This window comes from Vicia villosa, unplaced genomic scaffold, assembly GCF_029867415.1.
Source record: "Vicia villosa cultivar HV-30 ecotype Madison, WI unplaced genomic scaffold, Vvil1.0 ctg.000422F_1_1, whole genome shotgun sequence".
Lineage (NCBI taxonomy): Eukaryota > Viridiplantae > Streptophyta > Magnoliopsida > Fabales > Fabaceae > Vicia > Vicia villosa.
The window spans coordinates 737975-874693 of record NW_026705199.1 but is presented as its reverse complement, the minus strand read 5'-3'; the positions used below and the strand labels follow the sequence as shown (position 1 = coordinate 874693).

At 35.3% G+C, this 136719-nt stretch overlaps 16 protein-coding genes, 1 non-coding gene and 1 pseudogene across 17 annotated transcripts; 11 read left to right on the top strand and 7 right to left on the bottom strand.

Annotated features, from left to right (window-relative positions):
- The first annotated feature begins 14767 nt into the window (after positions 1-14767).
- Positions 14768-14839, top strand: TRNAP-CGG (transfer RNA proline (anticodon CGG)). Its single transcript has one exon. It is a non-coding gene; the product is annotated as a tRNA-Pro (tRNA).
- A 4254-nt stretch (positions 14840-19093) lies between these two features.
- Positions 19094-21966, top strand: LOC131628057 (F-box/LRR-repeat protein 4-like). The gene is made up of 2 exons (XM_058898918.1): positions 19094-19661; positions 20783-21966. The coding sequence occupies exons 1-2, from the start codon at positions 19304-19306 to the stop codon at positions 21673-21675; spliced, it is 1251 nt and encodes a 416-aa protein (XP_058754901.1). The 5' UTR covers positions 19094-19303; the 3' UTR covers positions 21676-21966.
- A 1769-nt stretch (positions 21967-23735) lies between these two features.
- Positions 23736-25065, top strand: LOC131628099 (E3 ubiquitin-protein ligase CIP8-like). Its single transcript, XM_058898964.1, has one exon. It carries the CDS (start codon positions 23834-23836, stop codon positions 24821-24823), a length of 990 nt encoding a protein of 329 aa, XP_058754947.1. The 5' UTR covers positions 23736-23833; the 3' UTR covers positions 24824-25065.
- A 10899-nt stretch (positions 25066-35964) lies between these two features.
- On the bottom strand, positions 35965-37328 carry LOC131628098 (GEM-like protein 4). The gene is made up of 3 exons (XM_058898963.1): positions 36850-37328; positions 36470-36753; positions 35965-36372 (listed from the first exon to the last, which is right to left on the bottom strand). The coding sequence occupies exons 1-3, from the start codon at positions 36983-36985 to the stop codon at positions 36187-36189; spliced, it is 606 nt and encodes a 201-aa protein (XP_058754946.1). The 5' UTR covers positions 36986-37328; the 3' UTR covers positions 35965-36186.
- A 2485-nt stretch (positions 37329-39813) lies between these two features.
- Positions 39814-41680, top strand: LOC131628056 (GEM-like protein 4; annotated as a pseudogene).
- Positions 41681-42528: 848 nt separating this feature from the next.
- On the top strand, positions 42529-43203 carry LOC131628086 (uncharacterized). Its single transcript, XM_058898944.1, has one exon. It carries the CDS (start codon positions 42529-42531, stop codon positions 43201-43203), a length of 675 nt encoding a protein of 224 aa, XP_058754927.1.
- A 7475-nt stretch (positions 43204-50678) lies between these two features.
- LOC131628055 (GEM-like protein 4) lies at positions 50679-51677 on the bottom strand. The gene is made up of 3 exons (XM_058898917.1): positions 51458-51677; positions 51081-51364; positions 50679-50969 (listed from the first exon to the last, which is right to left on the bottom strand). The coding sequence occupies exons 1-3, from the start codon at positions 51591-51593 to the stop codon at positions 50781-50783; spliced, it is 609 nt and encodes a 202-aa protein (XP_058754900.1). The 5' UTR covers positions 51594-51677; the 3' UTR covers positions 50679-50780.
- A 540-nt stretch (positions 51678-52217) lies between these two features.
- On the top strand, positions 52218-53768 carry LOC131628054 (putative GEM-like protein 8). Its single transcript, XM_058898916.1, has 3 exons — positions 52218-52649; positions 52734-53071; positions 53155-53768. Exons 1-3 carry the CDS (start codon positions 52514-52516, stop codon positions 53374-53376), a joined length of 696 nt encoding a protein of 231 aa, XP_058754899.1. The 5' UTR covers positions 52218-52513; the 3' UTR covers positions 53377-53768.
- Positions 53769-55105: 1337 nt separating this feature from the next.
- On the top strand, positions 55106-56543 carry LOC131628053 (F-box/kelch-repeat protein At3g23880-like). Its single transcript, XM_058898914.1, has one exon. The coding sequence runs from the start codon at positions 55143-55145 to the stop codon at positions 56322-56324; it is 1182 nt and encodes a 393-aa protein (XP_058754897.1). The 5' UTR covers positions 55106-55142; the 3' UTR covers positions 56325-56543.
- Positions 56544-58061: 1518 nt separating this feature from the next.
- On the bottom strand, positions 58062-59076 carry LOC131628052 (GEM-like protein 4). Its single transcript, XM_058898913.1, has 3 exons — positions 58797-59076; positions 58417-58700; positions 58062-58318 (listed from the first exon to the last, which is right to left on the bottom strand). Exons 1-3 carry the CDS (start codon positions 58930-58932, stop codon positions 58133-58135), a joined length of 606 nt encoding a protein of 201 aa, XP_058754896.1. The 5' UTR covers positions 58933-59076; the 3' UTR covers positions 58062-58132.
- Positions 59077-61663: 2587 nt separating this feature from the next.
- On the top strand, positions 61664-63103 carry LOC131628051 (GEM-like protein 4). The gene is made up of 3 exons (XM_058898912.1): positions 61664-61927; positions 62033-62298; positions 62413-63103. The coding sequence occupies exons 1-3, from the start codon at positions 61798-61800 to the stop codon at positions 62584-62586; spliced, it is 570 nt and encodes a 189-aa protein (XP_058754895.1). The 5' UTR covers positions 61664-61797; the 3' UTR covers positions 62587-63103.
- A 4225-nt stretch (positions 63104-67328) lies between these two features.
- LOC131628085 (F-box/kelch-repeat protein At3g23880-like) lies at positions 67329-68512 on the top strand. The gene has a single exon (XM_058898943.1). The coding sequence runs from the start codon at positions 67331-67333 to the stop codon at positions 68510-68512; it is 1182 nt and encodes a 393-aa protein (XP_058754926.1). The 5' UTR covers positions 67329-67330.
- A 1543-nt stretch (positions 68513-70055) lies between these two features.
- On the bottom strand, positions 70056-71073 carry LOC131628084 (putative GEM-like protein 8). The gene is made up of 4 exons (XM_058898942.1): positions 71038-71073; positions 70704-70824; positions 70324-70607; positions 70056-70223 (listed from the first exon to the last, which is right to left on the bottom strand). The coding sequence occupies exons 1-4, from the start codon at positions 71071-71073 to the stop codon at positions 70056-70058; spliced, it is 609 nt and encodes a 202-aa protein (XP_058754925.1).
- Positions 71074-78938: 7865 nt separating this feature from the next.
- LOC131628083 (GEM-like protein 4) lies at positions 78939-79507 on the bottom strand (the record flags this gene model as incomplete). Its single annotated transcript, XM_058898940.1, has 2 exons — positions 78939-79163; positions 79250-79507. Coding segments are annotated over 2 exons (450 nt in total), but the record flags the coding sequence as incomplete, so codon positions are not given.
- Positions 79508-79854: 347 nt separating this feature from the next.
- On the top strand, positions 79855-81358 carry LOC131628050 (uncharacterized). Its single transcript, XM_058898911.1, has 2 exons — positions 79855-80781; positions 81096-81358. Exons 1-2 carry the CDS (start codon positions 79938-79940, stop codon positions 81131-81133), a joined length of 882 nt encoding a protein of 293 aa, XP_058754894.1. The 5' UTR covers positions 79855-79937; the 3' UTR covers positions 81134-81358.
- A 3716-nt stretch (positions 81359-85074) lies between these two features.
- On the top strand, positions 85075-86387 carry LOC131628049 (F-box/kelch-repeat protein At3g23880-like). The gene has a single exon (XM_058898910.1). The coding sequence runs from the start codon at positions 85092-85094 to the stop codon at positions 86244-86246; it is 1155 nt and encodes a 384-aa protein (XP_058754893.1). The 5' UTR covers positions 85075-85091; the 3' UTR covers positions 86247-86387.
- Positions 86388-87663: 1276 nt separating this feature from the next.
- On the bottom strand, positions 87664-88642 carry LOC131628048 (GEM-like protein 4). The gene is made up of 3 exons (XM_058898909.1): positions 88446-88642; positions 88070-88353; positions 87664-87971 (listed from the first exon to the last, which is right to left on the bottom strand). The coding sequence occupies exons 1-3, from the start codon at positions 88579-88581 to the stop codon at positions 87786-87788; spliced, it is 606 nt and encodes a 201-aa protein (XP_058754892.1). The 5' UTR covers positions 88582-88642; the 3' UTR covers positions 87664-87785.
- A 12486-nt stretch (positions 88643-101128) lies between these two features.
- Positions 101129-102147, bottom strand: LOC131628047 (GEM-like protein 7). The gene is made up of 3 exons (XM_058898907.1): positions 101951-102147; positions 101510-101847; positions 101129-101416 (listed from the first exon to the last, which is right to left on the bottom strand). Exons 1-3 carry the CDS (start codon positions 102084-102086, stop codon positions 101243-101245), a joined length of 648 nt encoding a protein of 215 aa, XP_058754890.1. The 5' UTR covers positions 102087-102147; the 3' UTR covers positions 101129-101242.
- Between the last annotated feature and the right edge of the window lie 34572 nt (positions 102148-136719).

Below are 136719 nucleotides of genomic sequence, written 5' to 3'. Positions count from 1 at the left end.
TTGTAATAGACAAAAAATTTGATTGATGCTATCTTGGCTATAGGGAATAAAATGTCACTATAACCAACCCAAAATTCTAAGTATATTCCTTTGCTACCAACGAACCTTAAATTGATCAATGTTATCATCTTAATCAAGCTTCACTGTATAAAGCCAACCAAAATCTACCAAAGACTTCCTAGGGGTAGAATATTGCTTCCCTCGAAGATTTAGGAATAGAAATAGATTACATAGCAGACAAGCAAGTATAATGCAATGGAATATATGTTAATGACATGAATCAATATAATGTGGAGATGAATTACATTTTGGGTGGATAATATTATGAAGAGCAATAAGGATATTAGACTTATGTTAGATGATATAGTCTGATGATAGAGATGAACTTAGAGTATAAACTCTATTGACCTTAGGACAAGTGTAAGAACAAACTCAACAAAAGGTTGGTGACAATGACGGTATTGTCTGAAGTTGTCATGAAGTTTTGAGGAATTAACTGCAGGGGTATCTAGTGGAACAAACTCATAAGGCTCAAAAGGAACAAAAGCATGTGGAACAATAACAACTTTTGGAAGAGGTTTTGCGTTAATTTCTTGAAGGGGTTCCAAAGGTATTTGGTTCGAACCAAAATGTGTGACATACTAAAAATGATTATGTCACGCGATATGATGTATCATTATAGTGTATGAGAATATTATCAACAACCCTTTTAACCCTTTTGAGATTGATGTTAACCAAGAAAGACACACTTAAAATGAATAGAGTTATTATAAGAAACCCACATCAGTGGGATACATAAAAGGTTTACTCGTGAATACACAGGGTATTTTCCACAAACCCCCATTAAAATAAGGATGATACAACTAACATGAGAAATCACACATACCTATTGATGCTTAAAAATGTAGCGCAGATAGGACTAACAGGAAAAGATGAGACGTTTGGAAGTATTGTAAGGGAAATACACCCCCACATCTTTGAAAGGTGGTAGGAAATCCCTTCATGACAATGAAAACTTTAAAAGTTGAAGAGAAAACTCACAAAATAAGACGTAAAACTTTTATAACTTCTCCTAGTAACAAATCAACTAAGGATCACCTCTTTTGGTTGGTCGTGTTGTTCTCAACAACTAAGGCACGTTTATTTCTAGTTGATTAACAAATTTCTTTCAAGTTTGCCACAAATTAAATATAAGATGAATACAAATCAAACATGTAACATAATTTCATCAAACACATATGATGAAAAAAAGTATTTATGAGCAAAAGAAAAGAAAGATTTAAAATGAGAAAAAAATAACACATATTATAGGGAAAAAACAACAAAGAAAATAAAAAACATGCTTAAAAATAGATGAAGTGACAATCACATAGTACATGGCATTGGTCAGATGCACTTACTAAGTTATTCAATTATCAAAATTATTTAAATAACAAAAAAAGAGTGATCATTAACCACCTACCTCAGTGTCCAGATGAAAACTTCCAGATCTCCAACTTCGACGGTGGTCTTCTTCAAAGAATCTTCGGCAGACTTCTAGACTTAATATGCCACAAGCTGTTAGATGATGCCTCCAATGTTCTCAAACATAAAGTTTAGAGTTGGTTGATAATTTTAATAACCCATAATCTTATCGGAAATAGATCATCTCATGCCTTTCTCTTTTGCCATCCCTCTCATGCTTCATCTAGTAGTAGAGAATTGATACAATTTATTTATATAAAAAAACATGTTGCTTTTAAAAGTGAGATAAATTTAGATGAATGACTAAGATGATGGCTGAATGAGAGCACCGGTTAAAACAATATAGATGATCCAAATCTAATCTTATCCCATTCTTTAGGCATCGATTAATCATTATTTCCACAAAGACACGAGCTTTTCTCTACAATGATGATCTTATCTTAATCATTTACTTTGTACTAATCAACTACTTTAACCATCAAGTTATTCTAATTTCTTTGGTGAAAATCATTTGAGACACATTAGCATCGAGAGCAACAATTACACTTGAGAAAATCACCTAGGAAAACACAACAACAAATTGCATATAAGAGTTTGTGGACCTTAACTCTTCCTTTTCTTGTTGCAGATTCCTAACCCCGACTTCGAGATCTTCAAATTTTATTTAGAGATTCCCGATCTCAACACCAAAATTCTCAATAGCCTCATCATCATTTTTCTTCACTATCTAAGAATCAATTCTCAATTTATTCTTTTTCTTTAACACATTCTCTACACCCTTATTTTTGGAATCAATGTTGGACTTCTCTAGTTTCAACGTCTCAATCTCAATGGTCAAATTTATCATCTTATGTTAAACAAAACTCATTTACTTAGCCGACCTTAGAGGTATTCCTTGCCCTTCCTCAACATTAACAAATCATAATCACCTGATGCATGATGCATGCACCACAAAAGAGTATAACCCAAGATCCTCAACAATTTGCATCCTCTACTCATTATCCCTTTGCAAAAGGCTTATTACCACCTCAGAATACCATTTCAAAACATTTGAGACAAACTTAGTGTAGTGTTATATTTGTAAAAGGACTCGCCTAGGGCAATGATAATAGGTTGCCCCAGGATCGGCGACGTTACCATGTCGCCCCCATGGAAGGTAACACCTCTCCCCAAGGCTTTACTATCGCTCAGTCGTGAGAAACGTGGGATAAGACGTTTCTTGGGCAAATAGAAGTCAGGGTCATTAACTGACCCACACCGCCTTGGAAATAAGGAATCAATAGGCCACCATTGTCTGGGTAGGTGCTGACTCTTTCCAAGAGAACCATAGGCCCAAAAGACCTCAATAAATACCTCTCTCCAAGGGGAGAAGGGACAGATCTTAATCCATACATATCACACCTCACATACACTTATGACTAAGCGCACCACTCAATAACTAGGCATATCACCTCACGTGAACATGACCTTTAAACCACCATCAAATACCACCATACAACGTAATATAACTACTAAGGCTTCTGAATGTCCATGCTCTTTGTAGGGTCAACATGCACACCTATTTTTTTACCAGCATATTGGCACCCATCGCAAGGCTCTGATAACACTAGACCCGCCCACACCTTTACTCTAACTTCTTCTATCTTCCCTCTAAAGGTAGTCGACAAGAATCTACATTCAACACAAACACTATTGTCAGAGGTTTCGCTGACTGGGGTATCTCTAGGTCCTCCGGAAAGAAATACGCAAGATAGTTGCTTGCAGCAAATGTAATATCTCTTGGTTTCTCTCAGCACATTAATCATAGTCATATCCAATCAGACGATTGTGCACATAATACGCCGCATCATATGTGAATGATTTCAGCAGCTCTTGATATATAAGGGTGAAGCGAGCCATTTTAGGTATTCAAATTTATTCACTTATACATTATGTTTGATATCTTTTACTAAATTAAACATTTGAGTGCTAACGTTGCAAGTCAATTTTCTCTCCATTGCATTAAAAATATAAATCCATTGTAAAAAGAGACAACTTCGCTCCCTCACGTTTCACTTCTAGTTCATAACCGAATGATATCAAATTCTATCTTCTTTCTTTTTCTTCCTTGATGTCAATATCAAATTCTATCTAAGAACTATCAAGCCACATGCTATCAAGCCATTCGTGTCACACGTAAAATGACTGATTCTTGAATGAAGAAGGTTACTAAGTGTTCCACATCGAATAAGATTATATATAATTATATATTTACAAATAAAAGCAATTATTATCTTATAATGTCAATTTTATAGTATTAAATTAATCTGATTCAAATTATAATAGTAAGTAGTAATATTTTATACTAATATATAAAAAAAAACTCTCTTTTAGTGTAATATATTTATTTTCTATTTTAATCTTTATTTATTATAAATATTTTTAAAAAAAAGTAATTAAATATAATTGAATTTCTATTATCTTATTTCTCAAGTCTAAACCCATTTTCTTTTCTATTTTAATCTTCATTTATTATCTATCTATATATAAAGGTAAAACATAAATTTGGTGTAACATATTTTTATTTCAATTATATTCTTTTTAGTTTTTGTTTTTAAGGCAGTTTGCATATCTCTTTCTTTCTATTTTTTATTAGTTTATAAATAATTAAAATTAAATAAAAGAAACATATAAATAATATTGTTTATATATTTATCTAGTTCCACACTAACGAAAGCGGACCGACGGGCACGTGAACCCGTCTAAACACTAATAAATATTTAAAGAAAAAATTAATGAAATATAATTAGATATCGATTATCTTATTTCTTAATAAAAAACTAAATCTACTTTCACACAAATAATGAAAATTAAATATAAACCTAAGATTATTCCATTGTTGACCCGCAAGTGAAATTCCATCTTGTATCATTTTGTTCATAAGATGTGTATCACTCGTGACTCAACCAGTTCATAGGTTGGTCCCATTGGTTGGTTTATAGACTAAATTACGGATATGAAAGATTCAAAATTGACGTGTGAGTATCTTAATTGTCAATACTCAATACCAATCATCATAGGAGGTTTTTTATCAAATACTATGCATGAACAACTCCTCAATGGTGCACAAATTAATTAGGAGTTAGTTATATTTCAGTTACACCATATTTCATTCACACTCTCGTGTGCACCTCATCGATCCAACCATGCCTCCGCGTACCGTACCTAACTCCCAGTTTGACCTTGATTCTATCTTCTACATTCATCCAAGTGAAGGCCCTAATACTGTTATCGTTACACCGAAGCTTGATGGCTCAAACTACCTCACATGGAGTCATTCCATGCAACGTGCTCTTGGCGCCAAGACAAGCTTAAGTTTCTTGATGGTTCGATGGATCTTCTTGATGAAGATCATCTCAATTTCACACAGTGGCAACGATGCAATCATCTTATTCTTTCTTGGAACATCAATTCGGTGAGTGATCAAATTGCTTCTACCATTTTATTTCATGAAAATGCTATTGATGCTTGGCACGATCTTCATGAACGATTCTCTAAAGCCGATCGCATTCGCATCTTAACTTTGCGTTCCAAGATCAATAATCTACGTCAGAATTCTAGGTCTGTTATGGAGTACTTTCTTGAGATTAAGGGCTTATGGGAAGAGCTTAATTCCCATAGACCTCTACCTATTTGTGTTTATGCTCATAGATGCAGATGCCATACAGTGCAAAAAGCTCAGGATCATCGCCTTGAGGAACAAGCTATACAGTTTCTCACAGGGCTTGATGATAGATTTTTTGCTGTAAGAACTCAAGTATTGATCATGGATCCACTACCATCCATCAGTCGAATCTATTCTCTTGTTGTGCAAGAAGAGAGTCACCATCATACGACTACTCCCACTGATGATTCTTCTATCCTTGTGAATGCTGCTCAGAAATCTGATTTCAAACATAAAGGTTTTCAAAAATCTTCTCCTCGTGTTTGCACCTTTTGCAATAGAACTGGTCGCACTGTTGATTTCTGCTACCAAAAGCATGGTCATCCCAATTTCAACAAGAACAAATCCTCTGTTAATACTAGTCAAGTGGATACATCAGCCACTAAATCTCATGTTGCAAATCCCGAGCCTCAGAATAATACACCAATCACACAGGCTCAGTTTGATCAGTTGATTACTCTATTGCAACAAGCCAATTCCCCTGCACCTGTTGCTAGTGTTACGACTAATCAAGTGTCCACTAGAATGATACCTTGTGATCATTCCTCAGCATATGCTTAAAGCTCATCAATCCTGGATTTTGGATTCAGGGACAAATGACCATGTTTGTTCCTCTTTGCAATTTTTTCATTCTTATTATAAAATTGCACCTGTTAAGATTACATTGCCTAATGGTAATAGTACCATTGTCCAATATGCTGGTAATGTCAGGTTTACCTCCATCCTTTATCTTAATCATGTCCTTTTTGCACCTGAATTCAATCTCAACCTCATCTCTATTTCTAAGCTTTGCCATTCATTGACATGTTCAGTTGTTTTCTCTGTTGATCAATGTCTCTTGTAGGAGCTGAATACCTCGAGGATGATTGGTTTGGGTAAAAAGGAGAATGGCTTGTATATCTTGCAGTTAGAGGATGCTCATTCTAAATATTTCCCTGGATCTCTCCAAGCTCATATACCATCTTAAGCCAACTCTTGTCATTCATATAATCCTAATCAAAATGTTGTACTACCTAAAAATGCCCTTTGGCATTTCAGACTTGGTCATGTGTCCCCTAAGAGATTAACTCAAATGTCAAAATTGTATTCGTTTTCTGATTTTGATATTCATGCTACTTGTGATATTTGCCACTTAGTTAGACAAAGAAAATTGCCATATTACCCTAGTCATTCTTTAGCTTCTCACAAGTTTGAACTTATACACTTTGATATTTGGGGCCCTTTGTCTATCCCTTCAATTCATAATCACAAATATTTCTTAACCATATTAGATGATCATTCCCGGTTTGTATGGATAGTTTTACTTAAGTCTAAATCTAAAGTTTCTCAACATGTACAGAATTTTATCAATATGATCATTACTCAATTCCATGTGACTCCTAAAACTATCAGGTCCGATAATGGTCCTGAGTTTCTCCTAAACCAATTCTATGCCTCTAAAGGTATCATTCACCATAGGTCTTGTGTTGAGAACCCACAACAAAATGGTCGTGTCGAGAGGAAACATCAGCACCTTTTAAATGTAGGAAGGGCACTTCTATTTCAATCCAAACTCCCCAAACCCTACTGGTCCTATGCCATTCAATATGCTACATTCATCATCAATCGTGTTCCTACACCTATTCTTCAAAACCAGTCTCCTTACCAAGTTTTACACGATACTATTCCTGCCCTAGATACCTTTAAGGTATTTGGCTCACTTTGTTATGCTTCAACTCTCCAATCCCAGAGAACCAAACTTGATCCTCGTGCCCGCAAATCCATATTCTTAGGTTATAAAACTGGCATGAAGGGTTATGTCCTCCTTGATTTTCACACATCTGAGATTTTTGTGTCACGAAATGTCACCTTTCATGAGCACATATTACCCTACCTTAGTTCTACTACTGATCCTCAAGATTCCACCCCTTGGTCTTACTTCACATCCAAGTCTCCCATTATCCCTTCTTCTTCATCACCTGATACTCAGATTACCATACCTCCACCTTCAGCTTCAAACTCATCCAATCCACCCCAGCCTCCCCCTTATGACACTCCATTAGCTAACCCTACATCTCTCACTCGATCATCTTCTAGAATGAGACAACATCCTCCTTATCTACAAGATTATATCTGCAATTCTCTCTATACTTCAAAGCAATCATCCCTAGGTATTTCGTATCCCTTGTCCCATTATATTTCTCATGAACATCTCTCTTCTGCTCACTCTAAATATGCTTTATCTTTGGTCTCTAACTCTGAACCTAAGACTTATAGTGAAACTTCTAAATATGATTGCTGGAAACAAGCCATGCAAGTTGAACTTTCAGCTCTTGAGAAGAATGGGACATGGAAGATTGTTGATATTCCACCTGGTATAAAGCCCATTGGCTGTCGTTGGGTGTATAAAATAAAGTATCTTGCAGATGGTTCTATCGAGAGATACAAGCGCGTTTAGTTACGAAGGGCTACAATCAAATTGAGGGCCTTGATTACTTTGATACGTACTCACCCGTTGCCAAGATCACCATTGTTCATACTGTTATTGCTCTTGCATCTTGCAAAAACTGGTACATCCATCAGCTCGATGTCAACAACGCGTTTTTGCATGGAGATATTGCAGAAGATGTCTACATGGTTATTCCTCCTGGAGTTCACACTGCAATACCTAATCAAGTTTGTAAGCTAGTGAAGTCTCTATATGGCCTCAAGAAAGCTAGCCATAGGTGGTATGAGCGACTCACAACATTTCTACTTGCACAACATTACACTCAGGCTACCTCTGATCACTCTCTTTTCATTAAATCCATTGATACCCGTATCACCATTTTGTTAGTGTATGTAGATGATGTCATTGTCACTGGCAATGATCATGCAAAATTACACTCCATCAAAATGGCTTTACACTAAACTTTCCAGATCAAAGATCTTGGCAAACTGAAATACTTTTTAGGTATCGAAGTTGCTCATTCTCAAGCTGGTATTCTTCTTTACCAACATAAGTATTGCTTGGATTTAATAGAGGACTCTGGCTTCCTTGATTCAAAACCTGTATCCACTCCTGCTGATCCTACTATCAAATTGCACCATGAGTGAAGCCTACCACGACATTCCTTCCTATAGAAGACTCATAGGGAGACTCTTATACTTTAATGCTACCAGGCCTAACATCACCTTTTGCACACAACAGCTGGGTCAATACTTATCCAATCCTACGGTAACACACTTTAAAGCTGCTTGTCGTGTCTTACGATATCTCAAATCTTGCCCTGCCCATGGTATACTGCTTCCTCGTGACTCCATATTACAATTGCATGGCTACTCTGATGCTGATTGGGCAGGTTGCTTAGATACTCGTAGATCCATTTCTGGGCAGTGTTTCTTTCTTGGTCGTTCATTGATTTCATGGCGTTCTAAAAAGCAGCTAACAGTGTCCAGATCTTCATCTGAAGCTGAGTATCGTGCCCTAGCCGCAGCCACATGTGAACTTCAATGGCTATTGTTTCTCCTGTGGGATCTCCATGTTCAATGTCTCAAGACACCGGTTATCTATTGTGATAACCAAAGTGCAATTCATATTGCTTCTAATCCCGTTTTCCACGAACGTACGAAACACTTGGAGATTGACTGCCATATTGTCAGAGAAAAGCAGAGCCAAGGTGTCCTCAAGCTTCTCCCTGTCAAGTCACATGATCAGCTTGCTGATTTGTTCACTAAACCACTTCTCCCTCAACCTTTCAACACTCTTATATCCAAGTTGAAGATGATAAACATTTATCAACCTTCATCTTGTGGGGGGATATCAAATACTATGCATGAACAGCTCCTCAATGGTGCACAAGTTAGTTAGGAGTTAGTTATATTTCAGTTACACACATGAGTGTTCTATACTATACAAGCTAACATAGATAGCTTATGGTGTAGCTCAACTTTACTTGTATATATACTTACATTGTAACATTTACAATTCAATGAGAATCTTCTTCTTTCACTATGTTCATTGAGTTTCATAATATCTTTTGCGCCAAACACATACTATGAGATAACTTTATGATAGATTAGGTAAAGTATACACCTGTCATTGTAATTTTTAAACTCCCTAAATTGCGTTACATAATATTTAATATTTTATTAAGTGGAAGAAACCTAAAGAAAAGAAATACATGGCCTTAACAAAATTATAATAGAATTTTATTTTATCTAATTTTAGCCCTCATTTAAAAAAAATTATAATAGAAACTAGTCATCAAAATTTATGTGTGCATCCCAATCTTTGAAATTTTAAAAATGTCTTTAATTCATTCTGAAATGAATCTTTCGACGCACTCAAAATCATACGAGAATGCGCTATTATAAAATCCACCCGTTTTAAACAAAATATGGTTCGAAAAGCCATCTCTATATGTTATTTGGGTGTCTCCGTAAATACATATAAAAAATGTTCCATAAAATTTCAAAGCAGCACCATTCTTTCAACATTGTAAATTTTGGAGGCCAAATTATATTAGAGTAAACTCAAATAACATTAAAGCGAAATAAAATTAAAAAGTCATATATTAATTAAAGTAAATAAAAAAAAAGTCAAGACTGTGCATAACATTTGTCCGAAAATATAAAAAAAATACATCCAAATATAAACTATTGAGTACGTCTAACCCCCTGTCTTCTCCTCTGCCTGTACTGCACGACATTTTGTAACTTGGCAATCATGTCCTCAAAGAGTCCTACCTATATGCATCCTCTTTATCAATTCCACAACACGCTGACAGATTGTTGGCACGTCCTCGGTCATCCATAGTCTCAAGTACCTCCTGATTAGGTGGTCTTCTAGAAGCGTCTACTGTAATGATAGAGTGTGACAACCTATAGAACCATGTCATGTAGCCGTCAACATAAGCCACCTGAAAAGGAGTTAGCATCCTGCAATACTCCTGACTCCTCTAGCACCAAATGACTCTCAAAATCAATCAGTATCACATCAAGATCTCTTCGGCAGAGGTGGGAGGAATAGACTCATATGGGGGGTCTCAGAATAATCTACAAATAGTCAAATTGCCACATCACTCGCTCGGGTAGATAAGGATACATAAGAGATGATCTACATGACAGTTGTAATGCCCCAGACTTCTTCTAGGATTACTGAGTGACCCCATAAATCAACACAGGTCTTTTCAGTATCTTTAGTCCTCACTCGCACGCTTTATAGAAAACTTCCCAGAAGTGGGCAAAATCAAACATCATTTGGTACATGACAACCAAGATACACTTTGAATGGCTCGACCGTATTATTTCCTCTGTACGGGGTAAATGCAACAACACGTGGTCAATCCTCATTGTAGGAAAACACAACTTTCCACATGGTGATGCGAGGGTGGTGGGAGATGATTTATCCCTGAAAATGATTCATATACAATATTAATAACATGTGTAACAAATGAATTATGAAAATATTAGTAATAGTAAATTATCGTAAGCACCGTGCACCTTCCTGTCATATGCTTTATCTTCCACAGATAACCATCGCCTAGTTTCGAGTATAGGTAGATCAAACAGACGACCCCAATTATACTCATGAATCGTTATTAAGTCGATAAAGTATTTAAGGTAGACCACATCGATATAGGTTGCACTATTATCCATAAACATGAACATGCCAACCATGAACAAGAGGTAATACCTCAATGTACACTATTGGTAGTACTCAACTTGCATATCACCTTCGGCATCCACGACCCATTACAAATATTCTTTATAAATCTTTTCTGAAAAACTAAATCTTGCATGAGTATATCGTGTGTCAGTTGCCTCCTTTAAGGCCTTAGCTGGGTTAACCCCTAAATGGGTGACCATCATCTCAATGACCTCCTCTCGACCAATCTTTCTGTGGCCTTGTAAACGTCTCTTTGTGGGAAGATGTAGGAGGCATGAGAAGTCATCCAAGGTGATGGTCATCCCGTCTATAGGCAGGTGGAAAAATTGCGTCTCTGAATGCCACCTCTCTGGAAAATTCGTCTATATGACGTGGTTTATGGTCATGTATGCAGCAGAACGTAAATCAGAAAGACCAGAATAACGAATAACATCAACGAACCAATCACCAATGTGTTGTTCCAACTCTAGTATCTCCATGTCGTGGTTTATCGATTTCAAAATCGTATGCTCCTGTAAAAAGAAAATATCACCATTAGTAATGATTTAATTAGTTGAAAACATATGTATTGAAAGAAACAAAAATATACCTCTAATTCCCAGACATGCCTAGAAGCATGGTCTGCATAGAGACGAAGTAAAGAAGTTTCAAATGGGCCTCCTGGATGACTCAATAAAAGGGCATTGACAACGGTTTCCTCCCAGGCTTCAGGGGTTTTAGGGACTTTGTGTTGTGCTGCATCATCTGAGAACTCGTGGCCCTGTGAAGTAGATGCTTGAGAGAGACGGCTACGAGAAGTATAATCAAATGGTTTAGAACCTCGGCATTGCAAACCATCAAACTAAGTTATCATCAACTTGTGACCTCGTGGTCTTGGCTGCAACCCTCTCACATTGTACCGACATGATTTGGGACACATGACCGAGCCTAATTCTACTATTGTTATTTTCAACCGTTCCACATGTGTTACTAACACACACGGAGAAAAATAACATATCAAGAAAAAAATCCACAAAATCCAAAAAATTAACCAAATTTCAGTCTAAGTCAAATTCCAAGATGCATCTTCGAAAATAATTCAAAGAAAATACAAAGATGCATCTCCGGACAAAGTTGTGATTCTCAACCATGGAAAAAACGCCATTGCTGCCCTAATTCTCCAAAAATATGTCAATGCATCTAATGTACCTAAAAACAACTAATGTAGTTTAAACAAATATATACAAATCAAAATATATAAAGAGATAGAATTTTGAAAAACTTACTAAATTAAATTGATAATAAATAAAAGGTTGAATGTACGAGATGCTAGAAAGGAGGAGAAAAAGCTCAAATGGTAGAAGCTTGAATATATGGATGAGAAGCTTGAATGTGTGAGGGCTCAAATGTTTTGTTTTGTGAAGCATTTAGAAAATGAAGAAGGGGGAAGGATCGGTATGCGAGGGTATGAAACAAAAGCGTCCGAAGATGCATCTCCAGACCAGCCACTAGTTTTTGATTGAATGGTATTTACGGAGATGCATCTTTGGACATACCTTTTACGCATACGAAGATGCATATACGGATTAAATTTTATCATAATTAAGTGTATCATCATTTTGATCTGAGAAATGACTTAAAAAGGTGCATCCGAAGATGCATCTCTGAGTACTGAGGCAGTTGTGACATTCACGATGGCGGGGGAACACACATAAGGATGAAAAGAGCAATCCCCTCAAAATTAAAAGAAAAATTAATTCAAATAGTTATGCTAAAATTAAATTACAATCCATCATATCTTGATATATACCCTATTTTGTATTCATCTTTTAAAAAATAATCACCAAGTTGTTGTTATTATTATTATTATTATTATTATTATTATTATTATTATTATTATTATTATTATTATTATTATTATTATTATTATTATTATTATTATTATTATTATTATTATTATTATTATTATTATTATTATTATTATTATTATTATTATTATTATTATTATTATTATTATTATTATTATTATTATTATTATTATTATTATTATTATTATTATTATTATTATTATTATTATTATTATTATTATTATTATTATTATTATTATTATTATTATTATTATTATTATTATTATTATTATTATTATTATTATTATTATTATTATTATTATTATTATTATTATTATTATTATTATTATTATTATTATTATTATTATTATTATTATTATTATTATTATTATTATTATTATTATTATTATTATTATTATTATTATTATTATTATTATTATTATTATTATTATTATTATTATTATTATTATTATTATTATTATTATTATTATTATTATTATTATTATTATTATTATTATTATTATTATTATTATTATTATTATTATTATTATTATTATTATTATTATTATTATTATTATTATTATTATTATTATTATTATTATTATTATTATTATTATTATTATTATTATTATTATTATTATTATTATTATTATTATTATTATTATTATTATTATTATTATTATTATTATTATTATTATTATTATTATTATTATTATTATTATTATTATTATTATTATTATTATTATTATTATTATTATTATTATTATTATTATTATTATTATTATTATTATTATTATTATTATTATTATTATTATTATTATTATTATTATTATTATTATTATTATTATTATTATTATTATTATTATTATTATTATTATTATTATTATTATTATTATTATTATTATTATTATTATTATTATTATTATTATTATTATTATTATTATTATTATTATTATTATTATTATTATTATTATTATTATTATTATTATTATTATTATTATTATTATTATTATTATTATTATTATTATTATTATTATTATTATTATTATTATTATTATTATTATTATTATTATTATTATTATTATTATTATTATTATTATTATTATTATTATTATTATTATTATTATTATTATTATTATTATTATTATTATTATTATTATTATTATTATTATTATTATTATTATTATTATTATTATTATTATTATTATTATTATTATTATTATTATTATTATTATTATTATTATTATTATTATTATTATTATTATTATTATTATTATTATTATTATTATTATTATTATTATTATTATTATTATTATTATTATTATTATTATTATTATTATTATTATTATTATTATTATTATTATTATTATTATTATTATTATTATTATTATTATTATTATTATTATTATTATTATTATTATTATTATTATTATTATTATTATTATTATTATTATTATTATTATTATTATTATTATTATTATTATTATTATTATTATTATTATTATTATTATTATTATTATTATTATTATTATTATTATTATTATTATTATTATTATTATTATTATTATTATTATTATTATTATTATTATTATTATTATTATTATTATTATTATTATTATTATTATTATTATTATTATTATTATTATTATTATTATTATGTATCAAAATATTAATAATGTTATTATAATGAAATCTATCACATTACATATTAATTAAAGTTTTGTTTTGTTTGAGTTTAGAGTTCATGCATTTGGTAATTTGGGAAAATTCAAATCAAACTATAGTATTTGAGTTGGGAATTTTTTTAGTTCGGACAAAGACTGAACCAAACATCCAAACTAACGAAATTCGACGATAATTAATTCAGACATCAGATTTCTAATATTATACCCATAAATCTGTTTACCCTAACCAATCATATTTAATTATCAAAACTCATATCATCATTATCATATAAATTAGTATAAGCATTCAACTCCAAGAAGATAAAAATAATGGACATGTTATGCTAACCGAGTATAGAGTTGAGAGCCACCTTCATTAACAATTTACCATACTAATTAAAATGACTATTTGCATATTAAAAATATTTTGTGTTAAATATTTTTAGGGTAGATATTTTTAAATTTACTATGGAAAGAGTATGGGTGTTTGGTCTAGTGGTATGATTCTCGCTTCGGGTGCGAGAGGTCGTGAGTTCGATTCTCGCAACACCCCATTTATTTTGATGATTGTTATTTCTACTCTAGTGTTTATAATTGAACACTATTAATAATACTATAGATTTTTATAGTATTATAAAAAAGTAATTGTCATAAATTATTTTATTCAAATATTTTATATTTTTTTTAATGTATCCGATTAATGTAAACCAAATTAATCCGTTATTTTTCCGTTCGGCTATTTCTACTCTAGTGTTTATAATTGACTACTATTTGTAATACTATAATTTTTTTATAGTATTATAAAAAAGTAAATGTCATAAATTATTTTATTCAAATATTTATAAATTTTTAATGTACCCGATTAATTTAAACCAAATTAATCCGTTATTTTTTGGTTAAGTTTGATTTAGGTTTTATGAAAAAATTGTAAATCCAATCCAAACTAATCAATATATTTTTAATTGGTTTGAACATTAAGTACTTTTGAAATTGAACCAAACCGATTTGCGAACATCTTTAGTTTAGAGGGGGAATAAAGGAAAGTTTTGAAAAAAAGTAAAGGATTAAGTGAAAAAATGAAAGAATTTAAGTGAAAAGCATTTTGAGAATTAATTTTATTCATAGTACAAATTTTTTCTGATTTGAATTACTAAATAATTGTATTGAAGAACTTATATAAATCACTAAAATATAATTTATATTATTATAATTTAAAAAAAATTACAAAAATATGTCAATGATAAACATTCACTTATTATTTTATACTAAAATATTCTTTTATAATATATTACTTTTTTTTATATTTTCTTCAAATTTTCTTTTCCAAAGCTCACATTCTCCTTCTCCTCTTAGCTCATAAATAAAGCTTACCGTCGTTCCTAGAAAGATGCCTACTGTTACTTGCCATAAGTGTGGAATAATGAGTCACAATAAGAGAAGTTATAAGGGAAAGAGGGCTGCTGACAGGGTCATCCCAAAAAGTGGAAATAACAAGAAGAAAAACAATGGAAAGAAGAAAAACAAGGGTACAAAGACAAATGCAATAGAAATTGGAAGTTTATCACAAGCACCTCAGCCTACCCAACTATCTCAACAATAGTTTAACTTATAATAATAGTATGGCAGCTGTAATGTCTGAGGTAGTTTGATGTTATTTTGATGATATGTCAATTGTATGACAACTGTAATGCCCTAGGTAATTTGATGTTATTTTGAAGATATGACAATAGTATGGCAACTATAATGTCCTAGGTAGTTTGATGTTATTTTGATGATATGACAATGATACTTTGATGTAATGGCATATGCCAAAATGCCGTGTAATGGCAACTGTTATTGCAATGTGTTATTTTGAAAATAGTCTACAATGCTCATTTTTTACTCTAATGATTGGTTTATATTTTACTGTCATTAATGGCTTATATTTTACTGTCATAAATGGTTTATATTTACTGTCATGGCCTAGGAATTTGACATGGCTTATATTTTGGCATGGCCTGTAATGGCCAAGAAATTTAACATGGCTAGTATTTTAGCATGGCCTGTAATGGCCTAGAAATTTGACATGGCTTGTATTTTGGCATGGCCTGTAATGACCTAGAAATTGAACCAGGCTTAAATCTTACCATGGAGCGTACTGCTAGTGGAATTTAACATGGCTTGTCAAAAAAATAATGGCTTGACAATGTAACAGTACCATAGAAATTTAACAATATAACAATGTAACAATGGTTTAGAATTTGACAGTGCCATACAAATTTATTAATGTAAACCAATATCACATTACATATCTTGTAATGGCTTGACATGTCATGTACTGTCATGAAACATTTATATGTCCTGCTTATATTTACTGTTATGAAACAACATTAAACCAGTTTGGAACGAATATTTGGAACAATTACCAACATTGGACTAGTTCTAACATGTCATGTAATAGTTGACACAAATTTGAAACAATATATTTTCATTCATAATTTATGGTTACATTGTTTATAGTAGGGTTGTTTCAAAAACCTAAGCAACTAAACAACAATACCACAACATGGTTGTTTCAATAAGACAACAAATATGTGTTTTCTCAATAATAAAATTTGAATATGCAATTAATAACATAAAATAAATAGTAAGAAAATTTAATAAAATAAATAGAAAAATATAAATGATCAAACTGCAAAAAAAATTAAATGCGAAATATATGAAGGCATCAAAAGAAATCCTGAGTTACATCACAAGAGGAACACAATTTTTAAATTTAAAAGAAACAAACACATTTTACCTGTAAATTACATCAAAAATATTAAGAACTATAAACATCACAACACAACCCTAAAAAATAACACTTTTTCTATCAAAGAAGAGAACTTTAATAAAGAGTTGACATATTGAACAACTTCAATGATTATTCATCCAACTTATAAAATAGAAAAGTATAAACTGAACCCTAATAATAAAAAAGAAATATTCAAAATGCAAGATTCTAAAATTGATAGAAACAAAATACCTTCTATATGTCTGGGGCTTTGACAACAACCTCATCAGAGTAAGGAACCAGCATCTCAGAGTCCTTTCTAGTTTATGCTGCTGCACAAAATAATAAAAAAAAATCATCTGATGTCGTTGAACAGAACCCTACAAAATTAACACTGACAAACTTAATAAAGAGTTCACATCTTGAACAATTTCAATGATTATTCATCCAACCCATAAACTAAATAAAATAAAAACTGAACTCTAAACATAAAAAATAAATATTCAAAAGGAAAGAGTCTAAAACTGAAAGAAACAAAATACTTTTCATAGGTTGGGGGCTTTCAACAACAACCTCTTTGGTGTGAGGAACCAACATCTTAAAGTCCTTTTCAGATTTTGTTGCTGCACAAAAGAATACAAAAAATTTCAGATCTGATGTCGCAGATTATTGCTTGTTTCTCTTTGATTTCAAAAAGAAAAAAAAAGGAAGAAGAAGAAAAAAGGGAAAGAAGGAAGAAGAAGAAATGGAAGAAGAAAGCAGTGAGTGAGAGAGAAAAAGAGAAGAAAAAGTAGAAGTTTAAAAAACGTACAAGCAATGAATATAGATTACAGAGCATTAAATAATCATTATGCTATAGCTATGTCACATGAAAAGGAAAAAAATTATAAATTGATTGAATAATAGTTAGAATTTTCAAATTGTTACATTGAGTGTCAAAAAGTAAATGAAGGAAGTGTTGAAAAAGCATGCCACATGGAAGCTTAAGAAAGCAGAAGGGTATTGAGGTATTTTCTAGAATATATAATTTTCTTATATGATAGATAACTCATTTGGAAGGCAAGGAACGAAAAGATTTTTCAAAATGAGGAAATTAACGTTGAAAGAATGGTTGAAGAAGCAAAAGTCCTATCCTTGAAGTGGCTCTGATTTAAATCAACGACGTTTTCTGATAGCATTTCGCAATGGTTCACCCATCCTAGGGAGTATCTTGGGATGTTGAATGCCGACAAATAAAGTTTGTGAAATTGCATCGTAGACTCTGTGTACAGTTATGTCTAGGGAGGAACTGCTGACTTGGGCTAGCTGGTAGAAATTTTTGCTTCCTTAGCTGTATGTGGATCGGTTCTGATGGTTTTTGGATTCATCTACAGCGTGTCATCATCAACTTCGAATCAAAAAATCCTATTCAGCATTTTCCTCCTTTATTGGTCTGAGGGGGGCTGGTAGGGGTGTTCAATATCCAACTGTTTTGGCGTGGACAGGGAGGCGGGTGGCGATTTCAGCATTTGGTGTGAAGTCCGTGGCGCTGTCAAATTTTTCGTTTCAAAGCGGTCTGTTTTTGTGTCACAGTTTTGCGGTTTTTGAGTCTGAAAGTTTATATGTTGTATAAGTCTGAAAAGGATTTCTATCAGTGGTGTGTTACTGGTCTTGGTGATATAGTTTCTTATTTAATAAGGTAGCAGTTGGTAGCAGTGGAGTATTTTGGGTCTTGGTGGTCTCGTTTACGGTTTACATGTTAGCAGATGGTTTTGGTGGTCTTGAGATGAATACAGTCTTCTTGTATCATATGTATCCGGATCTCAAACTATGTACTCATGCTTGACATTCCTGATGCCTTATTTTGAATATAGTTTCTTTTTGCATTTCAAAAAAAAAAAATATAGATAACTCTTTTCAAATTTACATTTGTATATGAATATATTTGATATTTTATTAAATAAACTTTTTATTTTGCATCACTATCAATAAAATACATATTATTTTAACAATAATTATTTTAATCATTTAATACAATTAAATTTATATAACTCTTTAATCAAATGCACATGTGTGAAGAAGAAAGAGCAATATTAACTTCAACTCTAAATAAATTTCCAACTCGCGTACTTTACACTTCACCGTAGACAATCATTCACTTTCTCCAACACTGAATCATTCATTCAGTGCTTATTACATCTCTGAACTAAAACTGCGTCGTTTTGCCAGTAGTCCCCATCGCCAAAATCACCCTCAAATCGCAGGGCTAGGGTTTACTCTGCATCAATGTCCTCCAAATCAACAACGGAAGATCGCGTATCAGCGTTATGTATAAACGAAGCGTTGACGGACGACGAGCTCCGTTCGATTCTGGCGAGATTTGACAACGACAAAGACAAGGAAACGTTCGGTTTGGTATGTAAGCGATGGCTTCGGTTGCAGAGCACCGAGAGGAAGAAACTCTCCGCACGCGCTGGTCCGCATTTGTTACGAAAAATGGCGGATAGGTTCACGCGCTTGGTTGAATTGGACCTTGCTCAGTCTGCTTCTCGTTCGTTTTATCCCGGGGTTACTGATTCGGATCTTGCTGTTATTGCCAATGGTTTTAGATGCTTGAGGATCCTCAATTTGCATAACTGTAAAGGTATATCAACTGTTTTCATTTTTCTGAACTCTGATTGTGAGTAATTGTGCATTTTAGGGGTTTAGGTGTTCTCTATTATTGTTCTTGCTTGTTTGTTGATTCGATAACTGTGTTGGATTGGGATTCTAATTTCACTAGCTTCTTCAGGTAATTGCTTCATTGGGTCTATTTGTTAAGAGTCCACATTGGGGAGTCTCACCTAAAAAGTTAACTTAGGGTGTGTTTACTTCTGCGGTGAAAATAATTGATTTTGAATGAATTGATTATTTAAAATTGATTCTAGCTATAAGTGAGTGGAAAGTAAATTGATTTATGTTTGGATAAATTTATCTAAAAGTGAGTCGAATTGTAAGTTTCATTGTAAAAGTCACATTTAGACTCAAAAGTTACAAATTCTAGCTTCAAGTAGAATAAATTTTGGAGGCAGAATCAATTCTATTTTAGAAGAACCAAACACTTCAAAATCATTCTAAAATCAACTTTAAACCTCTAGAATTGCTTTTGGCTCTTCCAAAAGCTAAACCAAACATACACTTATTGCCAAGGTATTTCCCCACTAATGGGCTAGTATTTTTGGGATGAGTTCTCCCTTTAGGTTTATGCTCATCATCTTGATATTGATAGTCTGACTTTCCGGAAGGGGCTATTCGAGGGGGGTTATGAACAGGGGATGATTCTTAATATCAATGAGAAAATTGAGTGAAATGTCTTCTAGTGAAGTGTTGTGGAGTGAAAGCTGCATGACATCGATTCTCAAGTTGTGGTGTATTATTATAAGTCCACATTTGAGAGTTTCACCTAAGAAATGAAGCTTATCAGCCAGGGGATTCTCCTACTTAATGGACTAGTATTTTGGGATAGACTCCCTTAAGAGTTACGCAAGTGCAACCCATTACTCTTTGTTTGCATTTGTAAATATGGAGAGAGGACTAAATTAAGAATGTTGTCAAATTTATATGGGTAGCATGTTGTATGATTGTCATGTTATCTAATATGAGTGACAGGTGATGATTGAGGACTGCATACTGCCATTTATATTTAACTCTTATTATTGCTTTAATTATTGAAATTCAAATTGGGATTAACGGGGCATTTTGATGTGTGTTAATATTGATATGCAGGAATTACGGATGTTGGGATGAAAGCTATTGGTGACGGTCTTTCCTTATTACAATCATTGGATGTATCCTACTGCAGAAAGCTGACTGATAAAGGATTGTCCGCCATTGCCAAAGGCTGTTGTGACTTGCGAATATTGCATCTTACTGGGTGCCGATTTGTTACGGATACTATACTAGAAGCACTGTCCGAAAACTGTCATAATTTAGAAGAGTTGGGATTGCAAGGATGCACAAGTATCACTGACAATGGACTGATAAACCTTGCAAGTGGTTGCCGGAAGATCAAATTTTTAGACATTAATAGATGCAGTAATGCCAGTGATGTTGGGGTTACTAGTATTTGTAGGGCTAGTTCTTTTTCTCTTAAGACTTTGAAATTGTTAGATTGCTACAAAATCGGGGATGAAACTATATTATCATTGGCCAAATTCTGTGAGAATCTGGAGACGTTGATCATTGGTGGTTGCCGGGATGTCTCCAACGACGCAATAAAGTTTCTGGCTACTGCTTGTAGAAACAACCTTAGAAACTTGAGGATGGATTGGTGTCTCAACATTTCTGACTCTTCATTGAGCTGTATTCTAAGTCAATGCAGAAACCTTGAGGCACTGGACATTGGTTGCTGTGAAGAGGTGACAGATACTGCTTTTCATCATATAAGCAGCGAGGAGCCTGGTTTGAGTTTGAAGATTTTGAAAGCTAGTAATTGTCCGAAGATCACAGTGGTTGGTATAGGCATTCTTGCGAGTAAGTGCAGTTACCTGGAATACTTGGATGTGAGATCATGCCCACATATTACAAAGGCTGGCCTTGATGAGGCTGGTTTCCGTTTTCCTGATAACTGTAAGATTAATTTTAATGGTAGCATCAGTGAGCCTGCTGTTCTTCTTTGATACTTAATTATTTTTGGAGATTGATTCGATGAAAAGATCCTCCTTTGTAAACTATCTTGTTAAGGCGTGCCTTTAGAAATTTGAGGATAATTTGGTAATGTTAGTTGTCATATGCAGCATAGCGTGTATATCACTGCACTGATTGACTGGTATTGGAAGTATTGTAACATAGTTTGTTAATCTCATCCGTTGTAAATTTTGTAAGAACAATATTGTGATCTTCTTTTGTACAACTGTCGCCACAAATTGTATTTGCTACTTGATTAATAATAATATCATTCCTTTGTGTGACTATTAGTAATAACATGCATTTTTTTTGGGGTATTAGTGATGGAGATATATCAATTTGTTTAATTAAATTCACGAGAGACCTCCTGTACTTTTTTGGGGAATATGTTCGAGTTGGCCTCTTATTTATTTGTACGTGACTTGTAGTTTGGTTTTTAGTGTTTGATATGGGATATTTAGGTGGTTAGGGGTGCAATCGGTTCTTCCAAAGAATTTTAGATTTGTTTTAAGTTTTTCCTCTCTCTAAGTCCTAAGGCTAAAATTAAGGGTAAATACTATAATTTGATACGGTGTTGTGTGTGAAAGAATTTTAGATTTGTTTTTAAGTTTTTCCTCTCTCTAAGTCCTAAGGCTAAAATTAAGGGTAAATAATATAATTTGATACGTTGTTGTGTGTGAAAGAATTTTAGATTTGTTTTTAAGTTTTTCCTCTATAAGTCTTAAGGCTAAAATTAAGGGTAAATATATTATAATTTGATACGCTGTGGTGTGTGAAAGAATTTTAGATTTGTTTTTAAGTTTTTCCTCTCTCTAAATCCTAAGGCTAAAATTAAGGGTAAATATATTATAATTTGATACGCTGTGGTGTGTGAAAGAGTCTGTTTGTTTGTAAAGATAAGTTTAAAGATAAGTTTTCTAGTGGTTCGTTATCAAATGTGAAAGAGATGGAGGATAGAAGTTTCTTTTTCCTTGCGTGAAGTTGGTTTCATCACAAAGCCCAATTGAACTCTCTATCCTTCATCAATTGACTTTAGAACTTTATATTGTGGCTGATTCAATAAGGAATCATTGTTATTTTCTTGAGATTTTGGTATGCTTTTGATGGTTTTGTAGTTAAACTCTCTATCCTTCTACGATTTCGCTTTAAAACTTTATCTTGTGGCTGATTCTGTAGCATATTTGTTTTCTTGAGATTTTGGTATGCTTTTGGTGGTTTTGTTGTGTGAACTTTAACTTGGTTCTGGTTGGGTGTTGTCTTGCTGTTTGAGTAGTCGGGGAGCATTTTTTTCTTTGTTTTTGTATGTTGTGTTAGTTGTTGTGGCCGCATGTAGTTGTTTTTTTTCAGTTTTATTGTGCTTTTTTGTCATTTGTTGTTTTGCTGGCTTGACACTCGTTTTTCCGATTGATTTTCTTGTGTGTATTTTGTTATCAACTTTCACCATGCTTTAATAATATATTATTTGACTATTAGAAAAATTGTTTAATCAAATATTTTAAGTTCTATTTAAGAGAAAAAAGGGATATGCCCTGACAGTGTAAAAATATTTTACACCGTCAACCAATTACAACCATGTATCTAATTAAAGCACAATTTTAATTTAAAAAAATTAATATGACATGGCAAATGTAAGTCTTTTGATTGGATGTATGTGTAAAGTTTGTTTACACTGTCAGTGCACTACCTTTAAACTCTCTATTTAATCATGCTAATACAATAACATTAAAGTTATTGTTAATATGTGACAGTTATTTAAGATGTAGCTTGCAAGAAAGCAAAAGCACACAATATGACAGGAAAAATCAATCAAAGATAAGAGAGGATTAGAAAAAAAAATGATTTTCCAAACTAGTAAACAGTAATTGTCACAAATCTCTCACACAGAGACATTAGTTTCTAATTACTTATCGATTGATTTATCTTTGAAAATGAACCGTTAAATAAGACCCACTAAAATAATTATCAAATAAAAGAAATGAGAAAGATACTTATCAATTCCTAATTCAATAATAATATTATTTAATTCACAAAAAAAAAAAAATCGATAATATTATTTCAATAACCACTACCATTGCTAGTATCATTGTTCTATCTTACGATAAAAAAAACCGATCGAAGCGACGAATCAACCACCACTCTCTCCGCCGCACCATGTCGGAAGCACCGTCTCAGCCACCACTCCCCTCCTCCGAGACACCTCCTCCTTACTGGTGCTACCACTGCGACAAACACGTCTCCGTTGAAACGGTCGCTAATGTCCCCGACGTCATCTGCGGCGATTGCAAAAACGGTTTCGTCGAATCCATCCCCACACCTTCTCGAACTCGCTCACCGTCCTCTTCCTCCGATGATCCTTACTTTGGTTCCCAATTTCTTCAGGTTCTTCGCCTAATCGCTGAATCGTCGCGTGAAGACGACGTGTCTCCTCCCCCTCCTCCGAGTCGTTCTCCGGAAGAGGATTTTCTTAGGATCGAACTCAGTGGTTGGAACCACAACGAGGAAGATGACGATGATGCGTTTCACACCGACGGTGAAGATGATGAAGGTAGCGTCGAGGAGGTGGAAGATCGACCTGGCAACGAGGATCCGAATATGGACGATGAAGATATGAGACGAAGGAGACGCGATCTGTTACGGCATCGGATTAGGGATTTGGCGACGCGGACTCGAAGTATGCAGAATCGGATCTTGGATTGGGCCGAGATTTTGATGGGATTGGAAGATAATTCGATTGAATTTCGTCTTCAGGGACCGGAATCGGAGCGGTATGTTGGAAATCCAGAGGATTACGTTGACGCGGCGGATTATGAAGCGTTGCTGCAGACGCTGGCGGAGAGTGATGGAAGTGGGAGGAGAGGAGCTCCGCCGGCGTCAAAGTCTGCTGTGGAAGGTTTACCGACGGTTAAGATTGCGTCGGAGAGTGAAGTGGTTGCTTGTGCTGTGTGTAAGGATATGCTTGGTGTTGGAGACATGGCGAAGAGATTGCCGTGTGGGCATGAGTATCATGGAGATTGCATTGTTCCGTGGTTGAGTAGTAGAAATTCTTGTCCTGTTTGCAGGTTTGAGCTTCCAACAGATGATAAAGAGTATGAAGAAGAGAGAGCTTCGGGTTCGGGGCGCGGTGGAGCTTCCGCCGTGTGAGTGAGTATGCTCTGTTGAATCATTGTAATATATTCCATGCTTTCTATCTATCTTTTATGGACTTCCTTTTTTTAATTTTTGTTGTTAGTGTAATTTCATCCAAGCTTGCTCTATCACTGTTTTAATTATTCCAAGCTTTTGACACTAGTTGGTTTCTTAGCTCTGAGATGCTGTGATACTTGTAAATAGCTTTTGGATCAATGTGATCACATTATTTATATGGAATGTGCTGTTTATCACCACTTGGTTGTGTTCATTTTCATGTTGTCAATTGCAGATAGCATATATTGTTTAAACTCTGCTATGCAATAGTGTGCTATAGCGGCTATTTGACAATATTTTCTGCTAAATAGCTATACAGTAGCATATTGCAGAGCAATTGCGGTTTGTTTAAATTCTGCAATGCTATAGTGAATGTTTAACAACATTGGCTCGTTTTATCTTTTGATTACTGGACTTGCTTTCACCGTGTGTTTAGTTTGTGGAATAACCCTACAGGTTTAGTGTGTTGTTTGATCTTTGAGGTCCATATTTTTCCTTGAGAAGATTGATCTTGTTATTTCATAGATGAAATGTTGTTTAGCAATTAGGAAGGGAGACAGGGCTAGGCATAGCATCTTCTAGTCTCATGATTTTTTTTAATTGAATTACAACTGGTCATTTCAGTAGGAGTGCGCCAATTCGATAGCAATTTTTTTGTAATCATTATGTGAGTGGGCATTAAGAGCCAAATATCAATCTATCCCTGAAGAGAGGTATATGCAAATAACTGAGGTCCAAGATTTACAATCAACCGAGTCTCAAGCTTACATTCAATTGGAACCGTTGAGGTCCAAAGGTTTACACTGGACCAGTCTCGAGCAGACATTCAATTGGCACTGTTGGATAAAGTTTGAGTCATTAGATCTGCTTGGATTGTGCTTTTCCTATTAAGCATCTTATTTCATAATGGTCATGGCTCTATGAAGCTAGAGTAAGAATCTTGTACATGTATGAACCTTCAGTTCAGTGATCTCTTAAAGGAGAGGCGCCAGTATTACTTTAGAGGAAGATAGTGATGGTTAATTATCATACACACGGCAGCAGTGTTGGCTAGTAACGGTGGTGTATTGCAGGCACTCAAAGTTCAAGTTCGGGTGTGCATGAAAGAGGTGAGTGAGAGGTTTTGAGTGAATACATACGGTTAGAAGAGGTGTAGCATTCTTTATATAGGATCTTGAGTCAGTATTAGCGGAGTACCATTTCTGGTAGGATTTTAAGTCCATTTCTGGTAGGATTTTAAGTGACAGCTAACGACTTCTATCTCCATAACTGTTCTTGAGTTGGCTGTTACTACCAATGTTTAGCGGGAACTTCATTTTGGCTTCAAAATAGCTTGAGGCTGACCGGTGCAGAAATTTATGGTATGACAACACTTTGATGATTCTTTTTTCCTACTAGAGACCCTACTAAAAGAATCGCAGAGGAGTTTGGAATTGGTTCTACTATCCATTTTGTTAGATATTAATGTTACTAATAACTTCGGAGTCCTCTCGTCTCAGGCTTTTGTTATATTTTGTAACCAATGTCTCGGAAAGTACAGTTTATCTCTTATTTTGTTAATCTGTTTGCCAAACTAGTTCCACTGATGTAGGTCAACAATCAGACTCCGTTTGAAATCATTTACGTAAGTGAATGACTTGTAAATATCAATAATGAAAAGAAAGAAAAAAATCCATATCCTCAGTATATTAAAGAAGGAACACTTACATATTCTGATCTATTTGATGTGTTTAATATAAATATTTGAAAAGGCGATGTCTTCATGTTTTTCACAATTTTGTCCTACCTAAAAGCAGCAAACCCAATTTTGTTAGTTTAACCAAACTTTGGTTTTGTGGAAGACACGTTGATCAACCGATCAATGGTGGCATGTTTGGTTGTCTCTCTACCTTTCGTTTCGTAAAAGGTGCACTTGTCATCTTCAAAAACTTAAAAAAAATGCATTATACTTAGAGGTGTACATGGGCCTGTTTAGGGTGGGTTTGGACAAACTCAATCCTCAGTTCATATATGACACTCCGGTTTAGATAAAGTGAAATAACCACCCACTACATCAATGAGTCATCTTTTTTCATATCATAAATTAATAAATGATAACATGAACTAATAAAAGTTATCATAAATACTAGTAACAAACATAAAATCGTATTAACATTATAATAATCAAAGACTAAAATATTCAAAATTAGTTAAAATCATGGTTTATTAAAATAGTAAATGTTCAAGAGAATAAAATTTCAACAACTAAGTTATTATTCATCAAAACTATTAAAATTGTAAAACTAAGTGTTTTATTAGTGGGTCTATGGGTTATTCGGGTTTGGGTCTGGCTTTGCCCGAAACTCGGATTTTTTAGTGAATTTTTTAATTTTTAAACCCATACCCACCCAATTATCCGACCCAACCCAGTTTTATGGATTTTTTTGGGTGGGTTTGACTGGGTTTTGTGGGTTGACCCAACCCATGTACACCTCTACTTATACTAATAATATAGAAAGAAAACTAGAAGGGAATAACATTTAGGCATGACAACAAAACCCGTATTCATGGATATTCACCCGAACTTCTCTGAAGTTGACGGAAAAAAATCTGCTTTGATTGAGTTTGAATTTGGATTTTAGGTTTTTTTCGATTATAAAATATGGAGGCGGATCGAGTAATGAGAACACTAGTTTTTACCCCGAATCCGTCTCGTTTATTTCATTATGCATATTATTATTTATATTTAATAATTTATATTATTAAATACTCCCTCCGTCCCAAATTATAAGAGAAATTTACTTTTTAGATTCATTGAATAATTACTGTATCTGGTCTGCATATAGACCAGATACATTAATTATTCAATGAATCAAAAAAGAGAATTTCTCTTATAATTTGGGACAGAGGGAGTATGTGGTTAATATTTTGATAATTTAATTTGTATTTATTATTTAAAATATTTGAAATGTATGTATCAAACTTTTTGAGTTTGTTTTGTTTTATTAGTTATAATGTAATTTGACTTTGAAAAAAATAAATAAATATTTTCATTAGAAGAATTAATTTTATTAAATGGATACTGGCGGGACGGGGATATTCGAATCTAACTCGAATCTGTTTGAGATGGGTTTGAGTTTTAATTCTTCATTTTCGGTTGGATTTGAGGGCGGAGAACGAGAATTGTTTGGGGATTCAAATTTAAGTTTTGGAGGAGTAAAAACCATCAGATCACTTTACACCTTCATCAATACATTTGAGTAAGTTTCTCATTTAGCTTATTTTATTTTTTGAGTAATGTATTAGCTCAAATATATTAGTTTTAATGCATTAGATATCATTAGCATTTGAAATAGATTATGCGTAGACTTTGTTTATATGATTTGAATGAGTTTGGATGATACTTAGATATAAAGTGAAGGTAAAACTTCAAATTAAAAGGGTTAGCCAATGAAGAATGACATAAAATTTGTGTATATAACAAAATTAATGACAAACGTGTCTTGGTGATAGTTTGTCAAACTATAAGGATATAAAATATATTGTGTATGATAATTATACTAATATGACAAAAGTGTCTTGGTTTGATGATAATTAATAAATGCTATCAAGAGTACATAAAGTTTATTCAAATATTCAAATTTTATTAAAGTTGTAAAATTGTAAATATTCAAAGTTAATTAAAGTTGGAAAATCATGCAATTTTTTGAAGAAATGATTGACAAGGATATGATGTCTTTGGATATAATTGAAGATAATGAAGACCTCATTAGAGATGTGGAACAAGTCCAAATCTAAGTAATCATTGATAGTGAAAACTCAACTCATAGTTGATTAACATTAAGTCTTGAGTTCAATGATGAAAGTACACTATTAGAGTGATCCAAGTACTTGATGATAAATACATCCTAATGGTAAAAGTACTTGGACCATAAGAATAAATGTGACAAGATGAAGTTTTCCTTTTAAGATGCATATAGTATATGTTTGCTGGAATGCATAATTAGAGGTGCATTTATGATATAGTCTACCTATATGAGAATAAGGTGGTGCCGCTTCATAGAGTTCAAGGGCTTGACTTTTAAATTCTCATGAAAGAGAAATGAGACACAAGACTTTATTAAATGTGTCATATTAATAATTCGATTAATGGTACTGAGACTTCATGTGTGAGTTATGCACACTTGTTCTAATGAATAATTGGTTCAAAGTTTGTCTACCAATCTATTTAGGAATGAGTGACAATTTAACTTACTAAGTAATGGTTCAAATTGTAAGATACCTTTATCTAAAATCATGCAATTTCTTGAACAATAGATTTAAATATATTTTGAAAATGGTGGGAGATTGTCAGTGAGATTTCCAAAATATTTAATTGATAAATAATATTGATTAAATTAATTTCATGAATCTTTCATATAATGAATGGAAATGTGGTGCACTGGTTGAGGCGTTTGATGTTGATCCAAAGGTAATATGTCTGAATCTTGATTTGAACAATTTTTTAGATTTATTTGGACAAAAGAAGCTTACCACCAGACCAACACAACTTATCTTGAGAATTTTGAATGTTATTAGTATATAACTGTTCACAAGAATAAATATCTGTGATTGACATGCTTAATGTGAATATGCGATTCTGTCAATAATTCTTGGCTTGATGCCTTTCTCATTATTATTTCTGGTATATATAGAGGTTACAGGGTTATACAAGTAATTACACAATTAATTACATTTAATGAGAACAAATCAATATTTGTTTCCCTTATTCTAGGAACAAACAATTAATCTATAAGTAAACTAATTCCTATTGACATCCCCCCTCAAATTGATGCTGCTGGTCAATGAGCATCAATTTGCTAACAAGAAACTGATGACGTGGACGCGGAACAGCCTTGGTAAGAATATCTGCAACTTGCAACTGAGTACTGACATGAGGAAGTGATATTATTCTATCATCATACGCGTCACGGATTGAGTGACAATCAACTTCGATATGTTTGGTGCGTTCATGAAAAACAGGATTTGCAACGATTTGGATGGCACTTGTATTGTCAGCAGAAAGTGAAGTTGGCTCTGTTTGAGGAAATCCAAGTTCAGCCAAAAGTCCACGAAGCCAAATGATTTCGGAACAAGCAGCAGACATGGCACGATACTCAGATTCAGTAGAAGATTTAGAGACTCTCGCTTGTTTCTTACTTTTCCATGAAATCAATGAAGAACCAAGAAACATGCACCAACCAGTGACAGATCGCCGAGTATCTGGACACCTTGCCCAATCGGCATCACTATAAGCACTCAATGTAGGAGTAGTTCCAGCAGGAAAGAATAAACCACGATGAGAGCTTCCCTTCAAGTAGCGAATTATACGACGAACCGCAGCTAAGTTAAGATGGCGAGGAGAATGCATAAATTGACTTACTTGTTGAACAGCAAAAGATATGTCAGGGCGAGTAATAGTCAAGTAGTTGAGGCTACCCACAAGTTGTCGATACAATAAGGGATCAGGCAAAAGATCACCATCATCACGATGATATTTAACATTAACCTCAAGAGGAGTATCTACCGGAATAGCCGATTCAAGACCAGCCATAGAAATCAAATCTGTAGCATATTTGTGTTGATGGAGAAAAATGCCCTTTGATGTAGAATGAACCTCAAGACCAAGAAAATAATGAAGATTACCCAGATCTTTCATGTGAAATGCGGCCTGTAACTGTTGCTTAAGTCGCTGAATGGAAGCATGATCAGAACCAGTAATAACCATATCATCAACATATAAAAGAAGCAGAACAATACCCGCAGACGTGCTATGAATAAATAATGAGGAATCATACTGACTCTGAGTAAAGGAGAATCCAAGTAGAGTGGAGCGGAATTTCTCGTACCATGCTCTAGGTGCCTGTTTCAAACCATATAAGGAGCGTTTGAGCTTGCACACGCCTTTAGATGAAGAGAATAAGCCTTGAGGTGGAGTCATATATATATATCTTCTGTCAGGTCACCATGAAGAAAAGCATTCTTCACATCCATTTGATGAAGAGACCACCCACTAGAAGCAGCTATAGATATGATCGTGCGAACAGTTGTCATTTTGGCAACCGGTGCAAATGTCTCATCATAATCAATTCCATATTCCTGCTTGTTTCCTAAAGCAACCAAACGAGCCTTGTAACGGTTGAGGGACCCATCAGAATTCAATTTCACAGAATACACCCATTTGCAACCTATAGGTTTGACATCAGGAGGACTAGAGACAAGATCCCACGTGAAATTCTCTTGAAGAGCTTGAAGCTCTTCATTCATTGCTTTTATCCATCGCACATCTTTAATAGCCTGTGAGTAACAAGTAGGAATAGATATGCTAGAGAGTGTGGCAGTCAAGGAAGTATGTGAGGAATCATACCTGTCTGGTGAATATCTATCTGGTGTGCGTGATATTCGACCAGAACGTCGTGGTTCAACCGGTACAGGATCAGGTGACGGTTCAGCGTCGGGAAGGGGTGTGGGAACCCGTTGCCTGTGTTTTCTGACATATACATGACCTGGTTTATAACGTTCAATAGATTGAGGCATTTTAATAGAAAACTTAGGAAGAGTAACAATATCATGAATGGCAGGAGAAACACATGGAAACATAAACTGATTATCAAAAAATCTCACATTTCTAGAAATGCGAAAACGATGGTTAGTGACATCATAACACACAAATCCCTTATGAGAATGACTATACCCCATAAATGCACATTGAACAGACTGCGCTCCAAGCTTATGCCTTTCAAATGGAGGTAAGTGGACAAAACAAACACACCCAAAAGTATGCAAATCACTATAATTAGGCTGAATTTTAAAAAGGCGAAAGAATGGAGAATCAAAATCAATAACCGTAGAAGGAAGACGATTGATCAAGAATACGGCTGTGGAAAGAGCCTCTACCCAAAATCGGGATGGCACAGAAGCTTGAAGAAGTAAGGTGCGCGTTACATCAAGTAAATGGCGATTCTTTCGCTCTGCCATCCCGTTTTGTTGAGGGGTATTGGGACAAGACCGTTGAGACAATATCCCTTTTTGTTGAAGGTATTCCTGAAATTCATGAGACATATACTCACCTCCTGAGTCAGAGCGGAAAATTTTAACACTTGCTTGAAATTGATTTTCAACATATGTCAAAAACTTCTGAAACATAGAAAACACTTCAGACTTATATCTAAGAAAGTATATCCAAGTAAAACGGCTGTAATCATCAATAAATGTGACAAAATATTTATAGTGAGCATGAGATGCTGCAGGAGACATTCCCCACACATCACTGTGAATCATCTCAAAACAAGTAGAAGCACGATGAGCACCTGACGGAAAAGGAAGTGTTTTACTTTTAGCCAATTTGCAAACAGAACAAGAAATAGAAGCAGTACAAGCATGTTTATTTCCCAACAAACCAGTTTTAAATAAATGAGACAAAACAACAGAATTAGGATGGCCCAATTTTCTATGCCAATCCTCATAAGAGTTCAAAACAACATTACACGCAAAAGATAAATGACTCGAACTAAACTGGAGCGGAAACAGTCTTCCCACTTTAGGCCCCTTCGCGATCACCTTCCCCGACACCTGCTCCTGCACAAGACAACCATCATGAGAAAAATTAACATTACAATTGTTATCCACCAATTGACCAACCGACAATAAGTTGGAAGCAAGTCCGGGTGATACGAGCACGTCACGAAAGTTAGAGTTTATGTCACCAACATCACTGATAGAAAGTTTACTACCATCAGCAATTTGAATTTGTCGATGACCATTATAGGAATGTAAATTTTGCAAGTATTCAGAGGAACCCGTCATGTGATTGGATGCACCCGAATCAAGAAACCATGGTTGAGATGCATTAGAAGACTTACCCTGAATTCCCAAGGCTGAAAGAGCAGAAAGTACCATTTGTTGAATCACTTCGGGTTGTAGAACACCACCAGTAGATGTATCAGTATGGAGAGGACCAACTGTAGAGTTGGTAGTGGCATGGAATGCTTGAGCTGAACGTTGTGTTGGTCGGGGAGGACGTGTGGGACAATCAGAGATGATATGACCCTGTTGTTTGCAATAGTTGCAAAACTTCTTACTGCAACTGCGAGCCAAATGTCCAAATTGTTTGCAAGAAAAACATTTGACTTGTTGCATATCACGACTCTTTCCTCTACTTTGAGCAGCATATGCAATTGCTATAGGTTCGGAATTGACAGCATCATGAGACATGGTTCCTTGAGTAAGTAGACGTTGTTCCTCCCTAAGAAGTTCACCGACACAAGTATCCAAAGAAGGAACATGATTCCTATTGAGCAAAGCACCTCTGACAACTTCAAATTCTGGACGAAGTTTCATAAGAAATTGATCTCGGCTACTAGTGTTGTAGACCTCCTGGACATCCGCAAGGGAACTCTTGGGAACATTAACATGTATAATCGCAGAGTGTTCGGTCCACAAATTCAAAAAACCAGAATAATATTCTTGAACTGACAGATTACCTTGTTGGTAATTGGCTATCTCTAGCTCCAACTGAAAACGTTTGGCTGCATTGTCCTGATTGTAAATACGCTTTAAATAGTTCCACATCTCTTGAGCAGTGGAAAAAGATCGCAAATTATTAATCATCTGAGGATCAATAGTACCAAGAATCCAAGTGATAATTTGAGCATCTTTGGTTTCCCATGCATCTAAATCGGTTGTCTCTAACGGTGCCATAGAGATATCATCCAAGTGACTCCATAATCCCTTCCCTTTAACATACATTCTGAATTGAAATTCTCAAGCTGAATAATTTTTGCCGGTAAAACGAACACAAAAATTATCTCTTTCCTTTTCCGAAGCCATGGTAGCAATTGTCAAATAACAAAGATGCTGGAAAAAGATACTACACGTTGCAAGTATAAGCAAATATATATATATATATATATATATATATATATATATATATATATATATATATATATATATATATATATATATATGTTTCACTTGAAACCAATTAATAAAGCCTAACAAATATGTGTCGTTGGAACTTGTTTACAAGAGAAAGAAAAGATGCCCTAGATGAATACAGTACTGCTGCCTTTCTTGATTGTCAATTTTTTTTTTTCTTTCTTATCAACGTGAAAAGAAAAAAAAGAAAAACTGGAATAAAATACTTGCCGACACCTACGAGAGCACGGCCAAATCAAACACAATTTGCGAATAAGGAGCAACACCGAAATTGCAACTTGTGAGCACGACCATGAACTGATTCGAAGAACGATTGTAAGTACCAAAGATCACAATCGCAAGCTTGGAAGAAATTATCGAGAACCGAGATCTGCCGAGATGATTTCAAGAACGACCCAGTGGAGTGTCGCTGAATAAAGCCAAGATTAACCTAAAATTCACAGGTTTGATCGAAAACCTTCTGATACCATGTCAATAATTCTTGGCTTGATGCCTTTCTCATTATTATTTCTGGTATATATAGAGGTTACAGGGTTATACAAGTAATTACACAATTAATTACATTTAATGAGAACAAATCAATATTTGTTTCCCTTATTCTAGGAACAAACAATTAATCTATAAGTAAACTAATTCCTATTGGCAGATTCATGTTAAGGTTTTAAAAGTATTCTGAAGGGTATTCGCCGGATAACCTTTTTGCTTCTACTTTGTTTAAATTGGTAGGGTGAATCGAACTTAAAACTTAATGTAAACACACGCTTTAAAATTTATTTTGTGCAGCTTTCATCATATCATTTTCATCTTTTTCTTGTTCATGTTTTGCATTAGGCACTCAACACAAGATCTAACAGATCTCTAAGGGTGGAGATCTTTGGGAGGCGTGTGATTGTCGTCTCCGCCTCTAGAACCAAGAGGGGGAGATTGGTGAGACTTGGAGGGGTGATGTTCTAGCTATTCGAGAGCCACGCGGTGTTGCAAGATGGCGTCATTGAGGATTTTTTAAGGTGTGGCTATCATGTTGTACTACTTCTCGCTGTTTGTGACCTCTATAGGAGTATGAGTCTATTTGTCTATTTTTTTCTCCTCATAGGAACCTTTCAGCTTGGAGATATGCATTTTTTTGTCGTTGCACCAAATTGTAGATGTTAGTGATCGATTCTTCGCTCCTTGCATTTTAAGGTTAGTCTGATGCAACTGCTAAGAAGGCTAAAAGGGCGGAAAAATCAGGAAAGCGCTTTGATTGATAGGTGGAGAAGTTGGAGGACATAAGATAGTCGGAGAGGTTACTAGGACTGTACAGGCTCCACCCACAAGATAAGATGAAACTTCTAGCGTGGGAGCGAGGACTGGTGCGGTGACTTCCTCTGCAAAGACATTGCAATGAAAGGATATTCGAGCTGATTTATAAGCTACCATTGTCGGTGAAAAGAGTTGGAAGACGGTCCCCACATATCACCTCAATATTGTGGTGCAAAACAGAAGATTGATGACATCTGAGTATGAGCTCTTCTGATGCGGTGGTGTTGATCTTCGGTATGATAGAGCAGGGGTGTGTTTGCAAGGTTCACACTCTAACATCCAAGTCAATAAAGTCAGAGAAGTGTAACTTGCAAGAATGAATGGAAAACTACCTGTTATGGCGCGTGAACGAGCTTATATAGGATGAACTGTTAAAACCACTCTCAATTATACAGACGCAGAATATGAGAGACTGTCTAATTGAATCTGATAGCTGAAGATGGATAACTGATTTGAATTATGTATGAGGTCCTCTAGCGAAGGTCTACCACGTGTTCACCGCCCTTCATGCAAGTGTATTCTAGATGGGGTTTTTGGTGTTGGACCTTGTGTGCCATTTGGCCAACCCATAACTCTTTTCAATAAAGAAACAATTTAAGTTTTTTTCCTTTTAAATATTGTTTAGTGTGTCATTCAGCATTATAGTTGGAAAGTTACCTTTCTGACCCGGACAAACTTTTTCTTAAACATTATTTAGTCTGTCATTCATCTTTATAAGTTGGCACGTTAGCTTTTTCATGCCAAACCAACCTCAGTTCTGTTATAAAAATAATAAATCAAATAAAAATAAAGGGACCACTTGCAATTAAATAAAAGCATATACTTAATTTGTCAAATCCTTAAGATAAGATTTGCAGTTTTTATAATTAGTGAAATTCAGTATGAAAAGTGAAGATCACATGCTGTTTTCTTGAAAGAAAGACAGATGTTGATGATCTATGTAAAAGAACAACAACTAGCTTTTTATATTAACAATATAATGGAACATATTTGTACACATTTAGAACCTCTGCAACTTCAAAAAATAATTGATGAAGCAGTAGGGATAAACAATTTGACTATTTCTACTTTTCTCTCTGAGATCGATAGATAGCCTGTTGGAGATATCTTAAAGCTTTTCGGTAATTAAAAAAACCCATAAACCAGAAGTCAAAACCATCCACGGTAACTATTTCTATGTACTTTTCCGAAGGTTTCTTCACATTTTGACTTTGGTTGACATGTTCTATCTTTTCATGTGGAATAGAGACCTGAAATAGTATATACACATTAAGGTTAAGGCCGAAGACAGATAAAAAAAATTGCGAGCATTGACATAGAAATTACAAAAAAAGTAAGAAAATTCACCTTATAAGGAACTCTAATAAATTCTCCTTTTGGAGAAGTGATCTTGATGGATTTCTCACTGCAAAAAGCAACTTTGTGAGTGGATATGAAGAGTAGGCCAGCTATAGGACCTGAGGTGGTTGATAAGTAGCACTGTGAGGCTTTCAACAACTTCTCTCCATCTTTAACACTAAAAAGTTGCATAAACACTTTCTCTACTCCTCCAACTTGAAGAATTCTCGCTCCCAACCTCAATTTCCCTTTTATAGTATCTGTCATCTTAGTTAGAACTGAATTTAATTTACCTGAAAAATATAAAAATGACCATGATCAATAAAATTAAATATGATGTAAGTATTTGATTGATGAAATACATACTTGGTAATGTAGATGTGTCTTACCCTTCTTTGACTTTGTGATAGACTTGCAGTATTTGCCAGAAGAATCAGGCAAGTATCTCTTTGAGGACTTCCCAACCGGATAAGTTGAGCTCATAGAGATTCCATTAAGTAGGTCATGAAGAAATGAAGTATTCATTTTAGTGTTTATCTTTTTCTTGGCTTTGAGGATTTTGTTTCTAGCTTGTAAAAAAAATTGAAGAGGTCTAGGAATCTGGTTGATGAATGATTGTATTGTAAATGAGTATATATATGATTAAAAGGAAACAAGGTGAGGGTTGAGCTTTTTTGGAGGATGAGTCAGCTAGGGATCATCATGAAGACTAAAAGAAAAAAAGCAATTCAAAAGTTGAAGATTGCATGTCTAGTTGTCTACAGGAAACAAATAATAATAGTTTTGTTTGATTGGTCAATACCACGTGGCTATGATAAAACATATGCTAATAAAAGGGAGTGATTAAAGCTTTCTGAGCTGGAATGAAGCCTTTCTGATGCAATACATTCATGTACTAGGGATAGAGAAATTGGATATTTAGGTGAAAAGAAAATAGTCAAATCACTCCCACAGAAAAATAAACATTTGCATAATAAGTAATTGAGCCTAATAACTTTTCAGTAATTGGGTAGCAATGCTTATAAAAAGAATGCCAGTTGCCAGTCTTAACTTTGTGATGACACCCTTCTTTAACTTCTCTTTTGATAAGGCCACATGTATAATTATACTATATTCTTCAACCATAAGATGGTCATAGAGCACTATGCATATCCATCTGGCTGTCATTGTTTGCAAACAGCATACTGCTCAACTTAGTTTTCACTGCTACAAAAATTTCACATGAGATTTCAAGATTTTATTCACTATATAATCAGTTGAAGTACAAAATTGACTTATAACTAAACACAAGTAAAGGCTGAATAGAGTAGACAGCACACATGAGACTGATATGTTTAGATTTGTTTAGACATCATAACCACTTTAATGTTACTTATTTTGGGATGACCTTAATTTGAAGAAATTGGGAGGACCACAAACATTGTATTTTAAGATAATTGACTATTGTATTTTAGAGCCTTGCATTTCTAGTTCTACCAGATAAAGTGAGCTTACTGGATAAGGTTATGGAACATAACATTGTGTTGGTAGAAACTAGAAATGGATTGGTAACTGAAATCTGGCCTCCGGTCGGCTACTGACATATTATGCTGACAGCTGACCTATGTAGCATTGACATTTCGTATCGAAGGCATATTATACATTTCAATTACTTTTATTTGCTTAAAGTATTGTATCGGTATTTGTGTAAGTGCTTAGTTGCACCTGCCTTTCAAGTTTAAGGGAAAAAGGAGATTGGCAAATCATTACCACATCATCCTAAGTGATGGTGGTGCATGATGCCAACAATTTGTTTACTCATACAAGATATTTCTTAACTTTTTTTGCTACCTTCAAGAAAAATTAGAAAAGTTACCATATCAGAAAGTTAGAATGCCACAAAGTTAGAATGCCACAAAAGTTAGAATGCCACTACTCGGATATTTTTGTACCATCTTTTTAAGAAAGAAGCTAAACACACCATGATGTCAAAATATTATCTTGAATAAAAAGCACTTCAAGTTGGCATGCCAGGAGTGTCTTTATTACATCAACAAAGATCATGGTTGAGTCATCCCACAAGATTCACTTCCAAATCTCAATGCCTTTAAGTCATACATTCCTTAGAATACAAGGGATAGATCAAACGAAGTTAACATAGCTTCGTTAGCAATCTAGTAGACAATTCCTCTTTCGACAAAACACATACCTTATTCATGAGATAGATGTAGGAACTCCAACTCAATAAGTTTTTCCTATAAAATAACAAGTCAAAACACCGCATCTAAAAGCCTAAAAAGACTCATGAGTGGTTGAGAAAACTACGCAAACGAAGGTTCCAATAGGATTAGATAGCTGGCAAATAGTTAAACAAAATCAAAAGTATAACATAGTATGACACAAGTGGTGGATACTTAATCTTTTAACTATTAGTCCAGTATCAATCCCTGACATGCATATGTAAAAGCAGTAGCACATTTGCTTAACCAAAAAAGGAAGAATAAAAAGCGTAGGCCAAACCTGGGTGACTGGCATGGCCACTTTCTGTTGCTGTTCCTGCAAGTAAGGGAACGCGCTTTGTGTTGTTTATTTATTTTTGAATAATAACAGACTTAGCTTAATATGAAGAAATTGAGAGGACATTAAGAGATGGCACACATGTTTCTGAAAAGGGAATTACCACAACATTTCCATGTGCATCCATGTCATTCCAAATGGACCTGCATGAACATGATTCTTGCATTTCTTGTTTCTACATTAATAAAAAACTACAGCAATTGTATATTATCATTCAGATTTTGCCGAGTTTGACTGTATTTGGAAAAAGGACAAGTGAAAAAAGAACATCAGCAACCCAATTTAGTAGCTCCTTTCCAACATATGCTGTGATCTGATATCATCCATTACAAGATGAAATCCCTCATTTGAGTAAATAACTAAAAAATAAGAAAAATAATTTTATTAATAATTTAAATAGGTAATGAAATCAGTAGCATTGCAGTTATATTATATATAAGTTATATAGAATGAAAATGAAATTAGATATAAGTCAGTTACATATCGTAGTTAAAACAGTGCAGTTCTCCAAAGAGTTGGCCGACAACATGTCATATGCATACCATGGAATCTTTCTCCTCAAGATATATAACCCTTTCTCTAAGCCTCTAAAAATAAACTCTTTTAAGTTTTTTTTTACAAAAAAACTAACTTATATCTTTCTTCTTTACCATCTCTTTCTTAAAGCAAACAAACAATCTATGTCCTATGATGTCAAAATATTATCTTGAATAAAGTCCTTCAATTGTCATGTCAGCAGTGTCTTTATTACATCACCAACATCATGGTTGAGTCATCCCACTAAAGGCTCAAGATTCACTTCCTACTTTTCATCCCTTTAAATACCACCACCTTACAATACTAAGGGACTGATCTAACCAAGTGGCCATAGCTTCCTTAACATTCTACCAACAAAACACAAACCTTATTCATCATTCAACATGCAGACATCACTTCTTCACGAGCTAGTTGTTCCAATCATACATGACCAATTTCAAAAGTCGGATAACAGATACTTACTTGATTCTGCCTCTCATCCATGTCAATATCCATCTAAACATCAAAGCAAATGTAAGACTTTCTTTCCCTTTACAGAGTACAGATAGATGAATCACGATTATCTATCCTAATTTCATTAAGTATTAACGATTTTACTAATATACAGTGCTTCAATGTTTCAGGTTGAGCAAGTTCTAACCAAAAAAAGCGCAACAGGAAGGCAAATAGTAATTCTGAAACTTCAGCGAGACTTGGGACAAACATATCTGAAACTATTAAAAGGAAGTTGAGCTTAGGAGCAAGAATTCTTCAAGTGGGTGGAGTGGAGAAAATGTTCATGAAATATTTTAGTGTGATCAAGGGGGAGAGGCTGTTGAAAGTTTGCCATTGTTATCTGTCTACCACATCTGGCCCTCTAGCTGGTCTCCTCTTCAGCTCCACTGAAAAGGTTGCCTTTTGCAGTGACAGATCAATAAAAGTCTTTAATCAGAAAGGTCAAATGTGTAGGATTCACTATAAGGTCAAATGTGTGTGCAAGCTCAAACGCTCATTATACGGCTTGAAACAAGCGCCTCAAGCATGGTATGAAAAATTTCGCTCCACTCTACTTGGGTTCTCCTTTACTCAGAGTCAGTATGATTCCTCTCTATTTATTCCTAGAACATCTACTGGAATTGTCTTACTTCTTCTGTATGTTGATGATATGGTTATTACTGGTTCTGATCATGCTTCCATTCAAAGCCTTAAACAACAGTTACAAGCATCATTTCATATGAAAGATCTTGATAATTTGCATTATTTTCTTGGTCTGGAGGTTCATTCTACATCCAAGGGCATCTTCCTCCATCAACACAAATATGCCACAAATTTAATTTCTATGGCTGGTCTCCAATAGGCTAATCCAGTGGATACTCCTCTTGAGGTTAATGTTAAATATCATCATGATGATGGTGATCTCTTGCTTGATCCTTTATTGTATCGTCAACTTGTGGGTAGCCTGGATTACTTGACTATTACTCGCCCTGGCATATCTTTTGCTGTTCAACAAGTAAGTCAATTCATGCACTCTCCTCGCCATCTTCACTTGGCAGCAGTTCGTCGCATAATTCGCTACTTGAAGGGAAGCTCTCACCGTGGTTTATTCTTTCCCACTGGAATTGCTCGAAAATTGAGTGCTTATATTGATGCTGATTGGGCAGTGTGTCCTGATACTCGGCGATCCATCACAGGCTGGTGCATGTTTCTTGGCTCTTCGTTGATCTCATGGAATAGTAAGAAACAAGCGAGAGTCTCTAAATCTTCTACTGAATCTGAGTATCGTGCCATGTCTGCTGCTTGTTCTAAAATAATTTGGCTACATGGTCTTCTGACTGAACTTGTATTTCCTCAAATAGAGCCAACCTCACTTTATGCTGACAATACAAGTGCCATCCAGATTGTTGCGAGTCCTGTTTTTCACGAACGCACCAAACATATCGAAGTTGATTGTCATTCAATCCGTGACGCGTATGATGACCGACTAATATCACTTCCTCATGTCAGTACTCAGCTGCAAGTTGCAGATATTCTTACCAAGGCTGTTCCGCGTCCACGTCATCAGTTTCTTGTTAGCAAATTGATGCTCATTGAACGGCCGCATCAATTTGAGGGGGGATGTGAATAAGGATTTGTTATTAAAATAAGGGTTGGTTCCTAGAATAAGGAAAACAAATCATAAATTGATTTGTTTTGATTAAATGTAATTATTTAGTTTAATTACCTGTATAGCTCTGTAATCTCTATATATAAGAAATAACAATGAGAAAGGCATGAAGCCAAAAATTCTTGACATTCACTATAGGCATGAAGTACAAAATTGAATTATAACTAAACATATAAACACAAGTAAAGGCTGAATAGAGTAGACAGCACACATGAGACTGATATATGTTAAAGCAGTAGCACATTTGGTTAACCAAAAAAGGGAAATAAAAGCGTAGGCTGAAACCGTGTGACTGACATGGCCTCTTTCTGTTTCCCTTCCCACAAGTAGGGAACATACTTTTAGTTGTTTAATTTATTTTGGAATAATAACAGACTCAGCTTAATATGAAGAAGTTGAGAGGACATTAATGTCAATGAGGATATTTGTCATTTATGGTTGTTTCCTATTTTATGTTTCCTATTTGAATGTATAGCATTAGACTTCCTAATTTAGGTTGTATAACTTAGGAAATAGAGTTAATTAGTCATTATTACTTGTAAATGTAATTGTATTATATATAGAAGAGAATAGAAACAGAGAAGGCATCAAGCCAATTACATTTGACATGGTATCACGAGTCTAATTCTGGTTTTGTAGATTGGTAATCTTGGTTTTCTAGTTCGTGTTGTGCTGTTGTAGCGCATTGAGGGTCTGTTTCTTGCTGTAGCTCATTTTTTTCTTGCTGTTCAGTGTCTGCAACGTTGCTGTTTTATAATTGTTCTACTTCTGCGACGTTGCTGTTTTTTTTCTCTGTGCTATCTTGTTTTTTGGTCCGATTGTTTTGCTCATCATGGCTTCAGAAAAGACTTTCGACAACTTCTGTGTCCGCTTTACGGGCAAAAATTATGGAGCTTGGGAGTTTCAGTTTCAAATGTTTGTGAAAGGGAAAGGCCTTTGGGACAACCATGTGCATACGTCTACTGCTCCGACAGACAAAACAGAATTGGCGGCATGGCAAACAAAGGACGCCCAAGTTATAACTTGGATTCTGGCTTCTGTTGAATCTCACATGATCAACAACCTACGTGCTTTTTCTACTGCTAAAGATATGTGGGACTATCTGAAGCGTATTTACAATCAGGACAACGTTGCCAAACGGTTCCAATTGGAGCTCGACATTGCTAACTATCGTCAGGGAAATCTCTCTATCCAGGACTATTACTCCGGGTTCCTTACTCTTTGGGCGGATCATTCAACTATCTTACACGCCGATGTTTCTAAAGATTCACTCACTGCTGTCCAAAAAGTTTATCAGATTAGCCAACGGGATCAATTTCTCATGAAGCTTCGACCTGAATTTGAAGCTGTACGTGCAGCTTTGCTGAATAGGAATCCAGCCCCTTCCTTGGATATTTGTCTTGCGGAATTACTTCGAGAAGAGCAGCGTCTTCTGACCTTATCCCGTGATGACTTTGCTGCTGATCCTGTCTCTGTTGCCTACACTGCCCAAAGTAAAGGCACATGACGTGATATGCGACAAATTCAATGCTTTTCTTGCAAGCAATTTGGTCATCTCGCTCGGAATTGCAGTAAGAAATTTTGCAACTATTGTAAGCAACATGGTCACATCATCGCAGATTGCCCAACTAGATCACCGCGGAAGCCATTGCATGCCTTACATGCAACTACAACTTCTATGGACCAAACTTCTGCTCCTACAACTTCTAATACTGCTTCCTTGACTCCAGAAGCCGTACAACAAATGGTACTTGCAGCCCTTTCTGCCTTAGGTCTTCATGGTAAGTTTAAAACTGCATCTCAACCTTGGCTTGTTGATTCTGGGGCCTCTAACCACATGACTGGTTCCCCTGAAAAATTACACAATGTTCATACTTATCATGGCACCCAAAATATTCAAATTGCCGATGGTAATACTCTTCCTATTTCTGTTGTTGGAGAAATTAATTCCTCTTTTCGAGATGTGTTTGTTTCCCCTGGGCTTGTTTCAAATTTGATTTCAGTTGGACAATTGGTCGATAACAATTGTAATGTTAATTTCTCTCGTGATGGTTGTTCTGTGCAGGATCAGGCGTCGGGGAAGGTGATCGCGAGGGGGCCTAAAGTGGGCAGACTATTTCCTCTCCAGTTTTCTTTGTCTAATATTTTGTCTTTTGCTTGTAATGGTGTCCCGAATAAGTATGAGGACTGGCATAAAAAATTAGGTCATCCAAACTCAGTTGTTTTGGCTCATTTATTGAAAAATGGATTGTTGAGTAATAAAATTGTTATTCCTAATTCTGTATTTGATTGTTCTGTGTGCAAACTTGCTAAAAGCAAGACTCTTCCGTTTCCCTCTATAGCTCATCGTGCCAATAAATGTTTCGATCTTATTCATAGTGATGTTTGGGGTATGTCACCAGTTTTGTCTCATGCAAAGTATAAATACTTTGTCACTTTTATTGATGACTATAGCCGGTTTACATGGATCTATTTTCTTCGCTCTAAATCTGATGTCTTTTGTATGTTTAAAAAGTTTTTGGCATATATAGAGACTCAGTTTAATACAGGTATATCAAGGTGTTGCGTACTGATTCTGGTGGGGAATATATTTCTCACAACTTTCAAGAGTACTTGCAGCAAAAGGGGATTCTTTCACAACGTTCTTGTCCATATACGCCTCAGCAAAATGGCGTTGCAGAACGCAAAAATAGGCACTTGCTTGATGTTACCCGAACATTACTCCTTCAAGCCTCTGTTCCTTCTCAATTCTGGGTTGAAGCCTTGTCCACGGCTGTATACTTGATCAACCGCCTCCCATCTTAGGTTTTGGCTTTCGATTGTCCTTTCTTTCGTCTCTATAACACTCAGCCAAGTTATGATGATCTTCACACTTTTGGGTGTGTCTGCTTTGTGCACTTGCCACCTCTAGAGCGTCATAAACTCGGCGCTCAATCTGTGCAGCGTGCCTTTATGGGTTATTCTCCTACTCAAAAGGGGTTTTTGTGTTATGATGCCATTGCTCAACGCATGCGCATTTCTAGAAATGTCATTTTTTTTATTATCAATATTATTTTCCAAATTTTCCTTCTGCCTCTAACAATTTTGTTCCTCTTCATATCTTTGCTAATGTTCCTCGCCCTATAGAACGTTTTAAACCTGGACAGGTATATACCAGACGACCTCCTGCTTTGCCCTCTCTCGAAGCTGATCCACCGCCTGAACCAGCACCAGTTACACTGCGTCGATCCACTCGTATGCATCAAACACCTGATAGGTATGGATGGGAGTCTACTTCTCTTACTGCTACTTTATCTAGCATACCTATTCCCACGTGTTATTCGCAGGCTGTTAAGGACATGCGTTGGGTAAAGGCCATGCAAGATGAGCTACAAGCACTTCAGGAGAATTTCACTTGGGACATAGTCCCTTGCCCTCTTGGTGTTAAACCCATTGGTTGCAAATGGGTGTACTCTGTAAAGTTAAATTCGGATGGTTCTCTAAATCGTCATAAGGCCCGGTTGGTTGCTTTAGGTAACAAACAAGAATATGGGGTAGATTATGATGAGACTTTTGCACCTGTGGCAAAGATGACCACGGTCCGCACAATCCTTTCTATTGCTGCCTCTAAAGGCTGGTCCCTATATCAAATGGATGTGAAGAATGCATTTCTTCACGGTGATTTGGCAGAGGATATTTTTATGAAACCCCCTCCAGGCTTGTTTTCTTCCTCTCAAGGCGTGTGCAAACTCAAGCGTTCTTTATATGGCTTGCGGCAGGCTCCTCGGGCATGGTTTGAGAAATTTCGGTCTACCCTTCTTGGATTCTCTTTTACACAAAGTCAATATGATTCCTCCTTATTCATTCATCACACGTCCGGTGGTATTGTTCTTCTTCTCATTTATGTTGACGACATGATTATTACTGGCTCTGATCTAGCGTCCATGCAACTACTTAAACAGCAGCTTCAAGCCTCCTTTCACGTGAATGATCTTGGATATCTTCACTATTTTTTGGGGCTGGAGGTTCATTCTGACTCCAAAGGTATTTTTCTCAATCAGCACAAGTATACTGAGGACTTAGTTTCTTTGGCTGGTCTTCAGTCAGCTGTCCCTGTAGATACTCCTCTTGAAGTTAATGTCAAATATCATCGTGATGAGGGTGATCTTTTGCCTGATCCTTTATTGTATCGTCAATTGGTGGGAAGTCTTAACTATTTGACTATTACACGTCCGGATATTTCCTTTGCAGTGCAACAAGTTAGTCAATTCATGCACACTCCTCGTCATCTTCACTTGGCTGCTGTTCGCCGCATCATTCGCTATTTAAAAGGAACTTCTCATCGGGGATTATTTTTTCCAGCCAATACATCTCTTACTTTGCTTGCCTATAGTGATGCTGATTGGGCAGGTTGTGCTGATACACGAAGGTCGGTGTCCGGTTGGTGCATGTTCTTAGGTCCTGCCTTAATATCTTGGAAGAGCAAAAAGCAAGCCCGGGTTTCCAAGTCATCCACTGAATCTGAATATCGAGCTATGTCCAATGCTTGCTCTGAAATAACTTGGCTGCGTGGTTTAATGGCTGAACTCGGACTTCCTCAAACCAATGCTACGCCTCTCCATGCTGACAACACGAGTGCTATTCAGATTGCTACTAATCCAGTTTTTCATGAGCGCACTAAGCATATTGAAGTGGATTGCCACTCCATTCGTGAGGCTCTTGATGATCATGTTATCTCTCTTCCTCATGTCTCCTCACAGCTTCAGCTTGCAGATATCTTCACTAAAGCGGTTCCTCGTCCCCGTCATCAGTTTCTCCTTAGCAAATTGATGCTTCTTGACAAACCGCATCAATTTGAGGGGGGATGTCAATGAGGATATTTGTCATTTATGGTTGTTTCCTATTTTATGTTTCCTATTTGAATGTATAGCATTAGACTTCCTAATTTAGGTTGTATAACTTAGGAAATAGAGTTAATTAGTCATTATTACTTGTAAATGTAATTGTATTATATATAGAAGAGAATAGAAACAGAGAAGGCATCAAGCCAATTACATTTGACAATTAAGAGATGACACACATGTTTCTGAAAAGGGAATCGCCACATCATTTCCATGTGCATCCTGGTCATCATTCTAAATGGACCTGCATGAACATGATCCTTGCATTTCTAGTTTCCACATTAAAAAAAAAGATGTGCAGAAATTGTATTTTATCATTCAGATTTTTCCGAGTTTGACTATATATAGAAAAAGGACAAGTGAAAAAAGAACATCAACAACTCATTATCTTGCCCTTGAAGATATATAAACTTTTTTCTAAGCCTCTAATAATAAACCCTTTTAAGTTTTTCTATGAAAAAGCTAACTTATATCTTTCTTTAATTACCATCTTTTTCTTAAAACAACCAAACAATCCATGATGTCAAAATATTATCTTGAATAAAGTCCTTCAATTTCCCATGTCAGTCGTGTCTTTATTACATCACCAACATCATGGTTGAGTCATCCCACTAAAGGATCAAGATTCCCTTCCTACTTTTCATCCCTTTAAATACTACCTCCTTACAATACAAAGGGACTGATCTAACCAAGTGAATCTAACTTCTTTACCATCTTTTTCTAAAAGTAACCAAACAATCCATGACATCAAAATATTATCTTGAATAAAGTCCTTCAAGTTCTCATGTCAGCAGTGTCTTTATTATATCACCCAATATCATGGTTGAGTCATCCAACAAAAGGCTCAATATTCACTTCCTACTTTTCATCCCTTTAAATACTACCTCTTAAGAATACAAAGGGACTGATCTAACCAAGTGAGCATAGCTTCCTTAACATTCTACCAACAAAACACAAACCCTATTCATCATTCAACATGCAGACATCACTTCTTCATGATAACCAACAAGACAAGCTATGAAAAGTGAGAGTTTTAATAGAAGATATTGGACTTTGTGGACCGTATTGATCATTCAGAAGCAGAAAACATCTTGTGGGATTCAGGCTTTGGGCTTTTCCCCCAAGATTGACTAGTGAACACGTATGACATGGTTCATTCAAATCTGCTCAAATGCTGACATGGTTGTCAACATAGTGTTGGTAGAATTGTAGATGCAAGAGATCGATGGATGGCGGCAAACAAGATCGAAGGACAGTAAATAGAAAGATTGAGGAAAACTATCAGAAGTTTATTTTCAAGCACAATTATTTAACATGTTTTCAAGAACTTTCGAAATGTATTTAAACCATAAAAATTCTTTAATAAAAATTTCTCTATAGTTATGCAAATGTGAATATAATTTTAATCAGTCAGTTTAAATAATTCTTTCAAATTGCATCAATAAAGAGATTGTATACTCATAAGTGTGTAATGAATAATAATAGTGGATGGGGAAATAGCACTTGAATTGATTTTATAGAGGATCACTTTCACATAGATTCTAGAAGGAAAAGTTCACTGATGCAAATTACAGAGAACAAGAAAAAAAGAGAGAAAAGAATAGAGATAATTCTCACAACTTGCATAATAATAACTGCTTTCAATATTCCTTAAATATTGGCTCATGTGTGCACGTAGTCCCTCAACCTTGAACTAGTCACACGTTTCGTCATTCCTTTGAAATCAAGGACTTTGAAATCAAGGACATAGGATCTATGAGAAACTTTCTTGTTATGGAGGTTGCTCGGTCAAAGAATGGTATTGTGGTTTCACAGCAGAAATACATTCTAGACTTATTGTAAGAAACAAGAATTAGTGGATCCTAATGCTAAACTTTGGGGAGAAGGTAATGTTTCTGATGATACTGAAAGATATCAGAGATTAGTTGGGAAACTGATTTCTTTGTCACACACCCGACCTGATATTGCTTTCTCAGTTAGTGTAGTAAGTCAATTTATGCATTTTCCTTACAAGGAACATCTTGAGGCAGTCTAAAAAATACTAAGATATTTGAAGGGAAATCTTGGAAAAGGCTTACATTTTAAGAAAACGAGTGAAAGAAATGTGTCTATCTTCACCGATGCTGATTGGGCATGTTCAATCACATGTAGAAGATCAACCTCGGGATATTGTACTAATGTTTGGGGTAATCTTGTGACATGGAGGAGCAAGAAACAAGGAATTGTAGCAAGAAGTAGTGTAGATGCCGAGTTTAGAGCTATGCCTCAAGGTATTTGTGAAGGACTATGGATCCTTAGAGTCATAGAAGAACTTAAGATGAAAATTGAGTTACCAATCGTTAGTTGGTCCAGTGGCGATTGACGCTGGACTTGGTAGGGAGAACCACGGTTCGATCCCCCGCAACTGCGATCGGGAGGGGGGTGGAACCACTTGATGCCAGAACTTGCCCCGAACCGGACTAAACCGGTGGTATAAAGCAAAAAAAAAATTGAGTTTCCATTGAAATTATACTCTGATAATAAAGCTTCCATTAGCATAGCTCATAATCTAGTTCAGCATGACATAACCAAGCATATTGAGATTGAATACTGTCGATGTTTTAGGCCAAACTATGCCAAAATTGAGGCAAACTATGCCAAAATTTATGTCAATAGAAACAACCCGTCAAATACAAATCCACACAACCTATAAATTCAACAAAATTCAATTATACTTCAACAATTACATACAACTCCCTCAATTTAGTTTGCGGCTTCATGTTCTTCTTCTTGGAACCTTCATACAACTCCCTCAGCAGTTCAACCGTCTCCAATTCTTTCAGTTTGTTGACATTTACCTGTTCAACACCATTACCATTTTCTTCAACCAAATCTTCATCCCATATGAATAAATCACAAGTTTCTTCACTTTACCAAAAAGGACATCTCTAGAAGAGTCTGCCTTTATTGCGACCATTCTTGCAAACATATGAAACCATACGAGCTTCACAACCGCAATTCCTTCGTCGACTACATCTCATGAAGGACAGAGACATGCTCACAGATTTCAAAGCACTAGTTCTGGAATACGACATTAACCTTGCTTTGAGGATGACAAATTAAGTTTGTGAGTGAGGAAGCTTCGACTGCGAGTGGTTACAAAAAAAGAGGAATTAGGGCACAAAGAGGACGAAGAGGAACATTGAAATGTGCCTGGTACAAAGATAATTGACTTGTAATTGATTTACACACGTGGAAATTAGTAATTGTCCAATTATTTAAAAAAAAAATTCTCAAGTCACCGTCTATGTAGACATCCGTTAAGTGGAATAGACGGAGAGACGAAAAATAGGGAGGGAAAATTTTATAAAGACAATTCGTTGAATGAAAATGTTCTAGGGACTAAAACTAAATTTTGGGATATTTATAGGGACATGTGTTTAACCCTTTAAATTTTTTTTCTTAAATATTGTATAGTGTGTCATTCAACAATATAGTTGAATAGCATTATAAGCATTATAGTTGGAAGGATAGCTTTCTGTTCTGGACAAACTTTTTCTTAAACATAACTACTATTTAGTCTGTCATTCATCTTTAAAGTTGGCACGTTAGCTTTTTCATGCCAAACCAACCTCAGTTCTGTTATAAAAATAATAAATCAAATAAAAATAAAGAGACCACTTGCAATTAAATAAAAGCATATACATAATTTGTCAAATCCTTAATGCTTTTGTTTTTAAGATAAGATTTGCAGTTTTTATAATTAGATAGTGAAAATTCAGTATGCAAAGTGAAGATCATAGGTTGTTTTCTTCAAAGAAAGACAGATGTTGATGATCTATGTAAAAGAACAACAGAAATAAGCACTACAACATATTTGTTGCATCCCTTTATTCATATCATTTAATACTTAACATGGTTAATAAAAGGGTAAGTAACAGATGAGACCAACAAAACTCTATTTTTTATTAAATCATAGTCAAATTTATCTTATATTGAATTTCATTGCATATTTTAACAGAAATTATTTCCATGTTTAATTATGTCTAGATTGAGTTTTAAACTTCAGGGAACAACTTTGTCTGTTAGATCATGGAACCACAAGTTTAAGAAACAACTAACTCTTTATATTATCAATATAATGTAAATATTTGTACATATATAGAACCTCGGCAACTTCAAAAAATAATTGATGAAGCAGTAGGGATAAACAATTGGACTATTTCTACAACTTCTCTCTATGAGATTGAGAGATAGTCTGTTGGAGATATCTTAAAGCTTTCCGGTAATTAAAAAAACCCATAAACCAGAAGTCGAAACCATCCACAGTGACTATTTCTATGTACTTTTCTGAAGGCTTCTTCGCATTTTGACTTTGGTTGACATGTTGTATCTTTTCACGTGGAATAGAGACCTGAAATAGTATACAAATTAAGGTTATGGTCACATACTGCTAAAGTCATAAAACAAGATAAAAGAAAGTGAGAGCATTAACATGGACATTGCAAAAATGTAAGAAAATCACCTTATAGTGAACTCTAATAAGTTCTCCTTTTGGAGAAGTGATTTTGATGAATTTCTCACTGCAAAAAGCAACTTTGTGAGTGGATATAAATAGGAGGCCAGCTATAGGACCTGATGTGGTTGATAAGTAGCACTGTGATGCTTTCAATAACATCTCTCCATCTTTAACAACAAAGAGTTGCAAAAACACTTTCTCAACTCCTCCAACTTGAAGAATTCTTGCTCCCAACCTCAGTTTCCCTTTTACAGTATATGTCATCTTAGTCAGAACTGAATTTAATTTACCTGACAAAAACAAAAAATGACCATGATCAGTAAAATTATATTTGAAAGACTTGTTTGAAAAAATACATATTTGGAAATGAAGATGTGTCATACCTTTCTTTGATTTTGTGATAGACTTGCAGTATTTTCCTGAAGAATCGGGCAAGTATCTCTTTGAGGATTTTCCAGCCGGATAAGTTGAGCTGATAGAGATTCCATTAAGTAACTCATGAAGAAATGAGGTATTCATTTTAGTGTTCTTGCCTTAGAGGATTTTGTTTCTAGCTTGTAAAAAATGTTAAAGAGGTGTAGGAATATGGTTGATGAATGATTGTATTGTAAATGAGTATATATATATATGATTAAAAGGAAACAAGGTGAGGGTTGAGCTTTTTTGGAGGATGAGTCAGCTAGGGATCATCATGAAGACTAAAGGAAAAAAAGCAATTCAAAAGTTGAAGATTGCATGTCTAGTTGTCTACAGGAAACAAATAATAATAGTTTTTTTTTAATTGGTCAATACCATGTGGCTATGATAAAACATAGTTTTGATTAAACAAATGCAAATAAAAGGGAGTGATTAAAGGTTTCTGAGCTGGAATTAAGCCTTTCTAATGCATTACATTCATGTACAAGGGAAAGAGGATTTGAATATTTAGGTCAAAAGAAAATAGTCAAATCACTCCCACATCATCCCAATGCTCCGACATGGAAAATTACATTTTCCTAATAAGTTATTGAGCCTAATAACTTTTTCAACAATTGGTCAATAATGGTTATAAAAGAATGGCACTTGCTTATCTTATTATGTGTAGATGAATCATCAAAGCTAGTTATTTGAGATATAGCCTCCATTCTTAACTTTGTGATTCTCTTTTGACATAGAGTGAAAATTAATAATTTAAATAGTTACTAGCATTTCAGTCATATATATGTTACATAGAGTGAAAATGAAGGTTGAGCAATCTGTAAATGGCAACACTATGTATATAACATATAAGTCAGTCACATGCTTGCTTAACTGCAAAAGAAATTATTAAGCCAACTGATCATAAAGCTCTGCTGATGCATTCTCACAAAAGTATATCCTTCTTCACTTATACCCATTTTCCTGATCTAACCAAGTGATGAGCCCAACTTCCTTGAAATCTACTAGCTTTCCCTTTCAACATGCAGACCTTACTTCTTCACGAGCTACTTGTTGGAATTCCAGTCATATATGACCAGTTTCAAAAGTCGGCTAACAGATACTTGCTTGATTCTGCCTCTCATCAATTTCAATATCCATCTAAACATCAAAGCAAATGTAAGAATTTCTTTTCCTTCTTTACAGATATATATTCATTAAGTATTGATGGTTTTACTAATATAGAGTGCTTCAATGTTTCAGGTAGAGCAAATTCTAACCAGAAAAAACGCAGCAGGAAAGTCAATAGTAATTCTGAAATTTCAGTGAGACCAGGGACAAACATATCTGAAACTATTAAAAGGAAGTTGAGCTTAGGGGCTCGCATTCTTCAAGTTGGTGGAGTGGAGAAAATGTTCATGCAATATTTTAGCGTGACAGAAGGGGAGAGGCTGTTGAAAGTTTCCCAGTGTTATTTGTCCACCACGTCTGGCCCTCTAGCTGGTCTCCTCTTCATCTCAACTGAAAAGGTTGCCTTTTGCAGCGAGAGATCCATAAAAGAGTGCAATCAAAAAGGTCAAACGTGTAGGATCCGCTATAAGGTAAGTCCTGAACTAATATACTGTGCAGAAACAAACCTCTCCTTATATCTCAATTTCCCTAATCTAAGATTTGTTATGTTCAGGTTGTCATTCCAGCGAAGAACATAAAGTGTGTGAATCAAAGTCAAAATGTTGATAAACCAACACAGAAGTACATAACTATAGTTACAACGGATAATTTTGATTTCTGGTTTATGGGTGTCTTCAAATATCAGAAAACTATAAAATATCTCGAGCAAGCAATTTCACAAAATATAACTAGACGATGCTCGAAGAAAGCTTCGTGTTGCGATTACAAACATTAAGATTTAAGATATAAAACTTTGAAAAAATGATAACCAACAAGACAAGCTATGGAAAAGAGATATTAGGCTGCGTTTGAAAACGGGGGACTTTGGGGATTGTATTGATCATTCAGAAGCAGAAAACATATTGCAGAATTCGGGCTTTCGGATTTTCCCCATGATTGACTAGTGAACCCATATGCACATGGTTCATTCATATCGGCTCAGATGCAGACATGGTTGTCAACATAGTGTTGGTAAAATTATGGATGCAAGAGATCGATGGATGGCAGCAAACAAGATCGAAGGACAGTAGATAGAAAGATTAAGACAATCTATTAGAAGTTAAATTTCAAGCACAATTACTTAACATGCTAATTACGTGCATGTTTTCAGGAACTTTCAAAATGTATTTAGACCATAAAAATTCTTTAATAAAAATTTGTCTATAGTTATTCAAACGTGAATCCAATTGGATACTCTCGCGTGTTGGAGTGTTAGGATAGGATCCTTCAACAGAGGAAACATAAACACTTTTTCCACCTTCAGAAGAACATACCCAACTAATTACTTTCAAACAACAAAGGGTCGAAATAGGACAACATCAATGACCATATCTATATGTGGGGAATAATATAGAATGGATCCTGTTCCACTAAAGCAGCAGCTACTCTATTTATCTTAAATTTAAATCCTTTGCGGCGGCATTTTTCTCTCTTCATTATGTTCCATTCTCTCAAATTAGTCTCTAAACTTAGTTAATTTAAAAATTCTGGCACCATGTTTCTACCTTTCAATGATTTTTCTATCATGAAGTTAATCAAAAGAAATTGATATTCTTAATACTTAGATTAATAATTAATCAAAATAAGATACAAAAGAGAAACAATAGAGGGATGGTCACAATAACCACTCTGCTTGAGGGTTGAATTCACATTCTATAGCTTGTATCAAGGGCCAAGATTCCAGTATATGGCATTATGGAGCTAGATTCTAATAAATAGCAATATGTGATTATGGTAAAGGAATTCCTGAATAATTTAAGGGAATTAGACCATGCGATTGCGGTCATTGTGGTTGTCGCGATACGTATTGCAGTTATTGGCTTATTGCAGTGTGGATTTTGATTAACAAGAGTTTTAAATACAATGTTGAAAAACAGTTAATGTTCAGATTTTTCATTACCTCACAAGTAAAATGAGTTTTGGCCTTTTGGGGTTATGAAATTATGAGTTTTTATAAAAATACTTAAAGAAACAAGGAGGGAATTGTCCGATGGAGTTCCTAATGCGGCAGAACATGTGATTTTTAAATCACAATGCAATTGCGGTCTGATGCGGTTGTGGAGGCTACCGCATCAGCAACATTGCGGCCACAATTGCAGTTGCGGATTGCAATTTAGAACCATAGATGAATCCATTTAAGTGTACATATTAGCTCGTGAAGAAGTGAGGTCTGCATATTGATTGACTAATAAGGTTTGTGTTCTGTAGATTGCAAGGAAGCTAGGCTCACTTGATTAGATCCGTCACTTTGTATTGTAAGAAAAATGTTATAAAATAATTAAAAATAAAACATTCACTATACATAATATTAAATACGTGTAGTTTGTTGAGATAAATGTGAAAGCAACTCATTACTTGATCAATAAGTTGTTTAAATTTAAAAATAAGTATAAGTTGTTTTAAAGAATTAGGTTACTTAATCAATAAGGAATCTTTGATGGTATAAAAAAAAGTTTAACCTGAAACTCAGTCCCCTAACCTTCTCCTTAGGTAGCAAAGGTGATGGCCAAAAGAAGGAAACAACCTCAACAAACCCTAACCCTAACATCACTGCATCTCAGCGGTTCTCTTCCGTTCGATTTGGTGGTTGATATACTGTGTAGACTCCCTGTCAAACACCTCCTTCAACTCCGTTGCGTCTGTACATCATGGAATTTTATTATCTCTCGAGATTCCGAGTTTGCCAAGAAGCACTTCCGCTTGTCAACCTCCAGCCACGACCGCCACCACCTCATCCTATCTTCATCTAAGTTCCTTCTTTCACATTCCTCAATTTCCTCTATATTCACCTCCACATTCACTACTGCTACTTCTACTGTCAAACAGTTCGGTTACGGTAAAAGAAGTATTCTTAACAAAATAGCAGATCGGAATAGCGCTTCCACCTGTGACGGCATCCTATGTTTTAAGATACATGATACTTTGGCTCTGGTGTGTAACCCTTTCATTCGAAAATTCAAAAGATTGCCTCTTCTGAAATTTCCACACCAATTCCTTACCTCATATACCTTAGTGTATGATCGTTTCACTAATAGTTATAAGATTATTGCTGTTACTGATAGTTATAAGATTATTGCTGTTAATGCAAGTAGAATGAAATACGAAGTCAGCGTTCATACATTGGGTACTCGTTGTTGGAGAAGGATTTTGGACTTCCCAGGTCCTGACCTCATTCCTAATTCTGGATCAGGAACATTTTTTAATGACTCCGTTAATTGGTTGACACGTGATACTATTGATCGGGCGTATTTAATTATTTCTCTTGATTTGGAGAAAGAGTCCTATCAAAAGCTTTCAGTGCCAGTCTTTGATGTGGATTTCCCAATTTCTATGATGAGTACCTTAGGGACATTGAGGGGTTGTTTGTCTCTCCTCTCTCCCAGGGACACGTTTTATGATGTTTTGATTATGAAGGAATACAGTGATGAAAATTCTTGGATTAAATTGTTCAGTGTTCCTCAAACGAATCCATGGGGTGATTGTCACTATACCAAGGTATTATATATTTCAGAAGATGACCAAGTGTTGATGGAGTTTTGCAAGGGTTGGACTGAGACGGAATATAGTTTGGTGGTTTATGATTCCATAAATAATACATTCAAGATTCCGAAATTTCAAAACAACATCCATGGTCATATGGTGGCAAACGAAATCTATGTTGAGAGCTTGATTTGTCCTTTCTAGATGTTGTGCTATGGGACCTGCTCATCTTGTTATTTATTTCATGCTTATTTTGATTACTAGTGGTGATTTATTTCGTTACTCTTAGTTTATGTTATTTTTATTTGTTTGTAAGTTAGAGCTGTCGGTTTTGTCATTGCACATTACATTTTCTCAATTTTGTTTTGTGTATCCTTAGTTGGTTTCTATATTCCGCTACAATGTTTGAATCACATTTTGTTTTCTATGCAATTCTTGGCCTTAAACAAGCTTCACTCAATATCAAAACCTGCGTTCTGGTAGAAGTCTTAGTCTACTATAGCTGATATATAAGTGACTAATAACTTCTGTTTTACCTTACCAGAACATTTTTCATTAGGATTGTTTGCATCTTTTTTATATCTAATCATGTTCAAAAGGGTGGACACTAGGTTAAATAGTTGAAAAGATTCAAAGTTATAAATATTAGTAATAGTAAAATAAAAAACAAACTAAAAACTAAAATGAGTGAAACATAAATTATAGCTGGAATATATTTTCCATCTCATAATATAAAGGCAAAGATCACAGCTGATATAATCTGGAAAAGATTCACGCACAACATAAGCGATGTTTATTTAACATACATCAACATCATTGATGTTTAGTTAACATACATTATAATATTAAGATGTTACAACTCCTTGAAAATGGTTTCGTAGATAAGAATAGCGCTTGCTTATCTTAACATGTGCAGTTGAATCAATCAGAGCTAGCTGCCACTCTTACCTTTTTGTGATGTCACCCTTCTTTAACACATCCATCTGGCTGTTATTGTTTGCACACAACACACGGCTGCATGAGCATGATCCTTGCATTTCTAGTTTCTACATTAAAAAATAACATGTGCAGCGATTGTATTTTATCATTCAGATTTTTCCGAGTTTGACTGTATTTGGAAAAAGGACAAGTGAAAAAAGAACATCAACAAGTTCAGAAGTATAAATATAGTAAGAAAATGAAGGTTGTGGAATGTGTGAATTGGAAGTAACAATGCCATCGAAAGGCTTTGCCGACAAATGGTAGTTAAAGGGTCAAAGGCAGAATAGAGTAGACAGCCCACGTGTAACTGATATGGTTACTTGTTGTTTGGATTTGATTAGACATCATCACCACTTTAATGTTACTTAATTTGAAGAAATTGGGAGGACCACAAACATTGTATTTTAAGATATGGCACCCATGCTTTTGGGAAAAGGATCACCAAATCATTTCCATATACTTTAGAGGCCTTACATTTCTAGTTCCACCGGATAAAGTTTATATATCATAAAGTGAGTTTGCTGACAGGGCAATGTTGGAAATGGAATGAAAACTGAGTTCTAGCCCCGGGCCGGCTACTGACATATTGTGCTAAGAGCCGACCTGTGTAGCACTGACATTTCATATCGAATGCTATATTACACATATTGTTGTTTGCTAAAAGTATATGAATATATTCAATCACTTTTATTTGTTTAATTTCTTTTTTAGGGAAAATGCAAGTTGACAATTCATTGCCATATCATCTTAAGCGATGGCGTGCATGTTGCCAAAAATTTTCTTACATGTACAAGATATTCCGTAACTAATGTCATTGCGTATTTTGACAGAAATTACCTCCATATTTAATATAGACTGAGTTTTAAACTTCAGGGAACAACTATGTCTGTTAGATCATAGAACCAAAAGTTTAAGAAGCAACTAGCTTTTTATATTTATAATGTAATGTTAAATATTTTTACATATTTGGAACCTCTGCAACTTCAAAAAAATAATTGATGAAGCAGTAGGGATAAACAATTTGACAATTTCTACTTTTCTCTCTGAGATCGATAGATAGCCTGTTGCAGATATCTTAAAGCTTTCCGGTAATTAAAAAAACCCATAAACCAGAAGTCAAAACCATCCGAGGTAACTATTTCTATATACTTTTCCGAAGGTTTCTTCACATTTTGACTTTGGTTGACATGTTCCATCTTTTCATGTGGAATAGAGACCTGAAATAGTATATACACATTAAGGCTAAGGCTGAAAATAGATAAAAGGAATTGAGAGCATTAACATAGAAATTACAAAAAAAAGTAAGAAAATTCACCTTATAATGAACTCTAATAAATTCTCCTTTTGGAGAAGTGATCTTGATGGATTTTTCACTGCAAAAAGAAACTTTGTGAGTGGATATGAAGAGGAGGCCTGCTATAGGACCTGCTGTCGTTGATAAGTAGCACTGTGATGCTTTCAATAGCTTCTCTCCATCTTTAACACTAAAGAGTTGCATAAACACTTTCTCTACTCCTCCAACTTGAAGAATTCTCGCTCCCAACCTCAATTTCCCTTTTACAGTATCTGTCATCTTAGTTAGAACTGAATTTAATTTACCTGAAAAATATAAAAATTACCATGATCAATAAAATTAAATATGATATAAGTATTTGATTGATGAAATACATATTTGGTAATGTAGATGTGTCCTACCCTTCTTTGACTTTGTGATAGACTTGCAATATTTGCCAGATGAATCAGGCAAGTATCTCTTTGAGGACTTCCCAGTTGGATAAGTTGGGCTGATAGAGATTCCATTAAGTAGGTCATGAAGAAATGAGGTATTCATTTTAGTGTTCTTGCCTTTGAGGATTTTGTTTCTAACTTGTAAAAAATATTGAAGAGGTGTAGGAATTTGGTTGATGAATGATTGTATTGTAAATGAGTATATATATGGTTAAAAGGAAACAAGGTGAGGGTTGAGCTTTTGGAGGATGAGTCAGCTAAGGATCATCATGAAGACTAAAGGAAAAAAAGCAATTCAAAAGTTGAAGATTGCATGTCTACTTGTCTACAGGAAAAAAATAATAATAGTTTTATTTGATTGGACAATACGATGTGGCTATGATAAAAGGGAGTGATTAAAGGTTTTTGAGCTGGAATTAAGCCTTTCTGATGCATTACATTTAGGTAAGGGAAAAAGATTTCAAGATTTAATTGAAGTACAAAATCAACTTATAACTAAACACAAGTAAAGACATAAATAGAATAGAGTAGACAACACACATGAGACTGATATCTTTGGATTTGATTAGACATCATAACACTTTAATGTTACTTAATTTGGGATGACCTTAATTTGAAGAAAATGGGAGGACCACAAACATTGTATTTTAAGATATGGCACCCATGTTTTTGGAAAAGAATACCAGAAAATTTCCATATGAAACATCTTTTTAGAGGCCATGCATTTCAGAAAGTGAGCTTGGTGACAGTGTATGTTGGAAATGGATAGGAAATTGAAATCTGGCCTTAGTACCATGTATTTTAAAAGGCAACTAAATACACCATGATGTCAAGATTTTGGTCGAGTCATCCCACAAAAGGGCTAAGATTCACTTCCTAATATCAAACCCTTTAAATAATACATTCCTTAAAATACAACGGATTGATCAAACCAAGTTAGCAAAACATACACATAACTTATTAATCAATCAATATGCAGACCTTAAGTCAAAACACCTCATCTAAGAGCCTAAAAAGACTCAAGAGTGGTTGAAAAAACTACGCATAAGTAATACGAAGGTTCCAATAGGATCTTATGGCTGGTAAATAGTTAAACAAATCAAACATAGTAGAGTAGATTAACACAAATAACATAGTATGACACAAGTGGTAAATACTTAATCTTTTAACTATTAGTCCAGTATCAATCCCTGACATGCATATGTAAAAGCAGTAGCACATTTGCTTAGCCAAAAAAGGAAGAATAAAAGCGTAGGCCAAACCTGTAAGACTGACATGGCCACTTTCTGTTGCTGTTCCTGCAAGTAAGGGAACGCGCTTTGTGTTGTTAATTTATTTTGGAATAATAACAGACTTAGCTTAATATGAAGAAATTGAGAGGACATTAAGAGATGGCACGCATGTTTCTGAAAAGGGAATCACCACAACATTTCTATGTGCATCCATGTCATTCCAAATGGACCTGCATGAACATGATTCTTGCATTTCTAGTTTCTCCATTAAAAAAATTAAGATCTACAGCAATTGTATATTATTATTCAGATTTTTCCGAGTTTGACTGTATTTGGAAAAAGGACAAGTGAAAAAAGAACATCAACAACCCATTTAATATTCATATATAAAAGATAAAAAAAAATGTAGTTAGAAAATGAAGGTTATGGAGTGTGTGAATTGTAAGTAACAAAGCCATCAAAGCTGTTTGTTGGGTCAAAGTAATAAAGTGAGCTTGCTGTGACATGGTACGAGATAAGGGACATGGCCGTCTTTGAGGGCGTGCATGGCCTCAAAATTTTCACACTTAACATGAGGCTAAATAGGGCCTCATAAAATGTTTATAATGGTTAAACTATGGTCAGATAGGGCCTCTATTTGTTTTTCCATGATTAAACTAAGACTAATTTACACAGGGCCTCTGAAAAAATTGAGACGGCCCTGATAAGGATTGAAGGTTAACATTAATAACAATAAAAAGAAAATATGGCTATGGAACAATGAATTTTATTTATGTTAGAAAATGGAAAATGGTCTCATGGATATTGTGTGCTGCAATGCAAAGAATGAGTCTTGGACATACTTTCAAGGTTTATGTGAAAAAGGAGACTGCCAAATCATGTGGTGCTAACCTGATAGTATTAAAAAAGAACCCAAATCTGGTGATAATACTATAATATATACAACTTGTGTAAGTGGGAAGCAATGATATTCATGAGTCGGTTACAGACATATACAATAAGAAAAATAACAATGATATTCTAAGCCACTTATCATCTACTCTTAACTTTATTGCATATCAAATGAAAACCTTTTTTAATAGCTCCTTTACAACAGATGCTGTGATCTAATATCATCCATTACAAGATGAAATCCCTCATTTGAGTAAATAACTAAAAAATAAGAAAAATAATTTCATTAATAATTTAAATAGGTAATGAAATCAGTAGCATTGCAGTTATATTATAATAAGTTATATAGAGTGAAAATGAAATTAGTTATAAGTCAGTCACACATCTTCTTAACTGTAAAAGAAATTAGACAAATATAATATCACAGTTAAACAGTGCAGTTCTCCAAAGAGTTGGCCGACAACATGTCGTATGCATACCATGGAATCTTGCTCCTCAAGATAGATAACCCTTTCTCTCACCCTCTAAAAATAAACCCTTTTAAATTTTTTTACAAAAAAACTAATATCTTTCTTCTTTACCATCTTTTTCTTAAAGCAACCAAACAATCCATGATGTCAAAATATTATCTTGAATAAAGTCCTTCAAGTTCCCATGTCAGTCTTGTCTTTATTACATCACCAAGATCATGGTTGAGTCATCCCACTAAAGGCTCAAGATTCACTTCCTACTTTTCATCCCTTTAAATACTACCTCCTTACAATACAAAGGGACTGATCTAAACAAGTGGCCATAGCTTCCTTAACATTCTACCAACAAAACACAAACCTTATTCATCATTCAACATGCAGACATCACTTCTTCACGACCTAGTTGTTCCAATCATACATGACCAGTTTCAAAAGTCGGATAACAGATACTTACTTGATTCTGCCTCTCATCCATGTCAATATCCATCTAAACATCAAAGCAAATGTAAGACTTTCTTTTCCTTTACAGACGGACGAATCACGATTATCTAATCTAATTTCATTAAGTATTTTGATGATTTTACTAATATAGAGTGCTTCAATGTTTCAGGTAGAGTAAGTTCTAACCAGAAAAAGCGCAGCAGGAAGGCCGATAGTAATTCGGAAACTACAGCAAGACTTGGGACAAACATATCTGAAACTATAAAGAGAAAGTTAAGCTTAGGGGCTCGAATTCTTCAGGTGGGTGGAGTGGAGAAAGTGTTCATGAAGTATTTTAGTATGATCGAGGGGGAGAAGCTACTGAAAGTTTGCCATTGTTATCTGTCGACCACATCTGGCCCTCTAGCTGGTCTCCTCTTCATATCCACTGAAAAGGTTGCCTTTTGCAGTGACAGATCAATAAAAGTGTTTAATCAGAAAGGTCAAATGTACACAAACAAACCTCTTCATATATCTCAATTTCCCTAATCCAAGATTTGTTATGTTCAGGTTGTGATTCTAGTGAAGAACATAAAGTGTGTGAGTCAAAGTCAAAATGTAGAGAAACCAACACAGAAGTACATAACTATAGTTACAATGGATAATTTTGATTTCTGGTTTATGGGTGTGTTCAAATATCAGAAAACTATCAAATATCTCGAGCAAGCAATTTCACAAGTTTAGATAAATCTCCCTAGTCCACCATATGTGCATAATATAACTAGTCGATGCTCGAAGAAAGCTTCATGTTGCGATTACAAACATTAAGATATATATAAAACTGAGAAAAAATGATAACCAACAAGACAAGTTATGAAAAGTGACAGTTTTAATAGAAGATATTGGACTTTGTGGACCGTATTGATCATTCAGAAGCAGAAAACATCTTGCGGGATTCAGGCTTTGGACTTTTCCCCCAAGATTGACTAGTGAACACATATGCACTTGGTTCATTCATATTGGCTCAGATGCAGACATGGTTGTCAACATAGTGTTGGTAGAATTGTAGATGCAAGAGATCGATGGATGACGGCAAACAAGATCGAAGGACAGTAAATAGGAAGATTGAGGAACACTATCAGAAGTTAATTTTCAAGCACAATTATTTAACATGTTAATTACGTGCATGTTTTCAGGAACTTTCGAAATGTATTTAAACCATAAGAATTCTTTAATAAAAATTTGTCTATAGTTATGCAAATGTGAATCTAATTTTAATCAGTCAGTTTAAATAATTCTTTCAGATTGCATCAATAAAGAGATTGTATACTCTCAAGTGTTGGAGCATTAGGATAGGATCCTTCAACAGAGGAAACATATACAATTTTTCCACGTTTCACTCTCCTAACTAATTACTTTCAAACATCAAACATCAAAGGATCACATCAATTGCCATCTCTATGTGTGGGGAATAGTTTCGAAAATGAATTTTTAGAATAATATAGGAAAATATTTGACATTTTTTACAAAAATAATTTTGTATTAAATCATAAAAGAGTGTATATCATTACTATATTTTTAATTTTTCGAATACTATAAAAACATAAAAGATATTTTGAAAACTAATGTAAGCCCTCCAAAAAGGACATCTCTAGAAGAGCCTGCCTTTATTGCGACCATTCTTGCAAACGTATGAAACCATACGAGCTTCACAACCGCAATTCCTTCCTCGACGACATCTCACAAAGGACAGAGACATGCTCATGGGTTTCGAAGTAGTAGTTCTGGAATACGACATCAACCTTGCTTTGATGATGACAAATTAAGTTTGTGAGTGAGGAAGCTTGGACTGCAACTGGTTACAAAAAAAGAGGAATTATGGCACAAAGAGGACGAAGAGGAACGTTGATATGCGTCTGGTACAAAGATAATTGACGTTAATAATGACTTGTAATTGATTTACACACGTGGAAATTAGTAACTGTCCAGTTATTTAAAAAAAATTCTCAAGTCACCATCCACGTAGGCATCCGTTAAGTGAAATAGACGGTAGATAGGGACGGAAAACTTTATAAAGACGATTCTTTGAACGAAAAATGTAAAATATTCTGTGGACTAAAACTAGATTTTGGGATATTTATAGGGACCTGTAACATATTTAACCCTTTAAATTTTTCTTCTTAAATATTGTATAGTGTGTCATTCAGCATTATAGATTATAGTTGGAAGGTTAGCTTTCTGATCCGGACAAACTTGTTAGACGCTGGCCTAAGGATCTAGAGGGGGGGTGAATAGATCTCACAGAGTTTTTCAGAATTATTTCGAACTAAGGCGAAAGCGGTTCTGAATCGACTTGAGTCTATTCCGGACCGTTATTGCAAGGATCGTATATGTGACAAAACCACAAGATAATTGAGATTAACGATGAAATGATATGTTATCGAATCAATATGTTTCACTTTAGAAAATCGATTAACTTCTGATTTGATAAACTTTGATTTGCAATGCAGTAATAATGAAAGAAGCAAAAACACAAACACTTGGTGATAATGATCAAAATGATGGTGATTCGATGTGTGATGAATTGTGATGTTTATACAAGTTCTTAATTCACAATTTTAACACTCGAATCGTTGATCAATTTGCAATTATAACCAAATATGAACAGAACGTAAATGAAAAGATAAAAGCGACAAGAACACGATATTTATTAAGGCAGTTCGCCGATCGTCCTCGCTACGACTACGTTTGCCCCCAATTCCAAACTGAAATTGGGAAATCTTCCATTAATGTTGAAAGCAGTTTATACAAAGAAGATAACAAAGCGATAAACAATAAACCAAATTTGTCGATCCTTTGAATCTTCTTCCCCCTTAATCTTGAGCCAGATTAAGGTCTTCCAAGAGCTTCACTTTGATCCCTTTCTGCAGTGTCTTGAATTGCTTGAACACTTGTTCTTCAATCTTCACACTCAGCTGGATCCTTGATGAAACCTCTTGATAAAACCCCAAAATTCACCTATCTTGGAGGACAAAACCCTCAGATTTTATTCACCAAAAACCCCACAAATCTTCACCCACTAGGAATCTTCAATTCCGTTCCATGGACGTTATCGAACTCGATCACTAACCCTCAACGCAAGAATGATTATGTGTAATTGTGTTGGAGATGATGAAGAACGAAGATGAGAAGCATTTGTGTATCTTTCAGTTGTTGGTGTTCAAAACTACAATAATGAACTTTGGACAAAATATATGAGATCTAATCAGTTGGAGCAGAGAAAACTAGAAATTTTGGCATTTTTGATCAGATAGGTCGACCTCTTGTAATGCTTAGGTCGACCTAACAGAGCTGCATTTGCTTTGAATAACATTTGTTCCCAGTTAGGTCGACCTGTTAAGGAAGTAGGTCGACCAGAATCCTCTTCAGATACGTTTTGGAGACTTTTCTTCAGTTTAGGTCGACCTAGTTGTTGTGTAGGTCGACCTGTCAGAAGGATGTGTAAATTTCTCCACTTTAGGTCGACCTGGGTTGGGAGTAGGTCGACCTGACTGTTGTTTTTCTGAGTTTTTCTTGTTTTACTTGTCTTGAGTCGACCTATATATTTAGTGGGCCGACCTGCTCTGTCTTGAGTGACCAATGGTTGCTTTTCTTTGAGTTCTTCTGCTTGTGCCTTGTTGCTTGTTTGTTTGTGGAGTTTGCCATGTATCAAAAACACCTTTATGAGCGTGATCTTGTATTTACATACTCCCCCTTTTTGATGATGGCAAACTGGTTGCAAAAGTTTCGTCAACAAGTAGTGATAGCTCCCCCGGACTTGTATGTGTAAGTTGAAGCTTCTTCATACTGAGCCCAAGCTCCCCCATACTCTCAGCACCTATCTCCCCCTTTGACAACATCAAAAGAAATATAACAATGGGACAGTAGAAGCGAGTAACGAGATAAAATAGATATAGCGCTAGCATGGCATAGTATAATAGATAAATATAGGTAGAGATAGCATAAGAACCAAACATATTTAAAAGTACACTTTAACATACATAATAATCCAAAAAAAATACGACAACTTATAGCAATTGAACATAATGATAATGAAATGAAATGCAATGACATGATGGTATGATGGAGAATGCATCCTAACGTCTGCCCCTTCTTCCCCTTCCTCTTTGAAATGTATGAGGACGATCTTCTTCAACTTGTTCCAGCAGATCAAGCACAGAAAGATTGAGGGTATTGAAGCTTTGGCTTAGATTGGCATGACGGTTCAATGCCGTTTCCTCATATTGATTCTGTCTTAAAGTGGAGTTGGATGCAAATGTCTCAAAGTCAGCTTTGTGGTCCTGAACCAAGCCATATAACGATTGATATTGGCGTTGTTGTTCGTCATAGCGGTCTTGTTGAAGTTGTTGCATTTGTTGGAATTGGAGCTCCTGTGTGTCGAAGTGCTGTTGTTGTAGGAGTTGCATATTCTCTAACATGGATATGATGTTGGTTTGATCCGGCGGAGGTGGAGCTGTATATCCCCAAGGGATATCCTCTTGTTGAGGAGGAACATATCTCCAATTTGCATCAGTATCTTGTGCAACATCTTCCATATGGTGATCATCATCATTTGCATTTTCTTGATCAAATCCTTCTTCTTCATTTCCTGCAATGTTTCCAAACTCCGTGGGATCATCATAATTGTAAATAACCTTCCCGGTTCCCTTTTGAATGAGATAGTAGGTTTTCCTAACTGGATTCCTATGGTATCCCATAAGGGTCAAGGTTGTTTGTGAGAATTCTTGAGATTGTTGCATGCTGATGTAGTGCAAGTGATCAAGCCTCATGCCGAAATGGTTGACAATTGTTTGAAGTATTGATCCATAACACAGGGCGGTAGTTTTCTGTTGGACCTCATGAAACTTAGCAGTTAGAAAGTAAGGCCAATGTACACGCGAGTGAAAAATTGTATCTGTTTCGTCTGTTGCAGGATCCTACACTAAATAAATACTACTACAACACATGAGTATTCAATCTCATTATTGATATAATCTCTGATAACTATTTAAACTAAATAATTGAACAAGATTCACATGTGAATAAATTCTAAGACAATTTTTTTTTAAATATTTGAAAGGTCTGAATTTCGAAAGTTCCTGAGAACATGGACGTAAATAATTCGTCAAGTAATTGAGTCTGGAGCTGAAATTCTGACAGTTTTCTTCACTCTTTCTATTTACATATCTAACAGTCACTTTTTCATGCCAGACCAACCTCAAAGTTCTGTTATTAAAAGAAAAATGTTATAAAATAATTAAAAATAAAACATTCACAATACATAATACTAAATACGTGTAGTTTGTTGAGATAAATGTGAAAGCAACTCATTACTTGATCAATAAGTTGTTTAAAAGAATTAGGTTACTTAATCAATAAGGAATCGTAGATGGTATAAAAAAAAAGTTTAACCTGAAAACTCAGTCCTTCTCTTTAGGTAGCAAAGGTGATGGCCAAAAGAAGGAAACAACCTCAACAAACCCTAACCCTAACACCACTGCATCTCAGCGGTTCTCTTCCGTTCGATTTGGTGGTTGAAATACTGTATAGACTCCCTGTCAAACACCTCCTTCAACTCCGTTGCGTCTGTAAATCATGGAATTCTATTATCTCTCGAGATTCCGACTTTGCCAAGAAGCACTTCCGCTTGTCAACCTCCAGCCACGACCGCCACCACCTCATCCTATCTTCATCTAAGTTCCTTCTTTCACATTGCTCAATTTCCTCTATATTCACCTCCACTTTCACTACTGCTACTTCTACTGTCAAACAATTCGGTTACGGTAAAAGAAGTATTCTTAACAAAATAGCATATCGGAATAGCGCTTCCACCTGTGACGGCATCCTATGTTTTAAGATACATGATACTTTGGCTCTGGTGTGTAACCCTTTCATTCGAAAATTCAAGAGATTGCCTCTTCTGAAATTTCCACACCAATTCCTTACCTCATATACCTTAGTGTATGATCGTTTCACTAATAGTTATAAGATTATTGCTGTTACTGATAGTTATAAGATTATTGCTGTTAATGCAAGTAGAAGAAAATATGAAGTCAGCGTTCATACTTTGGGTACTCGTTGTTGGAGAAGGATTCTGGACTTCCCAGGTCCTGACCTCATTCCTAATTCTGGATCAGGAACATTTTTTAATGACTCCGTTAATTGGTTGACACGTGATACTATTGATCGGGCGTATTTAATTGTTTCTCTTGATTTGGAGAAAGAGTCCTATCAAAAGCTTTCACTGCCTGTAGTTGATGTGGAATTCCCAATTTCTATTATGAGTACCTTAGGGACATTGAGGGGTTGTTTGTCTCTCCTCTCTCCCAGGGACACGTTTTATGATGTTTTGATTATGAAGGAATATGGTGATGAAAATTCTTGGATTAAATTGTTCAGTGTTCCTCAAACGAATCCATGGGGTGATTGTCACTATACCAAGGTATTATATATTTCAGAAGATGACCAAGTGTTGATGGAGTTTTGCAAGGGTTGGACTGAGACGGAATATAGTTTGGTGGTTTATGATTCCATAAATAATACATTCAAGATTCCGAAATTTCAAAACAACATCCATGGTCATATGGTGGCAAAAGAAATCTATGTTGAGAGCTTGATTTGTCCTTTCTAGATGTTGTGCTCATCTTGCTATTTATTTTACGCTTATTTTGATTACTAGTGGTGACTTATTTGGTTACTCTTAGTTTATGTTATTTTTATTTGTTTGTTAGTTAGAGCTGTCGGTTTTGTCATTGCACATTACATTTTATAAATTTGTCTTACTATTTAATCTACTATTCTCAATTTTGTTTTGTGTACCTTAAACAAGCTTCACTCAATATCAAAACTTCTGTTCTGGTAGAAGTCTTAGTCTACTATGTGACTAATAACTTCTGTTTTACCTTACCAGAACATTTTTCATTAGGATTGTTTGCATCTTTTTTATATCAAATCATGTTCAAAAGGGTGGACACTAGGTTAAATTGTTCAAAAGATTCAAAGTTATAATTATCAGTAATAGTAAAATAAAAAACAAACCAAAAACTAAAATTGATGTTTATTTAACATACATTATAATATTTAGATGTTACAACTCCTTGAAAGTGGTTTCGTAGATAAGAGAGGTGTTAGTGGCATGGCATCCTTACTTAGTTGAATCATTCAGAGCTAGCTGCCACTCTTACCTTTTTGTGATGTCACCCTTCTTTAACACATTTCCATCTGCCTGTTATTGTTTGCAAACAACACACGGCTGCTATGGAACATTGAATTTTTTTTTTATGTTAAATAATGGTAGATGGTCTTATGCACATTGTGTGCTGCAATGCAAACAAATAGTCTTAGATTTACCAAATTATTAACAAATGTAGTTAGGTCTAACTCATTGTCTGCTGCAATGCAAATAATGAGTCTTAGATTTACTTTCAATATTTTGGTTGTCAGTGTAAAAATATGGTGTATATCTTCTTTTCTCATTACATAATGTGTGTCCTTTTCATCTGTAATCCTCAGGACCGGTCCTGAGTTTTTAGAGACCCGAGACAAATAATAAAATGGACCCTAACAAAAAACTGAACAATTAATCAAAACTATAATGTCTCATACAATTATTTTTCATAATTTTTGTGTGTAAAATTTGTTTATTTATCGAGTTTTTATCATATATGAAAACTATTAAATCAATCATATTTGTCTGTTCACACAGATAAAAAATATAATATACAAATAATATTCACTTGCATGTACAAATATTTTTAGTACAAAATATATATTAATATATGTTTTTTCTAATCTATATCTTTAAATAATACTTAAGTTTTTAGTATACATTTTTAAAAGAATACTTAAAATAATTTTACTATAGTTATATAGAAGTACTAGTAGAAGACCCGTGCGTCTGCACGGGTAAGTTCGAATCTTAAGATGAATATATTACAAACGCAGATATTCCGTAACTAATGTCATTGCATATTTTGACAAAAATTATCTGTTAACTTCAGGGAACAACTTTGTCTATTAGATCATGGAACCAAAAGTTTAAGAAACGACTAGCTTTTTCTAATAACAAAATGATGTAGAATATTTGTACATATTTTGAACCTCTGGAGCTTCAAAAAAAATTGATGAAGCAGTAAGGATAAACAATTTGACTATTTCTACTTTTCTCTCTAAGATCAATGGATAGCTTCCTGGAGATATTTTAAAGCTTTCCGGTAATTAAAAAAACCCATAAACCAGAAGTCAAAACCATCCACGGTAACTACTTCTATATACTTTTCCGATGGTTTCTTCACATTTTGACTTTGGTTGACATGTTCTATCTTTTCATGTGGAATAGAAACCTGAAATAGTATATACAAATTAAGGTTAAGGCCGAAGATAGATAAAAGAAATTGCGAGCATTAACATAGAAATTACAAAAAAAAAAGTAAAAAAATTCACCTTATAATGAACTCTAATAAATTCTCTTTTTAGAGAAGTGATCTTGACGGATTTCTCATTGCAAAAAGCAACTTTGTAAGTGGATATGAAGAGGAGGCCGACTATAGGACATGATGACGTTGATAAGTAGCAGTGTGATGCTTTCAAAAGCTTCTCTTCATCTTTAACACTAAAAAGTTGCATAAACACTTTCTCTACTCCACCAACTTGAAGAATTCTCGCTCCCAACCTCAATTTCCCTTTTACAGTATTTGTCATTTTAGTTAAAACTGAATTTAATTTACCTGAAAAATATAAAAATGACCATGATCAATAAAATTAAATATGATGTAAGTATTTGATTGATGAAATACATATTTGGTAATGTATTTGTGTCCTACCCTTCTTTGACTTTGTGATACACTTGCAGTATTTGCCAGATGAATCAGGCAAGTATCTTTTTGAGGACTTCCGAGTCGGATAAGTTGAACTGATAGAGATTCCATTAAGTAGGTCATGACACTAGTACAAAAATATTAATTTACACCCTCTATTTTTAATAAAAATCGGATTTATATCCACCGGGTGAGAAATGTCTAACGAATTTACACCCGTTTAAAACAGGTGTAAATACGTTCTTAATTACTCCCCATTTTTAAAATATCGGGTGTAAATACGTTCTACGTTACACCCGATTTTAATAAAAATCGGGTGTAGATACGTTCTTAATTACACCCCATTTTTATAAAAATCGGGTATAGATATGTTCATAATTACACCCTATTTAAATCTATTTACACCCTATTTCATATACACCATTTAGTTATATTTCATTTTTAGTCATAATATTGCAAATACTATAAAATCATACACATAAAAATCATATTTTAACTAAGTCAAAATATTTTTAATATTAACCAAAAAGTATACAAAATCATGTCCAGTCATAATATTTCAAGTATTGCAAAATCATACACATAAAAATTATATTTTAACTAAATCATAACACTTTCTTCATATATAATTTTATGTCATGCTTGACGGTTAGCTTCGGTGTTCTCTAGTCCAATTGAATCCAACCGCTTTCCACATATAGCATTGGATTCATCCATGGCCAAAATACCACGCCCTGGAGAAGCAATTGTTTTCTGTATGCAAAAAAAAAAGACACAAGAAAATATTAAAAATATTGAATCTCATTGGAATTAGAAGCCCACCCTTTAAGTATGAACTTAATTAAAAATATTCACACTAGATATGGTTGTAAAGTGTTTACATACAATTGTCTTTTTTTTTTTTTCAAACTTGATTTTATTTTAAAATAAAAATAAATATTAAGTTTTATTTTATATAAACACATGTCCATGAGTTGAAAATTTTGCTACACTAGTATATAAAATAAAAGAATGATATTAGGAGAAGTTGAATAGAACAAAAGTTTTTCATATCCTTACAAGACTGTACGTGATAGTTTGCTAGAAAAGTTGCACATCCTGCAGTTTCTGCAGAGAATACATGAGCCTGGAAAATCACCAAGCACGTAGAGAAATTTAGATGGAGAATGTTTCATCCAATAAAGCATAAAAAAAACTTTTAAAAAGAATGTTATAATATTAAGATACTTAGATGGAGCCCTTCCAAAAAGCAGTGCTGCCTGTGCATAAGCCTAATACCGAAAACTGCAATCAATTGAAGCATGGGAAGCCATGTGTCTCAAGGCCAAAAATTAGATAGGGACATAGAAATGTTGCCAAAATGAAAGCCAAAGAAGAAGAAGAAGAAGAAAACTTATATATGAAGAAAGTGTTATGACTTAGTTAAAATATAATTTTTATGTGTATGATTTTATAGTACTTGAAATATTATGACTGCACATGATTTTGTATACTTTTTGGTTAATATTAAAAATATTGACTTAGTTAAAATATGATTTTTTATGTGTATGATTTTATAGTATTTGCAATATTATGACTGAAAATGAAATATAACTAAATGGTGTATATGAAATAGGGTGTAAATAGATATAATTGTTCATTCATAAATGACGTATTTACACCCTATTTTTATTAAAATAGGGTGTAATTAAGAACATATCTACACCTGATTTTTATTAATATAGGGTGTAATTAAAACGTAATTATGTCCAATTACACCCGATTTTTATTAAAACAGGGTGTAATTAAAAACGTAATTACGCCCAATTACACCCTATTTTTATTAAAATAGGTTGTAATTAAAAACGTAATTACGCCCAATTACACCCGATTTTTGTTAAAATAGGATATAACGTAGAACGTATTTACACCCGATATTTTTAAAATAGGGAGTAATTACGAACATATTTAGACCCGTTTTAAACGGGTGTAAATTTGTCGTGACATTTCTCACCCTGTGGATATACAACCGATTTTTATTAAAAATAATGGGTGTAAATTTAATAAAAAACGGGTGTAACTTAAAATTTTTGTACTAGTGATTGGACAATACCATGTGGCTATGGTAAAACATAGTTTTGATTAAACAAATGCAAATAAAAGGGAGTGATTAAAGCTTTCTGAGCTGGAATTAAGCCTTTCTGATGCATTACATTCATGTACAAGGGAAAAAGGAGTTGAATGTTTAGGTGAAAAGAAAATAGCCAAATCGCTGTCACATCATCCCAATGCCCCCACATGGATAATTAAACATTTACATAAAAAAATTTGATTGAGCTTAATAACATTTTCAGCAATTGGGCAGTAATGGTTATAAAAGAATGGGACATGCATCATCCAAGCTAGTTATTTGAGATAGCTTCCATTGTTAACTTTGTGAGGTCATCCTTCTTTAACTTCTCTTTTGATAAGGTCACATGCATTTCCATTTGGCCATCAGTGTTTACAAACAACACACTGCTCAACTTAGATTTTCACTTTTCACTGCAATGAAAATTTCACATGAGATTTCAAGATTTTATTGAAGTACAATATTTCTTTGAGTTCACAAATCACCCTTTTTTGTATTACTCTTAGATTGTATTTGGCTTGTAATTTTCTTCCGGGGTTTTTGTTTGTGTTGCCCCGTTCTTTGTAATCTTTTCGATAGAACTTTTGGTTCTCATTAATGAAAGCTTGATTACAAAAAAAAAAAAAACTTATAACTAAACACAAGTAAAGGCAGAAATATAATACTAGAGTAGACAGCACACATGATACTGATATGTATAGATTTGATTAGACATCATAACACTTTAATGTTACTTAATTTGAAGAAAATGGGAGGACCACAAACATTGTATTTTAAGATATGGCACCCATGTTTTTGGAAAAGTATATCAGAAAATTTCCACATGAAACATCTTTTTAGAATACAAGGGATTGATCAAACCAAGTTAGCGAAACACATACCTTATTAATCAATCAATATGCAGACCTTAAGTCAAAACACCTCATCTAAAAGCCTAAAAAGCCTTTTAAGTTTTTTTTAGAAAAAAACTAACTTATATCTTTCTTCTTTACCATCTTTTTCTTAAAACCACCAAACAATCCATGATGTCAAAATATTATCTTGAATAAAGTCCTTCAAGTTGCCATGTCAGTCGTGTCTTTATTACATCACCAACATCATGGTTGAGTCATCCCACTAAAGGCTCAAGATTCCCTTCCTACTTTTCAATCCTTTAAATACTACCTCTTTAGAATACAAAGGGACTGATCTAAACAAGTGGCGATAGCTTCCTTAACATTCTACCAACAAAACACAAACCTTATTGAGGTTTGCATGTTGAATGATGAATAAGGTTTGTGTTTTGTTGGTAGAATGTTAAGGAAGCTATCGCCACTTGTTTAGATCAGTCCCTTTGTATTCTAAGGAGGTAGTATTTAAAGGGATGAAAAGTAGGGAATCTTGAGCCTTTAGTGGGATGACTCAACCATGATCTTGGTGATGTAATAAAGACACGACTGATATGGCAACTAGAAGGACTTTTTTCAAGATAATATTTTGTTTGGTTGCTTTTAGAAAAAGATGGTAAAGAAGAAAGATATAAGTTAGCTTTTTCATTAATAAAAAAAACTTAAAAGGATTTATTTTTAGAGGCTTATAGAAAGGTTTGTATATCTTGAGGAGTAAGATTTCATGGTGTATATGACATGCTGTCGGCCAACCCTTTGGAGAACTGCACTGTTTTGGAAATTAAAACAAAAAAGAGTAAAAGGATGAGGTCGTTTTCATCAGCAGAAACTTTATTCCTTACCATACCATAGCCCAGTCACCAAGTTTACATTATGCCATTTCTTAAAATACAATGTTTGTGGTCATTCCAAATTAGGTAACATTAAAGTGCTATATACTACCACTTGTGTTTAGTTATAAGTAATTGTGTACTTCAAGTAATTATTATCCATGAAATACTGAAATTTTCGTATAACTTTCACAAAATCTGAATTTTATTTCAGTGAAAATTAAGTCGAGCTGTTTGTTGGTTAAAAACAGTATAATTAGATGACCATGTTATGCAATGTTATATAGAATATACTATAGTATAATTATATGTGTCGCCATATCTCCTTACTGTTGTTACCTTATCAAAAGAGAAGTTAAAGAAGGGTGACATCACTAAGTTTAGAATGTAAGCTAGCTCAAATAACTATCATTGATGATGCATCTTCATGTAATAAGATAAGCAAGTGTCATTCTTTTCTTTTATAGGCATTACTGCCCAATTGTTGAAAAAGTTATTAGTATCAATCAGTTATTGATGTAATAAAGACACTACTACTAGCATGTCAACTTAAAGGTTTTTTGTTCAAGATCATATTATGACATCATGGAATGCTTGGTTGCTTTAAGAGAAAGGTTTATGTATCTTGAGGAGCAAGATTCCATGGCATGTATATGACATGTTTTTTGCCAACCCTTTGGAGATAATGGTAATTAAGCAAAAGCCAAAGCCCTCATCACAGACACTGTTGTAAAGGACCTACTGAAAAAGATTTTCATTTCATAGGAAATAAAGGTAAAGGTATATGATAAGTGCATTAGAATAAGTTAATGGTTGAAGCAGTACCTTTACCTTTACCTAAGTTGAGGCAGTACCGTCATATTGGTGTTGTGTTGATGCAGGTCCATTTGGAATGCTCATGGAAATGATGTGGTGATGATTTCTTATTTCAGAAACACGTGCTCCATATTTCTTCAAATTAAGCTAAACCATTAACTACCAATTGTGCATATTTGATTACATATTTGATTTTGTTATTATTAACCAGTCGTAAAGAAGACGTGTATTCCTGTAATGTATAATAAATCTTATAATACGAGTTGTAGTAATGTAAAGAGGATTATATATGGTCATTAGAACATGAAACAATGGTCCAAAAGCTAGATTTGGTATTAATAAAGCAGGCTAAACTTGAGACACAAGATATACCTGAATTCTCATTTGATTTATGATCAAGATGAGTGGAAATATGATTAACACTACGCATAACATTTGAAAGTTGAAATTGAGGTATCAAATTTGTTTGTTGTAGAAATCTAATCAGCTGAGAATACGGCTCATGAAGGTTGGTTGCATGATGAATCCTCTTCACCAACATTCACTTGACTTTGTATCTCACCACCATTAGTGTTGTAAGCATTGGCAAAAGTCTGTTTCATGCCAAAATTAGGAGAATATCCATCCTATAACATACATCTAAAGTATGGCCTGGTCTGTCCGAAACGGGATGATCTGATATTCAAGTTGAAAATCTCTTGTACAACGCATTGATTCACATTTGCATTAGTGAATTGTTGAATGCAGTATAGGGCAAGCAACAAAAAAGATTTGGAAATATTGATCCGGGAATTATCGTCCTCAGAGATGGAGAGATGCCATTCAACAGTTTCTACGGTTTCGAACTTTGGATTGAATGAGAAAAAAAAGTAAACAAAGATATAGACAGGAAAAGAATAAACACATTCTTAGAAGAGAAAGAACTTATCAAGAATGTAAATATATTCACTCTTCACAAACATACACTTACCAACCCGTTATACTCAACCTACGATACTCATCTATGTCATCACGTATCTCTCACATAAGCGTCCATCTCTGGAGCACAAACGAGATCATCTCACAACTAAGGTTATCTCTAACACGAAGTCGCGAGAACATCCGTATTCTCGCGTCGGCGATCTCTCGCGCGCCGCTCAAACACGAAAGCATTAAGAACAGATACCCACGGTGAATGCTAGCTCTAAATCTATCTCTAGAGTTCAGAAACTAACAGATAATCATCCTAGATAAGGATTCAAGAAGTTTATCTCTAAAGCACCCCAAATCCCCAGCATAGAGCAAAAATCCAGGATAACAATCAACATAGATTTGTAAAGCAAGTTAAACATAACATTATAATCGGTAAATATACATAAGATTCGAGTAACTATACAAACAAAACCCAACCAAAGAGAAATACACAAAGAAGAAGAGAAATGAACCGAAAATCTCCCGGTTTGTCAGCTCCGTTCGACGCTCAATCCACCCCCAATCATCCAAATGCAACCTCCGAAGTTGTTTTCTAAGCTAATCTACCCTAAGAATGAAGGTTTGATGATTTGGGAACAATTACCCCAAACCATAACCTAAAAATTGTGTTTTTGGCCCCTTTTAACGAGTTGCTGTCTCAGCAGGTCCGCTTAGCGGCGGAATCCCGCTTAGCGATGACAGAAAAAAGTGAATTTTTGTTTTCGTCGTAGCTTGAGAACCGTAACTCTGAATTGCGCCCGGTTCGAAGCGTTGGAAAGCTTATTCGATGCTCTATCCAATAATGAATGAATGGAAACCAAAATGATGATTTTTATCATCCTTATTTTGAGTCTTTGGAAGTCCGCTTGATGGTGGCTAAGCGGGCTTGCACCAAAACTGCGAAATCGAAGCCGTGCCTTTGACACATTATTCCTCAAGACTCCAATAAGCATGAATACCTATAAAAACAAAGGAAAAACTATCAAATGGTATAAAAGTATATGAAAATACAACAATTCACAAAGTATACGTATTTATACACAAAACGGGGAATTATTCAAACGATATTAACAAAAGTATCGATAAGTGCCACTATTTACATACACAAAATAAGTATATTTTGCCACTTATCATGAATACAGGTGTATATCGATATTGGTCTATGTGAATCCAGCTTGTCCCGTAAACCCCACAACTCAATGAAGTAATCAAGAACAAATTTAGAGCCTTGTTTGAGATTACCGATTAGCTTTGGCAAATCATTCTTTGAGTTTAAACCACACATTCAAGGCATTTTCTAGGAAGACAATAGTTTGAGCGATAGGTTCAATGACTGAATTAAGAATCCATGATTGAACAAGGTAATTGCAATGTTCCCACACTACTATATTAAGATCAAGAAGATTAGGAGCTTGAATTGATCCACCAACAAAGGACAATTTGTTCGTGGCGCAAGAGCTTGCTGCATAGAACGTGAGCCTGACAAGTAGTTGGAGCCATTCAATAGAGATGTAATCTTCATAGAACAGGGACATTCAATTGGATGAATGTAGTAAACAGAGTCAACATCATCATTGGAAACCCGAATTTGAGGTTGATTAGTGTGCGGAGGCATGATCAATGGATCGAAAATGATGAACAATCGAAGAAGGAAGAAGATGTGCAGAAAAGATGCAAGAGTTTGCAGAGAATGAAAATTGGAACATTTTTGTGACTGATAGCATATTATCAATCATAAAGTTCATACTGAAATTGAATTGAAAACAAAAAATGATTGAAATGTTTCTCTTGCATATTCATTCATCAAGCATCACATAACAGGAGAATGGATGAGTACTTTAACTATCATTCTTACACACTCATTAGATGGTGGCTTGTATGCCAAGTTAACTAACTAACAACCTTGAAAGTTAAATGTAACTAACATTCTAACTATCTCCTATATTTTCTCTAACTATAGATGAATCCAATTAAGTGTACTTTTGATATCTCTGCAGGGAAATTTATAGGGTTTTTGCGTGCATAACAAGGGTATTGAGGTGGAAAAAATAAGGCTAAGGCATTTTGTGTCACCACCATTATGAAAATGCATCGGCCTTTTATTTATCTTTTGTATCTTGTAATTGATTATTATTTTAAGGATTAGGGATTTCTATCTCTTTTAATTAACTATATTTGGTTCATGTGCTGTTTGAAAGTAATTATTAGGTATGATCTTCTAGAGAGTGAAACATTGTGTCTGTTTCGTCTGTTGCAGGATCCTACCCTAAATACTACACATGAGAACATTCAATCTCATTATTCATATAATCTATGATAACAATTTAAACTAAATAATTGAACAAGATTCACATGTGAATAAATTCTAAGACAATTTTTTTTAAATATTTGAAAGGTCTGAATTTCGAAAGTTCCTGAGAACATGGACGTAAATAATTCGTCAAGTAATTGAGTCTGGACCTAAACTTCTGACAGTTTTCTTCACTCTTTCTATTTATATATCTAACAGTCACTTTTTTGGTGTTTGTTACGAAGCACGCGCCAAATGATCTCTTGCAACAACAATGTATTGAAACCCAAGTTGGCATCTGAGCTGATATGAATGAAGCATATGCATCTGTTATCAATGATCAATCAAAGCCCCTCTTCTTAAATCATATCTTCAATTACAGTCGCCATATCATTGCTTGCTGTATATCATTGCTTGAGAAGTTGCTTGTTCAAGATATTTATAAGTCTTGTGATATTTTGATACACCCATAAGCCAGAAATCAAAGTTGTCAACTGTAACTATATTTATGTATTTCTGTCTTGGCTTCTCAACATTTTCACTTTGCCTTTCACTCTTTATCTTCTTCACTGGAATGGAAACCTGTTGTACATCACACATATAAGAATCTTAACAAAATATTGGAATAGGAAAACTCAGAGCTATGAATAGGTTTGTTCATGACATACCTTATAGTGGATCCTACACATTTGCCCTTTCTGATTAAACACTTTTATAGATCTGTCACTGCAAAAGGCAACCTTTTCAGTGGAGATAAAGAGGAGACCAGCTAGAGGGCCAGATGTGGTCGACAGATAACAATGGCAAACTTTCAGTAGCGTCTCCCCCTCGATCACACTAAAATACTTCATGAACACTTTCTCTACTCCACCCACTTGAAGAATACGAGCCCCTAAGCTTAACTTTCTCTTGATAGTTTCAGATATGTGTTGGCATTAGCTGTCAACAAGATTTTAGGAACTATAATAGGAATATAGTTATTATTTGTTAATTATCATGATATGGTCATAATTAAAAATAAGGTTTTTTTATGTATATATATGAACCTATTCTCCTGTAACAATATACAATTACAGAAATAAAAATGATAGCAATATACCAGTTTAACATGGTATCAGCCGCCAGGTCTTAATCCAGACCTACGATAACCCCTTTCATCCGTCTTCCATGGCCGACTCAGATTCAAACTCCGATGAGGCTACCTCGTCGGCTATTCTTGCTGAGCTGACGATGAAAATGACGGAAGCTCTAAACCGTGCTTCAGCCCCGTCACAAAATAGTTCTGACCATGCGGTGGCACCGATTGGCATCAAGTTAGATGGCAACAACTATCCCCTTTGGTCCCAGGTGGTCGAGATGCATATCTCGGGCAAAGACAAACTGGGATATATCAATGGAGATCTGCCGCAACCTCCGCAAACAGACCCTACCTTTCGACGTTGGCGGACTGACAACGCGATTGTTAAGGGATGGATAATCAACTCGATGGACCCTTCTCTAATCAGCAACTTTATTCGATTCTCCACTGCCAAGCTGGTGTGGGATGCTATTGCAACCACATACTTTGACGGTAGCGATACCTCCCAGGTGTATGAGCTTCGGCGACGGGTGACACGTCTTAAACAAGCCGGTGGTTCTCTTGAAAAATATTACAACGATCTCCAAGGACTTTGGCGTGAGATAGATTTTCGTCGACCAAACCCGATGACTTGTCAAGTTGATATCCAACACTACAATACACTTGTCCAAGAAGAACGAGTGTATGTGTTTTTGGATGGACTTGATGACCGCTTGGATAATATCAGAAGCGATGTGTTACAAATGAAACCATTTCCAACAGTGGAGCAAGCATATGCACAAGTTAGAAGGGAAGCTCTTCGACAGGCAGTGATGACAGACAACTCAAATGAATTATCGGGAGCAGTTCTCGCATCTAAGGGTCTCAAGTTACAGAGCAGCAAGATATTCTCTCAACCCAAGCATAAAGAAGCATCGGATGGCACTAAATGTTCTCATTGTGGAGGTAACAAACATACTCGTGATACCTGTTTTAAGCTTAATGGCTATCCAGATTGGTGGACAGACTTTCAGGCTCGAAAGCGTCGCGATACAACTGATAGCAACCCGGGAAAAGCAGCAGTAGCTACTGCTGAGCCACATCTTTCCCTCATTCCAAAATCAAGCTCTCACTCCACTGAAGGTAATGCCCTAATTTGCTGTAATCATGATGATGACTCTAATGCTTGGATACTTGATTCCGGAGCTACGGATCATATGACATTTGACGATGCTGATTTTTTTGAACGTTCAACCCCTCTGCGCTCAAGTATTGCCAACGCAAATGGTGGTCTATCGTCGGTAACAGGGGCTGGAACTGTTGTGTTATCACCAGCCCTTTTGCTTTCAAATACACTACTTGTTCCCTCTCTATCTCATAAGTTGCTGTCAGTAAGTCAAGTTACAAAAGACTTGAATTGTGTTGTGCTAATTTATCCATCTTTCTGTTTCCTTCAGGATATTCTCACGAAGGAGATCATTGGGCGTGGTACTAAGAGGGGGGGACTTTACTATATGGAGGATTTTAGTGTAGGTCGAGCGCATCACATGCATTATCCAAGAAACAACAAAATGGAGCAAGTTTTACTCTGGCATCGTCGATTAGGCCATCCTTCATTTGGCTACCTGAAGCATGTGTTCCCAAATTTATTTTCAGATACATCCTTGTTGAACTTCAAATGTGAAGCTTGTATTTTAGCTAAGAGTCATCGAGTCACGTTTCCAATAAGTATGAATAAAAGTAATGCTCCTTTTGCATTAATCCATTCTGATGTATGGGGTCCATCCCCAAAATCTTCTATCTCTGGTTATCGGTGGTTTGTGATATTTGTTGACGATTGCACTCGAATGACTTGGATTTATTTGTTGAAACAAAAAAATGAAGTGCTGCACATATTTCGACAATTCCATAAAATGATTCAAACTCAATATTCAAAGAAGATTAGGATCCTTCGCTCTGATAATGGCGGGGAGTTTGTTAATCACCAATTCCATGAGTATTTCAAAAACCACGGACTTATTCATGAAACCACGTGTCCGCAAACTCCACAACAAAATGGTATTGCAGAACGAAAAAAATCGCCACATCCTTGAAACTGCTCGTGCTCTTTTACATGGAGCTCATGTGCCTCACCACCATTGGACTGATGCTGTTACTACAGCAGTATATCTCATTAATCGTATGCCATCGAAGGTTCTTGAATTTAAAACTCCGCTGCAGACCTTGTCTACATTTGTACCGCTGCCTACAATACATATGCTGCCACCTCGAGTCTTTGGATGTGTTGCGTTTGTTCACCTACATAAAAACCAGCGTACAAAGCTTGACCCTTGTGCCATTCGCTGTCTGTTTTTGGGATATGGTGTACACCAGAAAGGGTATCGTTGCTATGACCCTATTAATCGACGCATTTATGTAACTATGGATGTTACATTCTTGGAATTCGACGAGTTCTACTCCACGGCATCATCCAATTCTTCTCTTCAGGGGGAGACATCAGAAGAAGAGTCGAATTGGTCAACATTTGACTGGTTCAAGGATAGTGATATACCGTCAACTAAAGGTTTTGATGATTCTTGTCAAACTCAAATAGATCCTCCTGAAGTTGAAATAGGCCCTCCTGAAGTTGAAGTATCTGAATCCCCCCCCCCCCTCTGGTACCCAGCGATCCATCTCCTGAGAATATCATTGAGGTAAGCTCTCCTATATCTCCTAGTAATAATAATGCTGATATTTCTGTTAGCTATGAATTACCTCACAGGCATAATCGGGGAAAACCACCGAAGCGATACTCTCCTGAAGAAGAGGATCATAAATCAAGGTATCCAATTGCTAATTATGTCTCTATGAAGGACTTATCTGAACCCCTTAAGAAGTTTGCAAATGAGCTATTTTCACACAGTATACCTAGCAAGGTTGAAGAGGCCATTGAAGACCCTAGATGGGTTCAAGCTATGAATGAAGAAATGAAGGCATTAAACAAGAATGCAACATGGACTCTTGTTCCTTTGCCAAAAGGAAAGAAACCAGTAGGGTGTAAGTGGGTTTTCTCGATTAAGTACAAAGTTGATGGGTCTATTGAAAGGTACAAAGCAAGACTAGTAGCTAAAGGCTTTACACAAACATATGGCGTAGACTATCAAGAAACTTTTTCACCTGTTGCCAAGTTGAGCACTGTCATAGTTCTTTTATCTCTTGCAGTAAATCTGGATTGGCCATTGCATCAGTTAGACGTAAAAAATGCATTTCTCCATGGGCACTTGGAAGAAGAAATATATATGGATATCCCTCCGGGATACATGACAAATTATGAGACTAAGGTGGTGTGTAAATTGCAACGCAGTTTGTACGGCCTGAAGCAATCTCCTAGAGCGTGGTTTGGGAGATTGAACCTGGCAATGAAAAAATACGGCTTTCAACAAAGCAACGCAGATCATACTTTGTTCTTGAAACATCGTCAAGGTAAGGTCACAGCTTTGATTGTGTATGTAGATGATATGATTATTACAGGAGATGACTATGAGGAAATAGCAAAACTTCAAAAACAACTGGCAACCGAATTTGAGATGAAAAATCTAGGTGGACTCAAATATTTTCTAGGTATTGAAGTTGCTAGGTCGAAGAAAGGCATCTTTTTATCTCAACGAAAATATATCTTGGATCTTCTATCCGAGGTTGGGCTACTAGATTGTAAACCTGTAGATACGCCAATTGTCCAGAATCACCAGCTTGGAGAATATCCAGACCAAATGTCTACAGACAAAGGAAGGTACCAGAGATTAGTTGGCAAACTTATTTACTTATCTCATACACGACCTGATATAGCGTATGCGGTAAGTGTAGTAAGTCAATTTATGCACAACCCGAGCAAAGATCACATGGAAGCGGTAATTCGAATCATGCGGTACTTGAAGTCCTCACCTGGAAAAGGCTTGATGTTCACAAAGAATAATCACGTACAAATTCAAGGATATACAGATGCTGACTGGGCAGGAGATATCACCAACAGGAAATCCACCTCAGGCTATTTTACCTTCGTTGGAGGAAATTTGGTTACATGGAAAAGTAAGAAACAAAAGGTTGTAGCATTATCAAGTGCTGAAGCAGAGTTTCGAGGGATGGCTAAAGGTCTTTGTGAGCTTCTCTGGCTTCGAAGACTGTTAAGTGAAATTGGCTTTGCTCCGAATAATGCGATGAACCTTTTTTGTGACAACAAGTCTACAATTGAAATTGCTCAGAATCCGGTTCAACATGATCGGACAAAACACGTGGAAGTAGATCGACATTTTATTAAACAAAATTTGGAGACCAAGATAATTCAATTTCCGTTTGTTAAATCTGAAGATCAATTAGCAGATATACTCACAAAAGCTGTATGTAGCAGAGACTTCTACAATGCACTTGACAAGTTGGGCATTCGAGATCTCTATGCACCAACTTGAGGGGGAGTGTTGGCATTAGCTGTCAACAAGATTTTAGGAACTATAATAGGAATATAGTTATTATTTGTTAATTATCATGATATGGTCATAATTAAAAATAAGGTTTTTTTTATGTATATATATGAACCTATTCTCCTGTAACAATATACAATTACAGAAATAAAAAATGATAGCAATATACCAGTTTAACAATATGTTTGTCCCAAGTCTCGCTGTAATTTCAGAATTACTATCGGCCTAATCTAGTTTGTCGACTCTTCTCGTGTAACAAATTTTTGATAGTGTCAGCCAATACTTTGGAGATACTGAAAAAGGTTTTCATTACATTTGATAGGCAATAAAATCATGAAAATAAGTGTTTTACATTTCCTATGACACTCACATAGATAATAACTTCGTTATTTTCGCTAATCCAACAACACACTTGTTTGCTTCACAATACATCTTTCCCATCTCTATTTAGAGAATTAGTAATACTTCTTACTTGTTAACAAGTCACAAAGATGATATATTTAGTTTATTGAAATAATTATGGTAGATAAAAATGATCATGTGGAACCACGTGCGTATAAAATTAAACAAAATATATATATAAAAAATAAAGAATTGAATTTATTAAGATAAATTATGCTAAAAAAAATTATTTATTAATTAAAAAACTATTTAGTAGATAAAAGAAAAACAAAAATATGTAAATGGATAAGTATTGCTGTTAAATTAAAAATTAAAAATATTTGATTGACTCTCATAATAAGCTGTTGTTTTTAAAAAAAATTATAAAATAATTAAAAATAAAACATTCACTATACATAATATTAAATACGTGTAGTTTGTTGAGATAAATGTGAAAGCAACTCATTACTTGATCAATAAGTTGTTTAAATTTAAAAATAAGTATAAGTTGTTTTAAAGAATTAGGTTACTTAATCAATAAGGAATCTTTGATGGTATAAAAAAAAAGTTTAACCTGAAACTGAGTCCCCTAACCTTCTCCTTTAGGTAGCAAAGGTGATGGCCAAAAGAAGGAAACAACCTCAACAAACCCTAACCCTAACATCACTGCATCTCAGCGGTACTCTTCCGTTCGATTTGGTGGTTGAAATACTGTATAGACTCCCTGTCAAACACCTCCTTCAACTCCGCTGCGTCTGTAAATCATGGAATTCTATTATCTCTCGAGATTCCGACTTTGCCAAGAAGCACTTCCGCTTGTCAACCTCCCGCCACGACCGCCACCACCTCATCCTATCTTCACCTAAGTTCCTTCTTTCACATTCCTTAATTTCCTCTATATTCACCTCCACATTCACTACTGCTACTTCTACTGTCAAACAGTTCGGTTACGGTAAAAGAAGTATTCTTAACAAAATAGCAGATCGGAATAGCGCTTCCACCTGTGACGGCATCTTATGTTTTAAGATACATGATACTTTGGCTCTGGTGTGTAACCCTTTCATTAGAAAATTCAAAAGATTGCCTCTTCTGAAATTTCCACACCAGTTCCATACCTCATATACCTTAGTGTATGATCGTTTCACTAATAATTATAAGATTATTGCTGTTAATACGAGTAGAATGAAATACGAAGTCAGCGTTCATACATTGGGTACTCATTGTTGGAGAAGGATTTTGGACTTCCCAGGTCCTGACCTCATTCCTAATTCTGGATCAGGAACTTTTTTGAATGACTCCGTTAGTTGGTTGACACGTGATACTATTGATCGGGCGTATTTAATTGTTTCTCTTGATTTGGAGAAAGAGTCCTATCAAAAGCTTTCACTGCCTGTAGTTGATGTGGAATTCCTAATTTCTATTATGAGTACCTTAGGGACATTGAGGGGTTGTTTGTCTCTCCTCTCTCCCAGGGACACGTTTTATGATGTTTTGATTATGAAGGAATACGGTGATGAAAATTCTTGGATTAAATTGTTCAGTGTTCCTCAAACGAATCCATGGGGTGATTGTCACTATACCAAGGTATTATATATTTCAGAAGATGACCAAGTGTTGATGGAGTTTCGCAAGGGTTGGACTGAGACGGAATATAGTTTGGTGGTTTATGATTCCATAAATAATACTTTCAAGATTCCGAAATTTCAAAACAACATCCATGGTCATATGGTGGCAAAAGAAATCTATGTTGAGAGCTTGATTTGTCCTTTCTAGATGTTGTGCTATGTGATGTGATTTAGAGTGCTCATCTTGTTATTTGTTTTATGCTTATTTTGATTACTAGTGGTGACTTATTTGGTTACTCTTAGTTTATGTTATTTTTATTTGTTTGTTAGTTAGAGCGGTCGGTTTTGTCATTGCACATTACATTTTATAAATTTGTCTTACTATTTAATCTACTATTCTCAATTTTGTTTTGTGTATCATTAGTTGGTTTCTTTATTTCGCTGCAATGTTTGAATCACATTTTGCTTTCTATGCAATTCTTGGCCTTAAAGAAGCTTCACTCAATATCAAAACTTCTGTTCTGGTAGAAGTCTCAGTCTACTATGTGATATATATGTGACTAATAACTTCTGTTTTACCTTACCAGAACATTTCTCATTTGGATCGTTTGCATCTTTTTTATATCTAATCATGTTCAAAAGGGTGGACACTAGGTTAAATAGTTGAAAAGATTCAAAGTTATAAATATCAGTAATAGTAAAATAAAAAACAAACTACAAACTAAAATGAGTGAAACATAAACTATAGCTGGAATATATTTTCCATCTCATAATATAAAGGAAAAGATCACAGCTGATATAATCTGGAAAAGATTCACCCACAACATAAGCGATGTTTATTTAACATACATCAACATCATAGATGTTTAGTTAACATACATTATAATATTAAGATGTTACAACTCCTTGAAAATGGTTTGGTAGATAAGAATAGCGCTTGCTTATCTTAACATGTGCAGTTGAATCATTCAGAGCTAGCTGCCACTCTTACCTTTTTGTGATGTCACCCGGCCTTCTTTAACACATTTCCATCTGGCTGTTATTGTTTGCACACAACACACGGCTGCATGAGCATGATCCTTGCATTTCTAGTTTCTACATTAAAAAATAACATGTGCAGCGATTGTATTTTATCATTCAGATTTTTCCAAGTTTGACTGTATTTGGAAAAAGGACAAGTGAAAAAAGAACATCAACAAGTTCAAAAGTATATATCATAAAGTGAGTTTGCTGACAGGGCAATGTTGGAAATGGAATGAAAAGTGAAAACTGAGTTCTAGCCCCGGGCCGGCTACTGACATATTGTGCTAAGAGCCGACCTGTGTAGCACTGACATTTCATATCGAATGCTATATTACACATATTGTTGTTTGCTAAAAGTATATGAATATATTCAATCACTTTTATTTGTTTAATTTCTTTTTTAGGGAAAATGCAAGTTGACAATTCATTGCCATATCATCTTAAGCGATGGCGTGCATGTTGCCAAAAATTTTCTTACATGTACAAGATATTCCGTAACTAATGTCATTGCGTATTTTGACAGAAATTACCTCCATATTTAATATAGACTGAGTTTTAAACTTCAGGGAACAACTATGTCTGTTAGATCATAGAACCAAAAGTTTAAGAAGCAACTAGCTTTTTATATTTATAATGTAATGTGAAATATTTTTACATATTTGGAACCTCTGCAACTTCAAAAAAATAATTGATGAAGCAGTAGGGATAAACAATTTGACAATTTCTACTTTTCTCTCTGAGATCGATAGATAGCCTGTTGCAGATATCTTAAAGCTTTCCGGTAATTAAAAAAACCCATAAACCAGAAGTCAAAACCATCCACGGTAACTATTTCTATATACTTTTCCGAAGGTTTCTTCACATTTTGACTTTGGTTGACATGTTCTATCTTTTCATGTGGAATAGAGACCTGAAATAGTATATACACATTAAGGCTAAGGCTGAAAACAGATAAAAGGAATTGCGAGCATTAACATAGAAATTACAAAAAAAAGTAAGAAAATTCACCTTATAATGAATTCTAATAAATTCTCCTTTTGGAGAAGTGATCTTGATGGATTTTTCACTGCAAAAAGCAACTTTGTGAGTGGATATGAAGATGAGGCCTGCTATAGGACCTGATGTCGTCGATAAGTAGCACTGTGATGCTTTCAGTAACTTCTCTCCATCTTTAACACTAAAAAGTTGCATAAACACTTTCTCTACTCCACCAACTTGAAGAATTCTTGCTCCCAACCTCAATTTCCCTTTTACAGTTTCTGTCATCTTAGTAAGAACTGAATTTAATTTACCTGACAGAAATAAAAATGACCATGATCAATAAAGTTAAATTTGAAAGAATTGTTTGATGAAATACATATTTGGTAATGATGATGTGTCCTACCTTTCTTTGATTTTGTGATAGACTTGCAATATTTGCCAGATGAATCAGGCAAGTATCTCTTTGAGGACTTCCCAGCTGGATAAGTTGAGCTGATAGAGATTCCATTAAGTATCTCATGAAGAAATGAAGTACTCATTTTAGTGTTCTTGGCTTTGAGGATTTTGTTTCTAGCTTGTAAAAAATATTGAAGAGGTCTAGGAATTTGGTTGATGAATGATTGTATTGTAAATGAGTATATATATGGTTAAAAGGAAACAAGGTGAGTGTTGAGCTTTTGGAGGATGAGTCAGCTAGGGATCATCATGAAGACTAAAAGAAAAAAAGCAATTCAAAAAGATTGCATGTCTAGTTGTCTACAGGAAAAAAATAATAATAGTTTTATTTGATTGGAGTATTAGACAATACCATGTGGCTATGATAAAACATAGTTTTGATAAAACAAATGGTAATAAAAGGGAGTGATTAAAGCTTTCTGAGCTGGAATTAAGCCTTTCTGATGCTATACATTCATGTACAAGGGAAAAAGAATTTGAATATTTAGGTGAAAAGAAAATAGCCAAATCACTGCTACATCATCCCAATGCCCCCTCATTGATAATTAAACATTTACTTAATAATTTGATTGAGCCTAATAACATTTTCAGCAATTGGGCAGTAATGCTTATAAAAGAATTGCACATGCATCATCAAAGCTAGTTATTTGGGATAGCTTCCATTGTTAACTTTGTGAGGTCATCCTTCTTTAACTTCTCTTTTGATAAGGTCACATGCATTTCCATTTGGCTATCAGTGTTTACAAACAACACACTGCTCAACTTAGTATTCACTTTTCACTGCAATGAAAATTTCACATGAGATTTCAAGATTTAATTGAAGTACAAAATCAACTTATAGCTAAACACAAGTTAAGGCAGAAATAGAATAGAGTAGACAGCACACATGAGACTGATATCTTTAGATTTGATTAGACATCATAACACTTTAATGTTACTTAATTTGAAGAAAATGGGAGGACCACAAACATTGTATTTTAAGATATGGCACCTATGTTTTCAGAAAAGTGTATCAGAAAATTTCCACGTGCATCTACACTGAGACTATTGTATTTTCCAAATGAAACATCTTTTTAGAGACCATGCATTTCATAAAGTGAGCTTGGTGACAGGGTATGTTGGAAATGGATAGGAAATTGAAATCTGGCCTTAGTACCATGTTTTTCAAAAGGCAACTAAACACACCATCATGTCAAGATTTTGTTCGAGTCATCCCACAAAAGGGCTAAGATTCACTTCCTAATATAAATAATACATTCCTTAGAATACAAGGGATTGATCAAGCCAAGTTAACAAAACACATACCTTATTAATCAATCAATATGCAGACCTTAAATCAAAACACCTCATCTAAGAGCCTAAAAAGCCTTTAAAGTTTTATTTAGAAAAAAACTAACTTATATCTTTCTTTTCAATAGAAAATAAAGCAATCATAAGACGGTATCTTAGGATAATATGGTATTCCACCGGTGATAAATGTTGCTTAGCCCATCTATAGAAATAACAAGGAGAAAATCATGAGCATGAGCAATGGGAGTGTTTGGGAGATATGATAGAACCTCTGATTCTAGCGGCGATAATGACTCTTTTTCTTCATGTTTTTTCCCAAGAAATACTGAGAAGTCAATGACGACCAGCACTTTCAAGCATATGGGCGTCGAGAACTTAGAGATCCAATACATTTGTATTTGAAAGGGTGTTCTTTCTTGCCTTATTCATATTGTTCTTGCAGCAGCCTCTATATGTTTTATACTTGCAGTCTCTATATTGATCATTCAGAAGCAGAAAAAATATTGCGGAGTTCAGGCTTTCCGCTTTTCCCCAAGATTGACTAGTGAACACATGCACATGGTTCATTTAAATCTTCTCAAATGCAGACATTGTTGTCAACATAGTGTTGGTAAAATTATGGATGCAAGAGATCGATGGATGGTAGCAAACAAGATGGAAGGACCGTAGATAGAAAGATTAAGCAAAACTATTAGAAGTTAAATTTCAAGCACAATTACTTAACATGTTAATTACGTGCATGTTTTCAGGAACTTTCGAAATGTATCTAGACCATGATAATTCTTTAATAAATATTGGTCTATAGTTATTCAAATGTGAATCCAATTGGATACTTTCGCGTGTTGGAGTGTTAGGATAGGATCCTTCAACAGAGGAAACATAAACACCTTTTCAACTTTCAGAAGAACATACCAAACTAATTGCTTTCAAACAACACAGGATCCAAATAGGACAGAATGGATCCTGTTCCACTAAAGCAGCAGCTACTCTATTTCTCTTAAATTTAAATCCACATTTTTCTCTCTTCATTATGTTCCATTCTCTCGAATTAGTCTCTAAACTTAGTTAATTTAACAATTCTGACACCATGTTTCTACCTTTCAATGACTTTTCTATCATGAAGTTAGTGGCATAATGGTACAAAAGAGAAACAAAAAAGGGATGCTCAAGTTAATCAAAAGAAAGTGTGGTTGATTGCAGTTATTGGCTTATTGCAGTGTGGATTTTGATTAACAAGAGTTTTAAATACAATGTTGAAAAACAGTTAATGTTCAGATTTTTCATTACCTCACAAGTAAAATGAGTTTTGGGGTTATGAAATTATTAGTTTTTATAACAATACTTAAAGAAACAAGGAGGGAATTGTCCGATGGAGTTCCTAATGCGGCAGAACATGTGATTTTTAAATCACAATGCAATTGCGGTCTGATGCGGCTGCAGAGGCTACCGTATCAGCAACATTGCGGCCACAATTGCAGTTGCGGATTGCAATTTAGAACCATAGATGAATCCAATTAAATCTATATTTGGGATCTCTGCTGGGAAATTTATAGGGTTTCTGCGTGTATAACAAGGGTATTGAGGTGGAAAGAATAAGGCTAAGGCATTTTGTGTCACCACCATTATGAAAATGCATCAGTCTTTTATTTATCTTTTGTATCTTATAATTGATTTCTATCTCTTTTAGTTAACTATATTTGGATCATGTTCTGATTGAAAGTAATCATTAGGTATGATCTTCTTGCACTACGCCAAAATTAAGATACTAAAGCGCAGCTACTAAAGCGCTTTTACATAAAAGCGCTCTCGTAGGTTTCGCATAAAAAAATTAATAAACAAAGGGAAAATGATGAAAAAAGCGCTCTGGTAGGGGGGAGGGGTATGAGAGCGCTTCTGAAAAGCGCTCTGGTAGGGGGGGTGTATGAGAGCGCTTTTAAAAAGCGCTTTGGTAAGGGGGGGGGGTATGACAGCGCTTTTCAAAAGCGCTTTGGTAAGGGGGGGGGGGTATGAGAGCGCTTTTCAAAGCGCTGCTGTAGGGGGTTTAATGAGAGCGCTTTTTAGTCAAAAGCGCTGGTATAGACCAGGCTTTGAGAGCGCTTTTCAGAAGTGCTTTAGTAGCCTTTATTACTAAAAATTAAAAACCAAAACACGCGTTACTGTTTCTCATTTCTCTCTTTCGTTTTCTGCAGAACCCTTCCGTCCACCACTGTTCTTCATCCACAAACCCTCATTGCACGCGAAACCCTTCCGTCCACCACCATCGGCAACCACCGTCGGCGTCCCTCCGTCGGCTTCTCCTCCGTCACTCGTTTTATCCACCGCCGGTGAGTTTTAGGTTTAATTTTCAGTGAAAATTTTATTTGGTATCAAAGATTGAACTTCTGCCTGCAACTTGTTTGATGAAATGCCTGAAAGAAATGATTTGAGTTGATAATTGATGAAATGCCACAATCCTTAGTAGGAATTTTTAAATTCTAAGTTGATTTACTTCCGCTTTTCATGATTCAAAAATCCATGGTTTTTTGGCTGTAGTGTTGATAAAATTCTGAAGTTACTGAATACAAAATAGACTTGCCACTGTTTATCACAAAATTTTGGCATTTCATCAAACAATAGTAACATAGTACGGCTAAACTTGCACCATGAGTATCACAAAATTTTGGCATTTCATCAAACAATAGTATCACAAGTGTAGCTTATTAATGTATTAGAATGAGACTTTTATATTAGAATTGAGTTAACCAAATCTTTGTGCCATCTTCATATCTGGGAAAGCGTATTAAATTATTATGCGTTTCAGGCCAAAGAAGTAGCAGAACTCAGACAAAAAATTGCATTGAAAGAATCTGTTCTTGAAGGTACTGCCTTTTTGCAAAGTCATCGATTTGTTCTCTGAAATATTGGGGCCCTTTTCTTTGAAAAAGTATCTTTTGTTTTCTTTTCCTATTTTCTCTTTTTAATATAAGACTGCCACATTGTTTTCATTCTGTTTCTGTTTTCCAAGATTTGTACAGGAAATTTTGAAAACAAAAAAGAAGTTTATCAAGTGTTTCTTGTACAAATCGTTGGAAATTAGCATCCGTTTTATAATTAAAAATGAAAACGTGAAATAAAAACAAATCACTTTTTCCTCTAAGTAAACAGATCCTGATGTTTCATTTCAACCATTAATTGTGTCATTTTGTGGGGCTCGTACCAAGGTTTATATATTTGTTTCATTTTAACTTGAAAAATATTTTCAAATCTTCAGTATGTATTAGTCTGCGAGCTCTTAATAGAAAATGGCAAAAGATTAGAATAGGCCTATAAAGATAATTTAGGTTAGTAACTGTTAGAAAGCTATGCTAAGTTTGAACTCTTCATTTTCTATTTCTTTGATTCAATGAATAGTTAGTTACAAGAATCTACTTCCTTCACTTTTATGATATTTGTATTTAACTGCATCGTGTGTGTGTGTGTTTAATTTCACAGTTACGTACTTTGAAGTCTCTGGTTTCTACTTGTACAACGCTGATTCAAACCTACCCATCTCCCACATCAAGTCTATAACTCAGGTTACTATCCCTTTCTTCTTGCTTATAGTTTGTTATATTCTGCTTATAGTTTATTGTTTATGGTTCTATTTAATATCAATTTAGTGTCTCTCAACCAGTTTTTTGGTTTGTGGACTTATATTACCTTGAAATAAGGTAATGTCTTCTTTAAGAAATCGGGTATTCTGATTAGGTATTCTAATTAGGTATTCTATTATGATGATAGCTATTTATTATCTTGATAGAATTCCTTATAGAAACGAAGAAGCATTTGTTTAGCTTAATTAAGTCATGGATAAGACATGGATGAGATCAAACCGATTGTCGAAAGAGTACGAGAAAGGGGTATGGGAATTCGTTGAGTTTGCGGTTAAGCACTCCGAAGACCCGCTTCGAATGCCGTGTCCTTGCTTGGGTTGCTGTTATGGGGATAAGGTTGACGGGAAACAGTTGGGATCCCATTTACTACGGTTTGGAATTGATAGAAGTTATACATGTTGGACAATGCATGGTGAGAAAAGTAACGGGAATGCTGGGTCGAGTTGTAATAGGAAGTATGCTTCAAACGACGATTGCACAGACACATACGATTGCGATCGAGTCGAGGAGATTGCAGAAGCGCTTGAAGAAGATCTTGCGGATTGTCCCAAAATGTTTGAGAGGTTGGTAAGCGATGCAGAGAAACCGTTGTATGATGGTTGTTCAAAATTCACAAGATTGTCTGCGGTGTTAAAGTTGTACAACTTAAAGGCGGACAATGGATGGTCGGATAAAAGTTTCACATAGTTATTAGCCCTTATGAAAGATATGCTACCAGAGGATAATGTTCTTCCCAATCGAACGTATGAAGCCAAAAAGATGTTGTCCTCTACTGGCATGAGCTATGATAAGATACATGCATGTCCAAACGATTGCGTTTTGTTTCGAAACGAGTATGCAGCGTTGAATGAGTGTCCTAAATGTGGTGCCCCTCGATATAAGAAAAAGTTGTCTCCTGCTAAAGTCTTATGGTATTTTCCTATAATTCCGAGATTTAGACGCATGTATCGTAGTGAGACCGATTCAAGACACTTGACTTGGCATGCAGATGAAAGAATTATTGATGGAAAGTTGCGACATCCGGCAGACTCACCACAATGGATGAAAGTTGATACTGATTATCCTGAATTTGCAAAAGAAGCAAGAAACCTTCGGTTGTCATTGTCTACTGATGGAATGAACCCGCATGGTATTCAAAGTATCTCGCATAGCACATGGCCTGTGATTCTTATGATCTATAACCTACCTCCGTGGCTATGTATGAAGCGTAAGTACATGATGTTATCAATGCTAATTTCTGGGCCTAAACAACCAGGGAATGACATAGACGTATACTTGGCACCGTTAATCGAAGATTTAAAGTTTTTGTGGGACAACGGTGTGGAGGTTTACGATGGGTATAGGAAGGAAAGTTTCAACTTGAGGGCGATGTTGTTTGGAACAATTAATGATTTTCCAGCATACGGAAATCTATCCGGGTACAGCAATAAAGGTCAAAAGGCGTGTCCCGTTTGTGAAGATGAAACCGATACGACACGATTGGATCTTTGTCAGAAGAATGTCTTTCTCGGTCATCGTAGATTCTTAAATTCTAATCATCACTACCGTGGGTGGAGAAAAGCATTCAACGGAAAGGCCGAACATGGTACAGCCCCGCCTTTTTTGTCAGGTGATCAAATTTTTGAAAAGGTGAAAGATGTGAGCACTCAGTTTGGCAAGCCTTTTGCACATTCACTTGTCAAGGGTGGGTGGAAGAAGAAGTCCATTTTTTTTGAACTTCCATATTGGAAGTCGTTGTACGTAAGACATTTCCTGGATGTTATGCATATTGAAAAAAATGTATTTGACAGCGTTATAGGTACGTTACTCAATATACCAGGAAAGTCTAAGGATGGCGTTAACATAAGGAATGACATGGCAAACATGGGGATGAGAACTGAATTGAGACCCGTGACGAAAGGAAGACGAACATATCTGCCACCTGCTGTTTACACTCTATCTAGAAAGGAGAAGAAAACATTGTGTAAGTTCCTCAGTGAAGTTAAAGTTCCAGAAGGCTACTCTTCAGATATTAGAAGAATTGTGTCCATGAAAGACCTCAAGTTAAAGAGTTTGAAGACGCATGATTGTCATGTTATAATGGAACATTTTTTACCAATAGGTATACGTTCTATTCTGCCAGAAAAAGTAAGAAGCGCAATAACTAAGCTGTGTTTCTTCTTCAGGTCAATTTGCAGTAAGGTGGTCGATCCCGCGATCTTACCAACATTGCAAAAAGAGATAGTTGTTACTTTATGTGATCTTGAAATGTATTTTCCTCCCTCGTTTTTTGACATAATGGTTCATCTAGTCGTTCATCTTGTGAAAGAGACACAATTGTGCGGACCAGCTTATATGAGATGGATGTACCCTGCTGAACGTTATATGAAAATATTAAAAGGGTACGTGAAAAACAGAAGTCGACCGGAGGGTTGTATTGCCGAACGATACGTTGTTGAAGAAGCGGTTGAGTTTTGTACTGAATATCTGTCAAATGTTCAATCAATTGGACTCCCCAAATCTCATATTGTCGAAAAAAAAGAAGGAAAAAGGCTAATTGGAAATAAAGTTGTGACAGTATCAATGGTCGAACGGGATCAAGCGCACTTGTATGTTCTGCACAATGAGATTGAGGTTGAGCCGTATGTTGAAATGCACAAGGTTGTTCTCCGAGATTTAAATCCAAATAGAAATGAGAACTGGATAGTACGAGAGCACAATCGAAGTTTCATACCGTGGTTTAGGGATCATATTTATTCAAAGTATCGTTCAGATCCTGCTTCAGTAACAGAAAGGTTGAGATGTTTAGCCTATGGTCCAACTGTAATTGTGCTTTCTTATAGCGCATACGCTATTAATGGATACACATTTTATACCAAAGAACAGGATGATAAAAGTATCATGCTGTCGATCCCGAAGTTCAGAGAGTTTTTACTGAATGTGTAAGTATAATACTGTGTCTTTAATTAAATCAAATGTTTTTTAATATATAAATGATTTTTTAATGTAAATGAATTACAGGAGACCTTGTCGCAATCGGCATCCACCGGTGAGGGGAGCGTACTTAGTAGAGCACTAGATGCTCCTGAGTATCCCGGTCGGGTGAGGGGTAAGGGTCATGGTGTGACTCCAACCTCTTTTTACAAGAGTCCTAGGAGAAGAAATCCTTCAAATGAAGAAGTGTTGCAAAAGTTGGCGGAATTGCAAGCACAAGTCTCTGAATTGCAAAGAGATAAAGAGGCGTATATGAGAGAAAAGTGCAACACTCCATCGGTGAAAGAAACTAGTGATAAGGCTAGTATCAACTATCAAAGGAAATTTCCCGAGATAATTATAATTTTTTTTCCTTTTAAATTGTTCTATTTTATTAATGATAATGACTTTATATTTACTATTGGTTTAGGGCATTTCATCTTGCCAACTATACTTATCGGAACCGAGTTATCGACTAGTTGGCAAGGGAAAAGTGCACAACACTTTGGGAGATTTACTTCACCATAGACCGCTCCCGGATGGACACCTGAAAGTATCGGTGGATGTTGTAGTAGATCATGATGCGATGCTACCGGTACCTGACATGGTCTCAGAGACGACATTGCTGCGAGATGCAATAGGATCATTTGTTGCATGGCCCTCGGAGCTCATTACCATTAGTGATGAGGTATATTGAAAACGATTATGAATCATTTAGTTTTCGAATGTCAATTCTAAACCGTTTATTAATTATTTTTTACATTTTAATTTTAGACTGCTCCTATAAAACCCACAGTTAAGGGTAAAGGGATTTTACAGGAGGAGGAGTCCGTTGCATCACTAAAAGAGGTACATTTAAAGTGTTAATAATTAATCTGAATCTAAATCTGCATGATTTTATATTTTACCTAACTTATATGATTTTTAGGCATCCGCTCGAGAGTCACAACAAGTGACGCAGCAAGTTCGTACCGTACCACCCACTGGTCCTCCGAAGCCAGCGGGAAAAAAAGGCGGTGCTTTTGTGCCTCGGTACCGGTCGACGCTCGCAACAATGGTTGATATGTCCGATTTGAAGGATGGTGCTTTACGTGAAATCGTTATGGATGAGAGTGTCTTCGGTATTGAATTCAAGTCACTTATTACACTTGATGACTTGGAGGAGATTTTTAAGCATGATCAACTAGGCGTCAATAACATGCACTCATACATCCGGTAATATTCCCTCATCCGATATATTATTTAATTAGTCCCACAATATAATTTATTTACACATTTAAATGAAAATAATCTAATGTTTATTATGTTTTTATTTAAGGTTGTTGTATGACAGAGTGTTGCGCGGGACTCCGTTGTCTAACAGATTCCGTTTCGTGTCTTCCGCCCACTGCAGCGGAATGGCAATTGCTTCGGAACGGGAATCATTTAGACAGCGATTAGTCGATAGATTCATGTCCACCGGCAATACAGAATGTCTGCATCTTTGGGCGTATAATACCCGACCAGTAGGGTTAGTTTCTCATTCTTTGTTCATCTAATCTCTGTTTCTTTTGTGTATAGCAAAATTTTCATATAACCTATTGTTTTTATTTATAGAGCACACTGGTTGCTGCTTGCTATCAACCCTATAAGGGAAGTCGTGTATTATCTGAATTCGGTAAATGGTGAATGGACCAATTATCCGGCCATGAAGGACATCGTTGATTTGTAAGTGGGATCGTTCTAAATATATATTCGTGTATATTTATATATATATTTACTTATTTGTGGGATTGATCTAAACATATGCTTTTATATATTTGTTAATTAGATCAATACAAGTGTTCCAAAGTCAACGGGACGCACAGGTATCCCGAACTAAATCTAGCAACATTACTTGGATCCAAGTGCAGGTACATTATTTTTCACAATGTTGCTTATAATATATTTATGCTACTTGATAAAACAATGCACAACTATAGAATCTTATTTGTTTTTCTATGTAGTGTCCGCAACAGAAAAACAGTTACGATTGCGGATACTTTGTATTGAGGTTTATGAAAGAAATCCTTCAGGCAAATCAATTAGAGATTCCGCTCACGGTATGAATTTATAACTTAAGATAATTTCATATAATTTATTACATTTAACTAAATGTATCATTCATATTTTGTTTTTGTTTTGTAGTACCTTGACGAATTCCGTGCCGCTGGATACCCGAAACTTAAGTTGGAAGAAATAAAAGAGGATTTGTGTCATTTTTATATTAAGCGCTTTTTCATGTAGGATTTGTGTCGAATTGAAGTACTATAATATTATTGATGTTGTAATGATGTATATATATAATTTTGGATATTATAATGGTATTATATTAGTATATATATATATTGTCTTACTGATGGCTGAAATAATATCGTCGAAAATAAATTACAGGTCGAAAATATTACAGGCTGAAAACATATTACAGGTCGAAAATATTACAGGTCGACTGGGAGGATTAAATTACAGGCTGCACATTAAAATACCTCATTTAGCTACTAAAGCGCTTTCTAAAAAGCGCTCTTAAAGGCCCACATACTAAAGCACTTCTTTTTAAAAGCGCTGCCAAAGATTAATAAAAAAGCAAAAAAAAAAAAAAGCAACATACTAAAGCGCTTTTGTAAAAGCGCTCTTATAGGGGGGGCTATCAGAGCGCTTTTTCTGGAAAAAGCGCTCTTAAAGCCCACCCTATAAGAGCGCTTTTACAAAAGCGCTTTAGTATGTTGCGTTTTTTTTTTATTTTTTACTCACAGGGGGGGCTATCACAGCGCTTTTCTGGAAAAAGCGCACTTAAAGGGGGGCCTACCAGAGCTCTTTTTACTGAAAAGCGCTCTTAAAGGGGGGCCTACAAGAGCGCTTTTTCCAGAAAAGCGCTCTTATAGGGGGGCCTACCAGAGCGCTTTTAAAAGCGCTTTCGTAGCCTATGCCAGCGCTGGCTTTGGCAGCGCTTTAAAGCGCTGTTAAAGGCCAAAAAAAGCGCTTTTAAAAGCCCTTCCTCGTTGTAGTGTTGAGAGTGAAAAATTGTATCTGTTTTGTCTGTTGCAGGATCCTACACTAAATAAATACTACTACAACACATGAGTATTCAATCTCATTATTGATATAATCTTTGATAACTATTTAAAATAAATAATTGAACAAGATTCACATGTGAATAAATTTTAAGACAATTTTTTTTAAATATTTGAAAGGTCTGAATTTCGAAAGTTCCTGAGAACTTGCACGTAAATAATTCGTCAAGTAATTGACTCTGGAGCTTAAACTTCTAACAGTTTTCTTCATTCTTTCTATTTACATATCTAACTGCCACTTTTTGGTGTTTGTTACAAAGCACGTGCCAAATTCTCTTGCATCAACAATGTATTGAAACCCAAATTTGCATCTGAGCTGATATGCATGAACCATGTGCATCTGTTATCAATTAGTAATTTCTTGTGGAATGGTAATATCAACAAGAGATGCATTCATTGGGTGAAGTGGGAGAATGTTTGTAAGTCCAAAGATAGAGGAGGGTTAGGAATAAGAGATGTTGGTGAAATGAACAAAGCTCTTCTATTAAAATGGAAGTGGAGAATTTTGAAGGAGGACAAAGCAATTTGGAGTAAATTTCTCCTTTTGAGATATCTCAACCCAAAACTCAAAGTGTTAGCCTCTTGTGAGGATGTTCTAAATCGTGAGGATTCTACTTGGTGGAAGGATGTTATTCTTAATGATTTCAAGGAGGAGAGCTCCGACGAGGGATTCTCCGATTGGGTCAATTGCAAGTTCAAGAAAGGCAACAATATTCTTTTTTGGCATAGTTGTTGGTTGGGAGATCAAACTCTTAGTACCTCTTTCCCGTACTTGTTCGATATTTCAACCAATAAGCTTTGTGCGGTTAGTGAGGCGATCTCTTGGAACAACGGAATTTTCTCGTGGAACATTGATGCCATTATTGGGAATGACCGAATGCTACCTCCGGGTTCTTATGGGGGTGATTCGGTCGGGGCCTCTCAATTGAGGGATTTAAGGGATTTATTAAGCGGAATTGAGCCGGACAACTCCGATTTCGACGATTTCCATTGGAATCTTACCTCCACCGGTTGTTTCTCGGTATCTAGTGTTTCTACGGCGGTGTCTAATGCTAAGGATTTGGCTTGGCCAACTTCTACAATCAAATTGTTGGATGTTATTTGGAAAGCAAACATTCCGAAAAAGATAAAGATCTTCTCTTGGAGATTCTTTATCGATAGACTTCCTCTAAAAGATCTTTTGGCTCATCGAGGTTTGTCTAATCTTCCTTCTCTAGATTGCTTGTTTTGCTCAAATCATCCGGAAACTTTGGAACACCTCTTCTTCCAATGTCTTGTTACGAAAGCGGTGTGGGAAAGAATTTACCTTTGGTTGGGAAATGGCTTGGAGTTTACTTTTGAAGAATTCAAGGATTTCGGTAGCATTCAAGAGAAGGTGAAAAATACAAAGAATAGAGCAAAAATCAACCTTATTTGGTTGGCTCTTATTTGGAGTATTTGGCATACTAGAAACAACATTATTTTTGAAAACGCTTCCTTTAGCTTTGAAGTGGTTATTTCTAACATTATGTTCTACTCTTGGAGATGGTTATGTAATAGTGACACTAAGTCTAGGTTCATTTTCTATGATTGGTACAAGCTTCCCCTTAATAGTTGCAACTCTCACTAGAGTTGTTTTGGTTGTAAGGGTTGCACCCCTAGTGCGATTTCTTATATCAATTGCCTATTAAAAAAAAAAAAAAAAAAAAAAAAAGTCCTCTTCTTAAATCATATCTTCAATTACAGCTGCCATATGATTACTTGCTGTATATCATCTCTTGTAAGTTATATCTTATATTCATCTAAGTTTGAGAAGTTGCTTGTTCGAGATATTTATAAGTCTTATGATATTTTGATACACCCATAAGCCAGAAATCAAAGTTGTCAACTGTAACTATATTTATGTACTTTTGTCTTGGCTTCTCAACATTTTCACTTTGCCTCACACATTTTATCTTCTTCACTGGAATGGAAACCTGTATATCACACATATATATACCATTGAGAATCTTAACAAAATATTGAAATAGGAAGACTCGGAGCTATGAATAGGTTTGTTCTTGACATACCTTATAGTGGATCCTACACATTTGACCTTTCTGGTTAAAGACTTTTATTGATCTCTCACTGCAAAAGGCAACCTTTTCAGTGGAGATAAAGAGGAGACCAGCTAGAGGGCCAGACGTGGTCGACAGATAACAATGGCAAACTTTCAGCAGCCTCTCCCCCTCGACCACACTAAAATACTTCACGAACACTTTCTCCTCTCCACCCACTTGAAGAATTCTTGCTCCTAAGCTCAACTTCCTTTTAATAATTTCAGATATGTTTGTCCCAAGTCTCGCTGAAGTTTCAGAATTACTATCACCCTTCCTGATGCGCTTTTTTTGGTTAGAACTTCCTCTACCTGAAACATTGAAGCACTGTATATCAGTAAAATCGTCAATACTTAATGAAATTAGGATAGATAATCGTGATTCGTTTGTTTGTAAAGGGAAAGAAAGTCTTACATTTGCTTTGATGTTTAGATGGATATTGACATGGATGAGAGGCAGAATCAAGTAAGTATCTGTTATCCGACTTTTGAAACTGGTCATATATGATTGGAGTTCCAACAATTAGGTCGTGAAGAAGTGAGGTTTGCATGTTGAATGATTAATAAGGTTTGTGTTTTGTTTAAAGAGATAGCTAGTAGATTTTAAGGAAGTTAGACTCACTTGGTTAGATCAGTCCCTTTGTATTGTAAGGAGGTAGTATTTAAACGGAAGAAAAGTAGGAAGTGAATCTTGAGCCTTTAGTGGGATGACTCAACCATGATCTTGGTGATGTAATAAAGACACTACTGAGGTGGCAACAAGAAGGACTTTTTTCAGGATAATATTTTGTTTGGTTGCTTTTAGAAAAAGATGGTAAAGAAGAAAGATATAGTTAGCTTTTTCATTAATAAAAAAACTTAAAAGGATATATTTTAAGAGGCTTAGAGAAAGGTTTGTATATCTTGAGGAGTAAGATTTCATGGTGTATATGACATGCTGTCGGCCAACCCTTCGGAGAACTGCACTGTTTTGGAAATTAAAAGGAAGAAGTGGTTTTCATCAGCAGAAACTTTATGAGTGGGCATTGTAACTTTGTGGAGCTAGAGTTGTCTAAATTTTTTTGCAGTAAGTCAGGTATGTAAAACTAAAATGAAGGGCAAGTGTAGTAAGTTAAGGTGTTTGAGACATAATCTAGTTATTTTGTGACTGACGTGGTAATGGTTTGACAACCTCCATTTTTATAGGTCAACCATCCACACACGTCATTAGATACCGGCCTAAGACCAGATTTTAGTTTCCATTCTACTTCTAGTTTCTGTCAAACAAAATTTCATGTTCCATAACCTTATTCCCTACCACACCATAGCCCTGTCAGCAAGTTTACTTTATGATATAAACTTTGTCTAGTAGAAATAGAAATGTAAGGCCTCTAAAAAGATAATCAGTGTAGATGCACATGGAGATAATTTGCTGATTCGCCTTTCCAAAAGCATGGGTGCCATATCTTTAAATACATTGTTTGTGGTCCTCCCATTTTCTTCATATTAATTAAGGTCATTCCAAATTAAGCAACATTAAAGTGCTAATAGCTATTCTGAAATTTTAACTTCCACGAAATCTGAATTTCATTGCAGTGAAAATTAAGTCGACTAATGAGTGAATCAGATGACTGTGTTATGCAATGTTATTTTGTTCAAGATGATATATATTATGACATCATGGACTGCTTGGTTGGTTTAAGAGAAAGGTTTATGTATCTTGAGGAGCAAGATTCCATGCTATGTATATGACGGTTCTAAGAGAATGATGGATAATTGTGAAGTAATTAGGATACTATATTTGAAGATTGTGACTAATCTCATCATGGATGGCTCACATATGTCTGAGTTTATTATTTTGCTCACATATATTGTATTGGGCAAGTTTTGATTAGTTTGATATAATATTAAATACATCATGTACTTAAGTTTAAAAAATTTGACAATTAAATAATATTTGTAGTACGTATGATATAATTATTACTAAATTATCATTTGAATTTAAATATATTTAATAATGACATTTTATATTTAAAAACAAATTAAGTGTATTAATAAGAGCTGTATTTCACGAAATAATAATAAATATAGTTAAAATTTTAAAGTTTTATATTTCAAATAAATATATATTAAAGGAGAGTTTTATAATTGATACATAGAAAGTTTAGAATTGAAAAGACATAAATCATTCTCAATATCAAAATAATTTTAATTGTCATAGTTTTATTTAATAGCATGTTGTTAAATAATCTCTATTTAGTTAATAGAATTGATGGAATCAAATTTGACATAAAAAATTATATTTATATTCAATTTACATGATGTTTTGAAAAAAAAATTCATGTTTAATTAATATTTTATTAATATGATTGATTGTTTGCATTATACTATAATTAATAGTAGTAGATAATTAACTTGGTGTATAGGCGGCGTAAGGTGAAAGGAACATTGGGGTAACAGCAGCAGCCGGGTGTGCTAGTGTGAACAGTGGGAAGGCTTCGGGGTACTATGGTGCTCATTTAGAGGAATCCGATATTATTAGAAGTAATGGAAGGCAATGGAAATTTTTAGAGAATGATATAGGTGGGAAATTGTGGTCAGCAATTGTAGCTTTGGGGGTAGTGGATGCGGAGGGTCGGGACAAACTTGTTAGTAGGATTGAATGTTTGGAACAAGGGGAAGGTAAAATCGGGGAAGGGTTGAAGGAGAATCAAAAAGTTGTTAAATGATAATCGGGTATGAATATAAGAGGGGGAGTGAACAATCTCAAATGTAGGAGAATTAGTTCATTGATCAAAAAAGGAAACGCCGACGTGTTTTTGTTACAAGAAACTAAAGTTACTAGTATGGATGAAGTGAAGGCTAGAAGTTTTTGGTTTTCTTCGGAAGTTGGTTATTCCTTCACCAATTCATCAGGAAGATCGGGCGGTTTATTAACTTTATGGAATCCGATTAATGTGGAGGTCTTGAGTAGTTTTAAAGGGGAAGGGTTTTTGGGAATAAAAGTTTGTTGGAAGGATAATCTTTACTACATTGTTAATATTTATTCGTCTTGTGTGTTGAGCAAGAAGAAATGTTTGTGGAACGACTTGTTAGCTTTGAAGGAGTCTTTCAAAGATGGAGAATGGATCATGGGAGGGGATTTTAATGCTATTAAAAATAGTAGTGAAAGGAAAGGAAGGGCTTTGTCGGTGAGCCATAAAGAAGAGGAGCTTTTTTCGGAGTTTATTGATAAAACGTTGTTGGTGGACATTTCGTGCAAAGGGAAAAAGTTCTCGTGGTTTGGTAGGGATGGTAAGGCGATGAGTAGAATAGATCGATTTCTCCTATCTAGTAATATTGTGAATAGATGGGAAGTGGTCGGTCAATTTATCGGGGATAGAGACATTTCGGATCATTGTCCAATTTGGATAATGACGGACCATTTGGATTGGGGACCTAAGCCGTTTAGATTCAATAATGAATGGTTTTCTTTTGATTCTTTCATTCCTTTTGTAGAGAAAGAGTGGAAAAGTATGAAGATGGAAGGCAGAGGTGATTTTGTTCTAAAAGAAAAGCTTAGGATTCTTAAAGATAAACTTAGAAGTTGGAACAGGAGGTGTTTGGAAAAATTGATTTGGAAATGGAGGAAGGTGTTCGTGAATTGAATATTGTCGATGAAAGGTTAGTCTCTGAATCTAATTCTTTTATTGCCGATAATCTTGTTTAGAGGAAAGAAGCTTGTAGTAAGTTTTGGAGGAATTTGAGGATAAAGGAAAGTATGTTATTGCAAAAATCTAGATTGAGATGGTTGAAGGAGGGAGATTCTAATAGAGTTTTTTTTCACAAGGTGATGAAACAAAGAAGAAGACATAATCATTTAGGTCCGGTACTTACCCCGGGAGGTTTGGTGGAATCGGTAGTGGATGTCAAAGAGGCGGATTATTCTCATTTTGGTAATAAATTCATTGAATCGGAAGAGGTTAGACCCTTGTTGGATGGAATTTATTTTAAATCCATAAGTGGGGAGGAGGCGATGGAGATTGAGAAACCTTTTTCAGAAAATGAGATTAAAGAGGCGGTTTGGAATTGTGGGGGGGGATAAAAGTCCGGGTCCGGATGGATGCTCTTTTCTTTTTATTAAGAAATGTTGGTTTTTTCTTAAAGAAGATTTCATCAATTATTTTAATTACTTCTTTGTTGGTAGCCCTATTTCAAAGGTGATTACTTCTTCTTTTTTGACCTTGATTCCGAAGAATCATAATCCGGTTAGCTTGGATGATTATAAGCCAATTTGCTTAGTGGGTTGTATGTATAAAGTGGTGGCTAAACTTTTGGCGGGGAGATTAAAAAAAGTGTTAAATTCCATCATTTCTCCGTTTCAAAGTGCTTTCGTCCCCGGTAGGCACTTGTTAGATGGTGTGTTAGTGGCGAATGAGGTGGTGGATTTTGCTAGAAAGGAGGGTAAGAAGTGTATCCTTTTTAAAGATGATTTTGAGAAGGCGTATGATAAGGTAAGTTGGAGTTTTCTTCGTTATATGCTTCAAAGGATGGGCTTTGGGAATAGATGGTTGAAATGGATGGAGTTGTTGGTGTTTAAAAGTAGTATGTCGGTTCTTGTCAACGGGGGCCCAACTAAGGAATTCGTTGTTTCAAGAGGGTTGAGACAAGGTGATCCTCTTTCTCCTTTCCTTTTTGTCTTAGTGGCGGAAGGTCTTACGGGTCTTGTGAGACAATCCATTGAATTAGGGGACTTCCAAAGATTCGATATCAAGGGTTCTTGTTGGGTTGATATTTTACATTTTGCGGATGATACGCTCATTGTGGGAGATGGAAGTTGGAAACAATTGTGGGCAATTAAGGCGGTTCTCCGAGCCTTTGAAATAGTTTCGGGTCTTGGTATCAATTATCATAAGAGTAAATTGATCGGCATCAACTCTAATGCTCACTTTTTGGATGCGGCGTCATACTTTCTTTCTTGTAAGTTGGAAGAAAGCAATTTTTATTTTCTCGGAATTCCTATAGGTTTCAATCCTAGGAAAGAAGCTACTTGGAATCCTCTTTTAGTGAAGTTGAAGAATCGTTTAGAAGGGTGGACGGATCATTTTTTAAATTTAGGAGGAAGAATTACTCTCTTGAAGTCGGTGCTTAGCTCTTTATCTATTTTATCTATGTCTTTTTATAGAATGCCGTTGAAGGTGGTGAAAAGGTTTATTTCCATTCAAAGTAGATTCTTATGGGGTGGAGCGGAGGAGAAGAGGAAAATTCATTGGGTGAAGTGGAAGGATGTTAATCTCCCTTTTGAGAAAGGGGGATTGGGAGTTAAAAATATGGTTTGGTTCAATGTGGCTCTTCTTAACAAGTGGAGGTGGAGGATTCTTCAAGGCCATAATTCCCTTTGGTTTAATGTCTTGAAAGCGCGTTATGGAGATTTATCCTCTTTGATTTTTTGCGGTGGTAACGATTGTAAAAAGTCTTCCATCGCTTCTTTTTGGTGGAGGGATATGTTAAAATTAAACTCTCTTTTCTCCTGTAACCCTATTGTCGATTGTAGTAGGTTCATTATTCATAATGGCTTCAATTCGCCTTTTTGGGAAGGATTATGGTTGGGAGGATCCTCTTTGAAGGAAGATTTTCCGGAATTATTCAAGGCTTAGAGTTTGAAGAACGTTTCAGTGGCGGTCATGGGAGGGTGGGGTGAAGGTGGTTGGGTTTGGGGGGATTTTGGTTTATCCGAGGCTAGATTGAATGGTGAAGTGGTGTTGGAGGATATAGTCTTAATGAGGGGGAGGTTGGAGGAATTTCAAGGGTGGTTGGTAGGTAAAGATGAGGTGGTTTGGCAAAGTAAAGAGGGGGATGATTTTTCGGTAGCTTGTTGCTATGCTTTTTATGAGAAATTGCATATGCATTTTGGCCCCCCCGATTAAAAGCACGGTCACCTACTCCATTTGGTTACCTCAAAATTTGATGAAGACATGATACGGGTCCTGTTCCAGTTCTTTGATCCCGAACATCATTGCTTCACCTTTTCTGATTACCAGTTAGTACCCACCTTGGAAGAGTTTTCTGAACTAATTGGATTACTTGTTCGAAATCAATTACCTTTCACTGGTTTAGAAAGGATTCCAAAACCTGAAACCATTGCCGCTGCCTTACATTTGCGAAAGTCAGAAATCGAGTCCAATTGGGAAACAAAGAGTGGAGTTAAGGGTTTGCTTGCTAAGTTCTTAATGGAAAAGGCTCGATTACTACTAGAAAACAAAAGTTACCCAGCTTTTGAGGAGGTTGTGGCTCTTTTGATCTATGGGTTGGTTTTATTCCCTAATCCCGACCAGTTCATAAGTGTACACATTATCAATCTTTTCCTAACCCGTAACCCGGTACCAACATTGCTGGGAGACATTCTACATTCTCTACACACTCGTACCATGAAGAAACGAGGAACTCTTATGTGCTATATACCACTACTGGCTAGGTGGTTTACATTTCATCTTCCCCGATCAGTGTTGAGAAATGAACAAAGAATGCAATGGTCTCGCAGGATTATGTCTTTGTCTCATTCAGATATCCGGTGGAACAACTTCTTTTAAAGAGACATTACTATCATTGATCATTGTGGAGAGTACCCTAATGTGCCACTACTTGGCATCAAAGGAGGCATCACTTACAATCCCTCTTTAGCTTTACGCCAATTCGGATATGCACGGAGCAACGGTCCTCATGACATGATTATTCGTGGCATTGTGTTTGATTACGAGGATGATTCCCATAGACACCGACGAAGGTTTATACATGCGTGGGGCAGTGTCTGTAGAATAGAAAGCAAAACTTTGGGGCAATGGAATTCTATCCCTATGGAACCTTACCTCAGATGGGTGCGGGCTCATGCTCAGAAACTCATCATGCCCTATCCCGCTATTCTACCTATGACTATTGAGCCAGAAGTCGAAGGAGACGAACCTCAAGTTATTTTACATACGGATATGCCAACTGACCTGGAAGAGTTGCAGAAATCTTGGGTTCAACTAAAAGAGGAAAGAGATACCTTCAAAGAACACTGTCAAGACTATGAGAGAAGATTATTGGAGCTCACCGGACAACTCCAAGAAGAGCAGCAGATCAACACATTCCTGGGTGCAAAGAGAAAGCGTCCATGGGAGACCTGAGGGATCCTTCATTTTCTTTATTTATTTCTGTTTTGTAAGCCCGAATGAGGCAAAAAAAAAGAAAAAAAAAAGGAGAAGAAATAATAATAATTGTTTGACTAACAAATGTTTGTTTTTCTTTTGTTTTAACAAATCTAAACTCTAAGATCCTTGAAAACATTGCATATACATTTCATTCATTGCATATACATTTCATTCATTGCATATACATTGCATTCATACACATTGCATAACAGGTTCACATGACGAATTTCTCATCTCCTCGCTGTTTATTTCAGTCAGAAGAGATGGAATCTGAAACAAGCATCAAGAATCTCGAAGCACAGAACGCCCAAGTTCAAGTGGCAATTCTGGAACTGGCAAAGGGGCAACAAGAACTGAAAGCCCTGATGATCAAGAAGAAAAAGAAGCCCAAAGGATCTGTAGGCTTGAGCCAACTGAAAAGAAAGATCAAAATCCCAGCCAAAAAGTTCAAAAAGCCACCGATCCCTGAAATAGTCGGTGATGGTGAACAAGGAGACAATCACAGCAACCAGGGTTCTGCCAAACCCTCTCTCTCTTCTAATGAAGAAGATTATCATTCTGGCGACGAACAAGATGATGACAAGTATCAATACAATGCTGATCTTGCACCAACCCGTACTCAACTAAGGGGCATGTCCATGGCACCAAAAGAAAGTTTCAAAGGATATGCACAAAAATGGAGAGATATGGCTGGAAGGGTTCAACCACCCTTATCTGATCGCGAGCTGGTCGACATGTTCATGGGCACTTTAACTGGCCCTTTCTATAGTCATTTGCTGGGAAGCTCATCATCAGGTTTCACTAACCTGATAATAACTGGGGAACGTGTCGAAAGCGGCATTCAAAATGGAAAAATCCAAATAGGCTCTTCCTCTGGTACTACAAAAAGGCCCATCAGTGGGAGAAATGAGGTCAATACAATGCACAGTCTGAAAGGTCGCAAAAGTGAGCAGCACCAATCTGTGGGGGCAGTTCTGATCTCCGCATCTGCACCTCAAAAAGATCAACAGCCAAAATATACGCGTCGACCAGATGCGCCAAGAAGAAATTTCACCAGAATCAATATGCCAATCTCTCAGGCATTACAGCATTTGCTAAAAGCAGATCTGATCACATTAAAAGACCCTCCAAAGAATGTCAACACTTCCTCTCCGAGTTATCGCCCCGATGCAACGTGTGCGTATCACTCAAACTGTCCAGGACATGACGCAGATCACTGTTGGGCCCTGAAAAATAAAATACAAGACATGATAGATGCTGGGGAAATTGAGTTCGATCCTCCATAAACTCCAAATGTCATCACGGCACCCATGCCGAAGCATGACAAAACTGTCAACGCTATCCTAGACATTGTTTACATCTATGATGTGACCGAATTGTCAACTCCGCTCCTCGAAGTCAAAGGAAAGCTAATCCAAGCTGGTTACTTTCCAGGTTGTGACCCTGATTGCTTTTATTGCACATGCCTGCCCAATGGTTGTGAAAATCTGAGAATGGGAATTCAAAAATGGATGGATCGCCGTATCATAATGTTTGAGAGGCTCCCTTCTATGGACGTTTTATGTGAAGTCTTTGCAAACGGGATGAGAATAGAGGATGTCTCAGTGGTTTCCAACTTACCATTCAAAATCTCTGCCAAGGCTCCTTTCAAAATTTCCGCTACACTCAAAGTGGCATCAGTAATCATTGCTAGTCCAACTCCATTTCCATACTCCTCAGACAAATCTGTCCCGTGGGATTACAACACTAATGTTTATGTCCATGGAGTTAAACAGGATACCTTGACCAAAGAGGCCCTGAATTTTACTGCTCCAACTGTTGATAACATTGTGGGTACCAGTAAGATTACGAGAAGTGGAAGGATCTTTTCACCAGAAATTTCTCCAAATGTTGCTACCGGTCCAGTCTAGGTCCCAGTTCCTAATCAAGATATCGACGCTCGAGGCAAAGAGCCACAAGTTGAGCCAGTTCAAATACCGGTGGAGGTCACTGTTGAAGATCCATCGAAGCAAGAAATGGAGGAAATATTGAAAATCATCTGCAAGAGTGATTACAATATTGTCGAACAACTGGGGCACACTGCTTCAAAAATCTCAATGCTGTCTCTATTAAAGTATTCAGAAGCTCATGCTATAGCTCTGATGAAGTTCTTGAAAGCTGCGCATGTGCCTCAAGAGATTTCAGTCGATCAATTTGAAAATTGTGTTGCCAATCTAACAGTGACCAATGGCCTCGGTTTCTCTGATGTTGATCTAACCCCTGCTGGAAAGAATCACAATAAAGCCCTACATATCTCCATTGAATGTAATGGCACCACTCTATCTCATGTGCTGGTGGATAACGGTTCTTCTTTGAACGTGTTACCAAAAACAGTACTGGAAAAGCTTGACTTCGAAGGAGTTGTGTTACAACCAAGCGATGTTGTGGTAAGAGCCTTCGATGGGTCAACAAGAACAGTGTACGGAAAGGTGAATCTCCCAATCAGAGTGGGCTCTCAGATCTTTGATTCTACCTTTTATGTAATGGAAATTCACCCAGCATATTCCTGTTTACTAGGAAGCCCTTGGATACATGGGGCAAATGCTGTAACTTCTACCCTGCATCAGAAGTTGAAATATCCAGTAAAAGGAAAGATTGTCACAGTTTATGGCGAAGAGGAATATGTGGTTAGTCACCTGAGCAATTCCAAATATGTTGAGTTGGATGACGAATTCATCGAAACTCCCTGCCAATCTTTTGAGGTGGTCTCTCCAGATGTCTCTACTACCAAGCATATTTCTGCTACTCCAACTACAACTATGGCTTCACTCAAAGATGCCAAAGCTGTGATCGAAAAAGGTGATTGCACAGTATGGGGACAGACCCTCGATATACCTTACAAGTCCGACAAGCTTGGCCTGGGCTATGATAGTGGAAATCAAAAGAATGATCAAAGTCCTTGTTCTGGAGGATTAATGTCACATTTCATCAGCCAGGGAGTAAACGCCATTGAAGACGATGAAGTGTTCTTGAACCATATCATTCAGCCATATCCAGATGAAATTCCACCCATTTCCATGGGAATGTGGGATACTTTGGGAGATCCAAGCGGCGAATATAATTATCAATACACCGCACCTCAGAATTCTTTTATTGCTATGGAAGATATTACCCCAACTGGATGGGGTGATCAATTTGAAAATGACAAAAGTCTCACAAGTCCCAGCACTCAGCAATATCAAAATCCACCTAAAGAAGTTTGGGATACGCTAGGAGAGCCAAGTGGCAAATATGACTTTATGGTGAAATATTCCGCTCCTCCGAGCTCACAAATCGCCATGGAAGACATTATCCCAACTGGATGGGATGAACATTATGATGACAATTTTACCCCTGAAAACACCAGGGAAACACCAAATAACGAGGGTTACTTTCTGTCACAGTACACTACTCAGCAGACTGCACAAGTCTCCCTCAAAGACATCATCCCGACTGGATGGGACGGCCTTATCGAGCATCTCGCTCAGCCAACAGAGATATCTCAGCCTTGGCTCTCGTATCCAGCAGAGTATATCACTTATCCCGAAAGATCACCGGCTCATTTCCCCACTAATGAAATCAATGCTGTGGAGGATGAAGAAGACAATTGCAACTGGAACAGCTGGATACTCCCTGCTCACAACAATGGATTGAACAACTGGAAAACTGAGGATGTGATCTCCTTCGATCAGGAGTAAATGCAATTCCCTGTTTTCTTTGTGTATATTGTGCAAAGATAAAAATGGTTCTTGTACTATCGAACCATGAGCTTGAAAGCCGTGTGCCTGGCCCGAAGCACACTGGTCCTTTTATAAGGGTTTATCATATCATGAGCATGTGCATTCAATAAAATCATGGGACGTTTGCATATTCAAATTTGGTGATCCTTTTTCTTTCTTTTCTTTTCAAATAGCTATGTTTTCTTACACACACTCACATAAATAAAATGCAGATTCACATTCACGTTGGATCCAGTCGATAACGATTCTGCTATTGCCCGTCATGACTTTGAAAATCCGATCTACCAAACTGAGGATGAAAGTGAGGAAGATTGTGAAGTACCAAGAGAACTTGCAAGGCTGCTAGAACAAGAAGAGAAGGCTATACAGCCTCATGAGGAACCAATTGAGGTTATCAACCTGGGCAGCAACGAAGAAAAGAAAGAAGTCAAAATAGGGGCTGATCTAGAAAACAGTGTCAAGCAAAGACTGATTCAAATGTTGCAAGACTACGTCGAGATATTCGCCTGGTCCTACGAAGATATGCCTGGCCTTGGCACGGATATTGTGGTTCATCGCCTGCCAATCAAAGAAGGTAGCACTCCAGTCAAGCAGAAATTGTGGAGGAGTAGGCCCGATATGTCAAAAAAGATCAAAGACGAGGTTGAAAAGCAATTCAATGCCGGCTTTCTGAAAGTTGTAAGTTATCCTCCTTGGATAGCTAACATAGTACCCGTGCCCAAAAAAGACGGGAAAGTCAGAATGTGTGTAGACTACAGAGATCTGAACCGGGCAAGTCCCAAAGATGATTTCCCTTTACCTCACATCGATGTGCTGGTTGATAATACCGCACAATGCAAGGTATTCTCTTTATGGATGGATTCTCAGGGTACAATCAAATCAAGATGGCACCCGAAGACATGGAAAAAACAACCTTCACAACACCCTGGGGAACTTTTTGTTACAAAGTAATGCCCTTTGGTTTAAAGAATGCAGGAGCAACCTATCAACGTGCAATGGTAGCTCTATTTCATGATATGATTCATCAGGAGATAGAGGTGTATGTCGATGATATGATTGCAAAGTCCAACACCGAAGAAGAACATCTGGGTCATCTACACAAGCTGTTTAACAGACTCAAGAAATACAGGTTGCGACTGAATCCAAATAAGTGTACCTTTGGAGTAAGATCCGGCAAACTCTTAGGTTTCATCGTCAGTAGCAAAGGTATTGAGGTTGATCCTGCCAAGGTCAAAGCCATTCAAGAAATGCCTATACCCCGTACCGAGAAACAAGTCAGAGGATTCTTGGGACGTCTGAATTACATCGCCCGATTTATTGCCCACATGACCACTACTTGTGTGCCGATCTTCAAACTGTTGAAGAAAGATCAAGTGGAAAGGTGGAATGACAAATGCCAGTTAGCCTTTGACAAAATCAAAGAGTATCTCCAAAAACCGCCAATCTTGTTACCACCTGTGGAAGGAAGACCCCTAATAATGTACCTAACTGTGTTAGAAGATTCAATGGGGTGTGTACTGGGGCAACATGACGAGTCCGGCCGAAAGGAGCATGCAATCTATTATCTTAGCAAAAAGTTTACCGATTGCGAAACAAGATACTCACTACTCGAAAAAACTTGCTGTGCCTTAGCATGGGCGGCTCGCCGACTAAGACAGTATATGCTAAATCACACCACTTTCCTAATCTCCAAAATGGATCCTATCAAGTACGTGTTCGAAAAACCTGCTCTCTCTGGAAGAATAGCAAGATGGCAAATGATCTTAACAGAATATGACATTCAATACACTTCACAAAAAGCAATCAAAGGAAGTGTGGTAGCTGATCATCTGGCTCATCAAGCAGTGGATGATTATCAAGCATTGAACTTTGACTTCCCAGACGAGGATATTATGCTAGTCAATGACTACAAACAACCAAGACCAGAAGAAGGACCCGAGCCAGGATCCCGGTGGACTATGGTTTTTGACGGAGCTTCTAACGCACTTGGCAATGGCATCGGAGCTGTGATCATTTCTCCTGCAGGAGGTTATACACCATTTACTGCCAGATTATGCTTCAATTGCACTAACAATATAGCCGAGTACGAAGCATGTATTCTGGGTCTCAAAGCTGCAATCGATCTAAGAATCAAGTTCCTGAAGGTCTACGGAGACTCGGCCTTGGTAATTTACCAAGTCAAAGAGGAATGGGACACGAAGCACCCGAATCTAATTCCTTACAAAGAATATGTGCTGAGTCTGATTCCTTATTTCGAAGAAATCACTTTTGAACACATCCCACGCGAGGAAAATCAACTAGCTGATGCCTTAGCTACCATGTCATCCATGTTCAAAGTCAGGTGGGACAATGAGGCGTCGACGATCACCATTTACAGACAAGATGAACCATCCTAATGCAATGAGATCGATGCCGAAGGAACATAAGAAAAACCATGGTTCCATGAAGTAAAAAGATATCTCGAAGCTCAGGAGTACCCTGAAGGGGCGTCCATCAACGACAGAAAGTTTCTAAGGAGGTTTGCCGCCAAATTCTTTCTAAGTAATGGAACCCTATACAAACGCAACCATGACTCAACTTTACTTCGTTGTGTAAACAAGAAGGAAGCAGAACGGATTATGGAAGACATACACGATGGTGCCTTTGGTACTCATTCAAGTGGACATACAATGGCTAAAAAGATCCTCAGAGCAGGTTATTACTGGTCTACCATGGAGACGGACTGTCATCATCATTCCCGAACCTGTCACAAGTGTCAGATATATGCTGACAAAGTACATGTACCTCCAGTCCCGTTAAACGTGCTGACGGCTCCTTGGCCTTTCGCAATGTGGGGTATTGATATGATTGGAGAAATCAAACCTACTGCCTCCAACGGACATCGCTTTATCCTGGTCGCCATTGACTACTTCACAAAATGGGTAGAAGCAGCTTCATTTGCTTCTGTCACCAAGAATGTAGTGGCCCGATTTATCAAGCACAATCTCATTTGTCGGTATGGCATTCCCGAAAGGATCATCACGGACAATGGCACAAATCTAAACAACAGAATGATTACTGAACTCTGCACACAATTCTAGATCAAACATCATAATTCCTCTCCATATCGACCAAAGATGAATGGCGCAGTGGAAGCTGCCAATAAAAACATCAAGAAAATCATACAAAAGATGACAGTAACCTACAAAGACTGGCATGAGATTTTACCTTTTGCTCTTCATGGTTATCGCACATCTGCGCGTACATCAACAGGGGCAACTCCATTCTCCTTAGTCTATGGTACGGAGGCAGTTCTCCCAATTGAAATTCAGATTCCTTCCCTAAGGATTATGAAAGAAGCCGATCTAGACGAAGACGATTGGATTCAGACCCGGTTGGACCAGATAAACTTGATTGATGAGAAGAGGCTCGCAGCTATTTGTCATGGTCAGTTGTACCAAAAGCGTATGATCAAAGCCTTCAACAAGAAAGTCAAAAGTCAGGCATACCAAACCGGCGGCTTGGTTGTCAAACGCATCATCTTACCACAAGGTGACCCCAGGGGAAAGTGGACTCCCACTTATGAGGGACCATTTGTAATCAAGAAAATATTCTCCGGCGGTGCCATGTTGCTTACCACCATGGATGGCGAGGATTTCCCACACCCTGTGAATGCGGACGTAGTCAAAAAATACTTCGCTTGAAAAGAAAAGCTCTCTAAGTTGAAAACCTGAAAGGGCAGCTTAGGCAAAAAATGAGCGTCTCGGTGGATTGAAAACCCGAAAGGGCGGTCCAGGCAAAAATTAGAGACTAAATAATACTATCCCGGTAGGCTGAAAACCTGAAAAGGCAGCCTAGGCAAAAGTTAGGGAATAAAGCGTACAACTATGTTCAGTTCAGCTGCCTACTCACCATCAAGATTCAACATATCGAATACGCCGATCAGTCCAATCACTTTCTTCCAATAAGCGAGGGATGAGATGCTCGAAGACAGATTGGCAATAGCAGAATTGAAACTTGACTGGATTGTTTTCACATAGCTATTTATCTTTATAAATATTTTCCAAAGCTTTATGACAATTTCCTACTACTAGGATTTTTGTTTCCTTGAACTAACCAGCCTATCATGGCTCTTTTTCAAAAATCAATGCAGCTTAGGCTCAAAATCAACGTTTTCACTTTTTCTGTTTTGAATACGTAAACGTCCCAATGATAATTTTGAATGAACATGTGCATGATTGATGTTTACCAGGAAAAACAGGAACAGCATTCAGGTAATGTCTCAATCATTGGGACATCATCCCGAAACCAGCATCAGAAGAAAATCCCCAAGAGAAATACATTTCTCAGCAAATTCCTCGATAAGATTTTTCTCTCCAAACGAAGTGATTTGAGAAATCTTATCCCCTAGCAGGGCTGTTCCAGATTACTATCTCCAGAAGGTGTGGTCTCCACACCAGGACTTGGTCAAATAGTGCATCGGAGGATTATGCATCTTCCTCATTCCCACTCAAAAGATCATCAACAATCACAATACCTTCATCTCCAGATGACTGACTAGCTGGGATTTATTTTCCCAATCATACATCATACATCATACATCATACATCATACATCATACATCATACATCATACATCATACGTCATACGCATATTCATACACAGCATATAATATTTCATGACAAACGCATACATAACATGCATATTTCTCCTTTAGTTAGAGAATCTCATGCATCATGCCATTGCATATCACTAACTTGATTTTTCAGGCAGAAGGATGCCTTCGACAAAGATGTTCTCAATCACATATAGTGTTCCCCTTGAACTCTATTCAAATAAGCGGTCCTCTCAGATATAATCAAGCCAAGGATTCGTTCTGAAGAGATCTCTCCTTTCAAATTCCTTATCAACTCAAAAAACAAGCAACGCAGATCTAAAGCTGATACCTCAGACGGTTCCAGAACGATCTACCATCAAATATCTAAAGCTGATACCTCAGACGGTTCCAGAACGATCTACCATCAAAGATCTAAAGCTGATACCTCAGACGGTTCCAGAACGATCTACCATCAAAGATCTAAAGCTGATACCTCAGACGGTTCCAAAACGATCTACCATCAAAGATCTAAAGCTGATACCTCAGACGGTTCCAGAACGATCTACCATCAAAGATCTAAAGCTGATACCTCAGACGGTTCCAGAACGATCTACCATCAAAGACCTAAAGCTGATACCTCAGATGGTTCCAGAACGATCTACCATCAAAGATCTAAAGCTGATACCTCAGACGGTTCCAGAACGATCTACCATCGAAGATCTAAAGCTGATACCTCAGACGGTTCCACAACGATCAACTTTCAAAATCTAAAGCGGAAAAACCTTGGACAGTTCCATAACGATCATCCTCATAGACTTAAAGCGGTAACCTTGGACGGTTCCGAAACAGTCAACACAAAGACTTTCAAATCCTTCATCAAAATATAATCAATGGATTCATTCTGATGAACAAACCATCAAACACATTTGCCAGGTGGCATCTGAAAGCCCATCCCAGGTAATGTTCCGATCTGCCAACAACATTTCTCAGACAACATTCAAAAACAACCGATCAAGGTAAGTGCAAATTTTCAGGGCATCTAAAATATTCAATCATCTTCCACCTTCAGATTTCAGACAATCTCTTCAGGTTTAAGAAGATTGAATAAGGGCAACTGTTATACCCCAAAATTTGCCCGCATCTTTTTTCAAGAAAACTTCAATCTAAAAATTAAGAGTTTCATATAATCTTGGATTTTCATATCCTGATTTATGAATACTTGATTTTTAGAATTTTTTCTTATACAGTATTTTGGCTTGCTGTTGAATTTATTCTTACGCAAACGCCAATTACTGTTTATTACTTCACACACGCTATTTATTTGATATTTATTTACAGATAAGTAGTACTGACGCAATTGGTACAGAGTTAAATCTTTCGCAGGCGCAGAGTCCGGGATTCAGACTGTACTGGTAACAAGTAAATTATTACTAATTTTTGTTTCCCACTAACTTTTGTACTATATTCCATTATTTTCAAAATCTCTTTTCAAATCTCTTTTTCAAAAATCAAATCTTAACTTTATTCTACACATCTCTCTTTTTCCCAACACTATCATACACTTTCTTTCAAATCTTACTTCCACTCAAATTTTCCTTTTGTACGGAATCACTTCATTCCCCAACGTCTCTATCCCTCTTTTCATTCTATAAATACCTCTCATTTTTTTCATAAAATATCACATCAAATTCTAAATCATTTCTCAAATTTCTACTTCATATCCATTCTCTCTTCCTCCCCGGCAAAATGGCGAAGCGGATGGAAACATGTTTTCTTATGGTCATCACCATTGCTACGGTGATCATGTCCTTCTTCTGTCTGCATAGTCCTGAAAAATGTGGACCTGCGATGGTTACACTCCCGATCATCTATTTTCTGTTGGTCATAGCATGGGTTATTAATCGTCATTCTTAAAGTTTGCCGTATCTCTTATTTTCTTAAATGTACCGTTTACTCGTCGTACTGTTCATTATAGTATGTAATGTTTGTACTGTCAGTATTAAATGTTGTACTATTTGTCATATTGTTGCTTAAATATTCAGATAATATTTTGTGTGTTTTCTGCCAGTCAAATATTTATGTTTCTGTGCATTAAATGATTTTCAGGGTTATTATCGGTAATTTTGCTCGCGTACAGTAAATAATAGTTATTTATTATGTCTGTGTTTTTTAACAAGTCATGTAAATAAACTTTCATCTTTCACATAAAACAAAAACAACAAAAAGAAAATTAACTTTGACTGTTGATTTTTCACTCTAGCTGTTACATGCCTGAATAGTCAGTTGACAGTCAAACTGCTGACAGTACAATTCTCCGTGTTTTGTACCATCAATCAAATCAAACTTTTGCATTTCAAAATTCCAAGATTTTTGTCCTAGAAGTCTTCTGAATATCACATGATTAGCAGAGACTCAGCACTGCACAAAAATCAGGTACGCTTAACTGTCTCCTACACAAACAGTCCCTGATTAGGGTTTCTTGTTTTTTCAGGAGAAACAAGTTTTTGAGACCTCAAATGGATTTCATGGACCTCCATATATCTCAAAGTACCATCATACAAATTTTCAAACTTCAATTCACTCAGACGCACCGTCAGCAGCTCAAACAGTCAACAGACGACCCGTTTGACCAAAAAAGTCAACAGACAGTCAAAAATGAAATTTTTTGTCAACATCCATATTTTTTCAAAGGATTCATCATTTGATCATTGGATGATCATAATTCATCAAGGAAATATCAAAAATCAACAAAACCCTAAGATTCAAAATTAGGGTTTTCTCCAAAAAAGTCAACTAAACTTTGACTGGTCATAACTCTCTCATCCTTCATCCAAAAAATTCAAACCAAAGCTCATTTTGAAGGAAATTCAATTATCTTTCAAATGCAATTGGTCCCATGGCCATTTGATTCACCATTTGAAAAATATGAATCAAGACATTACAGGTCATTTTCAAAGTCATCAAAAAGACACTTTTTTCAAAAGGATACACAAGGAGCATCAAAAGTCATTTTGACATGAGACCAAAGACATTGGTTAGAGGACTCTTTGAGGTTTCCAAAAAGTGCAAGATCTCCTTCATATGACAAAAATTTAGGGATTTACACCTTGTTGAAGTTGGCTAAATTTTGGGAAAATGCATAAAACCAACATTGCTCAAAAATGTATTTTTTTCCAAATGGGACCAAGTTTTCATAGTTCAAACATGTTTGCCATGATATAATGGGCCTCCCACGACCAAGACAAAGCCCACACCATTTTTATTCATTTTTGGTTTAATTTTATCCTATTTTAAGATTAAATGAAAATGGAAAATGGAAGGATAATGCATAGCTTAGTTTCTAAGCATGAGTCACCAAAGAATCTTTAATTTTCTGCAGAAGATTGAAGTACAAGGCAAGAGAATTGAAGAGGATCAAGACTTGGTCAACAGTTCAAAGGTTTTTAATATTTAAAAATCAAGAATTCAACAAAGGCAATCAATGCTTCTTGGCTTGGATTCTAAGCACAACATGGCCTATAAATGAAGCTGCAAACTCCATCAAAAAAAGGAGGAGGGGGGACACGAATATAGCAAGAGCATAGTCATAAACTCCATAAAATTTCTCAAAAATTCCATACACTTTGTAATTTTCGAATTCTATATTCCAACCATTATTAATACAAACCAATCATTCCAATCATCTCCTGGGATCTAATATAGTAAGTTGAGATCATAATTCATGGTTACATGTACATAAAACTCATGCTTTAAAAGTTACATATTCATGCATTTTTCTAACTTTCGAATCTCACAACTTAACATGTTTTAATACCAACTAACACTTCTAACAAGTTGCTAAGATGGTTTAGGGAAGATTTGAACACTTACATGCAAGTTTTAACGTGAGAATACACATGTACCATTCTTGAAGTTTCAAACATGTGAACGTTCGAATCCCATGATGCAAGCGTTTTTAGCCAAAACTAATGCCACCATCATGTTCAGGAGGTCATTTTAAGGTGACCTGGGTGCCCCTTGTTTTTGTTAATAACCATTTTTGTAGGTTTTTTGAAAGCATGGAAATCTGAAAGAAAATCCGCAGGAAAATCCGCAGGTAAGTCTGCAAAAAAATCCGCAGGTACCAAGGAAGAAGATGATGAATAGTGAGGTTGAATCTTTGACCGTACGCGTGGCATATCTTTCTCTTCCCATTCGCTGGTCAACCAACGTGGACCCCACGCTGGACTCTCAAAGTCAGCATGATATCATGCTACACCTTTATCCATGCGCCTCATGTGACTCTCAATCTGAGCCATAGATCACCTCATAATCTCATCTAACGTTCCAAAACACGCAGCCACACCATGTTCCCTCATAAATCACCACACAGGATCACTGTTTTGTTTTATTTTCTATTTTATTTTAATTTCTTTGTTAAATTAATTAAAAATAGTTTTAAAAATAAAAAAAAATATAATAAAATATTTTTAAGTTTCTAAAATAATGTTTTATTTTCTAATATAAAAATATTTTATTTTTCTTCATAATTTAAATATTTTGTATAATTAATTAGATAATATGCATATATTTATCTTTTAATTATTTTCAACCAATCAAAAATCATAAAAAAAATTGTTCTTTATATTAAATATTGTTTATATATTGTGAACTAATTTTGTACATATTTTGAATAATTTTCTCTTTAAGTTTTAATTATTTGTGTAATTATTTATATAATTATGTATTAATTAACTTAATAGATTTCAAATCAATTTCAAAAAAACAAAAAAAATTAGTTTTGTTTTAAAATTAGTTAACAAACATTTTGAACATATTTTAAGCTTAATTTTTAGGTTTAAATTTATTTTCATCTTTTTTTCATTTTAATTTAATTAATCATGCATTAATTATAATTAAAAACAATCATAAAAAAACCAAAAACACTTCTTTTATTTTCTTGCAATTTAAATTCCTAGATAAATGTATAGGTTGTCAAATTCATGTAAATAGCGTAGTTTACATTTCCTGCACAATCGATGTAATAGCGTAGATTTACTTTCCGCATTTTACATTTCCGCATTTTAAATTCCAGCACATATAAACTGCGTGTATGTCAAAGATTAAAATTGAATCGTTAGATCACTAACTTCAAAGATAAAATATCTGAATCCAAACACAATCACACTTGCACCTCTTAGGGTAATCCTTTCTCATTCTTTTCAAAATCAAAATCAAATTCTATTATTTCAAATGCAAAATCGAACTTTTGTTTATATCCGGTGAAAGGATAGATTTTTAAAGGAAATAGGATAAAGACCTTATAACTCAGGGTAGATCTCCTAATTTGCTTGCTCAAATCAAAACAAACAAATCTCTCATATATCATTGTTTTTTTTCAAAATAAAACTTTCAAAAAGATAATACTTTGTATATATCCAAACAAGGATCATTACGAAGTTAACGCTCTTTTTTCCAAAGCATCTTTTGAAAGATAAAAACACTTTGTATACATCCGCACAAGGATCATTACAAATTCAATTTACAAAGGTATTTGAAACCACATACGAGCATTTAAAAGCAATTGAAAACAAGTGAGCTAAGCAAATTAAAGAGCCCATGGATAACCATGGATACAAAGGGTGCTAACACCTTCCCTTTGTATAACCTACCCCCTTACCCAGAATTTCTTAAAGGTCTTTTTTCTGTTTCTTTTATAAACCTTTCCTTAATTGGATAAAATAAAAGGTCGGTGGTGACTCTCTGATTTTCAAACACAAAAGCAGAAACAAAAAGAGTCAGTTCGCGTATCTCTCCGCGAGAGGTATGGCAAAAAACCGAGCGCGCGACAATAGTCAATCAACTTTTGTCTCCGGCAAAGAAATTCAAGATAATATTATCCTGGTCCATGAGCTCCTTAGAGGATACAATAGAAGACATATATCTCCTCGATGTGCTATTCAAATGGACATCTAGAAAGCTTATGACACTATGGAATGAGGGGCTTTAGAAAAGATCATGACAAAGCTGAGTTTTCCCGTTGAGTTCATAAGATGGATTATGTTATGTGTAAGTACAGTTTCATACAGATATGTGGTTAATGGGAACCCTAGTGTTTGCTTAAAGGTTAGGAGAGGTTTGAGATCAAGTAATCCCATATCACCTTTCCTCTTTGCGCTAATAATGGAATATTTAAATAGATGTCTAAGGAAGTTACAGCATAACCATGACTTCAATTTTCCTATGAAATGCGAAAGGTTGAGGATTACTAATATCTGCTACGGAGATTATTTAATTCTTTTATGCAGAGGAGATCCTATATCTGTTAGAAATACTAGTAAAGGACCCGTGCACCCGCACGGGTCACGTAAAGTCGGTATAAATATTAAATAAATATAATATGGTTATGATTAAAGAATTATATTAAAATATATATTAATTAAGCGAAATAATTTCTTCAATGATGATTATCATATCAATATTAATTTAATTTATCAATTTGTAGTTGTTTTCAATGATGATATTTATGTTGGATAAAAATTAAAATAATATTAGAGATAATTAATTATTATTGTTGATTACAATTTTAACTCTGAAAAAATATAGTTCTTGATAAAAAGTAAAAAAATAAATAAAAATTGAGATAATGTAGTTATTATGTACTATCATTATCAACAATTTTTATGGGCTCCCACCTAGGGGTGGGAATAGGCTGGGTCGAGCTAGACTTTGCCAAGCCTGAGCCTGGCCTGCTATAATATTCAAAGCCTAAGTCTGGCCTGTAGCCTATCATAGGCTTATTTTTTTGGCCTGGGTCCGGCCTTTTTGAAGGCCTGATTGGCCTATTAGCCTACTTAAAAGCCTATTTCATTTGAATATTTGTAAATAAGTCATTCAACTCGTCTTTATATAGACTAACAAATTAAAAGATCAGTGAGATTAAATGTTTGTTTGCATTAGTTTATTTAAGTTTACCTAGTAGCATAAATTTTGTGATATTATTTGTTTGAGAGAACTTATGGAAACAACTTATGACATTGTTCATAAGATTCTTTTCATCTTATTTTCATAATTTCTTCAAGATAACTTAAATTTATTTTTATATTTTTAATTCAAAGTAAAAAATATAATATAATAATAATAAAATTATTCATATTTATTTAAATAGGCCGGCCTCTTAGGATTAAAAGGCTTTTTATGTGGCGTGTGGCCTAGCCTTTTTACCTAAATAGGCTTATAAAAAAGCCTAGGCCTTTTCTATTTATCTAAAAAGCCTGGCCTGACCTAGGTCTATGTAGGCTGGGCCGTAGGCCCCTGTTAGTCGGCCTGGCCTATTCCCACCCCTACTCCCACCCCTAGTATGTCTACCTGCCTTTTTTTCCGCAGACGCACATTATCAACAATTTTTATGGGCTCCCACCCCTAGTATGTCTACCCGCATTTTTATGAGCATGATTCAAATTGCAAATTCAAATTATCAAAATAAAAAATTGCAAAAAAAATTATAACATCTATATAAGTCAAGAAACAAAAAATAATGAAATGACATATTATAATTCAATGCAACACATTTAAGTCTCATTATTTAACTTTAAATATATATTTAATTTGATTTACCAAAGAAAAATTTGTACAAAAGATGTATATTATTAATATTAATGTTACTTATCACATATATGTCGTTAAATTCTCATATTTGTGTTAGCTACTCATACCGAATCAAAAATACTAATGTAATGAAATAAAAACAGCAAAAATATTTAATTCAAATTGCATATCCAATAACAAAAATAGAACATTTATTAAATAAAAAATAATGTATAATTTTATTTATAATCTTGACAGAAAAAGATTTATATACCAACTCTTTCTTTATATTTGATATATTTAATGAAATGAATATAAATTAGAATTAATGTCAAATATTTTTTTTATAGATATTAAAGAAATGAATATAAATTAGAAGTAATGTCAACTATTTTCAATGGGAAAGATACAATAATGCATATTGAAAGGTGTTATATGCATTTAATTTTTAATTTTTAATTCTATACAAAATCTTTTTTGTATGTTTCACTACGCCAAATTTAAGTTTTAGCAGCACACCTACTAAAGCGCTTCTAATAAAAAGCGCTGTTATAGGTTGCACTAAAAACAAAATAAAAAAACACGCTAAAAAAGCGCTCTTAAAGGGGGGGGTAATGAAAGCGCTTTTCAAAAGCGCTCTTATAGGGGGGGCTATGAAAGCGCTTTCTAAAAGCGCTCTTAAAGGGGGGGGGGGGTATGACAGCGCTTTTCAAAAGCGCTCTTATAGGGGTCTTATAGTGGGGGATATGAAAGCGCTTTTGAAAGCGCTCTTAAAGGGGGGGGGTTACAAAAGCGCTTTTAAGAGAAAGCGCTGGCATAGGTGGCCCTTCTAAAGCGCTTTTCAGAAGCGCCCTCGTAGGTGTTTTAAAATAAAACAAATTAAACTTGCCCCAATTAATTTCAGAAGCGCTTCTCAGTATCTTTCTCCTTCGCGACATAACACAGAATCCCTAAATCAATTTCTTCCCTAAATCAATTTCAATCCCCCGCCACGACCTCCGCCACGACCTGCCACGACCTTCAGCCGTCTCCGCCGCTTCAGTGCAGTGCCGTCTCCGCCGCTTCAGTGTCGTTCTCCGTTCTCCCTCCGCCTCTGGTTTGCTGCATCCCTTTAGGTAATTTCTATGTTGTCTCTTCTGCTTCTTATTCATATTGAATTATCTGGTTCATATCATTCTGTATTCTAGTGTTCTCTTCTGCTTCTTATTCATACTGCTTAGGTTTTTGAATATGCTGAGAGAGGATTCTGTATTCTAGTGTTCTCTTCATACTTCTTATTCATACTGCTTAGGTTTTAATCATTTTCAATTAAGCTGAAACATTATAGTTATTTTTACTAGTGTCGATTGAGTGGTGAAGTTGAGATATCATGCCGAAATATGACAATCGGATCGGTTATGCCGAAACATGCATCTATGGTGAATGAACCGGACGCTTACTTACTAATTTTCTTGTTACACTTGATGATATTATAACATGTCCAGGTGCATTTAGGGAAGAGAAATAGTAATTGATAGGATTGCATTTTAATGACTCTTTTTTGAAAATTCCCGGATTATATTTGGTTTGGAAATTGGATTCTTGTTGAAATATATTCATAAAAGAGTGAAGATAATTTGAGTGATTGTAGGTTATGTTGTGTGTAAATACAACACGACACCGACAAATTAGTGAAGATATTTTGAGTGCTATCTTATTGATTATTAAGATTTAATAGTATCCTTTGAAATTAACGATAGAATAACATTCTTATTAATTCAAAGCATGCATGCATGGAAAAGATATGTTAATTCTCGTTACTTTCGTGATTTAGTGACTATTAAAAAATCACTTATTTGATAAAATAAAAAGCACTTATTTGAGTTAATAAATTTTGGTCAGTCATCTTCCTGTACGTGTTTAAGTTATTCCACCTAGTGGTATTTGATAATTAAACTTCTTATAAAATATTATTGACTGAACCGTGGCCATCCTTATCCTATCTATGCTTAGCCACTCTTACTTTTTGAAATTGAAAGTGAGATTTGTCTACTTCTATTATATTTTATGGTACTATTTATAGGGTTTTTTTAATGAGAATTGCACACTGTTTCATTATAGATAAGTCTCAGTTTGAGGCTTAGCAGTACTAGTATTATCTCTTTTTATTAATACTTGAAGACATTGAGACACAACAACCATATATTTTGAAGGCAGTTCATAAATGCTTTCACAAATGCAACCACTAACTAATGTTTTGTAGAACTAGAATCCTAATATATTCTTATTCCTCTGTAGAGGGTAGTTTTTGGTCTTAATAATGGTATTGAACAAATAGTTGAATATGCTACAGTTTGCATATACTTCCTTCACTTTTATAATATTTGTATTTAACTGCATCGTGTGTGTGTGTGTTTAATTTTACAGTTACTTTGAAGTCTCTGGTTTCTACTTGTACAACGCCTATTCAAACCTACCATCTCCCACATCAAGTCTAATTCAGGTTACTATCCCTTTCTTCTTGCTTATAGTTTGTTATTTTCTGCTTATAGTTTATTGTTTATGGTTCTATTTAATATCAATTTAGTGTCTCTCAACCAATTTTTTGGTTTGTGGACTTATATTACCTTGAAATAAGGTAATGTCTTCTTTAAGAAATCGGGTATTCTGATTAGGTATTCTATTATGATGATAGCTATTTATTATCTTGACAGAATTCCTTAGTACCTGATAGAGAAACCAAGAAGCATTTGTTTAGCTTAATTAAGTCATGGATAAGACATGGATGAGATCAAACCGATTGTTGAAAGAGTACGAGAAAGGGGTATGGGAATTCGTTGAGTTTGCGGTTAAGCACTCCGAAGACCCGCTTCGAATGCCGTGTCCTTGCTTGGGTTGCTGTTATGGGGATAAGGTTGACGGGAAACTGTTGGGATCCCATTTACTACGGTTTGGAATTGATAGAAGTTATACATGTTGGACAATGCATGGTGAGAAAAGTAACGGGAATGTTGGGTCGAGTTGTAATAGGAAGTATGCTTCAAACGACGATTGCACAGACACATACGATTGCGATCGAGTCGAGGAGATTGCAGAAGCGCTTGAAGAAGATCTTGCGGATTGTCCCAAAATGTTTGAGAGGTTGGTAAGCGATGCAGAGAAACCGTTGTATGATGGTTGTTCAAAATTCACAAGATTGTCTGCGGTGTTAAAGTTGTACAACTTAAAGGCGGACAATGGATGGTCGGATAAAAGTTTCACAGAGTTATTAGCCCTTATGAAAGATATGCTACCAGAGGATAATGTTCTTCCCAATCGAACGTATGAAGCCAAAAAGATGTTGTCCTCTATTGGCATGAGCTATGATAAGATACATGCATGTCCAAACGATTGCGTTTTGTTTCGAAACGAGTATGCAGCGTTGAATGAGTGTCCTAAATGTGGTGCCCCTCGATATAAGAAAAAGTTGTCTCCTGCTAAAGTCTTATGGTATTTTCCTATAATTCCGAGATTTAGACGCATGTATCGTAGTGAGACCGATTCAAGACACTTGACTTGGCATGCAGATGAAAGAATTATTGATGGAAAGTTGCGACATCCGGCAGACTCACCACAATGGATGAAAGTTGATACTGATTATCCTGAATTTGGAAAAGAAGCAAGAAACCTTCGGTTGTCATTGTCTACTGATGGAATGAACCCGCATGGTATTCAAAGTATCTCGCATAGCACATGGCCTGTGATTCTTATGATCTATAACCTACCTCCGTGGCTATGTATGAAGCGTAAGTACATGATGTTATCAATGCTAATTTATGGGCCTAAACAACCAGGGAATGACATAGACGTATACTTGGCACCGTTAATCGAAGATTTAAAGTTTTTGTGGGACAACGGTGTGGAGGTTTACGATGGGTATAGGAAGGAAAGTTTCAACTTGAGGGCGATGTTGTTTGGAACAATTAATGATTTTCCAGCATACGGAAATCTATCCGGGTACAGCAATAAAGGTCAAAAGGCGTGTCCCGTTTGTGAAGATGAAACCGATACGACACGATTGGATCTTTGTCAGAAGAATGTCTTTCTCGGTCATCGTAGATTCTTAAATTCTAATCATCACTACCGTGGGTGGAGAAAAGCATTCAACGGAAAGGCCGAACATGGTACAGCCCCGCCTTTTTTGTCAGGTGATCAAATTTTTGAAAAGGTGAAAGATGTGAGCACTCAGTTTGGCAAGCCTTTTGCACATTCACTTGTCAAGGGTGGGTGGAAGAAGAAGTCCATTTTTTTTTGAACTTCCATATTGGAAGTCGTTGTACGTAAGACATTTCCTGGATGTTATGCATATTGAAAAAAATGTATTTGACAGCGTTATAGGTACGTTACTCAATATACCAGGAAAGTCTAAGGATGGCGTTAACATAAGGAATGACATGGTAAACATGGGGATGAGAACTGAATTGAGACCCGTGACGAAAGGAAGACGAACATATCTGCCACCTGCTGTTTACACTCTATCTAGAAAGGAGAAGAAAACATTGTGTAAGTTCCTCAGTGAAGTTAAAGTTCCAGAAGGCTACTCTTCAGATATTAGAAGACTTGTGTCCATGAAAGACCTCAAGTTAAAGAGTTTGAAGACGCATGATTGTCATGTTATAATGGAACATTTTTTACCAATAGGTATACGTTCTATTCTGCCAGAAAAAGTAAGAAGCGCAATAACTAAGCTGTGTTTCTTCTTCAGGTCAATTTGCAGTAAGGTGGTCGATCCCGCGATCTTACCAACATTGCAAAAAGAGATAGTTGTTACTTTATGTGATCTTGAAATGTATTTTCCTCCCTCGTTTTTTGACATAATGGTTCATCTAGTCGTTCATCTTGTGAAAGAGACACAATTGTGCGGACCAGCTTATATGAGATGGATGTACCCTGTTGAACGTTATATGAAAATATTAAAAGGGTACGTGAAAAACAGAAGTCGACCGGAGGGTTGTATTGCCGAACGATACGTTGTTGAAGAAGCGGTTGAGTTTTGTACTGAATATCTGTCAAATGTTCAATCAATTGGACTCCCCAAATCTCATATTGTCGAAAAAAAAGAAGGAAAAAGGCTAATTGGAAATAAAGTTGTGACAGTATCAATGGTCGAACGGGATCAAGCGCACTTGTATGTTCTGCACAATGAGATTGAGGTTGAGCCGTATGTTGAAATGCACAAGGTTGTTCTCCGAGATTTAAATCCAAATAGAAATGAGAACTGGATAGTACGAGAGCACAATCGAAGTTTCATACCGTGGTTTAGGGATCATATTTATTCAAAGTATCGTTCAGATCCTGCTTCAGTAACAGAAAGGTTGAGATGTTTAGCCTATGGTCCAACTGTAATTGTGCTTTCTTATAGCGCATACGCTATTAATGGATACACATTTTATACCAAAGAACAGGATGATAAAAGTACTATGCAAAATAGTGGTGTTACCTTGGTAGCTGAAGCAATGCACATATCAAGTGCGAATGACTTAAATCCGAAATTTGCAAATTTGTCATATTTTGGGGTTATCGAGCGCATTTTGGTGTTTGATTACGCGAAGTTTCATATTCCTGTATTTGGTTGCAAGTGGGTTGAAAATAATAGTGGCATACGAATGGATAAGTCAGGATTTTTGCAAGTGGATCTCAATAGGGTAGGGTACAAAGATGAGCCTTTCATTTTAGCCTCTCAAGCTAAACAAGTGTTCTATGTCAATGATCCGACAAGTACGAAATGGTCTATAGTGCTTTTATCTAACAAAATAGTAGATGAAAACATTGAAGATCAAGGTGATAATTGTGTTGGCATTGAATCTTGTACAAGAAACGATCAAAATGAGAATGAATCTTGTACTAGAAATGATCATAATGAGGGTATTTGGATCAATCCAACCGTCCGCGTTGTTAAGAGACGCGTAGAACACAATCCTACCAAGAAAAGAAAGAGACGTTAGTGATAAAGGTAATAGTATACATATTCCGACTAATTTGTTTTATTCAATTTGTACCGATTGTTTTAATCAATAGTATAGTACTTATTCAATTTTGGTGCATATTCTCGTTTTTGTACATAACTTTTCAACCATGTATCCGTTTGTCGACTTCTTTACATGTAACTATACTATTTTGACGATTCCGGAGCTGCTCATGCACTTATATGTTCATTTCGGGACTGTTTTTTTATCGGTTTTGCTTCTGCCCGTAATCAAAAGTCGGGCTTAGGGTCTGAATTTCGGAAAACCGACTTTATTTTTGAGTCCGTGGGGACGTTTTACCATAGCCATGTAAATTTCGTTCAATTCCGACAACTTTATTTTTTGACGCTTATTTTGATTTGTACCGATTTCGTTTCCGATTTACTTGTACATGCATGGTTTGACTTCCATTTTACTTGTATAGATTGTTAGCTTATTAATAGTGTACTAATGTGCTTTAGTTTGTTTGATACAGGTTAAATGGCTCCGGATAGAGATGCTCCACCTGAAAACTCACAAGAAAGAGATGCTCAAGAAAGAGATGCCACGGATACAAATGCTCCACCTGATACTGAAGCAAAAGAAGTTGCACGAGGCATCACTATCATGAAGGGAATCGTTCGACATAGAGACCAAGGATTAGTATACCGATTGGAATGGAATTCTGATAAACAAGCAATTGGTCCTAATTCTGCAAAGTTGACAAGTTATATTGGTACACTTGTTCGTATGCATATTCCGGTCTCCGTAGCTAAATGGAATCTGAAAAGCGAAGACTTGGATGCGAAAAAAAAAGCGATTTGGGACGAGCTTCAGGTATATATCATATATGGTTAATTGTTGTTATTATCTTGACGATAAATTGTTTAAATTACTTATACTAACACACTATGAGTATGTTTTTTTGCAGAGGACTTTTGAGATACCAGATGATCGTAGACGCTACATACTTGGTTTGGCCGGCAAAAGATATAGAGGGTGGAAAGCTTTTTTGACAAACACTTATCTTAAGGATAAAGATGGAAACTTTCTTGAAGAGGCACCGGGACGGCCAAAAAAGTATGAGATCTTCATTGGTGAAGAAGATTGGGCTAAGTTTGTAGAGCAAAGAGATGAAGATTTTCGGAAAAGGAGTGCCAAGAATAGTGCGAGAGCATCCAAACCCGCATATCCATACAAAAAAGGGCGTTTGGGATATGCACTCTTGGAGGATAAAATTGTAAGTAAATAGAAATGCGTTTTAATTAATTGTCTAAATGTGTTTTATTTGACGATTTTATCATTTGTGTCAATGCATAGTTAGAGGAGACTAAAAGTGAGGAAACCTCACTTCCTGAACATGTGTTGTGGAGGGAAGCTCGTGTGGGCAAGGATCATGCTGTCGATCCCGAAGTTCAGAGAGTTTTTACTGAATGTGTAAGTATAATACTGTGTCTTTAATTAAATCAAATGTTTTTTAATATATAAATGATTTTTTAATGTAAATGAATTACAGGAGACCTTGTCGCAATCGGCATCCACCGGTGAGGGGAGCGTACTTAGTAGAGCACTAGATGCTCCTGAGTATCCCGGTCGGGTGAGGGGTAAGGGTCATGGTGTGACTCCAACCTCTTTTTACAAGAGTCCTAGGAGAAGAAATCCTTCAAATGAAGAAGTGTTGCAAAAGTTGACGGAATCGCAAGCACAAGTCTCTGAATTGCAAAGAGATAAAGAGGCGTATATGAGAGAAAAGTGCAACACTTCATCGGTGAAAGAAACTAGTGATAAGGCTAGTATCAACTATCAAAGGAAATTTCCCGAGGCAATTATAATTTTTTTTCCTTTTAAATTGTTCTATTTTATTAATGATAATGACTTTATATTTACTATTGGTTTAGGGCATTTCATCTTGCCAACTATACTTATCGGAACCGAGTTATCGACTAGTTGGCAAGGGAAAAGTGCACAACACTTTGGGAGATTTACTTCACCATAGACCGCTCCCGGATGGACACCTGAAAGTATCGGTGGATGTTGTAGTAGATCATGATGCGATGCTACCGGTACCTGACATGGTCTCAGAGACGACATTGCTGCGAGATGCAATAGGATCATTTGTTGCATGGCCCTCGGAGCTCATTACCATTAGTGATGAGGTATATTGAAAACGATTATGAATCATTTAGTTTTCGAATGTCAATTCTAAACCGTTTATTAATTATTTTTTACATTTTAATTTTAGACTGCTCCTATAAAACCCACAGTTAAGGGTAAAGGGATTTTACAGGAGGAGGAGTCCGTTGCATCACTAAAAGAGGTACATTTAAAGTGTTAATAATTAATCTGAATCTAAATCTGCATGATTTTATATTTTACCTAACTTATATGATTTTTAGGCATCCGCTCGAGAGTCACAACAAGTGACGCAGCAAGTTCGTACCGTACCACCCACTGGTCCTCCGAAGCCAGCGGGAAAAAAAGGCGGTGCTTTTGTGCCTCGGTACCGGTCGACGCTTGCAACAATGGTTGATATGTCCGATTTGAAGGATGGTGCTTTACGTGAAATCGTTATGGATGAGAGTGTCTTCGGTATTGAATTCAAGTCACTTATTACACTTGATGACTTGGAGGAGATTTTTAAGCATGATCAACTAGGCGTCAATAACATGCACTCATACATCCGGTAATATTCCCTCATCCGATATATTATTTAATTAGTCCCACGATATAATTTATTTACACATTTCAATGAAAATAATCTAATGTTTATTATGTTTTTATTTAAGGTTGTTGTATGACAGAGTGTTGCGCGGGACTCCGTTGTCTAACAGATTCCGTTTCGTGTCTTCCGCCCACTGCAGCGGAATGGCAATTGCTTCGGAACGGGAATCAGTTAGACAGCGATTAGTCGATAGATTCATGTCCACCGGCAATACAGAATGTCTGCATCTTTGGGCGTATAATACCCGACCAATAGGGTTAGTTTCTCATTCTTTGTTCATCTAATCTCTGTTTCTTTTGTGTATAGCAAAATTTTCATATAACCTATTGTTTTTATTTATAGAGCACACTGGTTGCTGCTTGCTATCAACCCTATAAGGGAAGTCGTGTATTATCTGAATTCGGTAAATGGTGAATGGACCAATTATCCGGCCATGAAGGACATCGTTGATTTGTAAGTGGGATCGTTCTAAATATATATTCGTGTATATTTATATATATATTTACTTATTTGTGGGATTGATCTAAACATATGCTTTTATATATTTGTTAATTAGATCAATACAAGTGTTCCGAAGTCAACGGGACGCACAGGTATCCCGAACTAAATCTAGCAACATTACTTGGATCCAAGTGCAGGTACATTATTTTTCACAATGTTGCTTATAATATATTTATGCTACTTGATAAAACAATGCACAACTATAGAATCTTATTTGTTTTTCTATGTAGTGTCCGCAACAGAAAAACAGTTACGATTGCGGATACTTTGTATTGAGGTTTATGAAAGAAATCCTTCAGGCAAATCAATTAGAGATTCCGCTCACGGTATGAATTTATAATTAACTTAAGATAATTTCATATAATTTATTACATTTAACTAAATGTATCATTCATATTTTGTTTTTGTTTTGTAGTACCTTGACGAATTCCGTGCCGCTGGATACCCGAAACTTAAGTTGGAAGAAATAAAAGAGGATTTGTGTCATTTTTATATTAAGCGCTTTTTCATGTAGGATTTGTGTCGAATTGAAGTACTATAATATTATTGATGTTGTAATGATGTATATACATAATTTTGGATATTATAATGGTATTATATTAGTATATATATATATTGTCTTACTGATGGCTGAAATAATATCGCCGAAAATAAATTACAGGTCGAAAATATTACAGGCTGAAAACATATTACAGGTCGAAAATATTACAGGTCGACTGGGAGGATTAAATTACAGGCTGCACATTAAAATACCTCATTTAACTACTAAAGCGCTTTCTAAAAAGCGCTCTTAAAGGCCCACATACTAAAGCGCTTCTTTTTAAAAGCGCTGCCAAAGATTAATAAAAAAGCAAAAAAAAAAAAAAAAAGCAACATACTAAAGCGCTTTTGTAAAAGCGCTCTTATAGGGGGGGCTATCAGAGCGCTTTTTCTGGAAAAAGCGCTCTTAAAGCCCACCCTATAAGAGCGCTTTTACAAAAGCGCTTTAGTATGTTGCTTTTTTTTTTTTTTTTTTGCTTTCACAGGGGGGCCTATCCCAGCGCTTTTCTGGAAAAAGCGCACTTAAAGGGGGGCCTACCAGAGCGCTTTTTCCTGAAAAGCGCTCTTAAAGGGGGGCCTACAAGAGCGCTTTTTCCAGAAAAGCGCTCTTATAGGGGGGCCTACCAGAGCGCTTTTAAAAGCGCTTTCGTAGCCTATGCCAGCGCTGGCTTTGGCAGCGCTTTAAAGCGCTGTTAAAGGCCAAAAAAAGCGCTTTAAAAGCCCTTCCTCGTTGTAGTGTTTATTTACAACTATTTTATATTGATTCCTCTATTTGAATTTGAATTATGTCAAGGTACTATATATTTGTTGATATTGTATGGAAGGTAGAGAGTTATATAAATTTCACTTTTTATGATTAATTAACCGTAATGATTACTTTTAGATATTGGAATTGATTGGAAAACTTGAAGCATGCTAAAGAAATAATGATTGTTTTTAGATATTGTCAAATATTAAAGACATAAGGCATGCTAATATGAGTTGATGATGAAAAAAAGACAATTGAAGGCATGAAAATCGGATTAAAATATTTGTTTAAACTTGGACATGAAATTAATTTTGGTAGACATCGATTTTCTTATTATGATAGTAGTTATTATAATAGTAGATCAATTATTTCTTAAAAAATATTAATAATTGTAAATGTTAAAAAAGAAGACTAATTATTATCACCTAAAACTACATATTGCCAATGACATTTTCTTCAAACTTCTAATTAAAAAAGACTATTAATTATTACCACCTACAACTAAAACCTACTACAACTAAAATCTACCTCTATTGGGTCCTTTATTGCGATAAAATAAAATAAAACTATTTAATATTTTATTAAATAAATTAGGATTGGAAAACAAAAAAAAAGTTAATCGTGTGAATTTTTTTAGACATAAATAACTTTTAGAGATATTATTATTATTATATATTAATTTTAAAAATATTATTATTTCTATGATTAATAATTTGGGGCTGTTAACTCAACATAATATTTTTATTAGGTTGATTAATGTATAATTGTTATTAATAAACTCTTAATGTTGATTATTATGAAAATTTAATGAAAAATGAGACTGTTCTCCCATCGAACCATCTCCACTTTTTTTTTTTTGTTAATGTCCTTGATGTAGTCAAATTTTCTACTCTTTGTCACTGAAAAAATACATTAATAAATAAAAGGCAAGTAAACCAAACGCAGAGGTTGGTGTGAATCATAAATCTACTATAAATCGAAACAAAAATTTGATGAATGAATAGAGTGGGATTTCAAAAGGTTAATTTTCTATTTCCAATATGTTAATTTCTTTAACCGAGAAAAACTGTTGGAAGTATAATAGGGTTTGGGAAAAGACTTTAGGTCAAATATGATTATATATATGATTACTATTTAAAGTAATAATGCATTTAAGACTTGTTAGCTACAATTAACATTGAGAATCAAAATAATTAAATTGGAAAAAGAAACAAAGCATGATTGAATTATTTGAAACATAAATATTTGGCACGTAAAGAGTCACATAATAAAAATGGTAATAATTTAATTGAAACGTAAATATTTGGCACGTAATAATTTAATGCATTTTATAATTATTTGTGTGTAGTTAATTTTTAATTTAGATTGAAATAAATAAATTGAAAATCATATTTAATTTATGAATTAAATCAAATCCTAATTTTTTTAACTCTCCATTGAACTTCAGTGAATCATATATTTAATTTATTGGAATTTAAGATGGTCCTCCGAACCATGAAGACACTTTATTTTTAGTGAAATTTTTATATGAGAGAATCGTAGTCAAACGTGAAATCTTATCCTTCCTTTTGAAATTTTACGTGAGAAAATTGCAATCCCAATTTTAAACTCTCCCGGGAAATTCTTATACCTATTTTTTTTCAATTAAATATATTAAAAGTT

Excerpts from the sequence above, each read along its gene's own strand:
- LOC131628057 (XM_058898918.1), top strand. The coding sequence starts at position 19,304 with ATGTCCTCCAAATCAACAACGGAAGATCGCGTATCAGCGTTATGTATA. Across the intron at positions 19,662-20,782 it reads CAATTTGCATAACTGTAAAG|GAATTACGGATGTTGGGATG; the intron begins GTATATCAACTG and ends ATTGATATGCAG.
- LOC131628050 (XM_058898911.1), top strand. The coding sequence starts at position 79,938 with ATGCATATCTCGGGCAAAGACAAACTGGGATATATCAATGGAGATCTG. Across the intron at positions 80,782-81,095 it reads AAGCTCTCACTCCACTGAAG|GATATTCTCACGAAGGAGAT; the intron begins GTAATGCCCTAA and ends TGTTTCCTTCAG.
- LOC131628048 (XM_058898909.1), bottom strand. The coding sequence starts at position 88,581 with ATGAGTACTTCATTTCTTCATGAGATACTTAATGGAATCTCTATCAGC. Across the intron at positions 88,354-88,445 it reads TATCACAAAATCAAAGAAAG|GTAAATTAAATTCAGTTCTT; the intron begins GTAGGACACATC and ends TATTTCTGTCAG. Across the intron at positions 87,972-88,069 it reads TTATTAGAATTCATTATAAG|GTCTCTATTCCACATGAAAA; the intron begins GTGAATTTTCTT and ends ATACTATTTCAG.
- LOC131628085 (XM_058898943.1), top strand. The coding sequence starts at position 67,331 with ATGGCCAAAAGAAGGAAACAACCTCAACAAACCCTAACCCTAACACCA.
- LOC131628049 (XM_058898910.1), top strand. The coding sequence starts at position 85,092 with ATGGCCAAAAGAAGGAAACAACCTCAACAAACCCTAACCCTAACATCA.
- LOC131628053 (XM_058898914.1), top strand. The coding sequence starts at position 55,143 with ATGGCCAAAAGAAGGAAACAACCTCAACAAACCCTAACCCTAACATCA.
- LOC131628047 (XM_058898907.1), bottom strand. The coding sequence starts at position 102,086 with ATGCAAACCTCACTTCTTCACGACCTAATTGTTGGAACTCCAATCATA. Across the intron at positions 101,848-101,950 it reads ATCTAAACATCAAAGCAAAT|GTAGAGGAAGTTCTAACCAA; the intron begins GTAAGACTTTCT and ends TCAATGTTTCAG. Across the intron at positions 101,417-101,509 it reads TGTGTAGGATCCACTATAAG|GTTTCCATTCCAGTGAAGAA; the intron begins GTATGTCAAGAA and ends TGTGATATACAG.
- LOC131628098 (XM_058898963.1), bottom strand. The coding sequence starts at position 36,985 with ATGAATACTTCATTTCTTCATGACCTACTTAATGGAATCTCTATGAGC. Across the intron at positions 36,754-36,849 it reads TATCACAAAGTCAAAGAAGG|GTAAATTAAATTCAGTTCTA; the intron begins GTAAGACACATC and ends TATATTTTTCAG. Across the intron at positions 36,373-36,469 it reads TTATTAGAGTTCCTTATAAG|GTCTCTATTCCACATGAAAA; the intron begins GTGAATTTTCTT and ends ATACTATTTCAG.
- LOC131628051 (XM_058898912.1), top strand. The coding sequence starts at position 61,798 with ATGCAGACATCACTTCTTCACGACCTAGTTGTTCCAATCATACATGAC. Across the intron at positions 61,928-62,032 it reads ATCTAAACATCAAAGCAAAT|GTAGAGTAAGTTCTAACCAG; the intron begins GTAAGACTTTCT and ends TCAATGTTTCAG. Across the intron at positions 62,299-62,412 it reads TCTTCATATCCACTGAAAAG|GTTGTGATTCTAGTGAAGAA; the intron begins GTTGCCTTTTGC and ends TGTTATGTTCAG.
- LOC131628055 (XM_058898917.1), bottom strand. The coding sequence starts at position 51,593 with ATGAATACCTCATTTCTTCATGAGTTACTTAATGGAATCTCTATCAGC. Across the intron at positions 51,365-51,457 it reads TATCACAAAATCAAAGAAAG|GTAAATTAAATTCAGTTCTG; the intron begins GTATGACACATC and ends TGTTTTTGTCAG. Across the intron at positions 50,970-51,080 it reads TTATTAGAGTTCACTATAAG|GTCTCTATTCCACGTGAAAA; the intron begins GTGATTTTCTTA and ends ATACTATTTCAG.
- LOC131628052 (XM_058898913.1), bottom strand. The coding sequence starts at position 58,932 with ATGAATACCTCATTTCTTCATGACCTACTTAATGGAATCTCTATCAGC. Across the intron at positions 58,701-58,796 it reads TATCACAAAGTCAAAGAAGG|GTAAATTAAATTCAGTTCTA; the intron begins GTAGGACACATC and ends TATATTTTTCAG. Across the intron at positions 58,319-58,416 it reads TTATTAGAGTTCATTATAAG|GTCTCTATTCCACATGAAAA; the intron begins GTGAATTTTCTT and ends ATACTATTTCAG.
- LOC131628099 (XM_058898964.1), top strand. The coding sequence starts at position 23,834 with ATGTCGGAAGCACCGTCTCAGCCACCACTCCCCTCCTCCGAGACACCT.
- LOC131628054 (XM_058898916.1), top strand. The coding sequence starts at position 52,514 with ATGCAGACCTTACTTCTTCACGAGCTACTTGTTGGAATTCCAGTCATA. Across the intron at positions 52,650-52,733 it reads ATCTAAACATCAAAGCAAAT|GTAGAGCAAATTCTAACCAG; the intron begins GTAAGAATTTCT and ends TCAATGTTTCAG. Across the intron at positions 53,072-53,154 it reads CGTGTAGGATCCGCTATAAG|GTTGTCATTCCAGCGAAGAA; the intron begins GTAAGTCCTGAA and ends TGTTATGTTCAG.
- LOC131628086 (XM_058898944.1), top strand. The coding sequence starts at position 42,529 with ATGGCTTCAGAAAAGACTTTCGACAACTTCTGTGTCCGCTTTACGGGC.
- LOC131628084 (XM_058898942.1), bottom strand. The coding sequence starts at position 71,073 with ATGAACATATCTATACCCGATTTTTATAAAAATGGG. Across the intron at positions 70,825-71,037 it reads CCGATTTTTATAAAAATGGG|TGTCATGACCTACTTAATGG; the intron begins GTGTAATTAAGA and ends TTTTTGTACTAG. Across the intron at positions 70,224-70,323 it reads TTATTAGAGTTCATTATAAG|GTTTCTATTCCACATGAAAA; the intron begins GTGAATTTTTTT and ends ATACTATTTCAG.